Source organism: Manis pentadactyla, chromosome 4 (assembly GCF_030020395.1).
Source record: "Manis pentadactyla isolate mManPen7 chromosome 4, mManPen7.hap1, whole genome shotgun sequence".
NCBI classification, from domain to species: Eukaryota; Metazoa; Chordata; class Mammalia; order Pholidota; family Manidae; genus Manis; species Manis pentadactyla.
The window spans coordinates 161987261-162131439 of record NC_080022.1 but is presented as its reverse complement, the minus strand read 5'-3'; positions in this window follow the sequence as shown (position 1 = coordinate 162131439).

The window sequence follows — 144179 nt, the reverse complement described above, 5'->3', positions numbered from 1 at the left end:
TATATTTTTAAAAGGTATCTCTGGCTGTTTTATGGATATCGGGTTTAAGGGGAATAAGGATAAAGCAGAGAAACTGGGTAGGAGGCTCTTCCATTAGCTTATTCAAGCAATAACAGTCAAGAAGATTGGCATTGCAGAGGGCAAGAAATAGAATGAGTTCAGAGATACTGTAGAGTAGGATTTCTTGACAGGTTAAATGTGAGTGACAAGGAAAGGGAAAAATCAAGCATAACTATAACCTTCTGCCTTATGTCTATTTTTCCTGTTTTTAAAATATTTTAGCCCTTCTGAGCTTTAGGTTCCCCAACTTTAAAATAGCAAAGTTTTACCTACCTTATAAAGTTATTATAAAGTTATTAATCTTAGTTAATATATAACAAAGATTTGGAACAGTACTGGCATATAGTATGTATAAGTGTTGGCTCTATTATTGTTAAAATACATTATTACCATTATTATTTTGATCAAAGCTGCTATTTTTTCAAATATGTCTCAAACGTTTCAAAATGCTCTGTGTTCTCTTCCCTATGTTTCAGCACTATTATGAAATTATTCTTCCCCACATATATTTTTTGTGACATTTCCATTTTGACATTCTCTTGCTCAGGATAGAAAGACAGATTGAGCTTTTATGTGCAGGACACTTTCTTGAATTGGAAGGTACTTGTAATTTTTTCTGTTACTGAATGATACATACTATTCTTCACCCACAATGTAATGGAAGCAATTGAACATTTTGATGCAAGGAGTTCCCACTCCCAATAATCACATTGGTTTTCCAAAAAACCATTCCTTCTCACTTGAATATGGGTTAATTCAATAGGACTGGGTTTGTATTGGACATAGTGCTGAAGACAAGCAACTTTTTATCTATTATATTCAGCAAAGTCTGGGATGTAGACCAAGTTCTAAAACAAATGGGCAACAGAACTAAAACGCAAGTGACAGATTTGAGTTGAGAGATGAACCCAGGGGTAGCCACATGTACTCCTGAAAATCAGGGAAGGCTCTGAAATGGCAGGACCAGGCAGCATGTAAAAGGTAGTGATCACTAGATGCCTTCGAGTCTTGATTTGAATGCCACAATGTATAGGTGAGTCAACCTTGCCTGCAGTGTCTACTTTGTCTTACATTTCACCCTCTACAAATCCCAGTTACCTTTGGTTACTGCTTAACATGGTAGCTCATCTGGTATTTTACTGTCATCTATACCCTCCATTTCTATATTATTATGAGACTCTCCTGCCAAGACCCAGTATCCTACTATTCAGTTTCATATTAATACATTCAGTGATACTGTTTCCATCTGTGTTCTCTGAGCCAGGCTGCTAACATGGGACTAAAATAGCACTTTACTCAGATTAGTGACACTGAAATTTATTAATGATCCCCAACTTCCCATGAGACTTCAATTTGTCAGCACTCCTGTGTTCCTTTAGTTATGTCCCTTCCCCATTTACCAAAGAAAGTGTATCAAATATATTTACTTTCTCTTATTCCTGATTCCCTCTCTCATCATCTCTTACTTAGTCAGTGCCCTTTCTCTGAATGGCAGTCAACTGATAAGTCCTTCACCAAACTGACCAACATCAGCACCCATCCTGGCCATCTCACCTGTGACAATGGAGTATGTCTCTTCTGTCCAAGTTTCATCTTCACACCTACGATATGGCCTGTGAACTGCTTTCTTGATCTCTCTGTCTCTTCAAAGATTCCTCTTCTACAGGTTTCTTTCTTTTAACATCTAAATATGATTAAGTCTCTCCTCCTTCAGTCTCCCTTGACTGACCCCAGGTCCCCTTTACTGGATTCCATTTCTCTCCTCTCTCATAGACAGGCTCTAGACCAAAATTATCCGAGTGCACATCCCAGGTCTGCCACTTACTAGTTAGTTACAATTAACATAACCTTGAACAATCCATTTAACCCAACTGTGATTTCCTCCTCTCCAATACTTACCACACAGGTTAGACTAAATACTAATACATGTGACCTATTTGTAAATGCCTGGAAAATAAAATGCTTACTACATATTGAATATAATAATGCTTACTATTATTAGTTAAGTCAGTCCTGAGAAGAGTGTTAACAGAGTTGTATTCACTTCTTTCTTATCTCCCTCTTACTACTTAGTACGCAAGCAATCTGGCAGCTGTGTCAAATGTTTCAGTGAAATATTTTTGCTAAGACATTTCTTCAATTCAACAGGTATTTCTGTCTTTACCTTAATGATTTCAGCCAGTATTTGACATTGCTGATCATTTCTTTCCATTCTTTCTGTTTTTTCGAGGTCACATTCTCTGGGCTTTCTTCTACCCTTCAGGTATTCCTTCATAATGTATTTTGCATGTGTTTTATTTCCTTTCATTTTAAGTGTTTTTAAAAGTCCTAAATGCCAGGCCCTCCGGAATTCTCTTCGAAGTCCTCTTATCACTATGCATGTTCTCCCTGATTTCATTACCCCTATGCTATCCACACACTTGCTGATTATTTATAAATTGCTGTCTGCAGCCAAAACCTATCTCCCGAGCATCAGATTGATTCAGCTACTAAAATTCCACAGGAATCTTAGATTTGACACATATAAATTTTAACTCATTTTTTCCTGCATCCTTACGCTGGTCATCTTCGTATATTCCTTAGCTCAACATTAAATAGCTGAGCCACTGAGGCCCTGAAATGAAGAATTACAGGGACCACCATTCATTGTGCAGTACACAAGGGGGGCAATTTACATAAATTAAAACTTAAAAGGGCTTGTATAATATGGGGTCTTACCTGAGGGTTTCGGCCCTGGACAAGTTCACTCTTGATTTGGTGAGACCGAAAAATGACAATGGAATGTTTTTGGGGTGAAAGGGTTTATACCCAACTTCACTCTCGTGGTGGCAGGTCAAGCAGAAGAATCCCATCCACCTTAGAGCAAGTCTGCATGCAGCAAGCAGGTCTCTGCCTCTGGGCCTCTCTGCCCCTGCAGCCGTCTCAGTCTCTGTCCACAGCGCTGCCACCACTCCAGCCCCTGCTCTCCAATAGACTTGCAGCTGTGCATCAGTCCAGAGCACTGGGCGGAGCTCTTCATATAGCGTCAATAACAACGTATTGCCCACACTTATGTAGTGAGCTAGCCAACCAGGGCCAGGTGAAAATCCTGGCCATAGGAACTTCTACTTTCTCTACATACAGTCATCTATTTAGTTATCTGAGTCAAAATCTCATGTTATCCTTGACTCTTCACTCCTGTCAATCACTGTCCACCCCATTTCCCAGGTCTTTCATTGCTCTGTTCTCTTCTCAATCTCCAATGCAACTCCTCCAGTCCAGACACCATCATCTTCCTGATTTTTTTACCTTAAAGCCCAAACTTCTTCACACAATTTTTGGAATCTTTAGGTATTGTCCCCACTTACCACTCTGGCTCCAATTCAAGCTACTTTTCTTAGTTCTCTACAAACCAGTCATACCAAAAATTTCACAGTTGTGTTACAATTTCTCTTACTTATAAGTTTCTAGTCAGACCTTCCCTCTCCTTGGAATAATCTATTTATTGCCTTGAAGGCTTGGCTTAGTCCTTCATATCCTAGACAAGGATTTGAGTCCAAGTAGTTTATGTAGGAGGCAATCTCAGAAGAAATGGTAAGAAGGTGAGTGAGACAGAAGGAAAGGAAGGCAAAACAGGGTATATTCTAAGCATGTTACGATTATAGGCCAGTAGAGCCCAATTCTATGGGGAATCTTTGGGATATAATGTAGAATACATCTCAGAATAATCCCACATAAAAAGCAAGGTAGCTTTTTATGGGCTGCCCATTCTCCACCTCTTGTCTCTCCTTAGCTGAGAGCATTTCCTGAGAGATCAGTTCTCCAACCTGACCAAGGACAGACTGGCAGGCTTGAGAAATTCCTGATGAAGAGCATGGCAGGTGCTGGAAGGAGAGGTCATCAGCATGCCCAGGAAACATACGGGGGAAGCCAAGTCTTATCATGGATATTCCTTTAAATATCCCTCTCCTGTGCTTCTTTTGAATTCCTCATTTCCTGTGTCACTTATTACATTTTAATGGGAGAAATTCCAATCAAACAATAAATTACAGTAAGCCATATGTCTAGACAACATGATTTCCCTAAAACCCGGCCCACAGTAGGTACTTTTACCTGAACTCTCTTAAATAGAATGGGGTATTTCACATTTGGTAGCAATAATTACATCCCTTTAAAGATTGTTTCTGTGACTATAGACTTTTATTTACCGCTCTCTGCCTCTTTCAGGTAGAAAGACTGGTATTTGGAGTTGAATTTGCAGTGACATGCAAGGCACTGTCTGAGACATCATAAGTTAATTGTTAAAACATGGTTTTCTTACATCAAGTAGCCTGTGTCTAGTTTGCTCTTTATCATTAACCTTCCATCCTGAAATGCTGTTTCAAAGACTTCCTTTGAATGCTCACATTTGAGAAATGCCAGAAGACAAACATTTATGCTACAAAATAAGTGGAAATGTCATTTTTAATATGTTCCAAGTGCTTGGCACCCATGCTGATTGGGTCTAATCGTATTGTCTGGTGAGATTTCCTCTCCAGAGATAACTAATTGGAATGACACAGTTGTAACAGTGAATTCTGGGTGAAATAATCAGACATTTGCAGTCTGAATGAATAGCTTTTGTGTCAATGTTGCAGAGCTGAACCATTTTGTGTTGTTTCCAGATTTATGTATCCCAAATGCAGTTCAGTTCTTTTTTTCTTCAGAGCTTCCATTTTTTGGCAAGGAAAGTCATTGCTTCCCTCCCCTGCTCCAAACATTTCATGGTCCCCAATACCAAAAAGTTCAAGTCCAGTGTCTCTATCATAAATAGCATTAAGACCATATTTTTTGTTTGTATCTCATTTTCTATACTTTGCTGATAACATTTAAATAATATTTTTGAGGCTCCAATTATTTTCGTGTGCCAATCACCGCATTTGGTATTTCACACATAATATCACATTTCCCCCTCAGAGCAAATTAGATAATTATCCATGCAGGAACAGATTTATGTTGAAGAGTATATGGAAAGCCTGTAATGATACAACTAGGATGTGACTCCAAGTCTAACTCAAATGAGGACCATCATCTTCTTCCAAGATTCCTCTGGGGCCAACACTACTCCAGATGTTGACAAAGAACATCTCACTATAGTATTGAAAAGTCTCCACTATAACCATTTACAGATGAGAAAACTGAGGTACCACAGAATTAAGAGCTCTTCCTGAAGTCACATAGCCACTAATGGGTAGAGTCCTAATTCAAGTCACTTATATCTGCATACAACATCTGTGCTTTTTCCACACCATGTATCCTCTTTATCTGGGAAATTCTCCCTTGTATTCTTCCCAACAGAAACTCCACTTATCCTCAAAACCCCAGACCAAATACTATGTGTTTAAGCTCCTTCTTCTGAACTCCAGTAGAACTTACCAAACATGACTCATGAGCATTGTCTTGTACTGTGATGACATATTAAAAAAAAATAGACACAACAGAATGTCTCTAATATATAGGATATAGGCACATGCACTGCCTCATTTGATCCTCAGATCTGTCCACATTATCCCAATTTTACAGAACATACTGAAGTGACTTGCTTGGAATGTACACATCTGCTTTGTTGTCAAATTTTGACTTGAATGCATTTAAGAGCATCTAAGATCTAATTATTAGTAGTAATTAGATAATAAACTACTAACCCTGGGGTTATTCCTACGTCAAGAGTTTGGGAAATGAAGGGGAAGCAAAGCCAGTGAGGGAGAAAAGTAGGGAAGCACAATGACCTGGAATCTGAGTGAAGAAAATCTATCAAGGAGGATGTGGGGAACATTTGGCTCAAATGTTGCTGATATACCAAGTGGAATGAGGGCTGATAATTCATCACTGGATTTGGTAACATGGAAGTCATTGTTGACCATCATCAGATTGCTTTTTGTGGAGGAGAATAAATATCTGATTGGAGTGGGTTCAAAGAGAGAAAGGGATTTAAAGACAAGGATAAGAGCTAACAGCTGCCATGAGAAGCAAAGATGTAGAATGGCAACTGGCACTGGAAGGAACATCATGAAAGGTTTGTTGGTTTTAAGATGTTAGAACAATAACAAGTGTGTATTTTGGGGGGAATGATCCAGTAGAGTGAAAATTTGAGAAAACAGGAGAGAAGGGAACATTGCTTGTATAATGTTCTAGATGATGCAAAAAGAAATGACATCAAGTATTAAAGTAGAGAGATTAGCTTTAAATAGGACGATAGATGATTCATTTAGGTTAATAGTCAAGAAGACAGAGTACGTAGAAACAGATGCTGGAGGATGGGTAGATGCGCTGATGGGAATCTATAAAATTTCTCTTCAGATTGCTCCAATGTTCTCAGTGAAGCAGGGAGTGAGGTCTTCAGCTAAAAGTGGAGTAGAAGTTCTATGGGGGTTTTAAAGAGCAAGAAAGAAATAGGGAATGTTGTCTAAAAGATGGGAGGATGAAGAGATGATCACCCTCATAATCAACATTTGGTAAGACTTTACCATGCTAAGTGTTCTGTTGACATACTTCAGTTAATCTCCACATCCATGGTGTCTATTTATTACTGTTAGTATTCCCACTTCAGAGGTGAGAAAACTGGGTCTCAGAGAAAATAGATAATTTGCCCTAAGTCACACAGCTAGAAAATGGTGACATCAATGTTCAAACCCATCCTACATGACTTCAAACCTGACACTTTTCATTACATTACCTTGTCTCTCCATGTTCCCTTGGGTATGCAAAGGTCTTAGGAGAATTAAGAAATATGAATTGACTTCTTTTGTGACAGAATATGTTCATATAATCTCTGATTGTTAAAAAAAAGTTATTTGATGAAACCTTTATTCTAAAAATTAAGCAAGAGAAGGAAATTTTTTAAGTTCGAGCACAAGTATTTGACTTCCTACTATTACCTCTCTTAATATGGACACTGACATTCCATGTCTTAAAATGCTGCAGATGGTAAAAAGTTGTGATTATTACAGTATTCATTTCAAAGATCTGTACATTTTACTCCCAGCAACAGAATGTAAGGTTGTATTTTAGTTTTAGCAGCTGATAACTATTAGTTAGTTTTGAGTTAAGTAGTTGTGTTGACTAGAGATGTTTTCAGTAGCAAGTAACTGCAGAATCCAAATAAATGTGGCTTTAAATAGACTTTTTTCCTTCTTTTAATCAAGGTGTCTAAAGACCAGCATCTCCAAGCACTGATTCAGCATTTCCAAAATATTAGCCCTACATCTCTGATAACCTGGACTTTTTCCTTCATGTTCACAAGATTAGTGTCACAATCCCAAGCATCATAACCATTGAGACATGAAAAAGAAATAACTATTTGCTACCATCAACAGCTATTATATTAATAATAAAAAAAAGTTTCAGGAACTTCCCTCCCTAACAGATATCTACTCACATTTCATGAGCCAGAAATCAGTCACATGATTACCCATAGCAGGAAGAGTGACTGATAAAGCAGAGCCAAAGAGAAAGTATTAGGAATGAGAGATGGGTCTGTCAACCAACAGTGCCTACCTCAATGGCCATTTTAATTTCTAGAAATATCATTTTTACAGAAACTTCTGCTGAGCCAATGCCTCCCATCTTATGTATGTAAAATTTGATCATTGAATAAAAATGGCAAGGCTTGGAATTCCTTCATTAAGAAGCATTCTTACTTAATGAAAAGTTTGAAGCTTGATTAATTTTTCTATTAGAGTGGTGACATTTCCTACCTTGGTATTACATTCACAAATGATAAGTGCTTTTGTATTCTATCAACATTATAAAATTCTGATAGAGTCACAGTCATGTTAATTGCCGAGAAAGGCAGACAAAGACTGAGTAGAGAATATCACAGCATGATAGGAATACAGTTGTAGAGAAATAAGATAAAGACAGGATCTAATTTTGCAATTGTATCTCTTTTTAAAAACTTATACATCAAGTACTTGCACCATTATCCCTTATCAACTCCCAAGTTAGACTGAAATAGACTTTAAAATTCAAATTCATGCTTTATATGAAATGAGAACCTGAACATGCATTTTTCACCTTTTGGCTGCTGTATGGAAGACACTGTTCTGTGTGCTGGGGGGGAGTGATACAAAAACTCAGAAGGCAGTAACTACAATCACAAGCTAAGACTGCTCAGTGCTTACTTTGAGACAGATAGTTCTAAGTGCCTTATAAATATTAATTCATTTAAACAGTATGTAAAATAGTCACTATTAGCCCATCCCACTTTACAGATTACACACAGAAATATTAATTTTCTGAAGGTCACAAAATCAGTAAGGTCAAAGTTAGGATTTAAACCCAGGAAGTATGGCCCCAGAATCCATCTACTAACCTTTACACTACATGCTAACAAGGAGGTAGTGGATTAAGTCAGGGGACCAAAAAGCTTTAATATAAGTTTCAGTAAGTTTTGGCAAAACAATATGAGAAAGATCAAAGCAAGGAGCTATATTTGTCAAATAATAACAAAGGCTTCATGGAGATAACAATTTATAAAACGAGCTTAATGATTGATTTAATTTTAGTAGACAGTAATAGTTTGAGGATAAAGGCATCTAGGAAGAATAGACATCATAAGCTACACCAAAAAATTGAGAACTTGGGGAAGGTTGGGTAAAACCGAAGGCCCAACCTGGTCTGCATGTCAGGGGAATAGCAGAAGATAAAGCAACCAAAGTACTCACACGAACAGAAATGAACTTGGGACCAGGAAATCCAAGAGTCATTTCTGCTTCTTTACACTAGATGACTTTGGTCAAGACCCTTAATCTCTCTGGGTCTCAAACAGACATTAAAAAGTTCACCTGCACTGTTGTTTCAAGAATAAAATGAGAGTGCAAATGTTCAAATTAACTGAAATGAATCTGAGTGGAAAGTTGGTTGTGGCCACATTGTCAAAAGATGTGAATATCATACAAAAGATGACTCAATAGACTTCCAAGGAGAAAGAGTGTTATGACCAGAACTGCCTGAAGTCCAATCTAGAAGCAGAGGATAGACTGGAGTATGGAGCAGGGCAAGAGTAAAGACTAAGGAATCAGTTGAGTTGATTAGAATAGGTTGACAGGAAATGACAGATGATTCTAGTTCTGGCAGTTGGACTTGAAATCAAGAGATTACAGAAACACTATAGAAGTAAACAAAATTGATTTCATACTTGATTTGGATGGAATATGGGAGAAAAACACTCAACCATGATTCTGAAGACTTAAAGCCCAGTAACTAGGAGAATAACTATGCCACCATCAAAAAAAAAAAATCTTGATGAACAGAAGTTCCTGGGAAAGAACACAAGTTCATTTCAAGGGGCTGGTGAGATATTCTGATTAAATTATCCTTCAAGCAGTTGAATATGTGCATCTGGGACATAGGACAGAGGTAGGGACAAGATAGGGTATGTGGTAGACAAATGGACCCTTAGTAATGTCCACATCCTAATCCCCAGTACCAGTGACTATGTTAGATTACAGAGCAAAAGGGAATTTTGGAGATGTAATTAAATTTGGAGATATAATTAAAGTTAATGATTAGTTGACTTTGATACAGGGAGACTATTCTGGATTACCTGGGTGGACCCAATGTAATATAAAGGTCCTTAATGAAAAAGGAAGGCTGTGATGGGAAGTAAAAAGGACTCAACCAGCCATTGTAGGCTTTGAGGATGAAGAAGTGTATCACAAGCCAAGGAATATGGGCTGTCTGAAAAAAAAAAGGATTTATTTTCTAGAGCCTTCAGACAGGAACACACTGATTTATTTAGACCATGGAGACCTAAATAAGGTATCTGTAGGAGAACTGTAGGAGAATAAATTTGCATTATCTAAAATACTAAATCTGGGGTAGCTTTTTATAGTAGCAATAGAGAACTAATACAAATCGATTTTGAAAAACAGGGTGGAGAAAATGATAATAAATGGTGTAGGTTCTGACACTTGCTGTAAGTGATCTGGGCATCAAATATGACTGCCACTCATTGAAAAAGCAGGAACAGTAGTTAGCCCTTAGAATGAGTGCTCATATTTCTTGTTCTCAGACTAGATTATTGGAACTTTAGGAGCATAAATCACTTCATTTTCTATGTAGAACTGCACTACAGCAATAAAGAAGGGATCTAGAATTATCTTAGTGCATTCCTGGGTCTTCTCTTTTCCCTTAAGTCATCACACATGGACCTCAGTGCTGTGAGATAAAGAATTCCATTTTGGGGAGGAGGAGAAATTGCTCAATTTCAGACATTGCAAGTAATCGCTGAAAGAATAGAAATAGAAACTATAGAAAATTTCAAGCTCCTCCTCTCCAGAAACTGGCTCTTGACTTTCTAGAAACACCCAGCTTTTCCAACATCTCTTTGCACTCACCATGGGCTGCATTTGTGTTGCAGGATCCATGTTGGTCCAGGGTGCAGAAAGGGAAGCAAGCTTGTTTGTGGTTTCACTAGATATAGGAAATACCTAGCAAATTGTGCCCTTTATTGACTCAGCTCCTCTGAAGGTCTGGTTTAAGTTACTGCTGATCTCTACCTACATCTACTATAAAACTGCCCCCCTCAATAGGGCAGATAACTCCAGATGGGCATTAGTGGGAAAGGGAATATGGTAAGTGGAGCAGGCATCCCTCTTCTTTATAGCCCTGATATTTTATTTCCCACAACACAAAGCTATGTCAAGATATCAGATTTCTCTAAGAGGTAGTAAGAAAAGATATATTCTAAACTATTTAATATGTCCTCCTCAAGGTTATAAGAAAAAATTAATTTATGCAAGTCCCTTTATTAAAAATCCCCGTTCTCAGCCATATTTTCCCTAGTTTTAGAAGGGCAACACATTTCTCCTTCTCAAACCAAAATAGAATCAATCTCTACTGTAGTTACTCCTCCACCCACAGTATCTCCAACACCCAGCCCCACCTCAGAGCAGGAATGAGACTCAGTGTAAAGCAAGTCTACGTTTTTTGGCCAATAGTTAGGATAGGGAAGGTGGTAGGAGAGGGAGGGCGACCTGTGGCTTCGTCATAACAGGCCACAGTTGATGACAGCCAACCAAACTCTGATGCCTTTGAGGTGCAAAATGAGGGTTCTTTCTGCTCATCCAATGGGTAAATATTTAGTTAAACATCAAACACAGAAAACAGCTGTGCACAACAAATACTAATCTCCAGTGACTGCACAACCGAAGTCCAGAAAAATAATGTTTATAAATGTCATAGATATACTCAAGCCCCTGTTCACAATAGGAATCCTAGGTTACAGTATTACCCAGAGAACTCTGAGTGTCCCTCCCACATGAGTAAGCAGACATCTCCTTCTCTGGATGTCTTTATTAATCTTCTGAATTTGCGGCTGTTGCTCGCAGACCTGTTGGTGTCAGAATGTGTATCCACTGGTGTTTACATAAATATTAGGCCAGAGTTTGTAAACTAGCATTTTTCTCTTCTAAAGCCATATAAATTTCTAGTCAACAACCCCATGCTCACCCGATTTCAGGGAAGGGTATGTGTGAGTAGACAGTATATAATCTCTCAAATTCTGTGGGCACATATTCTTTCAGATGGAAACAGAATGCTGACAAAGATTTCCTTATGAGAAATTTTCTTATTTTCCAAAATCATGACAATAACTGATCAGGACAGAGAGCACAGTATACAGGAAACATCAAGGGACTTGAAAGTCTCCTTCCAACTGCTTCCCTGTCCTTGTTGGAAATCCTCATGAGCCTCAATGAAGGGTCAATCCATTTAAGATTGCTTTTCCTTCTTGTTTTCTGGGGTATGTGAGCTGTGATTACAATTAGCTTGGACATCAACATTGTAAGTATGTGAGAGCTAGACGTTGCTTGTATAAACACTTATAAGATAAGCTAAACCTAACAGCTTTCATGTAATCACCTCCATGCAGCAGCCACCTTGTAGGGATGGAGTTCTGAGTATGGAACAGCTGGAGCCACACTTTAATTGGTGGTTATAATAGTTGCACAGCTGTTTGTAACATTTCTGGCTATGTTAATCACGGCTGCAATGATGCTTATCAGAAAGCCGCATTAGAGGGGCCAATTGAGTGTTGACTTAGAAAGTCACATTGTATATTTCCTTACTGAACATCAATTAAAGAAAATTCAAAAGCACAAAAAAGGAATTAATCTAATGAGAATCTCAATTCTCTAAGATCAATCTCTAAGGATGTTGTGTCCAGAAACACTAACAGATCCTTTTCTGGAATGTATAAACAAACCACTCAAAATGAGGGTCTATCACTGTATTTCAGTAAACTTTCACTGAGGAAATATAAGGGAAAGTGCTGTTTACCTTCTTGAAAAAATGGTATCTATCAGGGCATCCCCAAAAAAACTGAATGTGACATATGGCACAGACATATAGTTAAGTTCCTTAGAAAAGACTAGAATCTTCATGCTCTGGAGTAGACAGAGAATATACGTTTCTTTCCTTACCTGCAAGATGAATTATCTGTGTTCTAAAAGTATTAACAAAATTCTTGCTTTAGAGACAAGTTACAGTTCCTTCTCTGCCACTACCAATTTGGAGAACTTGGGCACGTCACTTAGCTTTTCTAAGCTTCAGTTTTCTGATTAGTAAATTGAAAGAATTGGGCTAGATTATTTCTGAAGTATTTTGCATCTCTCATATCTTTTGTACAGACTTTTTTAAAAGCTTCCCCCTCTGGAATTTCTAGTTAAAAAACAAAAAGACACAAAATTCAGGAAACAAGGGGAATAGTAAAGGAAAATTCTAGAATAACAACTATAAAACAGGGACAAGAGAATACCTAATTCAGGTTGGAGAAGATGACAAGAGTCTTTAACGAGTCTCCTGGCAAACTATCAATTAATGCTTCGAGTGAAATAAATTATTGATAGATACTGGACAAAGCTGTTGATACAGAGGGAAAAGCAGCAATAAATACCTCAAAAGGAAGCAAATGAGAGACATAATGTAATCAATTCTAACCAAGACAGAAAATGTGTTGATAGAACCTTTTAGCTGAACAGAAAAGCAATGTAATAATAACATAGACACTGATTTTTGGTATAACAAAAAAACTAAAAGGTAACTATATTAGCAAAATAGAAAAAGGAATTTAGGATGGAGGTGGATAAAGGAGCTAAATGTTCTTCCACATTATCACAAATAGCCTGTAAGATCTGAATAATGCCAAATTGACAATATCTGAAACTGATGAATCAAGAAGCTATATATAGGCACATTATTAAGAATAAAATGGGGTAAAACAAGAAAAAACAGAAAAATTTAACTCACAAAAAGAATGAAAATCAGTTTCGGGGAGTAGGCTGTTAGATGGGGCAATACTGATTCATTAGAATGAAATACAATGAAATATTAATTCATCATAAGCCTTTCAAATAATTTGTCATTTTGACCACATATATGATTTACTCTGGAAAAAAAAAAAGATTTAATCTGAAAGCAAATAAAGCTTTACTCTCAATTTCAGCAATGAATACAAGGTAGAGATATTAACAGATTAAGGATCAATTATATAGTATGTTGTTTCTGGGAACAAATATTTTAAAACATTAAGACCCGTGGGACTTTTCATTATGTCGTTCATGAACAAGTCACAATCCCTCACCAGGGCCTTTTATCAATTCTTATGGTCAAAATCGCTTCCTTTTTCTCCTTTTCTCCTTGTTCAAATTCTTTCAACATTTTAGAGAAAGGTTAAACTATCTCTTATAAGGCACTTTTGATTTTATCCATCCCCCTCATTTAGAACTTTTAATAACGTTGGTGTGGCACAATGAAATTTGCAAAGCTCTTTCACATATATTACTTCATTTATTCTTCACTTTGACCAGTCATTTATTTGTTAATGCAACTTATTTATTGAGTTTTTACTCTAAGTCAGGTACCTTGACAAAAACTGGCGTTCAAATGTCAACAAGATAGACAGGTTTACTGGCCTCACAGAGCTCCATAATTTCTGGGGGAGGCAAGATATGTTTAAGATATTTGCTCTGTGTTTATTCAACCTTGTGTATGAGATAAAGAAAATGAAGTACAGTTTCAGTTTAGATGTTGGAATTTTTGTCTACAAATCTTACTGTTTCTGTAATGAATAGGTTTCAACATAAAATATCTAATGAATCAAAAATTTAGCAGTAACAGCATGATTTATTAATCTCATTCCCTTATGTAAAATACTGTAGCTAGACTTAGTCTTCCTCTCTTCTGCTCTTTTCATCCCCTCCCACATTCAAACAACACAATCGACCAACAGCATGAAGTTGCCTCACTGCCTCTTCTCTGACCTGTAGATTCAGGGGATGTACACTATAAATGTCCAAGCCTTATTCATGGACTGGGGCTTCCGTGATCAGTTTTACTCCATCCCCCTGGACTGGTTCCCTGTTGGTGTTTCAGGTTCCATTCCCCAGAAATGACAAATGACATCCTTGTAACAGCCACAGTTCAGTAGGGATACCAAGTATCATTTTCACTGTAGTGCACATCTATCCTAAAAGAAAATATGTTTGAATCTTTGGGAAAATATCTTTGAATCTCCATCTTACTATGCATTCATTCATTAGTCCATTCATTCAACAAATATGTATGTATTGAGTGCCTACTACAGACAATGGGATAGGTGCTGACAATTTAAATTTATTGCTAAATGTCAGAATGCATATAACCTAGGGAAAAGCCATACTGAGAAGGGAAGGCTATTCTATTAAGTACCAAAAGTAAACACAGGTCTTCTCACTTCAAAGCCTGGGCTGATTCCATTCTGCCACGCAATTTCATTTTATCATTCATTGAACTCCACTGGATTGTCAGTTTTTAAGGCAATGTAAGGATCTTTATCTTTCTATCTCCACAGTAAACAGCAGTTTCCTGCACATACAGTTGCTCAGAAATGGTTGTTGAAAGGAAATATCCACTTACAGCCCTTTTATGCAAGTAATACCTCTGAATTGAAACTACAGTTGTATCTTGCTATCCCATTGTTCTTAAATATATTCCACATTTTTCTCAGAACCACCCATACCATTTCTAGGCAGACTGAAACTTCGAAAAGTTATGTTCCTCATGGCAGAACCACAAAAGAAATAAGTCAGAAAGGAAGAAAAATGGTCATTAAAATTCCTTTGGTCCTGTAGGGCTTACACAAGAATGAGACAAATTATTTATCATGAGAAATCCAAGTGGGCATTTGCTTTTCTATAGATGCTAAGACACAAACCCAAGTAAGATTGCCCAGTAATCTGATACCTGCGGAACAGAACATTCCATGTAAGAGTAAGCCACAGAGAAGTGCCCAAATTCAACAAGTAAGAAGAAAGGTTACAGAGTACAAAATCTAAAATCCGAGTGAAAGAATACTGAAGGAAAAAAAGGCATTATTTAGAAATAAAGATACATAATGAGTATTTTGTCTCCATCTTACTATGCATTCATTCATTAATCCATTCATTCAACAAATATGTATTTATTGAGTGCCTACTACAGACAATGGGATAGGTGCTGACAATTTAAATATATTGCTAAATGTCAGAAAGCATATAACCGAGGGAAAAGCCATACTGAGAAGGGAAGGCTATTCTATTAAGTACCAAAAGTAAAAATAATTACCTGAATGTGAGCATGATTTTTAATTTTCTGTTTTCAGAAAGAGTTGGCATTTTTACAGCTTTATTGAAATATAATTGGCATATAAAAGCAGTACAAATTTATCATGTGCAATAAGAGAATTTTTGACATATGTCTACCTCCCTGAAAGCAATACTACAATCAAGAATTCACTGGTGATGTCTCTTGGTCTGAAGTTTTATGCTGTGAATGTTTTTAGGTACAAATTCAATTTCAAATACAGATATTCAAGTCACTTATTTCTTGCCAGCTTTACTGTCAAGATTTCACTTGTCATAATCGACAAGATTTTAATGTATTTAAACGTACGATGTAATAATTTGATATATGTCTACATTGTAAAATGATTCCCACAATCAAGTTAATATATCCATCACCTCAGTTACTTTTTTTTAACCCTGTATGCTTAAAATCCACTATCTTAGCAAATTTTAATAGAATATTATCAATATTAATTATAGACACCATGCTGCACATTAGATCTCCAGAACATATTCATCTTAAAACTGAGAGCTTGTACTCTTTGACCAACCAATTCTCATTCATTTCCTGCAACCAGCCACCATTCTGTGTTTCTGATTTCAACTTTTGTTTTGTTTTGTTTTGTTTTTTTAGATTCCTCATATAAGCGACACTATACAATATTTATCTTTCTCTATCTGGCCAATTTCACTTAGCGTAATGTCTACAGGTTGTGTCTTTTGAGAAACTTACCATTCACCCAAATTGTTAAATCTATTTGCTTCAAAGATGTTTGTAACTTTTCCCTAGTATTCATCCAATACGTATAGAATCTGTAGCACCCTTCTCATTCCTAACATTTGGTAACTTGTATTTTCTCTCATTTTTTTCCCAGTCTGTCTGACTAGTGGTCAATTGGTCTTCTCAAAGAAACTGTTTTTAATATCACTAATTTTTTTTAATCTACGGTTTCTCTACTTTTGGCTACATTGATTTGTGTTCAAATTTTCTTTCTGCTGCTTACTTTGAACTTAGCTTTTCCCTGCATTTTTTTGTTTCTTAAGATGGAAGCTCAGGTCATTTAAAATCTTCCTTTTTTTTTTAATAGATGCATTTAGTGCTATCAATTTTCCCCTAGGTATTAACTTTATCTACATCACACAATTTTGATGTCTTGCTTCCATTTTCATTCACTTCAAAACACTCTGCAATTTCCCTTTGGATTTCTTCTTTGACCCATGGGTTATTTAGAAATGTGCTACTTAGTTTCCAAATATCTGGGCATTTTCCCAATATATTTTGGTTATTGATTTTCTGGGCATTGAATATGCTTTGTATGATTTAAATCCTTTAAAACTGATTGAGACTCATTTTGTGGCTCAGAATTATTGTCTATTTTGATGTATGTTCCACATGCTCTTGAAAATAAAGCATATTATGCTTTTGTTGGGTGGAAGGTTCATATTTTAGTTTTTTATTCTTTATGTGTTTCATTTTGGATAATTTCTATTTATCTTCAAGTTCATTAGTCTTTCATCTATACACTTAATATACTATTAATAACTTCCATTGCATTTTTCACTGCAACCACTGTAGTTTTCAATTCTAGAAGTTTTATGAGAATCTTTTTACATCTTTTGTGACTCTATTTAAAAAGTTTAATCTTTCTTTTACTTTTTAGAACATATAGAATAAAATCATAAAAACTATTTAGATCCCTTTGTCAACTAGTCCTATCATCTGTGTAATTTCTGTGTATTTCTACTTACTGAATTTTCTCATTTGCTGTCATATTTTCCTGCTTCCTTGCCTACCTGGGTGACAAAGATCGTGATATTTCACCTTTCTGTGTGCTGCATATTTTGTACCCCTATTAATATCCTTAGCTTTGTTCTGAGATATGGTGAAGTTATGGAATCAATTTGATTATTCTGAAACTGACATCTAAGCTTTTTTAGGTGACATCAGAGAAGCTTTTAATATTGGGTTAGTTTTGTGTCACAATTGAGTTTAATACCCATTCAAAATGCCCAATCCCACTGGAATAATGAGGTATTACTCTGGCTGGTGGGAATACTGGTACTGAGTGAACTCTGAGAATTGTTCCCTTTTCTGCTTTAGGCATGGTCCTTCCCCTAGTCTTGGTTAGTTCCATCACACATGGGCATTGAGCAACACCAGCTGAGGACTCAAGTGGGACAATCTGTCCATCTCTGCAGCTCTCACGCAGTTCTCTTCTGTTCTCACTCTTCTGTGACCCTGAACTGCCTTGGACTCTCTGAACTCCAAATCTACCCTCTCAACTAGGAAGGAGACCCCATATCCTGCCCTCACTCCCCCCCATGTGCTGCTGCTGGGAAACCTTCTCAGAAAGTAATGTGGGGCAGTCATGTTACTCACCTCATTCACTTCCCTTCTGTCAGTCATCACTGTCCTGTGTTTCCTGATGTCCCACGTCAAAACCATTGTTTCACATATTTTGTCTAATACTTTGATTGTTTGAGGTGGATGGATAAATTGGGTCTTCCATCTTGGCCAGAAGTAAATGAAGATGTTTGAGCATTGACCTGTTTTAATTAGACTTTGTTGGTCCAGTTTGCAATGTACCTTATCATTCTATATTCCATATCCTCAAAGTAAGTTTATCTTTCTTTTGCTTTTCAGAATGTCCTTTATTTTTGTATCACAATTGCAAGCAAGGCTTTAGTCTTCAAAGAGCCAAAAAATCCGTGCTGTGTTACATGAAATGTCATGTCTTAATGAGTTTGTTCCAATGCTCTCATTGGTATTCTCAAACAGTACCCATGAGGAACCATTTCAGTAAATACAAGATTGTTTTTGATGATTAGAGTAACAAGAAACATTTAGTATGGTATGGAGAATGTCCATGCAAACATGAAAGCTGGTATCCAGTGTTATGGTAGCTCTCCTCTTCTTTTAGTTAGATCTTCATGATTAAAAAGAATAGAGCCTTTCTTAAATTAACTAGAGTAAAATAGGGTTGGTGGTAATAACAATCATATGGTAGAAAGGAATTCTATGAAAATCACCCCAGGACATATTAGTATACCATCTGGCCACACTGAAACTTGACCTAAATCCAGAAACATGGTTTCATTGCCCTTCTTTCTATGCTTTACTACACGACTGTCATTAGTCCCTGTACATTTTTGTTGCTGTTGTTCTCTTTAGGTGTCTTCTTGCTTCTTATTTTGCCATCAACCAGCTGTGCCGCCCTCTCTTCTGTACATGTGTTTCTCTCTTCTTAAGTTTCTGTTTACTCAGTGTATCTGCCTTTCCCTTAGTTAGACTTCTTATGACATCCACCCTAAGGTTCACCCTTGCTCTGTAGACACTTTCATTTTTATTTCCACTACCAACTACTTCAGCTGTTTTATAATTCACAATTGAAGTATCCAAGAGTGAGAATTCCATTGACCTAACTCATCTCTTGGCAGAAGACCACACCAAAGTTGACAGTTTAGCCTATGAATTGGTTGCCCAGGGGTCAAGTATGGAAACGTTTAAAGCTTTAAGGTATGGCCATCTAGATAACCTTAGTAAATACATAAGTGAGGTAATTTACTTTAAAAAGTGCTGTGATTCACAAATCTGGTACAGATATGTAAAAGCAGTTGGAAGACAGAATCAGAACAGAGAGAATTTACAAAGAGACTTGGGTTCACAGGAATGACTGTCTGAAAAAACATATGTGGGATATTTTACTAGAAATCCAAACATGGTGCAAGGTGGGATCTTTAGGTTCAACCTTGAAATTTTGAGTTTTAAGAATTTCAGTTTATATCAGAATCATCCCAAGTGATTGGAATATTATTCAACTTCCATAGAAGAAGCTTAAATGATGGCATTTATTCAAGGATTATAATTTGGAGTGTGAGTGCCAAAATTTTTTTTTCAATATAAAATGAACAAGGGGTTCCAATCACTTATGATTTTTTCTACCTTATGAAAATTAATTACTCAATATGACCAGAGGGCAAGATAAATTAATGCCAGATGTTTTTGCAAATAGCAAAATTGTCTCAGAATTGTTCTTCTGAAATTTAAATGCGAGGTATTAAATAATCCTTTTCTTTACCCTGACAGCTTTTCCTATAACTAGAAACATTTCCAGAAATGAATCTCATAACACTTGTCACCTAGATGGCTCTTATTCACCCTATGTTATCTAGAAGGAATATATTCATCAATGATATTTTTCTTTGTACAATTATAATTGCCAATCAACATCTATCTTTGTCAGAAATGGTAGATAAGGGAAAAAGGTTTCACAAAATAGGGCAGTATACTCTTAAATGTAAAATGTTATGCTCTGTGAGATTAGTTGTAAAATTAAGTCTTTAGATTCTGAAGCCTAAACTAAATACAAAGAAGAATATTATTAAACAGTTATATCAAAATATCTTGGTTGATCATACCACTTTTGGGACATTTGAATGTAAAAGCTGTTACTTAACAAGTTTTAGGAAGAGGTGACAAAATTGCAAAAAATCTTTGCCGAATAAGAATTTTAAAATAGTCTAATCGAACACATCTTCAGGCAAATGTTTGCAGAAATCCTCTTATGCTGAAAGAATTATTAAAATGAAAAAAAAAGGAGTCTATAAAGATGTACCCTATTCCTCAAGGAGAAAAACAAATATAATATCCAGGCATTGGCAGGTCATTATATTATAAGTTTTGATAGTTAACTATCCAGAAACAGAAATCCAAATTTGAAACACAGCTGTAATCACTCTATGGAAAAAATCTCTAGTATTAAACACTTGGCAAAGTGGACAGGCTGACAATGTAGTAAAATCCTTTGCATTAAATTCAGTCTGTTACCCCAATGAAGATTAAGGCATCATTAGATTTTGGTGCATGTTTCAGTTATCCTGCATTAGACAGAGGACTATGCATTTATTTCACAAAATTGATTTCAGTAGTTAACAGTTTTAAGTCTGGTGGTTTTTGCTTTAAAAGTTATCCAATAATTTAATAACTTCCCATCAAGAAATGTAATTGGTAAGTCTGTAGTTATCACCATGAATTGTATTGACTTAAAGAAAGTATTATCTTTTCAAAGGATAGTCCCTGTATGAGGGGAAAAACACCTTATACCATTGCATTAGTTGGCTCATCCATATGCAGATATAATAACTCTTCCTATGTCTCTTAAGTTTTCGAGGAAAGCAGCAAGAGGAAAATTTGTAAGAATAAATATAAGACAGGATTCATAAAAGTTCAATGGTAACTATGAAAAACTGCTCATAAATATAATATAAAAATAATTAATTTTTTAATTAGAGGTTTGCACTACTTTTTTCCCACTTGGGATCCTTTCTTTAAACCTGTATCAATTATCATTTTGGTTTCTCTTTCATCCCCATAAATGCAAACACCACCTCTACCAAGGTCATCTTCAGCGTAACGAAAGGTTGTTCCCCACTATCACTCACAGCTTGTACCTTGTCCTAAGGAGTCAGAGACATAGTGCCCAGGATAGTGCTAGCTAATGTATAACTTCCTAAAAAATAGTAGCATGCTTCTCCTAAAAATATAAAATGAACACACATCAAAAATATTATGTAACTCACTACTTAACAAAGCAATGTTAAAACTGGCTCCACTGTGAATTTAAGGAGCTATTTATAGGAAATGTAATGAGGAATGTTAGAATAAGATTGCTGAATGAGATATAAAACTGTTTAAAGTACAACAGGTTAATAAACTATAACCTTTGTGGTTATCTATTCTAATGGAAAGAAATTATTTACATCTCTCTCCAACATAAATCTGCAAGTTAATTTCTGCCCCTTCAGTGTTATAAAATAGCCTGGTCAATAGCCCGTCAATCAAAAGGACAAACTGAGCCCTTCCTTAAATAATCTCTTGTCATTTCCAAGTTTTCATAATATTCTGACAATGACTTGAACATCACTGACATTTATTAAATATATGTGAAATTGAATGAATGGTGACCAGATGGATCTGAAGTTTCTCCTACCATATTGTTGGCATATCACTGGTTAAAAATGGTTCTGATTAAAGGCCATATGACTGTTGTCAAGCAGGCTCCACTAGACCAATAGCAGGATCAAGGAGGTCAGGGAATACAGAACAGAACTGTAACTGCTTTCCGAGCAAAGCTGGCAAAATAGTTCTGGGTGACATAGAAACATCATTGCTTCTGTGATGTCTTGAAAACTTGAAAAAGCTGAAGGCATTTTGTAAGCCTCTGAGATTAGAAAGTGATGTTAGCACTTAATTCTGATGAGGAAACATCTATGTATGCATCCTCCTATAGACTGGGGCTACTTTTTAAAGTCATATATTTTGAGAGAGAGTTGATCAAAGGCTCAAATTTGAGCACGAGTTGCCACAAAAATTGTGTTTCAATTTATTTTCTGTCAGGACTATTTATCTTTTTTTCCTTCTAATATTTAAATTTTGAAGATTTTACTCTGAAACTCAAGTACCTTCACCATATGTAAAGACAAGCCAAACATGTAGCTTTACAAAAATCTTGTCATTAAAAAAATGTTTTTAATTAATTGGATAACCCTATGCAGACTGTTTAAAACCTGCTTTGTTCTCATAAACATCTGCTATGAAGTGGTTTCCTACTATAAACAATAATATGACTCCTCTTTGAGTTGAGTCTTTGTCGATTTCTGTGTTTTCTTTGGTTGAATTTTATGAACATTTTTGAAATTCCTTAACATTTTTGTAGGGTAAGTTTCTGTGTAATTTCTAAGTTAAATGATATACGTCATTTTAGGACATTTGAAATGAATTGCCAAATTTTCATCCAGAAATTTTTCAATTTACCCTCTCATCAACAATGTATAAGAAGGCTTAATTCCCACATACTAATTCTTGGCAATTTTAAAGCTGAAAAGAGGTACTGAAATTTTGTTTTTAATTTTTATATAGTCGATTACATATTTTCATGTGTTTGAATATACTTCATATATTCAAGTGATTATTGACTATAATATTATTTTTGAATAGTAGACATTTTTCATTTGTCTCTCCAGAATCACTTTTCTCCACTTTACCTCCCTGCTCTGTGCCCGGGAAGGCTGCCCTTTACGGACTTCATCAACAGGTTCCCCCTCCCTGTACACGCAACTTCATTTAGCTCATGGGAGGCACTGCTGAAGATGGGACGCTGGCAGTCACATTAAGCCATTTACTCCCTAGTTGCCTTTCTCCTGCTTACCATGTGTTGGATGTAGTCCTCTCAGTAGTGGGGCCTATAGGTATGCCTCCTGGATCCCCTCTTCTGAAGTAGTGTGCACATTCCCCAGTTTCTTTAATGGTTGCTAATAGCTAACCCTTGTCTGTAGAATTGGCCTTGGCCAAATGGGAGTCACCTGGCCAAGGGAAGTGTGCCTTTCCTCCAAGGGCAGCCCGAAAGCAATCACTGATTTACAAGAGATACACAAGTTGCCCCCTTCTTCTCTCAAGTGGAATCTGGGGTAACTTCCCAAAGGATCATACTGAAGATTCTCTCCAGCTGAAGCCACACAGTTGCTTAGCTTTTCCCCTTCTTTGTTCTATTGTGCTTCTGCCACTCACCTTCTCCTAAGAGTACCCTCTCCGTAAATCAATTGCACAAAAATCCCTATCTCGGGTTCTGCTTCTAAGGAACCAGAGTTAATACAGTTGGTACCAGGACTGATCTTAAAGAGTACACCCTAAAGAAGAGTTGGATCTCTTGTAATGAGAACCCCACCAGCTGAAGTATTGATGTGTCATGGCGTGCCGTAGCAGTGCAATTTGTAAAGAGGAAAGATTCTAAGGAATGTGGTACTGGGTGTGTGTTATTGAGTACTATTGGCTCATTTATAGTGCAAATGACAAGCTCAGATCTAGTAATCAGCAACAGAAAGCACACTGTGAGCGTCAGATGGGCTTCACTGTAGAGATCCCCCATCTCTTACAGCTGGGCACAGACAGAGCTGAAGATCTGACACGGATGTCATTATAAGAGTGGCAGACCCTCAGAGAAGGCTGATTTCACCCTCAGGAAGTCTCCCATGCCAAAGTCAAGGCCCTGATAGGGAAAGATTACGCTATTGCTATTGGTATGGGGATTGTTTTGTCAATGGGTTTCAGCCCTGGACAAGTTCACTATGGATTCAATGTGACCAAAGAAATGATAGTATAATGTTCTTTGGGAAAAAGGGTTTATTACTCGGCTTCCTCTCCCGGTGGTAGGTCAAGCACTAGCCTCTCTGCCTCTGCCCAGAGCCCTGGGCCGAGCTCTCTATGAAGCGCAATAATAGCTTATTGCCTACAGGTGTGGAAGCAGTAGCCTAGCAACAGGCCAGTTACATCATCAGGTGGTTTAAGGTCAGTGAGGATCCTGGCCATAGGAACCCCAACTTCCCTACAGGGATATAGAGGTAGATGTACTTGAACTCGAATCTCCTGATTACTCTGATACTTGTGTATCTGCAGAAGTGACCCTCCCTTTTGTTGGAGGATAAAGCCCTCATCCCTTGATGAAAGGTGAAACAGAATCCCCAAATGAGACAGGTACCTTACAGCATAATACCTGCCCTCCTTATGATGCCCCCACCTCCCCTCCTGGCTACAAACTCATAACTTGAGTCGAGTCTCAGAATTAGATTCTGTGTGTGTCTGCTAAGTGGCACAAGTGAGTATAATCACATGTGCTTCAGGACCTAGCTAATATACTGTGAGGAACTGAGAGATTTTTATCTAGGAGTAAATTCTGAGAATGCTAGATCAAGGAGCTTAAAATATATAACTGGGTAGGGATGAGTTTGTTAACACAGAACAACTACTGTGGCACAGGATTTAACACCTGGACAGGATTTAACAGCCCCAGGACAGGATTCTAATATGCTGAATGGCTTGGAAGCCTGGAAAAAGTAGATGTACAGATGTCAGAACTGCAAGAGCAGAACTTGAAGATTAAAAGGTTCAGAACATGGGCCTGTTAAAATAAATCTCCTATATAAGACCAAAAAAGAAACACAAAAAGCATCAGCTAACTACAGCTCTTAGGAGGGTCCTGTTCCATTCTGTTTACAAAGGTGATGAGCAGTGTACTCAGGAGGGGGGTGCCAGCATTATTCAGAGGCCTGTGGAAGGCCCGGCTAGGCAAGAAATACTCACAGCAGGAAATACTATTACAAACTGGGCTCTCTTATAGAGCTGGGTTTAAGATTCTCAGAAAACAAAGGCAAGGTGGACATACTTAAAAGTGCAAGATCAGAACGGAGCAGGAAGGTCTAACCTACAGAGATGTATGGAGATGGTTCTTACAACTTACAAGAACACGATGTTCTTACAAGTGTGAAAGATGAACAGCCAACAGGGCATTGTTTAATATGTAGAGTCACAAGAAATTAAGAATAGTTGGGCAGGAAGCTAAGGTAAGCTACCCAATAGAAAGCCACAATCCTGTGCCTGATTTCCAGCCCTCGGGAGCCCTCAGACCCAGAGCCAGTCACTTGAAAATGTGGCTGCATCCCAACAAGGAAAGAGTACAAGGCAATGGCAAGCATGTGCAGCAGTGACTCCCCCCAGCAGACCCAGGTTTCGTGTTCAGGGGAGCCAGGCACTGGAGAAAGGGGAATGCCAGATCTTTTGAGTATTGTTGGACACAGGCTTGAGTTGATGCTATTATGATTAATTAGAATAGGGATGAGTGGGTGTCTTGCCAATGGGTTTCAGCCCTGGGCAAGTTCGCTATGGATTGAATGTGACCAAAGAAATTGACAGCAAACGCTCTTTGGGGTGAAAGGGTTTATTACCCAGCTTGTTTTCCAGTGGTAGGTCAAGCACTAGCGTCTCTGCCTCCACCCAAAGCACTGCGCCAAGCTCTCTATATAGCACAATAATAGCTTATTGCCTAAAGGTGTGGAAGCAGTAGCCTCGCAACAGGCCAGTTACATCATCAGGTGGTTTAAGTTCAGTGAGGATCCTGGCCATAGGAACCCCAACTTCCCCACACTCCATCCCTCCAGGATTCTCGCCTTACAATCTACATGCTTTCAATCTTCCACAATGGTCCCAGTGTGAGAAAGCTGGAGCATTGTAACCAGATTTCACAATAGCAACAGAGGATAACAACAACTTAGAGATAATAAAAATTAAGATACAGCAAGATTTTGATACAGGTAACAAAAATTACAATAATCTTCAAGCCAGAGGAAGTTCCCAGTCCAAAAATACTTCAGGGGTGATAAGACACAAGTTTTAATGCCACCAATATAGGCAAATCTTGTCCATCAGGTAGGATGCATGCAAGAGAGTGGTCCTGTGATAGAACTGTAGCAGGAAAGGGGTCCCTTCTAGGTCTAGTATACCATACTTTTACTCCTTTCCCCATGGGGGTTACTGAAGGGTCTATATATAGTGCTACTGTATGTGTCACCTCGCTTATAGGATGCCCTAAGTGAGGGGAAAGAATGGCCACTGAAGACCCAAAGAGGGATGTAGGAGCCATTTGAAGTGCAATATTTCTCATCCCAGTAGTGAAAATCTCTTTATCTGGGCCATAATTCTCTGGACCATAGATGGTATTTCTTATGCGTAGCTCTCGTAGCACCTGTCAGAGCTCAGCATATGTCTGCCATCTAACAGGAGAGGATAGCAGATCACCCAGATTGGGCCACACAGCACAAAGTGCAGCCATAAGCCAATCGAGGAGGGAGTGACTCCCTGGGATCTGATGTGCACTTTGTAGCCTCTGCTTCAAGGCAGGCTGCACTGTCAGGGAAGACAGCTTTCCCATCTCTGATCCCGACAGAACAACTCCATCCACCCCCAAGTCTCACAGATGCAGGAGCCAAGCTGAGATGGACTCTGAGGGCTTCTGCTAAACCGGGATCCCAAATCCACCAGCTCAGCCTGAGTATAGGGGCAGACCACAGAGTGCTCCACGACCTGGGGAGGGGGCTGCTCCTCTTCTTGGGGAACTTTCAGCTGCTGGGTCTTTATTTTCTTTACAACCACTGGGTGTGCTTTCAATACAGGAGGGGACAGTGCCTCCAGCACCACCCCTTCATCCTTCCCCAGCTCCTCCATTTCTGGGGCTGATGGCACCTTTCTCTCCACTCCCCCAAGTGCCTCCTCTGCTACAGTGCCTCGCAACAATGCCACCTCAGTCTTCAGAAGCTCTCTTACCTTCAGCTCAATGCTTCGCAGCTGACGTTCTCATGCCACCTCTGCCTGGGCTTCCCTCAGGAGTTCGTCTTTTTCCTTGTTGGCCTCTTCCTCCTTCAGAGCACCTGGCAGCGCTGCTGTCTCGTCTCGAATGGCACCTTGCTTCCAGTGCTCTCATGCCGCCTCCTCCCTCATCAATACCAATTCTCTCCTCAGGGCATCCACAGAAGTCTGCAGCTTGCATTCTCATGCTGCCTCTTGCATCAATGACATTTCCCTCCTCAGGGAATCCACAGAAGTTTGCAGCTCGTGTTCTCGTGCTGCCATATCTTGGGTCTCCTCTGTAGACATTTTTAATACTGTAAGAAGCAGCCAACCCACAGTCCCCGCTGCCTCACTGACACTCTACTTCTCAAAAGATCTGCTTACTATACCAAGGGCCACCCCTACTGCCTCAGGTGTCACCTCCACTTGCCTCCAGTCCTGGGGTGGGGCCCAGTCCTCTAGGAGGCAAGCCACCTCAGACCACATACCCACTGGGGGACAATCCACTGTCTCCCCATTCACAGGGGCAGCCCACTGAAGCACCCCTCCCATAAGGGCAGCCTGTCTTTTCCCTTGGTCAACAGTGAACCCTGCCGACTTTTGCCAATTGTCTTGCCAATGGGTTTCAGCTCCGGGCAAGTTCGCTATGGATTCAATGTGACCAAAGAAATTGACGGCAAACGTTCTTTGTGGTGAAAGGGTTTACTGCCCAGCTTGTTCTCCCAGCGGTAGGTCAAGCACTAGCATCTCTGCCTCCTTCCAGAGCACTGGACTGAGCTCTCTATAGAGCACAATAATAACTTATTGCCTAAAAGTGTGGAAGCGGTAGCCAAGCAACAGGCCAGTTACATCATCAGGAGGTTTAAGTTCAGTGGGGATCCTGGCCATAGGAACCCCAACTTCCCCACAGTGGGTATCAGGTCAAACAGGGAACAGAGTCCAGGCCCACAGCTCATTGGAAGAATCTTCATATTGGTTCTTTGACTTATCTGGTGATTTCTGGCTTTTGTATAGTCTTCCAATATATTGTATACTAAAAATAAAACTAATGGGTGGGGTTCCCAAAATTAAATACAACAGAAACAAAGGAACCTAACCATATTTCAAATGCATAACATAACCACACTGAAGGAGGCAATGCAAGGAGCCATCCAAGTCACCTTTGCAACATAGGAAGAGACAAGATGACATCCTGTGCCTTCTGATATGCTCTAGCAAGAAGAAAACAACCTCTCTTTGGTTTCCTGCCAAAAACATATAACCGAAATCTAATCATGAGAAAACATTAGATAACCCAAACTGAGGGACATTCTACCAAATAACTGGTTTATATCTTCAAAACTATCAAGGCCATGAAAGAAGACAAAGAGCACTGAGATTACAGACACCTGACAACTAAATCCCAAATAATCTGGATTCGATTCTGAACTAGAAAAAAAAAATCTGTTGTTTCTAAGAACACAGATTAGATATCTGTGAAATTTAAATGAGGCCTGGGGTAACAGCATTCTGCCAATGTCAGTTCCCTGGTTTTGAGTATTGTACTGTGGTTAGAATACATTGTTGTATTTAGAGGTAAGGAGGTATTATAACTGAGAGAAAAAGAAAGAAATTATGGTAAAGCGTTTGAGTAAGCTGGGTGAAGGGTACATGGGAATTCTTTGTACTCATTTTGCAACTTTTCTGTAAGCCTGAAGCTATTTCATAATAAAACTTAAAACACATGTGAAAATTGTAATTCTTTAAAGGAGTGTACTTTTTAAATTCATGCTAGCATTTATACTTCAATGAGTACCTTATTTTCAGTGCTGGTCTACTTAAGAAGGCTAATAAATCTGATAATGTCTTAATTTACCACAGACTTCTTTCAAATTCTCCATATTAAAATGACTTAGCATCCCAAGGAAAAACAGTATAAAAAACAAGTAGCATAATTACAGTGGCTCTCTCATTTTAAGAAGTCTGACACAGTACACACAGACCAGTAAAATCAACCATGAATATCCCTATGGTGTTCATGGCAGCAGAAAATACCTTTTCTGATTTGGTTCTATGCTTAGCTTTTGTCTCTTGGCTCCAAATTCCATAGAAGCTTCATTTACTATTCGTTTAGTAATAGTAAATAAATTTAGTGTCACTGTATCTATTCATTCACTTATCAGCAAATACTTATTGATCACATAGTAGGTGCCAAACACCTGAAAATAGAGTTTTAAAAGATTGACATAGTCTTTTGTAGTCCTGAAACTGTCCTGTATGTGGCCTTAAATTCTCTCTAAGAACACTGGCTTGTAGTCATCTCTTTGATTTGTCCTAATTTGGGTATCTTTAGGAGGATGCCCTGTCCTAATTAATTTTTCGGAGAGCAACTCCATCCCCACTGATCTGTATCTGGCAGAATTAGTCTAGTAATCTGCAAAGGGGAGATTTGGATAAAGTAAGGTTGAGTGCATATTTCAATGAGATATTGCCATCTTCCTACAAATCTGCCTGTCATGCTACTTTAACAAATTTAAGCAGAGAAAATACATATCTATAAGTATGTGTCAAACCATGTTAGTAGAAAACAATTTCTTTCTAAAATCTACACCAGATAGCATATTTTAAAATGTAGAATCAAACAGATGTAAAACACTAAGGAAATATAAAACAGTAAAATATATTAATTTTCAGCTTCATAATATTGGAAATTAATATTGGTCATGTCCCTAGGTTTCCTTTGCACAATTAGGGGAAAATTTAAGCAATTTGAGGTTAAGGGTGTATGGTGAATGAAAAGCAATGATTTTATTCAATTGAGTTATGACCTCCCAGCACAGTTTTAACTTATCCTTCTGCCTAACAGAAGAGTATTGATCCCTAAACACTGAAGCTCTTTTTTCATTGTATATTTAGTCCAGAAACTTGCCTTATTCCAAACCATATCATTCCATCACTCCTACAGTGAAGAGTAGCAAGGTCTCATAGATGAATTAAAAGAAATAAAACAAAAATTGAGTTTCAAATGATATAATTGCCAGAGTTGAATAATAGTTAGGTTATTGATTAATCCTCCCAAGCTATATAAAGCACAGTCATTCCTTTTCCCCCTAAGAGTCATAAACTTAAAATATTTGACTTAATGCTAATATGATAACAGACTTTAATAGAATCAGTAGTACTTCATCATTATATAAAATTGCTAGACCTAGTAGGGCTCATATATTAAATAAAACAGCACATCTGGATGCCCCTGTCTTTCCTTGCCATCTGACTCTGATACTGATACAGCCACAGATCAATGAAATTATCTATTCCTAATACAGATCAACAAAAAATTAGGTTCTCTGGATTCTTGAGTAAGTTCCATCTTTGGCTATTCTGATTAAGAAAGTAGCATGGCCTAAATTCTAGGAAATTGGTCTCTTTCTGGCATTTGGGGATTGTACCACTGTTATCTTTGTTAATTTCACATAACCCTGCCTTTTTAGGCAGGGTTATAAATGCAAATAATTTGTATTCATCCCACTTGTGTTGAATTCAGATGGTTAGTGCAGAAAGTCTAGAAACAAATTCACATATTACTTCTACAGGGCAAAATGATAAAAGATTCACTATGTCTATGAGATTTGACTCAAACCTCCCATCCTCTTTTTCTTGAATCCCAGTGCCATTGTCAAGTTTTATTTACCCAAGGTCTTAAATTATTGTGACCATTTTTCATTCTGACTTTATAATTTTACAAAATTCTTGATCTCTTAGCCTTGGGTCACATCAAGGTGCGGTCACTGGATTTCCTTTCTCCATTGGGAGTCTTGGGATTCTAAGATTTTATGCAATCATGTGATACATACAGTCCCTTGGGATTTTACACAGTCTCAAAGTTTTAAATATCATCTACATGCTTATTCTCTCAAATTTATATCTCTATCTCTTTCCTCTCCTTGAATTCCAGGTTTATTTGTCCAATGCCTGCATCTCCACTTGAATACCTAATGGTCATCTCAAAGTTAACACAGCCAAGATTCTATTCATACGCTGCACCCTCAAACCTACTCTAGCTTTATTCTTCTACATATCATTTAATGATAATTCAAACCATCTACTTTTCCAGAATACACATCTGAGGGTGGTCTTGAGCCCCCTCTTCCTCACAACTGTTGTCCAATCTAACAGGATTACATGCATGGTCTCACTTCAAAATATATCCAAGAAAAATACCACAATTACAATTGTTTCAGACAATTCCAATAATGATAGCAGCATAAAGAATTAAAATATGTAGGAATAGACTTAACCAGGAATGTGAAAGATCTGTACACTGGAAACAATAAAGCACTGATAAAAGAAATGGAAGAAGACACAAATAAATGGAAGATATTCCATGTTCATGGGTTAGAAGAATTAATATTGTTAAAATGTCCACTCTACTCAAAGCAATCTACATATTTGATGCAATACTTTTCAAAATCCCAATGGCATTTTTCACAGAAATAGACAAAATAATTCTGAAATGTATATGGAAGCAAATACACGGAGTCTTAGCTTATAGGAACACAGACTCACCAGCAGAAACCACTGCGGGAGCCAGTGCCTGGATAGAAAAACCTTTACTGTATGTAATTCATGACTTGGAGGCTTTGTGGACAAGTTAAAGACTCCAGACAGACCTGGTCATGGAGGATCCCACAATATTGTTAGATTTATCTCCAGGGGCTTGACCAGGTGCCACAGGAAGTATCAGAGAAAAATCCCCTTGTGCTTCCCATAGGGAGAGGGGGAAAGTAATCATTTTGAATTATGTTGGAGCATTCTACTTTTAACAAGATCTGACATCAGGAGAAACTAATTAACCATACTATTATTATGACTATATTGACCTGTAGGAATAGTATCAGAGCCTACCTGACATGTGGGAAGAGAAACACTGAACTACAGCTGACTAGTCTTTCACCTGGGAAAAGGAAAATAACCAGCTCCAGATCATGTTAGCCATCCTATCTCACCCAAAGGGGATGAAAAAAATGAGAAACAATTGTGAAATTCAAGATGCACAAGCTCGCTGAAAGACTGAGTCCTAATTACAGAACAATGGGATGTTTCCCCTCCCCTGTACTCCTCACCACAACCTTACTAAAGGCTGTTTTACCAGCAGTTCTTTTCAGCCAGTATATTCTGTCTATTGTAGGGGAAGACAATCTTTCTTCCCTTCTAAATTCTTTGGGTGGTCTAATAATTGACTTAAGACAGATTAACAAGAGAAAAACAAATTTGACATCATACTCAAGGGAGCCCCAAAGATATGAGAGTCATAGAGGCAGTTTTTATACCTTTCAGACAAAGAAACAATTATATGTGAAGATTTAACAAGATGAAGGGATTTGGATTTGAGATAGCAAATTAATGAAGAAGTAACAAAATTTGTTTATACAGCCTTCTTGGCCTTGAAACCCCTCTCTTTGGTGATAAGGATGTTTTTTGCCCTCCTGGTTTAGGATAATTTCACATGGGAGGTTTATTTCCTACTTTCAAGGCAACAAAGGAAGGTCAGAGTGTTCTTCTTGCACTGGCTGTTTCTTAAGCAACTTTAATTCAAAATGATCAGTATGCCAAAGTGGCATATGTTGGGGTGGCATATTTTGTTCCCCCTCATTATCAACAAAAAGTACAAGGTATACCAAAAGGCAAAAACCAGTATATGAAGAGACAGAGCAGGGGTCAGAACCAATGCAGAGGGAGGTTGAAATTACTAGACTGGGAATTTAAAATAATTATTACTAAGGGCTCTACTGGAAAAGGTAGACAGATGCAGGAATGGATAGGCAATAAGCAGAGAGATGACATCTTAGGAAAGATCCAAAAAGAAGTGCTAGAGATAAAAAATATTGTAGCAGAAATGAAGACTGCCTTTCATGGGCTTATTAGTATACTGGACATGACTGAGGAAAGATTCTCTGAGCTAGATAAACTTCACCTTCTGAGATGCCTAATCTGAGTACACTACCGAGTACAGAGTTAAAGCTCAACCCTCTCCAATTATCCTTTCCTATCTCCAGTTATCCATACTCAAAAAATTAAAAAAAAAAAAACTAACAACAAAAAAAAAAGCAGGCAAAATATCTGAAGACTGTAGGACAACTACAAAAGGTTGTTTGCTACTCAAAATCCTTTGACAACATGCCATTTCATTCAGAGTAAAAGCCCATGTTCTTACAATAGCCTAGAAAGCCCTACATAATCTGTCCCTATTTCTACTCTGAATTCATCTCACCCTTTCCATTCCTACCACACTGATTTCTTGCTGTTCCTGGAGCACATCCTGTTTAAAAGACTGTACTTCTTGTTCTTCTTATGTGAAATGCTCTCCCCCCAAAAAATAGTGCCACTTACTCCCATACTCCTTTATAAACCTTTGCTTAAACTTCACCTTCTGAGATGCCTCATCTGAGTACACTACCGAGTACAGAGTTAAAGCTCAGCCCTCTCCAATTATCTTTTCCTATCTCCAGTTATCCGTACTGTTTTATTTTTATCCATAGCATTATCAAATAACTTACTAATTAGCAATGCATATATATTTTTTGTCCTTCCACTGGGATATCAGCTCATTTTAAGGGCAGAGACTCATCTGTTTTATTTACTACTATATCCCCAGCACTTATAAGAGGGCTTGACAAAAAAAATTCAATAAATACTTCCTGCAAAAAAAATGCAAATGTCTTATTTTCTATGTGAACCACCTTTTTCATCTCTGTATCAGCCTCCTGATAATTGCTGTGAGGGTTTTTCTATTAATATGTCTCTGATTCAAAAATGGGCACATGTAGCAAAGTTTGGTCAGTAGATGTGGATAAAGTGAAGGTTCTTACGGCCAGGATTCTCACCTGGCCCTGGTTGGCTTGCTCACTACACACATGTAGGCAATAAGTTGTTATTGACTCTATAGAGCTCCGCCCAGTGCTGTGGGTGACACGGTGGCATGGCTGCAGGGTGACAGAAGAACAGAGACTGGAGTGGTGGTAACACTGAGGACAGAGACTGAGAGGGCTGTGGGGGTAGAAAAACTCAGAGGTAGAGACTGACTTACCGCATGCAGACTCACTCTGAATTGATGAGATTCTAGTAATTGACCTGCCACCATGGGAATAAAGTTGGGTATAAACTCTTTCACCCCAAGAACGTTCCATTGTCATTCCTCAGTCTCATTGAATCCAGAGTGAACTTGTCTGGGGCCAAAACCCATTGTCAAGACAGTAGGGAAGGATTAAGCTGCTACCCAGAAAAGAATATACCCTGACCTAAAAATGTATATATCCACCCTGCTCCAGGTTATCTCCCTCAGCTATTTTCTCTAAAAGCTCCCACCATTTCTCATGCAGTTTATTTCCTTAAATTCTCACTGCCTTACCTTCCATCTTCTCTGCTCTGTCCACTTCCTGCCCTCCTAGCCCCAATATTTCTGGTGACTTGTATGCAGAGTGTTTACCTCTTTTAGTGCTTTCTTCAGATCATGCAACTCTGTGCACAATTAAAAAGGCTGGCCAAAGCATGTTCATAATCAAAGCACTGCTTTCAGTGAGAAGGAATTCTGGTGCAAGTTGTTTAAAAGACCTGCTTTGCTGCCCAAGTTAAAACTAGCAGTACATGGAGTGGGAAGGGTGAAGAGGGGAAGACGATGAAGTAGGAAGGCAAGGCAGAAACCTCCTCCAACACACACACCACAGAAGCAACTGCAGCAAATACAACTAAACCTGAAAACAATTGAAGACTGCAGAACAGACTACCTACAGCTGGTGAAGAAGAGAAGACCACACAGAGAAGGGTAAAGTGACAAAGCCTTGATGGAGCGGGACCCAAGCCCTTCTCCCATTCCAGCCCACAGGCAGGAAGAGGAAGAAGAGACTGGGGAGTGGATAGGTGCTCAGGAATTCTGCATACCTGACCCTGCAGATCTGCTTTAAGAACACAAGTCCGCATTGCATTGGGTTCGGGAGATAAGTGAGGCTGGACCCAAGGGCAGTTGCAGTACTCAGGGAGGCTGAAACTCCAGACACTTGCAGAGGACAGGCCTACTTTGCCAGTCCCACTGAGACCCAAAACAGAGGCAACAGTTTGAAAGATTTGCCAGCAGTGGGAGGGGTGTCAGAGGGGTGAAGGTTGGACAGAGTTCTCACCACAGGATAAAAGGCAGATGACTGACTGATACCTCCCCAGCACTCCCTCAGCCCAACAGGTCAGGCAATCTCAGGAGCCCCAGCCTTGCTCCGTACCCCTACTTGGTGGTTCATCCCTGAGGCCCTTCCCAGTGTACCAGTGAAGTGCTAGCCCACTCAGCACAGCAGTATCACACTTTGCTGCCTGGCAGGCAGAGGGAGGCTCTCCCAGCTTTCTTGACCCTATCTCAGCCCAATAAGCAGGCACCTGTAGGAGCCAGCACCAAGCGCTCCTTCCATCTCCTGGGCAGCCCAGCATGGTGCCACATGACTCGCCATGACTGCTGGCCAGCTTGCTCTGCCACCTTGTAATTCACTGTGCAGTGCACCTGCACCAGAGCCACACAACTGCCCCAACCACCCTGTTAACCTGGAAGCCCTGCCATTGCTGCAGGGCAGGCAGAGGACAGCCCACCCTAAACAATCCTAGCAGAAGCCACGGCTCTGATCACAAAGGGCCAGCTGAGGCAAACTGCCTTCCACAGCAGACTGATAGACCACTGCCAGCAGACAGAGAAAGGCAACCCCACTTGTCCACCAATAGCCACTGTAGCTCCACCACTAAGGAGAATCAGGCACTGGAGAGTAAAGAGTCTTAATCTTCTGGGCACAACAGGGTAACTTCTTCAAAAATCCATTATGCTCTAGACCAGAAATCATAGCAGATCCACCTAATACAAAGAAAGAAACACAGATACCCTGACAAAATGAGGAGATACAGAAATATGTTCCAAACAAAACTCCAGAATAACATACCAGAAAGAGGGCTAAATGAAACAGAGATCACCAATATTCTTGATAAATATTTCAAGTAGCAGTCATAAATATGATCACTGGGCTGCAGAAAAGTATTGAAGATCTCAAGGAAGACTTAAAGAGACACAAGAGCTGAAAAAGAACCATTCAAAACTGAAGAAAACAGTAACTGAAATGAAACATATAATGGAGGGAATGAATAATAGATTCCTACAAGTAGAGGAGACAACCAATGAGATGGAAATTATAGAATAGGAACATAATAAAGCTGAGAAACAGATAAAAAGGAATCTCTAGAAATGAAAGAATGCTGAGAACTGTGTAACAACTCCAAATGAAACAATATTCCCATAATAGGGATACCAGGGGAGAAGAGAGAGACAAAAGGATAGAAAGTCTTGTTGAGGAAATAGTTGTTGAAAACTTCCCCAATCTGGGGAAGGAAATGGACATTCAGATTATAGAAGCACAAAGAGCCCCTAGTAGAAAGAAACCCAGGAAGACAATACCAAGACATATAATAATTAAAATAATTAAAAAGATTAAGGTTAAGGAGAGAGTATTGAAAGCAGCCAGAGAGAGAGAAAAAAGAACTTATAAGGAAAACCCCATCAGGCTATCAGCAGATGTCTCAGCAGAAATTTAACAACTCAGATGGGAATGGCAGGACATATTTAATGTACTGAAACAGAAGGACCTTCAGCCAAGAATCCTCTACCTGGCAAGATTATCATTCATATTTGAAGCAGAAATTAAACATTTCACAGATAAACAAAGGCTGAAGGAATTTATAACCACTAAACTGGGATTACAAGATATGTTAAAGAGACTTCTATAGATAGAAATGCTCTTAAGCCTAAATAGTTTTCCCCAGTAAAAATAAACCACAGTAAAGGCTGTAGACCAATTACTTACTAAGTAAGTATGAAATTAAAACAAAACGAAAGTAGTAAAACCAACTATATGCAAAATGAGTGAAGGGATACACAAAAAATGCAGATTATGACATCTAACACATATAGTGTGGAGGAGGAAAAAGAAAAAACTTTTAGATTGTGTTTGAAGTAGAGCAATCATCAACCTAATATAGACTGTTATATAGTTAGGAAGTTATACCTGAACCTTCTGGTAACCACAAATATGAAATCTATAATAGATACAGAAAAAATTTTAAAAAGATAAATCAATCACAACACTAAAGAAAACCATCAAATAACAAGTGAAAAGTATGAGAGAGGAAGAAACAGTGAGGAAATATAAAAACAACCAGAGAACAATTAATAAAATGGCAATACATACATACCTATCCACAATTACCTTGAGTGTATATGGAATGAATGCACTATTCAAAAGACACAGAGTGGAAGAATGGATAAAGAAACAAGACCCATCTATATACTGCCTAAAAGAGACTCATTTTCAGAACCAAAGACACACAGAGTGAAAGTGAAGGGATGGAAAAACATATTCCATGCAAATAGGGTGAAGGAAGCAGGAGTATCAGTTTTATACCAAACAAAAAATGATTTCAAAACAAAGGAAATAATAAGAGACAAAGAAGGATGTTACACAGTGATAAGAGGGTCAGTCCAACTAGAAGATATAACCATTATAAATATCTATACACTCAACATAGAAGCACCTAAATATGTAAAAAACAAATACTAACAGAATTAAAGGGGGATATAGAATGCAACTCATCCATTTTAGGAGATTTAACACACCACTCACATCAATAGACTGATCAACCAGATAGAAAATAAATAAGGAAACAGAGATAGGGAACAATAGATTAGGCCAGATGGACTTAACAGACATCTACAGAACATTCCACCCCAAAGCAGCAGGATAGACATTTTTCTCATGTGTACATGTCAGAGCAGATCACATAATAGGCCACAAAAAGAGCCTCAATAAATTTAAAAAGATTGAAATTATATTAAGCAGCTTCTCAGGCCATAATGGTATGAAACTAGAAATAAATTACCTGGAGAAAACAAAAAAGCCTACAAACACATGGAGGCTAAACAATGTGCTTCTAAATAATTAATGGATCAATGAACAAATTGAAACAGAAATCAAGTCATACAAGGAAAAAAATGAAAACAAAAGTACAACAGTCCAAAATTTGTGGGACCCCACAAAAGCCATTCTAAGAGGGAAGTATATATCAGTACAAGCCTCCCTCAAGAAATAAGAACAATCCTAAATAAGCAGTCTGAAACTAGAATAAGAAAAAAAAATGAGACCCAAAGTTAGTAGAAGGAGGGACATAATAAAGATCAGAGCAGAAATAAACAAAATAGAAAAGAATAAAACAATGGAAAAAAAAAACAACAAAACCAAGGGCTGGTTCTTTGAGAAAATAAACAAAATAGACAAACCCCTAGCCAGACTTACCAAGAAAAAAAGAAAGCACACAAATAAACAGAATCAGAAAGGAAAAAGGAAGAGTTACAACAGATACTATAGAAATACAAATTATTAGAGTATTCTATGAAAAATTAAATGCCAAAAAATTGGACAACCTGGAAGAAATGAACAAAATCCTAGAAAAATACAACCTTCCAAGACTGACCCAGGAAAAAACAGAAAATGAACAGACAAATTAACAGCAATGAAGTTGAGTTCATAATCAAAAAATTCCCAATAAATAAAATTCCAAACCCAGATAGCTTCACAGATGAATTCTACCATTTAAAAATGAACTAATATTCATCCTTCTTAAAGTATTCCAAAAAGTAGAAGAGGAGGAAACACTTCCAAATTCATTGTAAGATGCCAGCATCACTCTAATACCAAATCCAGACCAAGAAACCACACACAAAGAAATGAAAATTATAGACCAATATCCCTGATAAATGTAGATGCAGAGATCTTCAACAAAATACTTGCAAACCAAATTCAAAAATACATCAAAAGGATCATCCATAAAGGCCTAATGAGATTTATCCCAGGGACACAAGAATGGTATAATATTTATAAATCAATCAGTGTCATTGTGGGGAAAATTGAAGTTTCTATGGCCAGGATCCTCACTTGAACCTAAAGTACTTGATGATATAATTGGCCAACTGTTAGGCCACTGCTTCTACACCTACAGGCAATTAGCTATTATTGACTGGGTCACTATATAAAGAGCTCTACCTAGTGTTCTATGTGGAGACAGAGATGGAGGATCACAGACCTGCAGGCTGTTGGATGTGGATGTAATTCTAGTGCTCAACTTATCACCAGGAGAACAAAGCCAGGTAATAAACCCTTTTACCCAAACAACGTTCTACTGTCATTGCTCGGTCTCACTGAATCCATAGTGAACTTGCTTGAATGTTCACTATGAATGACTGAAACCCATTGCCAAAACAATTGCTGTCATCAGCAGGATTCATTGTTGACTGAGGAACAGAACAGGCTGCCCTTATGGGAGGGGTGCTTCAGTGGGCTGCCCCTGTGAATAGGGAGATAGTCGATTGTCCCCCAGTGGGTATGTGGTCTGAGGTGGCTTGCCTCAGAGAACTGGGCCCAGGACTGGAGGCAAGTGGAGGTGACACATGAGGCAGTAGGGGTGACCCTTGGTATAGTAAGCAGATCCTTTGAGAAGCAGAGTGCCCATGAGGCAGTAGGGACTGTGGATTGACTGCTTCTCACATCTTAAAAAAGTCTACAGATGAGAAGAATGTGCTCCTGAAAGAGACAAGAAATGGCAGCACAAGAACTCAAGCTGTGAACTGCTGTAGATTCACTGAAGGATGAAATAGCATTGATATGAAAGGAGGCAGCGCAAGAACACTGACTATGAGTGTTGTGGAGGAAGTAAAAGATTTGTTAAAAAATTAAATGGTGTTTCTGTGAGGTACTGTGGGAGAGGTAAAGGCCATGAAGCAGAAAGATGGACCCCTGCAAAAAGCACAAAAAGATGCAGTGCAAGAACACGAGCTGTGAGGTCCATGGAGGAGGTAAAATTCTTTACAGAATGAGACAGCAGTGCTGCCAAGAGCTCTGAAGGAGGCAAAGGCCTTGGAGCAGGAGGACGTACTCCTGACAGGAAGAGGCAGTGCGAAAACACCAGCTATGAGGTATTGAGGTGAAGGTAAGAGACCTGTTGAAGACTAAGCTAGCATTGCTGCAAGGCTCTGTACAAAATGTAAAGGGTACAGCAAAGGAGGCAATTGGGGAAGTGGAGAGAAAGGTGCCATCAGCCCCAGAAAAGAGGGAGTTAGGGAAGGATAAAGGGGTGGTACTGGGGGCACTGACCCCTCCTCTGTTGAAAGCACACCCAGCGGTTACAAAGAAAATTAAGACACAGCAACCGAGGGTTCCTCTGCGACAGGTGCAGCCCACTCCCCAGGTCACGGAGCACTCTATTCTCTGACCCTATACACAGGCTGAGCTGGTGGATTTGGGCTCCCAATTTATGCAGAAGTCCTCAGAGTCAATATCAGCTTGGCTCCTGTATCTTTGAGATATAGGGGAATATGGATTGTTCTATCTGGATCAGAGATGGGAAAACTAGTTTCCCTGACAGTTCATCCTGCCTTGAGGCAGCGATTACAAAATGCACATCAGACCCCAGGAAATCACTCCCTCTTCAATTGGCTTATGGCTGCACTTCATGCTGTGTGGCCCAATCAGGGTGATTTGCCATCCTCCCCTGCTAGATGGTAGACATATGTTGAGCCCCATCAAGTGTTATGGAAGCTAGGCATGAAAAATGTCACCTATAGTACAGGGAATTATGGCCCAGATAAGGAGCCTTTTACTGCAGGGATAAGAAATGTTGTACTTCAAATGGCTCCCACATCCCTCTTTGGGCCTCTAGTGGCTATTCTTGCCCCTCACATAGGGCAGCCCATAAGTGAGGTTACCCATACTGTAGCTGACTTGGGAGAGGCTGAAGCAATGAAAGCATGGAAAGAAATAAGTGCTACTACTCAGAAAAATTTAAAGGGCCACATGAAGGTTACAAGGACCCAGATGTGAGTTGATTTAATAGGGGCAGGAGCAGACAGAAGGAAATTAGATGGCATGTCCAGTAGAATCTTACTGGAGCTGTGGCAACAACTGAAACCAGAGCAGCAGTTCTCACAATTGAAAATGAGGAGGCAGGGCCCAGAGACAGACCACAAGTCCGGCCTGTGTGTTTGCAAGACTTCCTGCCCAACCTCCCCTGAGCCCACACAGGAAGATGACTGGGGGACACGGTTTGATTGAGGGGAAGGGAGAGCTACCTGCCCTGAGGGACTGGGGGTAACTAGAGGCCACATGGTGAAATATCTGTCCACTGATCCCCAGTGAACATACAATGAGTCCTGCCTCTGGTAGACACAGGAGCTGAATGTTCACTGATTTATGGCAAATCTGAGTGGTTTCCTGGGACCCCCGCTATTTTAGATGGATAAGGGGGTAAGACTATCAGAGTGAAACAAGCCCAAATCCCTTTGGATATAGGACATCTATCCTCAGGGGAGTACATTGTGTATATATCTCCTATCCCTGAGTATATTTTGGGGATTGATATCCTTCAGGGTCTATGGCTGCAGACCACTGCAGACGAGATCAGACTGAGAGTACATGTAGTGAAGGCAGCTCTGAGGGGACATGCTAGGCACCCGCCCATAGCTTTGCCTGTGCCTCGGTGGGTGACTAATACCAAACAATACAAACTGCCTGGATGGCATAAAGAAATTGGAGAAACCCTCCAGGAACTGGAGAAGGTGGGTATTATAAAGCCCACCCATAGTCCTTTCAATTCCCCAGTGTGGCCAGTAAAAAAGCCAGATGGCTGCTTGCATATGACTGTGAATTACAGAGAACTGAATAAGGTCATACCCCCTATGCATGCTGCTCTCCCCTCTATTGCAGGCTTGATGGATACCCTCAGCCATGAACTAGGAACATAGCATTATGTGGTGTGGCCACTCTGAAAAGCAGTATGAAGTTTCTTCACAAAACCAAAAATAGAAATACCATTATACCCAGGAATTCTACTTCTAGGAATTTACCCAAAGAAAAAAAAAAGCCCTGATTTGAAAAGACATATATACCCCTATGTGTATTGCCACATTATTTACAATAGCCATGTTATAGAAGCAATCAATGTGTCAATCAACAGATGAATGGATAAAGAAGATGTACATATACACAATGGAATATTATTCAGCTATTAAAAAGAAGGAAATCCTGCCATTTGGAATGTTTGAATGGATCTGGTGGGTATTATGCCAAGTGAAACAAGCCAGACAGAAAAAGACAACTCTAATATGATTTCACTTATTTGTGGAATGTAAACCAAAGTAAACAAAATGAACAGAAGAGCAGTAGACTCATAGACACTGAGAAGTTCCTGGTGGTTAGCAGGGGGAGCTGCTGGGGTGGGTGGGTGGGTGGGGAGGGTAAGGAGGATAAAGGGGCACAAAAATTCTCAATTTTAATATAACTTCGTCACAAGGATGGTAGTACAGAGTGGAGATTATAGCCAATGATTCTGTAACATCTTCCTATGTTGACAGAGAGTAACCGCACTGGTGGGCATGAGGATTTAAAAATATGGGTAACTGTTGAAGCACTGTGTTGTATACTTGAAACCAATATAAGATTATATATCATGATAAATCAAGTAAAAAAAAAAAGAAACTAGTAGTACAAGGAATTCTGGGGATGCTTTTGATACTAAATTTCTCTGCAGCATGGAAGTGTAGAGATAATCCAGTTTCATCTTCTGAGTGAGTCAAGTTGTCAGAATTACTACAGAAAAATTCCATAGAAAGTAGTGTTCCTCAAATGTAACTATATGGCAGTGATCTTGAGAAGTGATAATTGAATGATACTACTAGGATTTATCAGCTTTACGAAGGTCTCGCTTTTAAAAGAGAATACTAATTTATACAGATAATCACATTTTAAAATAGAAGTCAAATAAGTCCACCCTATTAAGCAATTGATTATTTTTAGTCAACCCTTTCTTAGAATTAAGTTAGTAACCTTTAGGACTGGATAATTTTCTCTAGTTTTTAGACATTGTTTCCTTTGACTACTTGGTATGGCATTGGTTACAATTATACCTGAGCCACAGATCAATCCATAGACTGAGGTACAGAAGCTTTTCTAAAGATGGAACAGACACTTGAGATTACAAATAATTTGCTATGATATTTTTCACAGCATGTATTTATCTTATTTGAACCATGAGGTGGGACAGTTCTGTTCAGGAAGATCAAATCTTCAGACATATATTGAAAGAAGAATACTTAAGGAAAAAAATAGCTTTTAAAGTTGTATCCAGAAATGATAATAACACCCAGCCCCAGGGTCATCAAATTTAAATTAAGAGTATTTCTTTTATTGCAATATGAACTATATTTTTTTGCTCAAACTGGAACATTCAGCAACTGACAATGTTACTGTTAAGTACACATTTAAAAGGAAACTAGGTATTTCTTTGTATAGAAACATCAAAATGGGCAACATACTGTAATCATATTGCATTCCTTAACAGTACCAGAGAGAAATGAACAGAGCAAAAATAAATATAAGTAAAGCCTTTAGATATACCATAGAGCTGTGTCATATAAAGGGAATTTAATACAGAGACATCTTCATAACAATCAACATTGTCTGAGGAAGATAACACCCCAAACTGTTTTATCTACCATAGAGTACTACAGAATTTGATAAATGCATTTCAAAATTATTTGCAAACAAATAAAAATAAGTTAGTTAAACTAATAAATGATGAGATGGTTAGCTAGAGAATTGTGTTCAAGTGATAAGGTTGACTATGTTGCAAATAAGTCAGATATTGATTAGGAAACAGCTTTTTTTTTGTATCATTAATCTACAATTACAGAAAGAAGATTATGTTTACTAGGAACCCCCCTTCACCAAGTCCCCCCCACATATTCCTTCACAGTCACTGTCCATCTCCGTAGTAAGATGCTGTAAAATCACTATTTGTCTTCCCTGTGTTGCACAGCCCTCCCCGTGCCCCCCACGTACTATACGTGCTAATCGTAATGCCCTCTTTCTTTTTCCCTGCCCTTATCACTCCCTTCCCACCCATCGTCCACAGTCCCTTTCCCTTTGGTAACTATTAGTCCATTCTTGGGTTCTGTGATTCTGCTGCTGTTTTGTTCCTTCAGTTTTCCTTTGTTCTTATACTCCACATATGAGTGAAATCATTTGGTACTTGTCCTTCTCTGCTTGGCTTATTTCACTGAGCATAATACCCTCTAGCTCCATCCATGTTGTTGCAAATGGTAGGATCTGTTTTTTTCTTATGGCTGCGTAACATTCCATTGTGTATATGTACCACATCTTCTTTTTCCATTCATCTACTGATGGACATTTAGGTTGCTTCCATATCTTGGCTATTGTAAACAGTGCAGCAATAAACATAGGGGTGCATCTGTCTTTTTCAAACTGGAGTGCTGCATTCTTAGGGTAAATTCCTAGAAGTGGAATTCCTGGGTCAAATGGTATTTCTATTTTGAGCATTTTGAGGAACCTCCATACTGCTTTCCACAAAGGTTGAACTAATTTACATTCCCACCAGCAGTGTAGGAAGGTTCTACTTTCTCCACAACCTTGCCAACATTTGTTGTCGTTTGTCTTTTTGATGATGGCAATCCTTACTGGTGTGAGGTGATATCTCATTGTGGTTTTAATTTACATTTCTCTGATGATTAGCGATGTGGAGCATCTTTTCATGTGCCTGTTGGCCATCTGGATTTATTCTTTAGAGAACTGTCTATTCAGATCCTCTGCCCATTTTTTAATTGGATTATTTGCTTTTCGTTTGTTGAGGCATGTGAGCTCTTTATATATTTTGGATGTCAATCCTTTATCGGATCTGTCATTTATGAATATATTCTCCCATACTGTAGGATACCTTTTTGTTCTATTGATGGTATCCTTTGCTGTACAGAAGCTTTTTAGCTTGATATAGTCCCACTTGTTCATTTTTGCCTTTGTTTCCCTTGCCCAGGGAGATATGTTCATGAAGAAGTCACTCATGTTTATGTCCAAGAGATTTTTGCCTATGTTTTTTTCTAAGAGTTTTATGATTTCATGACTTACATTCAGGTCTTTGATCCATTTGGAGTTTACTTTCGTGTATGGGGCTAGACAGTGATCCAGTTTCATTCTCTTACATGAAGCTGTCCAGTTTTGCCAGCAACATCTGTTGAAGAGACTGTCATTTCCCCATTGTATGTCCATGGCTCCTTTATCAAATATTAATTGGCCATATATGTTTGGGTTAATGTCTGGAGTCTCTATTCTGTTCCACTGGTCTGTGGCTCTGTTCTTGTGCCAGTACCAGATAGTGTTGATTACTGTGGCTTTGTAGTAGGGCTTGAAGTTGGGGAGCGAGATCCCCCCCACTTTATTCATCCTTCTCAGGATTGCGTTGACTATTTGGGGTCTTTGACGGTTCCATATGAATTTTTGAACTATTTGTTCCACTTCATTGAAGAATGCTGTTGGTGATTTGATAGGGATTGCATCGAATCTGTATATTGCTTTGGGCAGGATGGCCATTTTGACGATATTAATTCTTCCTAGCCAGGAACATGGGATGAGTTTCCATTTGTTAGTGACGTCTTTAATTTCTCTTAAGAGTGTCCTGTAGTTTTCAGGGTATAGGTCTTTCACTTCCTTGGTTAGGTTTATTCCTAGGTATTTTATTCTTTTTGATGCTATTGTGAATGGAATTGTTTTTCTAATTTATCTTACTATTAGTTCATTGTTAGTGTATAGGAAAGCTACAGATTTCTGTGTGTTAATTTTGTACCCTGTAACTTTGGTGAATTCTGATATTAGTTCTAGTAGTTTTGCAGTGGAGTCCTTAGGGTTTTTTATGTACAATATCATGTCATCTGCAAATAGTGACAGTTTGACTTCTTCTTTACCAATCTGGATTCCTTGTATTTCTTTGTTTTGTCTGATTGCCGTGGCTAGGACCTCCAGTACCACGTTGAATAACAGTGGAAAGAGTGGGCATCCCTGTCTTTTTCCTGATCTCAGAGGAAAAGCTTTCAGCCTCTCACTGTTCAGTATGATGTTAGCTGTGGGTTTATCATATATGGCCTTTATTATGTTGAGGTACTTGCCCTCTATGCCCATTTTGTTGCCAGTTTTTATCATGAATGGTTGTTGAATTTTGTCGAATGCTTTCTCAGCATCTATGGAGATGATCATGTGTGTTTTGTCCTTCTTTTAATTGATGTGGTAGATGATGTTGATGGATTTTCTAATGTTGTACCATCCTTGCATCCCTGGGATGAATCGCACTTGGTCATGGTGCATGATCCTCTTGATGTATTTTTGAATTTGGTTTGCTAATATTTTGTTGAGTATTTTTGCATCTATGTTCATCAGGAATATTGGTCTGTAGTTTTCATTTTTGGTGGGGTCTTTGCCTGGTTTTGGTATTAGGGTGATGTTGGCTTCATAGAATGAGTTTGAGAGTATTCCCTCCTCTTCTATTTTTTGGAAATCTTTAAGGAGAATGGGTGTTATGTCTTCTCTGTATGTCTGATAAAATTCTGAGGTAAATCCATCTGGCCCGGGGGTTTTGTTCTTGGGTAGTTTTTTGATTACTGATTCTATTCCATTGCTGGTAATTGGTCTGTTTAGACTTTCTGTTTCTTTCTGGGTCAGTCTTGGAAGGTTGTATTTTTCTAAGAAGTTGTCCATTTCTCCTAGGTTTTCCAGCTTGTTAGCATGTAGGTTTTCATAGTATTCTCTAATAATTCTTTGTATTTCTGTGGGGTCCGTCATGATTTTTCCTTTCTCATTTCTAATTCTGTTGATGTGTGTTGACTCTCTTTTTCTCTTAATAAGTCTGGCTAGAGACTTATCTATTTTGTTTATTTTCTCAAAGAACCAGCTCTTGGTTTCATTGATTTTTGCTATTGTTTTATTCTTCTCAATTTTATTTATTTCCTCTCTGATCTTTATTATGTCCCTCCTTTTGCTGACCTTAGGCCTCATTTGTTCTTTTTCCAATTTCTATAATTGTGACATTAGACTATTCATTTGGGATTGTTCTTCCTTCTTTAAATATGCCTTGATTCCTATATACTTTCCTCTTAAGACTGCTCTTGCTGTGTCCCTCAGAAGTTGGGGCTTTGTGTTATTGTTGTCATTTGTTTCCATATATTGCTGGATCTCCATTTTAATGTGGTCATTGATCCATGGATTATTTAGAAGCATGTTGTTAAGCCTCCATGTGTTTATGAGCCTTTTTGCTTTCTTTGTACAATTTATTTCTAGTTTTATACCTTTGTTTTCTGAAAAGTTGGTTGGTAGGATTTCAATCTTTTGGAATTTACTGAGGCTCTTTTTGGGGCCTAGTATGTGGTCTATTCTGGAGAATGTTCCATGTGCACTTGAGAAGAATGTGTATCCTGTTGCTTTTGGATGTAGAGTTCTATAGATGTCTATTAGGTCCATCTGTTCCAGTGTGTTGTTCAGTGCCTCTTTGTCCTTACTTATTTTCTGTCTGGTGGATCTGTCCTTTGGGGTGTGTGGTGTGTTAAAGTCTCCCAAAAATGAATGCACTGCATTCTATTTCCTCCTTTAATTCTGTTAGCATTTGTTTCACATATATTGGTGCTCCGGTATTGGGTGTAATATGTTTATAATGGTTATATCCTCTTGTTGGACTGGGCCCTTTATCATTATGTAATGTCCTTCTTTATCTCTTGTTACTTTCTTTATTTTGCAGTCTATTTTGTCTGATACTAGTATTGCAACACCTGATTTTTTCTCTCTGTTGTTTGCATGAAATATCTTTCTCCATCCCTTGACTTTTAATCTGTGCATGTCTTTGGGTTTGAGGTGAGTCTCTTGTAAGCAGCATATAGATGGGTCTTGCTTTTTTATCCATTCTCTTACTCTGTGTCTTTTGATTGGTGCATTCAGTCCATTTATATTTAGGGTGATTATGGAAAGATATGTACTTATTGCCATTGCAGGCATTAGATTTGTGGTTACCAAAGGTTCAAGGTTAGGTTGTTTACTACCTTACTGTCTGACCTCACTCACTTATTGAGCTGTTATAAACACAATCTGATGACTATTTCTTTCCCTTCTTTTTCCTCCTCCTCCATTCTTCATATGTTGGGTGTTTTGTTCTGTGCTCTTTTTAGGAGTGCTCCCATCTAGAGCAGTCCCTTTAAGATACCCTGTAGAGGTGGTTTGTGGGAGGCAAATTCCCTCAACTTTTGCTTGTGTGGAAATTGTTTAATCCCTCCTTCATATTTAAATGATAATCATGCTGGATACAGTATCCTTGGTTCAAGGCCCTTCTGTTTCATTGCATTAAATATATCATGCCATTCTCTTCTGGCCTGTAAGGTTTCTGTTGAGAAGTCTGATGATAGCCTGATGGGTTTTCCTTTGTAGGTGACCTTTTTACTCTCTCTGGCTGCCTTTAATATTCTGTCCTTGTCCTTGATTTTGCCATTTTAATTATTATGTGTCTTGGTGTTGACCTCTTTGGATCCCGTCTCTCGGGAGTTCTGTGTGCCTCCGTAGTCTGAGCAACTATTTCCTCCCCCTGTTTGGGGAAGTTCTCAGCAATTATTTCTTCAAAGACGCTTTCTGTCCCTTTTTCTCTCTCTTCTTCCTCCGGTTCCCCTATAATGCGGATATTGTTCCTTTTAGATTGGTCACACAGTTCTCTTAATATTGTTTCACTCCTGGAGATCCTTTTATCTCTCTCTGCATCAGCTTCTATGCATTCCTGTTCTCTGGTTTCTATTTCATCAATGGCCTCTTGCATCTTATCCATTCTGCTTATAAATCCTTCCAGAGTTGTTTCACTTCTGTAATCTCCCTCTGGACATCTGTCATCTCCCTCCGGACGTCTGTAATCTCCCTCTGGACTGCATTCCTTAGCTCTTGCATATTTCTCTGCAGCTCTGTCAGCATGTTTATGATTTTTATTTTGAATTCTTTTTCAGGGAGACTGGTTAGGTCTGCCTCTGCAGATCCTTTCTCAGGTGTAACTATCTTGGACTGGACCAGATTTTTTTGCCTTTTCATGGTGATTGCAGTGGCTGTAGGCAGGGTGCGGGTGTGTCAGCTAGGAGAAGAAAGTCCTTTCCTGCTTGCTGGATGCCTTGCCCTTCTCCACTGCCTGTATGGCTACCTGCACTCCTGGAGCAGCCACCGGGTTAATCTCCTAAGCTGCTGTGGGCGGGGTGTCCATCAGAGCAGCACGGAGCCCTGCGGGGAGTTGCAGGCACACCAGGTGAGCTCCTCTGTGCTAGCGGCCACCCTGCCGGGCAGCTGTGCATTGAGCTGGGATTCTGGTCAGCTCCTAAGAGTGCGCCTGCTGCCTCTGACTCTGCTGCCAGTGCACGCGGGACTTTTCCGTGCAGGCTTCTACAGGGCTCTGGCTTCACTGCCGCCGGAGCATGCGAGCCATGCCTGGGCTATTCGGTTGCCCCGCTGCAGGCTAGCCCTGCGGCGCATGGATCTACTCTCAGTTCCTTCTAGCACTTCCGCCCCCAGCGCACGCTCCCACTCTCCTGCTACTGGGCCCGTGTGTCGGGGTTCGCACCAGTTGGAGGAATGACTGGCAGGCTGCCTAGTCCTGTGAGGGGCTTCAGAGCTGCACTGCCTCCATTTAGGGTGCCTAAGTTTCCCCGGTATTCCCAGCTGCTGGGACAACTCCATCCAGCTATGGGGTCCCTGTCTCTTTACAACCTGCAGAAAGCACTCACTTTTCTTTTGTCTCAGGGGCACCAGTTGTGGGGACCTGCCCACAGGTTTTGCTTTTCCGTTTCTCTAATATCCAGCACCCCGTGCACCTTGTGTCTGTGTTCTGGGTGCTGATTTCTAGAGCTGGTTGTTTGGCAGTCCTGGGCTTTCACTCCCTCCCCATTCCAACTCCTTTCTTCCCGCCGGGTTTTGGGGTGGGGGAGCATTCGGGTCCTGCCTGGCCGCAGCTTGTATCTTACCCCCTTCATGTGATGCTGAGTTCTCGCAGATGTAGATGTATCCTGGCTGTTGTACTGCATCCACTGGTGTCTCTTTTAGGCATAGTTGTATTTATTGTATTTTCATAAATATGTATGTTTTGGGGAGGAGATTTCCTCTGAACTACTCATGCCACCATCTTCCCGTGATCCTGAAACAGCTTTTAAATATAGGCCTATCTGCAAGATCATATTTTCAACTCATTCATGACACAGTTAACCCCAATAAATCATTATTCCTACTTTCTTGTATTCATAAAGGGTCTGATATACATTTTATAATCTTGTTTGCATTTGTGATTTTAAAAAACATTTCAGAAAAGATGATACCATGGTCCACCATAGGTATAAATTACCTGTATATAGAATCACTTTCAACTTCTCTTGGATAATGTCCATTAGAAACACAATCCATGTTTTCCTGGATTCTGTGTCACACAGGGATGTCTAGTATGGCATGAAAGAATCCATTAACAAATCCTTTTGGCTCGCCATAACAAAAATAGTCAATACCTCCCTATTTCAAGAGATGTCATTCACTACAATTGGGAGGAGCATATATAGGTACTGGAATCTGACAAATCAGTGTGAATCCTACTCCACCACTTATGAGCTAAATTTAAGTTAATTACCCCCCTTCCTGTATAATGGATAAAATGTCATCCACCTCTGTATAATGTATAAAATGTCATCTACCACTCCTGGCTTCTCTGAGTTTTAAAGATAAGAGCACACAAAGGCCTTGGCAAATAAAAAGCATTCAGTAAATCTTTCCCTTTCCTTGTCCTGAAAAATACACAAAATGAAATTAACTATCCCAACTACACAGGTTGAAATAAATTTTCTTGTAATAAATCTTACATGCTTTTATTTTCTACCTGAGAACTTCTCAAATTAAAAAACAAATGAAAAGTTTTTTCTTTGAAAAGAAATCAACCAATTGGCTTTATAATTTGTATCACCTAGAATGTAAAATATCACAGTTTATTTCCCAATCTTGTAACAAATGAGGGTGCTCCTACTTTTATGATATTTAAATTCTGTAGGCAAATCAAGCTATGTAGGAATGAATTCTTCAATTTGCTATAGGGCTGCATCTCCCTAGGAGCTCAGAGAATCTTAGTGAGGATGGTATTTTAAGATAACCTTCTTTCCTCAGTATTGGGCAAAATCAAAAAGGAAAGTTTAGAGGAAAATGAAGTGTATTGTTTCTTTATTATCTGAAGAATATCTAATCAAGATATTCTTAATATCTGATCAAAAACATATCTGATCAAGGTAGTCAATCTAAATAAAGTAGTTGGTCCCTATGGATAAGTGAGTAGTAGGCCAAGCTTGCTGTGTTATGACTCTTGCAACAGGATGGTCCTATTTATAGAAAGCATGGTTAGAGTAAAATGGACGAGGATCCTCAATACTTCTATAAATCCTCCTCTCCTGTGACCAAATGAATGGGAAAGATCAGTGTGTGCTTCACTCATATGGGAAAGCCTTTATTGTCTGTGACATGATTAATGTATGGTTGCATTCAATACCAGCTGAAATAATATTTCTTCAATACCTACAATGAATCAACATTATTCTAGGCACTTAGGATGTAGAGCTAATGAGCTACAGTCTTTGCTCCTGGAAAACTCCTTGTCTACTTTTGAAAAGGCTTAAGGCAAATGTCACATTGTTTCAATGATAGCCACATGATTGGAAGGCTAGTTCCACATTTTAAAAAAGCTTAATAATGTTTTTTTGTTATTTTAAATATAAGTTTCAGTAAAAAAAGTAACTGAAGAATTTAAGTGCCCAAACATTTCTACAGGAAGACTATATTTTTATCCCTTTATCCACAAGTGTCAATATGTATTTCAAAAGATAACTATATTTTAATAAAACAACCACAATAACCTTGTCATATATAAAAATATTAACACATCTTAATATCACCCAATGGCTACTCAGTGTTCAAAGTGCCAACTGTCCCATAAATGTCACTTCTTTTTCTGAAATTTGTTATTTAAAATCAGAATCCAAATAAGGTCCATTCATTTTGATTGGCTGATATAACTATTAACTCTCTTTAGCCTACAGATATACCCTCTTCCTCTCTTTCTCTCTCTCTCTCTCTCTCTCTGACTCTCTCCTGCTCTTTATCATTTATGTATTGAAGAAGCCAGGTTGTTTGTCTTCCAGTTTCCTATAGTCTGGGTCTTACTTGATAGATCCCTGTGGCCCTATGGTGGTGTTCAATGGAGTCTCCATATTCACTGTAAATTGTATCTAGAGCTTTATCAGATTTACCAGATTCAAGTTTTATTTATCCATTGATTTTTTTTTTTTTTTTAGTATGGTTACTTCATAGATAATGCTCTTCATGAGGAGGTATACACGTCTGGTTGTTTCTCTCTTTATGATGTCAGCAGCCATCACTAATAGATGACCAGATCTATTTGTCCAATAGGGCTGTGAAATGGTGATATTCTTAATTCCATCACTCCTTCCTCATTTATGAGCTAGAATAGAAAATCGTTTTACCCATTATTTGGTTTCCCAGTGGAAGAGTACATATAAAAAGTCAGGAAAAGTGCTTGATACTTTCACTTTATTTGGCAATTTTAAAGTGAAATCATTATTAACCAATATCACTTCCCTGTTAGCATCATTATGATCTCATGGGTTTTAATACGTTTGATGTGTTTTATCCTTTACAGGTTCACTATTATAAATGGTGCTCAGTTTGTCCCACTGTTGGCCAGTAGATGCTTCCTTAGCTCTCCCAAGTCCTTGTGATACAATCAAAGCAGCCAATGATAGTCTCTGCATTCTGGTCATTATAAAATAATCTAGGCTCATTTTATACATTTCATGCGCCAGACCACCAATGAGCCTTGGTTACTCTTAGCAGGCAACAGTATTTACAGATGACTGAATGTGCCCCAAGGTTGCTCATTTCTACTGAGTTGATTGGTTCTAAGTCTTTTCAGGATACAGAGTTAAGAAATATGTTTTCCCCATAAGCATAAAATACATCATGAATACATATCCATACTGAGGTTTCTAAATCAGATTCAGAACTTAACCTCTTTTATGGAATATACATTTCCCTTTTTTGCTATGAAATTCAAGTTTTCAATATTCCTGAGAGTCAGGGAATCCAGACCTATTTTACTTTTGTTAACCACTCATTGCTTTAGCTTCTTCATGTAATATTAATGGAAAAGAATTTGCATGCCTCTGAATTTGACTATAATTATTAAAAAGAACAATGAATGCTTACTGAGTACATACTGTATAACATTATTTAAACTTTACAATAATCCCATATAAAGGTATTATTATTCTTAGTTCATATGTGAAAAATTTAAAGCTCAGAGATGTTGAGTAATTTACAGAAGGTAGTGCAGTTATTAATGGGGATCCCAATCACTGATTTATCTGACACTAAAACCCACAGAGTTAACCAATTATTAATGACTATGTTATGGTACCTGTTTAATTAATAACATTCTCCTTCTATTAAAACTATTAACTAAGTCAAGTCTATTAGCCAGAACCCTGATGGCAAAGAAAGTAGCACAAAAATGATTAAGGCTTTATGGTCTATTATTTCATACATGCTATTTAATTATATATGTATGTGTGTGTAACAGGAAGGGCATGCCTGGGGAATGTCAATAAAACTTAGCCCATGGGATCATGAGTTGTTTGACTGTAGACTCTTGGGGCAAAACTAGAAACACTCTTGATGATCTGATATGTTCCCGAGAACAGAATTCATAATGTGCCCCAGGCTGTGGTTTTAAAGCCAATTAGAAGGTTTATAAACCCTATCTGTACATCTTTCATTAGAGGTACAGTTGAATTTTGAATTGCCAGGCATCATTTGAGTATTGGAATGTAGCAGTTTTAACTGACTTTAAAGTTTTTGGGGGAACACAATAATATTCATTTCCAATTTTATTTTGAAATGAGTGCTAATAGAAATGATAAATGTTTAGAATACTGTGCTTGAACTATAATAGGAAGTCTTTAAATTAGATAAATATTATTCATTCCCCCTGCTGCACAATGCATAAATGGGCACCTGCAATGGAGGCTCTGACTTTTCCCCTTTTCTTATCTTCAGGACAAATGGCACAATCTCCTCAAACTGATCAGAAAAGGCTGGTGATGCTCACATCTCCAAAAGTGGAATTTTCAGCCACTATGGCAATGAGTGCTTTGGCCATAGGTCCTTCTCCAGCCTCCAGAGGCAGAACCACTTGAGGACTTCCTGATCAATGAATGAATCAGTTCCCAGTGGCAGACTGCTTACAGCATCTGCCTGGAGCGCTCCTTCTGAACAAATTACCTGCACCAGTTTAGGAGATTTAGGATAGTAATCTGTAAAGCTGGGGAGAGCACAACTATTAGATACATTTCTATGCCATGGGTAATACTCTTTTATGTGAGTTAAAAGAAAAAATTAATAATGGACAATGAATATAGAAACAGAACTTCCTGCCACAGATTTCAGCAAGTGTGCACTAACAATTACAGATTTATGTTTTCATTATGAGGAGAAAGCAAAGAAGGCTACCGCAATGCCCATATGCTATCCCATAGTAAAAGTACAGGAAGGAGGTAAGTATACTTCTAGGTCAATTTTGTTGTGCTGTGGTTTAAAAGCAATGAATATGTGCTTGTATGTATTCGGGATGAGGAGAGAAGGAGTACTTTAAAAAGGAGCATTCAAATGCTAACATTATCCAAACATCTTTGTTTAGATATCCTACTATACCACTCCTTATAATGACCTACTAAGACAATTATGAGAATTTCCCACTTCATAGATAATAGCAGTCTTAGTAAATGCTAGTAATGTGCTTGTGTCTAGCACAGTATCTTAAGCCTCACAACAATTCCTATGAGGATGGCATTATTATAATCCTCAATTTACTGATGAAAATTTAGATTGAGAAAGATTAAATTAGTTCATCAAAGTGACACAACTAGTAAGAGTTGGAGCTTGGAATTGAATAAGCTATCCTGACTTGTCAAAGCCCATGCACTACCTGGCCATTAGAACACAAAGGCTTGGTTCTTAGTATTTTCTTGTCTTTTCTAGGCAATTCTAGATAATTCTGAATACAAAACCATCTCTTTTCATGGTAGCATGCAATTCCATAGAAAGCACAGAATAAACCTAAGAAATAACTTCATTTATAGCACCAATTACATATTTTATAACACACTCTGTAGCAAATATTGATTAATACAGTACCAAACAATGGTATGAAAGTGAGAGAAAGGCAAAATAATTAGAGATCCAAATTTGATGGAATTAAGGAGTTGATGCTTTCAGCAGAAGGGATTTTGACCCCAAAAAAGAAGAGGGCAGTGAAAACAAGGGCATACTGGGCAACTTTTTCATGTCACATTTGAGAGTATTAGAGAAGTTACCCTAAAAGGGAGAGGTGGGGAGCTATTTCAAGTGTTACAGTAATGTTTCTGCATAGACTCTTCAATGGATCTCAAAGAAATAGAAAATTGTCTTAGAGAAGTTTTTATTTTATTGGAATCAATAAATCCCCATATATAGCTTTACCTTATTTAACTTAAAACTTTCCTAAGTGACAGGAGAATTCTTTAAGATAAAATTCACAGTGACACCTAAGACATGTATACAATGTACTCTTCTATGAAGAGATGTGGTTGTACTATTCTTACTGCCTTTCAGAAAAATAAGATCTGTGCAAAGTTAAATTGAAGTGAACTTACTTTAAGTAAGACTTTAAAACTCACCTGGAAATAGAAATGCTAAATTTTGTAAAGTGCTTTCTACCTAGATGACTTTCCAGGTTGGAACTGTGGAACAGCAGTCTGCAGGCAGAGCATGCTCAAAAGGATGTTATTTGGACATGTGTGCATTGAATACATGTTTACTTGCTTACATTCCTAAGCTCTTATATTATGGCTAACTTCAGCATCAACCTCACTTTCTCCCACTTATGATCCATTTCTTGCCAACAACTCTATTCTTCTGTCTATGGCCTTGTATCTCCTTAGATCTATTTGAGTTGACAATTCTCTTGGTTTTCCCTTCCAGACTTCCTATCCTGAGCTGCAATTTCCTATACAGCTTCTCCAGGGACATTAGATTTCTATTTTTGCTATTCTCCCAGCTTGGTTCTTAGTATTTTCTTGTCTTTTCTAGACAAATTGTACTGAGAGATAACCAGATACTCTAGCTAGAAAAGTGGAAGCAAGACTGTGTCTGCTTCGGGTGATGATAAAGGAAATGCTGAGATGGGCTTGGGCACAGAGAATCTTCTGCTAATAAGCAGAAAGCAACAGAGAAAATACATTTTTGGTGGAAGTTGAAGTAATATCTTGATCTAAAAAAGGATCATTGTAATGGCCTAGGGAGAGAAGAATAATTGGATACAAAGGCATGTGATGGAAATCAGAATGGATTAAAGCAAAATATTAATTCATCCATCATCCATTCAATCTGCTTACCATGTATCAGATACTAATCAAGGAATCTTGCAGATCATTTTTAGCATCCTGCCTACCACACCTCAGCACCTTGAGGAATATCTGGCACTGTGTAGGCACTCTGTACTAGATTCAGTAGTCCCTTACCTAAAAAAAATCTCATAACTTCTTTCCACTGATACATGTCTAGTTTATGGCAAAATGATTCAAAATGGAGAGTGGAAAGTAGAACCTGAAAAAATTCCTGACCTGAAGAAAATAACTTTCTTTTTAGTAACTACTCAGAGCTCTGGCTATTTAGAAGGTGCTCTCAGTTGTAGTTTAAAAGCAAAAGATACTATTTAAGACTTCTTGTAAGCTGAACATCACTGAAAATTTTTATGTAGAAGTATTTTGTAAATACAACGCTATACAAGGGAGAGATACTAACATGCAGAACCAGTCAACTTTCTTGTGTCTTCTGATTCTCTTATCTCTCCCTATTGATTGCATTTTTTGTTCACTCTATAATGAAAATCTGTCACGATGTGACAAGCTCTGTAGGGCAGCTTAGAAAACCATTAGAATGCTGACAGTCACAGTGCAAGCTTTCTTTCTAGCTTGTATGTCATTTTCTGGATCTCTGTTATGAATATAATTGGAAATTCAGGACCACATTTGTTTATATTTTTATTTTTTTTTCAAATGTTAACAGGGTATTCTTTCCAAGGACCTTGTCAAATTATTCTCTCAAGCTCCAGACTGAATTCTCAATACTGTATTCATGGAGTTCAGCTTTCCTTCTCCTGTTTCTGTTTAAGAGATTTAGGCTTGTCAACCTTTCTACCAAGTGGCAATGCAAGGGTCAGAAGCTGGAGAGCGAGCCTTCTCAGTAAGGCTTAATAACCAGCACAGGAAAAGTAAGACTTTTAACCTTGGCAAAAGTAAAAGGGCAATTATTTCATGAAGTTGATTAGTATACATACTCAATGCAAATTATTCTAAACAGAATATCCTCTCCACCTTTACAATAAGGATTTTTGCGGGGAATACAGTTGACCCTTAAACAACATGGGGGTTAGGAGTGAAGATCCCCCATGCAGTTGGAAATCCATGGATAACTACTGACTTCCCAAAAACCTTAACTACTAGTAACCTACTGTTAACTGGAAGCCTTACCAATAACATAAACAGTCCATTAACATGTACTTTGTATGTGATGGATTATATACTGTATTCTTACAATGAAGCAAGCTAGAGAAAAAAAATGTTATTAAGAAAATCTTAAGGAAGAGAAAACTATATTCACAGTACTATGCAGTATTTATTGAAAATAATTCATGTATAAATAGACCTTCTCAGTTCAAACCTGTGTTGTTCAAGGGTAAAGTTTATTTACTCCAGCTTATCTTATTTGGTTGATTAAAGCTAGACATTGGTGATTAACACTGGCCAGCCTTAACACTAGACATCCAAATGTTTTAAAATCTTGCTATTTTAACATTGCAAGAGAACCGACTCTAGGTTGGGCAGATATTCCATAAGACTTCCAGGAGACCAGTAACTTCTTTGAATCTTCAACTACAGTTTTCAGCATATTTACCTTCCTTTTTCACATTTTTTATAATCTATGATTAATGGACAGCTTTATTTAATGTGTATTTTCAACTTCACCAAGTTCACTTAGAGACAAGCATGAAAAGTTTTATAAACAAATAATAATAATTTTTAGACTTTGCATAAATTTTTTGTGCATGAACTGAAAAGCAGATGCAGGGGAAACACTTTTCAAAATACAATCCATAATAAATTCTAACAAACAACACTGTTTCCTAGGAATTTTTGTTAGAAAATCCCCCATACACTTGCCATGCTTGAATCTACCCTTCCAGCTTCATTTTTTACACATAGGTTAATTTTTGTGTACACTCTATTCTTAATAAATGAATCTTATTCATAACCACAAAGGAAAAAGGAGTTTACCATAATGGTTAATGCTTAAATAACAAAAGAAAATGTGAAAGCACATTGGTTATTTCAAGCAAAAATAAAAATGCTTGGATATTTCAAGCAAAAATTAAAAACACTTTTTAATTATTCATTGTGTGTTAGTCAATCACAGTCTAGTATTCTCTGTAGTCCCTGGGCTTTGTTTGTATGTTTGTTTGGAGGTGAGAGATACGTTCACTGTTAACTGATTTGTTCATATGTATTTTATTCTTTTCTCAACACACATTTCCCATGAATAGTTTAAAACCCTTTTTTATGAGAACATATTCCAAAGTTCAAAGGAAATTTCTCATTCAGAAAAATTTTATTTACATAATTCATTGTTATTTTGCCAACTTAGTATATTCCCTGATCAATGAATTAATGTTAAACCCTTAACATTATTAGTTATTTCTATATTCTTAGTGCCTCTTCCCTGGTTTCACAACTACTTATCAAAACAAACAGCTTATCCTGTTTCATTGCTCTCAACATCTTTCTTAACTTTCTTCTGATATTTGATGTTACAGATAATTCACATATGTAATATGCTTTTCTTTAATGTCCTCCATTTCCTCAGATCCTCCTCCTATGAACCTGAGGTCTAATTTAAAACAAAGTTGAAAATAAGATCTGTATAGCCTCCATGCCAGTATTTTCACTTTGAAGATTTATGACATGCTATAGTCTAGTTTTTTCAACAGGAATGGAAAGTAAACATCAGAAAGGGGATTCTAGCTCATAGTAAGTTGAGAATTCATAAGAAATCACCTGTCTGCATTAAACGAATCCATAGATTCCAGTCTTGACAAATTGCTTCTCACAATTGAAGGAATTTAAAGGTATAATTTCATGGCCGCTATCATCATTCCTGAAGAAATGATGAAAATGCAAAATCATATTATGACCAAAGACGGATACATATTTTCTTTTCCCAAATGGCAGATTCTGGAAATTTATATCTTTAATACATTCAAGAACTGATTATTAAAGCAACGGAAACTGACCATGTAGGATAAAAAGTGAAGATTATTTAGAATCAACATGAGGTTCCTGGGAAGAAATGAATCCAAAGTAACAAAATGCCCTTTCTCTGATAAGTTTTTATGTTACTGATCAGCAAAACACCACCGAGATGTATTAATTTCGACAAAAGGCTATATCAAGATACTCTTGGAAATAAAGTTAATAAATGTTAACTGAGTAATAGTACTCTTAAGAAGATTTCCTAAGTATTGATTAATGGCTTTCTATCATCCTGAGTAAAATTTATATTATAGCACTATAGTTTTCTGCCTCTATTCGTTCAATCCAATGCCTATAAATAGGTTAACAGGTAAAGAAATTGTGATATAGTTATACATTGAAATAACTATTTAGCAGCAATAAGGTAAGATGTACAGATACATGCAATAATACAGATGAATCTTAAAATTAGAATACTGAGTGAAAGAAGCCAGATGAAAAAGAGTATGTTGTGTATGATCCCATGTATTTAAAATAAATGTTATTCCATATTTACAGAAGCAGATCAGGGATTGCTGAAGGGTGGGAGTATGCAGGGAGGGAAAGCAGGAAGGGAATATCAAGTGGCCCAAAGAAATTTACAGGTAATTTGCATGTTTGATACCCTGACTGTGGTGATGGTTTCATAGGTGCATGCATGTGTCAAATCTGCCAAACTGTGTAATTTATTCTAACCTTCTATGCCCATTAACACCAGTAAAGTTGTTTTTAAAATAAATATATAAACATCTCCCCCTTCCCTGCCTATGGAAATGAAAACTGAGGGTTTTTACTGTGCTCCCTTTCAAAACGTTTGGATTTGAACCACACAAATGTTTCTTCCCAAAGTGTATTAATTAAGAAATTTCTGTCCTAGCTGCTCCACATAAGATACTAATCTTGGTCTCATTCACAACTAACACCTTTCTCTTCTTTTCAGTCACCTTTGTTGAATCAATCACAACTTTCTATGAATTCTCTCTTAAAACTGCCTTTGAATCTGTTTTATTTCTCCCCTGTTCCCACAGCCTAGTTGGTCAACTTTTGTTAAAGTCATTTCCTTGGTGAAGCCTTCTCTGATTCTGACCAGCAGAAGATAATCTTGGTCTTTGGACTTGGCCTTCTGACAACTTTTCTGTAACAGATTTTGGAATATTCATTATATGTTTTTGTTTATCTTTCCATCTCCCCAAAACAATGTCTTATTCCTATCCAACCAATATTTGGTACAGTGAATATAAAGAATAGTTTAATGAAAAGAAAATACTTCTCCTGAAAAGATTACCAAGGGTAGACATAATTGTTTTCATTTACTTTAAAAGCTATCATTGCAAAATGGGCATACACTTATTTTTTGGAAAGATATAAACTCAGAGAAATGAATAATTTTGATCAAAAAATAAATTTTAATTCCATCTTAATTAGATAATTAACACATAAAAGCAGTACATTTTAAAGATTAAACATTACAGTTACAACAAAAGACCTTTTTATATAGCATGCCCAATCCCTGCCCTAACCTTACTTCTTGCCAGAGATAATCCTATTGTGGGTTTGATGTGTATCCCTCCAGGCTATAAAATTAGACAGCTAGACTTTATCCAAAATGAAATTAGCTACCCCATGCAGTGGGGCAGGTGAGTTCTCCTTCATAGAGACTGGATGGTCAAATGTCATCAGGATATTTAATGCCATACCTGTATTAGTTAGAACTTTGAATTTGATCTCAAATATGTCTTCCAGGAATATTATTATATGTTTCTATGCCTGCAAATATGCATATTTTGTCCATGTTTCTATTCTCAAATTGGAGCACCTATTTGGAACACAAACTCATAGGACTTTAGATCTTAAGTAAAAGAAATCTAAGTATCTCTATCTAAGAAACACCTAATTCTATTCTCTTTCGTTCCATTCAAGACTCCCAGCTCTCTTACACTAACTCTTAAATAGTTTCAATGTTAAATCAAATGACTACATCTAGAAGAAAACTGTCATAGTATTACTAATAACCATTTTCAGAGTGTATTGATACCTAATTGTTTTGAATGAAACAAAATTGTTCTACGTGATCTGGTTATAAATATGTTATTTTGTGATTTACAGTAAATGTGTATTTGGTCTTCATCCTCATTTCTGGCTCAGAGCTCTTAAAATCCTTGGAATTTCCTGAGCGATGAGAGCCGTAAATAAGTCTTCTGTTATGTTGATGATGGCTTTTGCAAAGCACCTAAGGATGGGGCTGGTTGGCCAGCGTGGCCAACCGTGTGATTAGAGAGTTGGCACTTTCAGTCCTCATCGACCATCCGCCCACCCTACCTCTTCCAAGGAGGGGAAACATCCTGGATGTTAAATCACCAGTGGCCAATGAATTAATCAACCATGCCTATGTAATGAAGTCTCTATTAAAAACACCAACAGACAGCATTTGAAGAGCTTCCAGGTTGGAGAGCATGTGGAGGCACTGGGAGAGTGGTACACCCACCCAGTGAAGGCATGGGAGCTCCATGGCACCCTTTCCCCATGCCTTGCCCTACACATCTAATGCCATCTGGCTGTTCTGCAGTTAAAGCCCTGTACAATAAACTAGTAATGCAGTAAGGAAAAGTTTCTGTGAGTTCTGTGAGTGTGCTAGCAAATTAACTGAATCCAGGGAAGAGGTCATGGGAACCTCTGATTTATAGCCAGTTGGTCAGAAGTACAGGTAACTTGGCCCCTAAAGCTGGGGAGGAGGGAAGTTTTATAAGACTGACCCCTTAAGCTGTGGGATCTGATGCTATGTCTGGGTAAATAGTGTCAGAATTGAGCTGAATTATAGGACACGCAGGTGGTGTCTAGAGAATTGCTTATTGTTGATGGGGGTACAAGTCTCCCCCACATTGGATTCAGTCCAGGAACCCAAAAGAAAATAAAGTGCCAAACTCATTTTCACAAGTGACATTTTCTAATTATGGACCCTAATACTTATAAAACTGTCCAATTTGCTGTGAATGAATAGATGTCTTAAAATGTCAGATGTACCAGATAGCTGCAGGGATTGTACTACCAAAATAATAATCACTATATTATAAAAGTGGTATAAGAATAAAATTACAAATAGCATAAATCACAAATAATATAAAAATGTAGTATTTTCTAAAATAGGGGAATTTTACCTAGTTTTTGCTCTGTAAGAAACGAAAGGTGTCCAGAGGTGGTGTTAAAATTCTCTTCTAGACCCAGAAGGACTCTGATAGAGTTTTCACAGATGTGTTTCAGTTTTGTTAATTATGTACACCCTGAAAACACCTGATACATTCAAAGATTAAAGTGCAGGAGTCAAATTATCACCAATGTGCCTTGACATGAGTAAAGTGTGTAATTAAAATACACCTTGGATATAATCTCAAAGATGCATTTTGTCCCTTCACTCTTTGCCTCCTAATTAGACTCCAATTTGGATTCTAAATTTGGATAGAAAATTAATATCATATTTGTATACCAACATTTTAGTCCAAGTCAGCCATTCTAGACTTCATACAAATTAAAAGAACTAAACAGAATTTAGGTATTTTAACACTGAGTTATTAAAAAGCTAAAGTGCTCAGCTTTGTATACCAATTTAATACATCCTTAAGGTCAATAGAGGACTAATAAAATAAGGATTTGTTTTCTACTTTCTTAGTAGAAGCTTTCTGTCCTGCCTCAGTAAAAATTGCCAATGGTCAATGCTTACAAGATTGATTTACAATTTCTAGCACAGAACTGATGTCACTTCTCTTTGGCCTCTTATTCCAACCACTTGGCCAATAGCACCATCAGTGTTTCCCAAACACAACCTCTACCTTCAGACCTTTGGTTTTTGGACAGTTATCTCTACAGCAAAATAGCTGACAATATATGCTATGGGCAATGTACTTCACTAGGTACCAGAAATATAAAAACGGAGAAGTGAGAATCCTTACTGTAAGGAGGTGAACAGATAGAAGGAGAGATGGGTGGATTATGAAACAAACCATATAGTACAGACAACTGCTGTATGAGAGTTATACAGAAGTGTGATGACAGTTCAAAACAGAATTTCATTTTCCATATCCTCTGCTTTAAATATTTGTTTGCATTTCTCTCCTAAAATACTTCTGACCCCTCAAGAACTGGCACAAAGTCTCCATCTCAATGTTCCTTCAATAAGAAGCAGATCTAGAGTTGACCAAATGGGCAACATGAGCGGCCCCTGCACTTCCCTCCTCCCACAGATGCACCAAGTGTACAGCTACATGTGGAGCAGTTCCCTCAAGTCCAGATGCTCACTGAGCAACTCCTACACATCAGGCAAATGAGAAAATACCCACATTAAAATGGATAGAAACGGCTAAGACACACTCTAGCTACAAACCCCACCCCCAGCACAGCTCCACGTATGTGGGATGGATTCTGTCTTCATTTCTCCAGAAGGAGTGAAGGGTTTGGATCACACATCTAGCACCCCAACATCTAAAGCTCCCACCTGAGGGATAGGTGTCCAATAACCTATCTCTAAAAGCCAATGGGGCTTGTGTCCACAAGACTAGCAAACAAAGAAACAGTTACTGTACACAGGCAAGCAAGCACCTGCCAGCACTATTACCCCAGGGCCTGGCACAGAAAAAGCAGGCAGAAACTTGCCCAATGCCCAGTCTTTCCCTAAAAAGGGGCCTGTCTGCATATTTTATAAGCTGCTGCTTGAAGGTCCAGCTTCTAATTTAATAGGCATCTAAGGGCTGGCTGCAATCTTTCCCCAGACCAGGGAAGTTGGCAGGCATTTCCCCTGCCTTCTCTCTCTGACCCACTCCAACAGGAAGCCAGTTGGCCAGTACCACCCTGACAGGAGCTTGTGCACACACCTAATGACTCAGCTTTTGTGGCTGCTGACCAAGGGATGGGCCCCCAGATAACCTGGCACTGATCGCACAGGACTGGCAATAATGAGTCCCACAGGGCTGTAACAAACAAAGAAGCTGTTCTTAACAGGCACAAGCACTCACCGTAGATTATCTCCGTAATGCTGAGCTCAGAGAGAGCAGGCAGAAAAGCCCATCTCCTAGTATTTTACTGAAAAGGTTCTGACTGAATGTTTTACAGTTGCTGCTTGAGGGTCAGCTTCTAGTTTAGCACAAGTCAAGAGTCTGGCTGCCATCCTCCCCAGAGACTGGGGAAGCCAGTGGATGTTTCCCATGACAATACACCCCTGATGAACACAGATGCAAAAATCCTTAACAAAATGTTAGCAAACCCAATTCAACTGTACATTCAAAGGATCATCAGCATGATCAAGTAGGATTTCTTCCAGGGATGCAAGGATGGTTCAGCATCTACAAATCAATGTGTGATACATCACATTAACAAAATAAAGGGTAAAAATTGTCTAATCATCTCAGTAGTTACAGAGAAAGCAAGTGATAAAATTCAACGCCATTTCATGATAAAAACTCTCAACAAACTGGACAGAGAGGGAATGTACCTCAATATAATAAAGGCCATAAGTGATTTCCTCTTAGCCAACACCCTACTCAGTGGTGAAAAGCTTTCTCCAAGATAGGAAGAGGTCAAGGATGCCCACTCTCATCAGTTATCTCATTGTTTATTCATAAACCACAGGTACAGACCTTCTGCTGTTTTTTTCCTTATTCCCTGTTCCCCTAGTCCCTTCAAATTCCATTCTGACAATTCACCACATCAGTTTGAACCTAATAGTTTTCACATATATATTTTATCTTTTCCTTCATAGACAAGCTGTAAGTTACTTAAGGTAATGGGGTATATCCCCATTTACAGAGAGTGAAAATGTAATGGGACTTGGACTGGATGGCCCGACAGAAAAACCAAGTGGCACTCAGAGGTCTTGGAGGGTGGGAGGTTTATTTCACACCGGTGGGCTCGGAGGAGAGTGATCTCCAAAGGTCTGAGCCCCGAGCACAGGCAAGGGGAGCAATTTATACTTTTCTACTTCTGCATATGTAGCATTTTGGCATGCATGGCAAGCAGAGCAGAAGTACCCAGAAAGGTCCCAAGGTGGGGGACTGAGATCTGAGATTCTCCTGTTGGCCCTTATCAGCCATTTTAAAAAATGTTATTTTCCTTATCAAAAATAAGGCACACAAGACTAACAACCTTGACCAAAGTAATAAGTAAGTATCAAAGCTTTAATGCAAATCTAATCTTGTAAAACTCAAAGTTCAGATTTAACTCATCACTACCTTGTGTTAATATAAGTAAGAAAAACTATCACAGAGAGTAATACAAAAGGGTGAAAACTCCTTTTTTCCCCCATGTATCACGTAGGAGAAAAAAGAAATATTTCTTTGCAGAGCATTATTATAAAAGAAAGTTGTTGCTGTTAAGAGCAGCAAAAATATAAATTATTTGCATACATTTAGTGTTAGTTCCATGCATAAGAGGCAGCTTTTATCCAGTATAGACTAATTACTCTGGGATATCTCCTGGGAAAATATGCTACCTTCTGAAAACATGCAGTATGATTCTGAATTAACAGAGTTAAAAGGGAGCCTGTTTTAAAGCTGCCTGTGACATTAAAAGACAAAGCACACAGTAGGGTTAATTGGATGGACCATGGTTTGACAATATAGTGTCTGATTCTCCTCCCAGTGAAATGTCTTAAGGCTGGAGACAAAATTACTATGCAGAAATTTCATGATGGAGCCTAAGGATTTAGTATGAATAGTCTGAGAACACAAGACTTAATTTTCTATTTTGTTACGATCATTGATCACATGCTGACTTGCACATTAAAGTATTCTACATATAAGAAATGTACTTAAAACCCTATTCAACCATTATCAAGAAAGAAAGAGAACTGATAAGATGTTGGTAAGTACTGAAGCTGTATGAAGGGCACATGCAAATTCATTTTACTATTCTCTCAGCTCTTTTGAATATGTGTGACATTTTCCATAAGTTTTTAAAAAATGTTCTCTGAACTCAAATCCAATTGCTTTAATTTTCCAATTGTAAACCTAATATTTAAAGAAAATATTTTTTAAAGTGAAAAAGTCAAAGAGGAAAATAATAAAAATAAAATGCTTTCATGACCAGTAAGGTGATGGAGGAAACTCTCAAGAATAATAACTATAATTTGTTGAACATCTAACATATCCCAAACATTTGACATTTGAAATTGTCTCTGGTCTTTCCAAAAATCCTCCAGACTGACATTTGGAAACTCCACTTTGCGGATGAAAAACCAAGTTCAGTAGGTTTCTTAGGTTGTACAGCTAATAATTGCTGGACCTGAAATGAAATCCTTATCTTTGTGTCACTCTTTCCACCCAACCATGTTGCTTCCCATGAAACAACGAGGAAATTTGACCACCGTAGAAGTACATCCTATTATTATCTTCAAATTTCTTTCTTAAAAGATTTGAGGCAAGCACAGAAAATTTCTCATGAGAGGTAACATAGGAAGGAAAACATGCAATTCCAATCCTGGTTATCTCATTTATCTTTTCCTCTTAATGATTCAGAACAATGCAAAGTACTGAAAGAATTTTTTGACCCTTGAATAAGAAACCAGGAAGAAAACAATCCCCAGGCCATTTGTTATCCATATTTATGCAACATGTAATGTCAATTAAGTCACCCAAACAATCACAAAGGTGGTTATTTAGTTGTAATTTTGCTGATTATTTGGGAGATTTCTTTGTATCATTTGCTTCTTAAATGAAGAGGCTGTATCAACAGTGAAACCATGTGGTCAGCTGGCATTGGGGCTGCAGTTTATTAGAATCTGAGAAGCAGGAGAACTCAAGCACATTTAAAATCCTCCATTTGAATTTTTATCATTTATATTGACAATCCTTTAAACACAGTCATTTAACAGTAGGCAGTACTAGGGAGCCACCTGCTGGAATAAGTAGGTGGACTTTGCTGCCATGTTTCCACAAAATAAAAATTCTCTTAATATTAACTCAATTATGAAATCTGTCAAATTCAGGGTTCTCTGCTCTAAATATATAATATCTGTCACAAAACTTTCAAATTAGACTCCATGATGACAAAGACAGCATTATGACAAAAGGAGGCAGATGTCTGAAAAAGGAAAGGAATATTCAATGAACATTAACATGTGATTGAAATGTGAAAATACAAGAGTTAATAGAAAAGTCCCAAAGAGACTACTCAGATTGTTAAAAATTAGGTTATCTATCGTTTCAAGATTTTTTTTTTTAATTTGTCAAGGATGTTCAATTTAATGATTATTTTACTCAGATATTACAGTTTAATGGCAACTTATTTAAATGACAATATTTTCATTAATATTAAAATCTGTTTTGTTTTAAAAAGCCTGCTGGCATTAAAGGAAAAACAGGAGATCTAATTTAGGATCGAATGATACAGGTTTTTGAACTTTTCTAAGCTGTCTAAAATCAATCTCTGTTAAAACTTATTTATAATTCTGAATGCTGATAAATCAAAGGTTTTAGCTGAAAGATAATTAGTATAGCATTTTTTTTTTTTCAGACTGTGTTGTTCAAGCCTGTGCTAAATATAGCTGCCCATTTTCCTGCTTTTGCTGCTGTGGGTAAAACTGTAGTGTTTCTAGAATCTTTCTCTCTTGGCCTTAGTCCATTTCCATATCAATAGTTGGTTTACAAGGGGTGGGGAGAAGCTGTTCTCTCTGCCTCTCTGTTATGGAATTGGTCTGGCACCTGTCAGTAGCCCGGGCTCTGCCTGAGGCCCATTGCTCCTAGAAGCGGGCAGGGTGGGGGGTGGTTTGTGGGTGGGGAGAGGCGAGCATGCACTGGGTTGGGAGAGAAACAGGTGAGCAAGAGTAGCTACAAAAGAGGGACAGATAAGCCAGGCTTCTTATGAGCAAATAAACAGTTTTCTCCCACTTTATCTTTTCCCTTGACTGATTTTGGCTCCACCGGTTTCATTGGTTTATTTGCCCCAGGCTGGGAACATGCTCCTCACTGGAGTTACAGCTATACTGTATGAATAGTAAACATGAAAGAAACATTCTCTGATGATGCTTTTATGTGGCCTAAGGGTCACTATTCTAAATATGCTGTGTATAGCACAGAAGCCAAATGAAAACAAAATAGGAAAGATTGATCTGAATGTAAACTATTTCTAAGACATAACTTGTAGTTATTTTCCTTGCTGATTCCCTGTTATCATTTTTTTTTATTACTTTGTTCACTCTCTAAAGAATAGCATGCCTAAAAATTCCATTAACTGAGGATCCCAGTTAATCAAGGCTGTGATTTTATTTATACACAAGCATTTTCATGATGGTGGGAACCTTAGGCAATGTGGGTGTGCAAGGAAAATTCTACACCTCCTGTGTAGGACCAAAAGGATTTAAGTCCTGTACCAACTGTATTTTCTTTATTAAAGAACTTCCTTTGACGTACATTGGTAAATCCTTGCCTAAAGCCCTTTGGAGTATATCAAAGTCATTTGCCTTAACCTATCTGATACCTAACAACAACCTTGAAAGTTGTGATTCGTATTCTCCTCACTCCACAGGTATTAAGTAAATAAATTGACCCCTGCCACAGCCTAGTGAATGCCTAAGGAAATATTCAAGTTCCTGACAAGACCATACTGGATCTTTCTTTAATATCCACGTTCTTAAAAGGAGCAAACCAATTTTCTGTATGTTCATGTTACACCTTTGTCCTTGTGCCTATTGTATTACATTTTAAGCATCTGTTTTATTTCTTCCCAAAGTCTATAAGCTTCTCCAAACTATAAGCTACTTTTTTTCTTTTTAAATGTTCTCAGAAGTTGGCATGACACTTGATATTCATAGTAGCTGATAAACTAGTACTAGTTGAATAAATATTTATAGAAGGACATTCTATTTTCCTTAAGTGAAATAAATACAACCTTATATTTCATTTCACTTTTATTTCATGGAGTATAGTACAGTTAGAATGGGAAGAGAAATGAAGTTCACTGAAGCCCTCCTATATATCAGGTCCTATGAAAGTCCCTTCAGTTCTAACCTGCAGGGGATTTGATAGTATACCTACATTAGAATCAAAAAAACAGAACACTAAAGTGGTTACATAGAGTCAAAGAAACAGAAAACTAAAGTGGTTACATAAGCTCAAAGTTGCTCAAAGCATCCTAAATGCTTTCTCAACCTTTTCCCCAATTCTTTTTGTAAGATAAATTCTAATGTAAGATAAATTCCACTGAAATAAGCAGGCGATGAGAGGCAACAAAGAGCCAGGCAGTTTATTTGAGTGCAATTCCCGGGTGATGTTCCGCGGTCTGGGTATTACAGGCCAGGAAAGTCACACCCGGTCAGGGAGGTGGCAGCTTATAAGGGGTTAGGAGGGGAAGGAGTGGGCAAGCTATCCTAGGGGGCATGGAGAGGTATGATTGGCTAAAGGTGACATAATAGACAACTAGAAACTTTTTTTCCTTCCAAGAGGGAGGAAGCTGACATCCGGGTCTTAGCTGGCACATCAGAAGGATGGAATTCAGGGAGAGCTGTCCCCTTTCCATATAAGGCACGGACCTTGGGGTCTGGTCTGTTCTCCTTTTATGGTATCTCTCTGTTCTGTTTGCATGTCCTTGTTTTTCCTTCCTCCAGCCTAACACTTTGACATTTTTATTCACATTCGTAGTTTCAACTCTCAATCACCTCCATGGAAGTGACTACCAAATTTATATCTACCAATTCTCAATATCTCATAGTCCTGAATTACATTTGTGACTTTTCCAGGATAGTCTTAAGAAACAATTATGGAATAGCTATTTGAATAAATATCTACTAATTGTCATGCCCTGTATTCAGTTCTGGATATCTACTGTAAACCAAAGAACTTATTTCTGCTTTCAGAGACTCTCAGCATAATAGTTAATATATACTTTTATGAAATCCATGAACAACTAAGGTTTATTGATAGGGTAATAGGGTAATAGGGTTATAGGGTAATAGGAGGCCCTAGGGAGTTAAAAATTAAGGCGAGGTAAAGCAATACAAAGAGTGAGAATAAAAGTGGTCTGAAGATGTGGAATATATATATATAATGGAATGTTATTCAGCCATAAAAAGAAAGAAATCTTGCCATTTGTGACAGTATAAATGGATCTAGAGGATATTATAATAAATGAAATCAGTCAGTCAGAGGAAGATGAATACCATATGGTTTCACTTACATGTAGAATCTGAAAGACAAAATAAATGAATACATAAACAAAACAGACTCATAAACATGGAGAATGGAAGGCTGGTTACCTTGAGGATGGGGACTAGGTGAAAGAAGTGAAGAGGATAAAGAGATACAAACTTCAAATTATGAAATAATTTAGTCACAAGGATGGAAGTATAACATAGGGAATATAAGTCATAATATTATCTTTGTATGGTGGTAGATGCTAACTATACCTAGCATGGTAAGTATTGAATAATATATATAATTGATGAATCACTAAGGTGTTCATCTGAAACCAATATAATTTTGTATATGAACTATATTTCAATAAAAAAAGAAAATAAAAAGTAGTTCAAAGAGAGGGAAGAACACATTTGAAGATCCTCAGGCAGGGAAGATTATTGCAAAATTAAAGAATTAAAAGTTTGCCTGTATGCCTGAATATAATTTGAAGGTCTCAAATGGTTTCAAGTAGGGCATTAAATACTCCATTTATTATTTAAAAAATATTATTCTAACCACTATGAAAGGAAGAGGTCAGAACTGAGTAAGATTGGAAGTAGTAAGAATCATTAGGGACTATTCCTGGAGTCCAAGCCTGAGATCACTGCTTAGAACCAAGGTCTGGAAGTAGAGACGGGGAAAAGGAGAGAGGTGAAAAGTACATTTTGGACTTCAGAGGAAAACTGATGGGTTGAAGAAATGAAACACATTAGGATTCTGGTTTGAACAACTGATGAAATGGTGAAAGATCCTTTCTTCAGGTTCTTTCTGGGAGCACTTTGGTAAGAATATACCTAAGCAACATGAAGTATAATGGTAAAAAAAAAGGAGAAATAAGGTGTGGGGGAAAAGTAAGAGGAAGGTTTGGGACATGTAAAAATTTGAGAGACCTGAGAAGAATTTAAAGCAGACCATACACTATTTCGCACAGCATGTCCTGACTTTCTTGTCAAAGTCTTTAGCAATCTCATGTTTTCACTCATTAATTCTAACTAAACTTCAAATTCCATCTAAAATGCTCATGAAGGAAAAGAATGGTGTGGTGCATTTGCCTAACCTTTGCTTACCATTAGTGCCCATAAACTGTATTTGTCCTTCCATACTGATACTTTTCTTATTCCACTATTAATCTGTAAAATCTTTAAAGTCAGGACAATGTTTTTCTCTTCTTAGTACTCACAACAGCCATAAATATTTGTTAAATGTAACTGAATTAAGTGTAGGTTTTATAAGAGCAGTATATTTTTGTTTTTTTAATCAGGAACTGTATATTAAGTTAGTAAAAGGAAGTATAGAGATAAGGTTCTGTGATGGCAACTGGCGCATATATTTGGAATCTTTTTAGAATATCTCTGATGCTATAGCATTTTCTTAATTCTCACTCTGTTTCCACAAAGTGAATCTGTCTTGGAAAATTTCCATCCACTAACACAGGGATCAGCAAACTACAGCCAGTGCCTCACACCAAACTCAGCCCTTTGGCATGGAATCTGTTCATACATTTGAGATAGCTTCTTTTTGCTGTGATGGCAAAGTTTAGTAGTTTCAGCAGGGACTGTATGGCATGCAAAACTAAACATGTTTACTATTCGAACCTTTGCAGAAGATTCGTGTTGACCCTTGTACTAATGGAATGATTGAAGACCTCTTCCTTCTTCAGGTTCTTCCTAGGAACAGTTTGGTAAGAATATACCTACACAATATTAGGTATATGGAAGCCTTACCCACTTAGCATCCTTTCATAGAAAAAGTGGTAAGGGTTGGAGCTGAACAACAAGCAGAGGGAATGGAATCCAAATAAGAACTTGCAGTGTAAGAGTCAAGAATCAATAATAGGATTCAAAACAAAGAGTTGCTCAAATCGATACAAACGAGTGAAGTCAGTTAATTTGTCTTTAGACTCTCACTTCTCCACTCAACTGTGTGCAACCCTGAGGCCATCTCCCCAACTCTTTTCCCACTTTGAAGTGCTGCTCTCATGTTCTTAAAGGCTCAGCTCGAATGCTACCTACCCTCTGAAGCCTTTTTTAAATTTATCCACTCGGCAAACGAGGCAGGACAGCTCGTACTTGGATTACTAAAGCATTTTTCCTGTGGAACTTAACCATTTAGTGCTCGTGTGTCCCCCCACTATTTTATAATCTCTTTAAAGACAGATATTGTCCTTAACATTGAACTAGTCTTACTGAAATTAATTCATGTTAAGATTAAGATATAAGACAATATACCAATTGTCTAACAAGAATTTAGAATATAAATGCTTTGAGAAACTAAATAAATGGACAAATACTCAGGTCATATATGACAATAAAACTCTGACCCATAAACTCTGCAGCAACCAGCCCAGGAATCTGAAACACAATCTTTTCAGCAATTGGCCCCAAACAGTCAGAATTTGGCAAATAACTGCTAGCTTCCCTAGTTTTTGCTCATGTTTCCAACTCAGGACCACCCAAGAAAGCTATATGTGTTCTACAAACCAATCTCGTAAGATACCCTGCTTCTAGTTAGCCTGACTGCAGCTTCCCCGGGCCAGCAGCTGGCAATAAAACCGTATCTGAAGATTTCTGTTCTGTTCGTTTTGTTTTCACTATAAAGCTTTTTTACTCCCTTGCCCGTTGTTGAGTCTCATCCAGACATGAATGATAGTAGTTGACTTACTTGCTGTAGCAAACTTAACCTCTATTTCTTCTCATTTCTAGTTGTCTTCATGCATTTCTGTAACTTCCTCCAGATTTTTTCTTCAAATTTAGAGAAATAAAGCACTGGAGGCCAAGCCACCACCAGACCAGTTTTGAAGATGGAGGCCACCACAGTTTTCCAATCTGTCGGTTCATCCTGCTATTGACTCCAAGTGGAAATATTAGGCTTAGGAATAACAGACATTGGTTTCAAAGTAGTGTGCCAACAAGACCAGTGGAGGACTTTCCCAAAGCAAATTTCAAAATTCATAGGTTGCTTCCCTCCAGCAAGGTATAGTCTAAGAATTGTGGTTTAAATCTGCCCCTGGACTCTCCCCAGTTTAGCATATTTACTTCTTTGTCAACCCCTGTAGGTTTGGACTTTAGTTTTGCACAAGGACAGTCATCCTCATGCAAAGCATTGCTCAGATTTGTTACGTCTTGCACTTTAATTCCATGTCTGACTGTGGCCTAACTCTAGCTTCAATCCATATCCTGGGCAAGACTTTTGTGATTCTCTAAAATCCTTCTGTTACTAACCTGGGCTAAAATCCTAATATTGGACATGACTCCCCAACATCAGCAATGTTTAGTCTTTGTGATTCTGCCACATTCTGATGACTGAGACAGAACAAGGACCAGCAGATACTGAATTACCAAAACCAGAGCAGGGATATATGCGTTGGGCCATAGCACTGAATTTGAAGGGACCAATAAACAGCAGATTCAAATATCCTGGTAAATGCAAAAGAAGCTGCTCTGTAGCCATAAAAGTAGAATGAAATGCTGATCCACTTGGGCCCTGGGCTGCCCCACTTTCATACAATTAACATTCTCATGCAACAATCTAATGGCCCATTAGGGAAAAGGCACTGTAACTGACCAAAGTGAGACAGAACTGCCGAAGGTGTATGTAAGAAGCTAACCAAACTGAGACGTAAGTCAGCGTTCTATTTGAGACAATATAATAAACAATATCAAAAATGTTTTTCAGCTTTAGTACATCTCATGGTGACAACGTCACTACTGTTATATTTAAGGTTTATGTTCCCCCCACCTCACCAATCATTTTAATCATATTTTGCCTACACATGGATAAGTAAAGCATGGTTAACTTGCTGAGTTCAGTAACAGAAGCAGCCTGGATAAAGAGAAAATGTCAACCAAAGAGTTAGATGCCCAGTGTTCAGTCAAGGGCCAACTGGCTTTAGCAGCCAGACCCTAACAGTTATCTTGGTAGAGTCATCTTAAAATAAATAACAGGTTAAGAATACTAGTATTCTCATTTTCCAACATTTTATTTACTTAAGTTTATGCTGTATCACACGTGTGTGGGAGAGAGAGATATGATGCAGGAATGTAGGGGAGAGGGGAGATTAAGCTCTTTAACTGTGGACAATTGAAAATCATCAACATAATATCAAAATAAAGATATAATACTCAAAGAGATACTTTGAAAATAGCATTTAGTCTGTTGATATGTAGTTTCTAAACCTAGCCAGAAGCAATTATAATAAACAAGTAACACATTCTATCACCTTTAGGAGCCATAAGTCTGAGACTAAGTGCAAGCTACAAATAGTAAATAATACAAGTTCGTATGTTCCCAGTTATGAAAGGATTGAATGTCTTAAAAAGGAGAAGATAGTGCAATTTTTGTGTTGATCTATAGGCCCAGTACACATAATAATTCATCCAAAGTGAACTAGTTGGTTGAGAAGGCTTGAAGCTATACAAGGTGATACAGTCTCATTGAAGAACATATATGAAACTTTCAGTTAAGTCAGATAAACTTGGGTTATGCAGGGATACACATTCTGCTTTCCTTGGTGGATAGGATGCGACTAGATCAATATAGGAGACCTTCACTGGCACATACCCTCCTTATCACTGCTCTTGACAAAATGTCTAAAAATTTACGCTTCAAATTAAGTCATTTGTTCTTTAAGAGTGTTCTACTAAATATGCACACATGTGACATCCCATTCACTTATAATACCATTTGGAGGCATGATCCTAAAAAGATAAGTAGAAATTTAAGAAAACAAATCAAAGCTTTATGATGAAATGTTAATTAGCTCTAAGAAATAATAATGAAAACTGGGAACAATAAAAAATTCACTGATATGAGAATTAGTTTTAAAATGATTTATGTTCACATGATGAACTCTTATGAAGCCTTTAAAGTAATTTTTTAAGAACATTTAATCACAGGATAGAATATTCTCCATATAATTTTAAATGAAAGAGCAATATTCAAAACTAATGTGCAGGATGATCACAATGTGTAACATATATATATATTTTATATCTTAATGTCTATAGTAAAAGGACTCAAAAATGACATAAAAATGATTATCTTGATGTGGAGGTAGACCAGATAACTTTATTTCATTATTTTATGTATTTTCCAATTTTTATAATAAGTATATATTACTTCTTTTATTTTAAAAGAGTAATAATTATAATTAAATAAATATGAGAATATATATCCAGACGCTCCAGGGAGAGATAATACCTCTAGCTATTATTAGTTAACACATTAGAGAAGATTATGACAATTAGCTAAGCATAGGGATGGAGATGATGGCCAAGAAGGGGATATATGGAAGATTCAATTCAACTAAAGAAATAACAATCCCTTAGAAGTTTATAATACTTTGCCTTTTACATAGCGCTTCCACATACTTTATTCCTTGAGGGCTGTCAACTTTCTAGAGCACTCACACACCCAATGCAGATGTAAAGGTTTGTCATTAGTTATTTTAAATGACTATGAAGACATACATACCCTCTAGCCCCAAAAGTGGGTTTTTATAACCAGGGAAATAACCCTAGTCTTCAGTGCAAAGAATTTAGAAAGCAGCCTCAGTTAAAAGACACATAACAACATATTATTCTTCTGCACTCTGTACTCTGCTTGTGACATGTTCTCCTGACTCCCTGGTGGAGACAAAGCCTGCCTGCTTAGAATGCTGACCACTCTCCCCATGGCTGCAGCTAACCTCTTCCTGGCCTTGCTTTCCAAAACCATGCCCATAGCTGAATTTGCTGCCCTTATCTTTCTTTCCTTTGAATGAAAGGGCAATGATATTACAAGCCTGGACTCACCCCCAAAGCCCCTGGTCCATGTTGCATGAGCACATTCCCGTCCTACAGACACTATAAAACTGTTAGAAAGAAAAAGGTCAGAGAAGTCAGGATCAGGATGTATAGCTTGATATATCACTTTACTAGCTGAGCACCAGTTCTAAATTCCTTTTCTTGGCTACGTGCAGGAGGCCTAATCCTGGGCCAATGACAGCTGTGCATTAGTCACTGCAGAGAGAGCAAAGCCCTTCGAGGGAAACCTCATGACCTAGGAAGCATTCAGCAGGGTCTTGTTCAATTTACGTGTATCTTGATGCTGTATAGCAATTCCTTTTTGTTAAAAATACTGCATCTCCTTCTGTCAGTACCAGGTGATGGGCATAATTAGTATGTTTTTTTTTTTTTTAAAGAAAGGGGATCAGACACTATGTTTGATGTAGAGGGACTAGACCATACTGTAAGGCAGCAGCCAGGAGGAGGTTGGAAGAGTAGCCTATGCTTCTGAATAGCAATCCTTCTGGGAAACACCTGTGAATATAGGAAAGTTAAGATGCGTGACATAACCTTGTTGTAAATATTAATAAATCAAGGTCAAGGGTAGTCAAGTAACTTGCCCTAATCTATAAAACTAGAAGAGAGATATAACTGATACTGGAACATAGATGATTTGATACCAAATTCAAGGCTCATTAAGTAATCTCTGCTCAGCAAAAACTATCATATCTCACTTATAAAATGCCTATTAGTGGACATGACTCTGTGTGTGTTAGAAGGGTGGATATACAGGGGCAAAAGAATAGAGTCCTTTTCTGTATTTCATAATGGCTGTGTTCATGAATAATGACAAAGATAAAACACAGCAGACACAGTCATCAGGGCAAGACAAAATAAAGTATGCAAGTATACTCTATAAACTGTAATGCACCACGTAAATCTGAACTGTTACGATTCTGGGTACTACAGGAGATACACAGTATGCCGTCAAGGAAATGGCCTATTGTGCAAGTGAAATTTCAGCACTCTTGCCCAGTACTTCCTGTCCAGTTAAGCTTTGTGGACTCCACTTCGCCTCCCTCAGTGACCCCCAGCATGCCCCTTCCTCATCCTCCCATGGCACTGTCCTGATGAGACTGGGAGTCTGAGTCATTCACAGCCACTACTTGTTCTCTGACCACCACATCTGCAAGCCTGCTGGTGGAAGGAACGTGACCTGGCAGATTCGTGTTGCTAGAAAGTCCTGGTCTCCAAATTCAGTTAGTCTCGGGCGCACACCACCAGACCTCTGACTCCTTACTCAGCACTCTCAGCTCTTTGTGGCAGCAGCGAAACCTGTGCTTTCCTCTCAAATCTCCTCTCACCACCTGCTCGCTGCCTCTCAGCTGATCATCTAATCTACACATTTACTTCACAAAACAGCGCCATTGGATTCCTTCAACTTCCTGCCACCTTAAAGCTCAGTCTTCCCCTGGACTCATCAAGCAGCCCCTTCCTTTAATGTCACTTAAGAGCTGTCCCTTCTGATGAATCTCCTTCTCCCCACCCTACCTTCTCACTCTATTTTTAAAGTAACAGCTTTACTGAAATATAATCGCATACCACAAAATCAACCTGCTTAAAGTGTACCCATTTGATGGGTTTTAATATATTCACATGGTTGTTCAATCATTACCACAATTTTAGAAAATTTTCACCTCTCTCTAAAGCAGCCATACCCACTAATAGTCATTCTGTTACCCCAACCCAACCAGCACCTCGCACCACCCACCACCCCCAGCCCTAGGCACTCTCTCATCTACTTTCTGCTCGCTAGATTTGCCTTTTTGGGACATTTCATTTAAGCGGAATAATATGCTATATGGAGGCCTCATTTTTCCCTCCAACCCTTTATTCTTAAATCTTCTCCTCCACTTGTTGTTTCCCATCATGTCACACATATTCAAATCTTGTCCATCTCTAAAACCAAACCAAACAAAATACAATTACCCATCAGCATCCAACCCCGTTTCTTTCCTATCCAGGCTTTTTAAAAGAATTGTTTCTGTCTCTCCACATTCTCACTTCCCACTCAGTCCTCAAACCATTTCCAACTGCTCTCTACCAAGGTCACTAGACAACCTTCTTCTTGCCAAATCCAATGGTTTGCTAACACCTACTCATCCTTTAACTCTCAAATTAAACATCACTTCCTCTGAGAAGCCTTCCTTAACCCCTTACATCAGCACTAGTGACATTGGGGATAGATAATTCTCTGACATGGGGGAACGACCTGTGTATTGCAGGATATCGAGCAGCATCCCTGGCCTCTACCCAGTGGTATCCACAGCCTCAAAATAGTGATAGCCAAGTAGATTTCTACATACTGTCAAATATCCCTTGGGAGGAAAAAATCACTTCTGATGAGGACTGCTGATATAGGTAATTGATGTTCCTGCATGCTCTCATGCCATGCTTGATTTCTCTTTTCACAGTACTTATTGTACTGCATTTAGTTGTTTGCGGGCTCCTCCATAACCCTACTGGACCAAGACTTATAAAGCAAGAGCAATGGTTATCTGATTCATTCCAATGTCCTCTGTATCAGGCACAGTGACTGACTAATCAAAACATATTAGTTGAATGAATGAATGAATGAATGAATGAATATAATGCATTTTGGTCTGTGGGGCCCCAGTGAGCAATGGGAGCGTCTTGAAGAATTTCTTCTTAATAGATTTTGGTTGCTTATTTGTTGTTCTGTTTTGTTTGTTTTGCTGTGACTACACCTTGTTTTGTTGTGATTACACCTTGTTAAGGAATTTGTTTAGGACCATAGCTAAAAATCATGACACCCAAATCAAATGTTATAAGTAGAAAGCAAAGAGTTGGGAAAGCAGTAAAAGATTGATCTTGCATGCAACCCTGTTAATCTTCATTGTCTTCTTGGTTCACCCTCTTAATTCACAAGCACATTTGTGGTAATACTTTATATTACTGGACCTTAAAATATCTCAGCAACTAACCCTTGTTGGTCCCACTTCTAGATTCTTTCAATCACCTCAGAATTCTCTCTTGTTCCAAGTCCCCTCTGATATTGATTTTGTTTTTCTCAAAGGGAAATAGTTCATACTCATAGTCATCAGAATCACAGAACCTTGGAACAAACCATAATTGAGCCAGATTTTTATGGATGAGGAAATTAATATGCAGGGATATAGAGTGACATGTTAAAGATACAATAATATATGAAGAACTAAACCAGAATATGTGTGTCATGATTTTTCAACAAGCAAGCTTTATCATCTTTTAATAGGTCTCATTTTTTTACCTCTTACTATGGGCCAGACCCTGTTCCCTGAGCTTTACACATATGTTTGGTCTCTTTACATCTTCACAAAACCTTACAATTTTCTTTACAACTTTGCAAATATAAAACATCAGGTCTTTATGACAGAGCCAGGTCTGCTTGACCCCTAAATTCATACTCCTCCATTATTCTAGACTGCCTATGCTAGACACTCTTGTTAAATCTCTTTTTTTTTTTTGTAATTCTACCACATTTAGCACAACTTGAGGTCTCTAGTAAGTACTCTATATACAGTAAATGATTACATGTTATTCCAAATGAGATCCTAGTTTCCTGTTATGGTGAGAAAATGCTAAAATGATCAATGTGTAAACACAAAGGGCACCAGTGGCATTGAAAAAGGGATGGACTAGAAAAGGAAAACAGACTCACGGGAGTAATCCTGAAATTTCCTGGATGATGCCAAGACAAAGGCTGACATACCGATATCAGCTCACCCTGGCCAGGGGGCTCATGGTTTGAAGTCAGCTGAACTAACTTTTCAATGCAGGACTTAGGCAGAATGTATGACCACAGCCCAAGTTATTTTAAGGAATGACATGTTTTATCAGGTTTGAACATCCACTCAGATACACCAGAAAATAACTCTAGCATGATATTTACAGCATCTCCAATTTAAACCACATTGGTTTGAAAATAAGCTTTATTGCAGTAGAAAAGCTGTAAATATTAGCTATTCTGCAACATATATATTCTAAAGTCCCAAAATGATCTGGGACTAAAACTCCTTAATATGACTTTTCTAATTCTAGTTGGAGAAAAACTACAGGAATCACTGATTATACACACCACCATTACATGCTGCTTCTGGTTTTCCAGGGTCCCCCACAGTATGTGTTGTTTCCCTTCCACCCCTCAAAGGGCTCCTACTCTGCTGATTATTTGCTATGCGAATGCCAGTAACTGCTTTCTTGAACTGGTATCTTTCTTCATCTGACCACAAGTAGCAAGAGCTTTCTCTCTGCACTGTAAGAAGGAACAAGGAGACTTTGGGAGTCATTTTCCTGGTCTGAGTAGGGACTGTATCTCCTTTAGTAGAGAAGAAGCCGAATAACAGGTGAGATAAAATTGTGATCCTCTTGGATGTCCTCGTATTTTACAGCTCAATGACCTCATCATAGCCAGAAACTCTTCTCATCTGGATTTAACTTTTGGCTACAGAGGCACTATTACTATTCACTCATATTCAAAATATTAAATACTTGGAACCAATATAATATTGCATATCAACTATACTTCAATAAAATAATATGCTTCATAAAAATACTTAACAAGTGGTAAGGCACACATACTGACTACTCAGGAGTTACTCAGGAGTAACAATCACAGGAGTTACTGGTCATAAACAACTGATACATTTGTATCCGGGTTACCTGTGTCTGCCAGCCCTTTATGTAAGGTGGATAGGGTCTCACTCTAGCCTGAGGTCTTTATCAAGTGATAAGATATCCTTTCCCCTGGGAAGTACTCCTTATTTCTTATGCAAATCAAATCAACTATCCCAGAATTTCCTTTTGCAATACCTGTGAATAACAGTAAAATCAATCCAGACTCCGTAATATATCACCTCCCACCACCCACCATCATCTCCAATCACAGATGAAAGGCCTGTTTCTGAAAGATGAAAGATTCAGGATCTTCCTTCTCAGAGATACACACACGAGTCATCTCCAGTTAACCAAGGTCACAAATGCATAATGCCAGCAACCAGTCCAGTACAAGAAAGGACCCAATTAACATGTTCCAGTGGGTAGACTGAGGCCCCTGGGAGTAGAGACCTATTGTATTTCTCAAACTCCTATGAGAGGAGGTGAAAGGAAGGAGGACTTTGCCACCTTGATTTACACAGGCAGGCACATGGGAGATCAGAGAGACTAGTCTGCCTGTAGGTGTGCTGTTCAGTGGCCTTAGGTGCTAGACTATCTGTTTTCACAATCAATCACACAGACATTGACCTAAGTGTGACCATTGCTTCCAGTCATTTTTACATTTGAAAAGAACCATTCATAAATCAAGTCAACTATTCACAAGCTTCTGAAAGAGAACAGAGATGGTATGTATTGTTTTTTAATATCTATAATATATATACAGCATAATAGGCACTTACCTCTTTTGGTCAATTTAATTAGTGAGAGGTATTATGATATAGTGTTTAAGGTTATGGACTTAGGATAGGAGTCAGAGATGACTGAAATTAACTGTTGGCTCTGCCAATTACTAAATTGTGATCTTGGATGACTTGCTCTTGCAAAGCCTCAGTTTCCTAGGCTGTTAAATGGAAATTATTAATAGCTCCTGCTTCATACTATTCATGTGAGGTTCAACAAGATGTGTGTAAGATCCTAAGACTAGTACCTAATGTAAACTTTCAAAAATGGTAGTTACAATTATTATCCAGGGTTATCGCAACATCTTGAGGTTAGATAACAGATTCATTTACAGATGGATGTGAAAAAACATGGAGGTTAAATAATTCCCAAAGAATGCAATTTTTGTAGTATATCATGCAATAAATAATGTAACTACCATGCTAGGATGGTTTGCAAACTGCCTAAAGCTGTGATTGCCAAAGAGGAGCCAAAACAAATTTTCTTTAATGATTTATTCCTCTACCTCTCATTCTCATACACAAAGCAGCCAATTTGAAGGATAATATTCACAGGGCTGCATAAGTTCTACAATGTGCATTTATAATATTCATATTACTTCGTGGGTAAAATCCCTACTGTTGTTTTTCCTTGCCCACTCTTCCAGAGCTGCCTGACTTTTTTCTTTCAGAATCAACTGGCAAGATATTCTGGAAACAAGATGTTTCTTAGCAACATTTTGTTTACATATACAAAACATAACCTTTGCTGCCACGTACTGGAGAAGAGAGAGCCTCAGCATCTAAATGATAAATACTTATTGGAGCTCTTAGTTTTGGTTTGTATATAATCCTGTGTGTGTTTCTCTCTTTCAGGAAGGAGTGTCCTTCACTTTAAGAATAGTTCTTCCTCAGGGCTATAGCTAAGTGTATAGCATCTCTTCCTGGGTGCCCACATCTGTGCATGTGGGTACATGTGTACTCACAGAAGCTCACAAGTGTGCATATGTCTTAAAAGAAACACATGCCTGGTAGGATTTCTCAGTCTCTACTGGTTTGCGGTAGATTTTCCCCATTCTACCCATTCTGTCAAAGTAATCTCTTCTGAAACTGATTATTTTAGAGGATTTACTCTCTCCCTAAAGAAACGTCACAGAACTCAGAAAGCTGTTTAGAAAATTCTGACAAAAAGATCAATGTCTTGAGAATAACTAGACTTCTTCATATCTCCATTATAGAATAGAAGTGTTGGCTGTGCATGATCAAATCTCTCAAGAGGACTGTTCCCTGACCCAAATGAAGTCACTTGCAGTTGAGAACTTGCATTAGGGGAAGGAGTAGCCTCAGAGAAACAGCAGACGCTGAGATCACAGAGGAAGTCCCCTTATGCTGCTTCTGAGTTAGTTAGGGTTCTTCAGAGAAACAGACCCAATAGGATCTCTCTTGAGCATGCTCTCTCTCTCTCTCTCTCTCACCTGTCATTTATTTTTCAATCTATAGATCTATCATCTATCTGTATAGAGAGATTTTAAGGAATTGGTTCACACAATTGTAGAGACTGGTATAAGTCCAAAATCTACAGGGCAGATCAGCTGTATGGAGATCCAGGGAAAAGTTAATGTTGCAGTCTTGAGTCTAAAAGTGATCTGAAGGTAAAATTCCTTGTTCTTTGTAGGACCTCAATCTTTCCTTTTAAAGCTTTCAACTGATTGGATGAGGCCCACCCACTTTATGGAGGATGAACTACTTTACTCAAAGTACTTTATTGATTCAAATGTTAATCACATCTTACAGAAAAATTTAGACCCATGTCTGTCCAAATGACTGGGCACCTTAGCCTCACAAAGCTGACATGTAAAATTAAACATTACAGCTTCCTACTCAGTACTGGTCCCCTATCTCGTCACCTGGAGGTAAGCACAATCTCAGATAGGAGAACACGCCCTTACCTAGGATATACTGGGTCGCAAAAATCACCTGAGGCATCAATCACCTTTGCTATGCTATGGACCATTTATAAGATCATGACTGGACTTGTTGTTTACAATTTATTTTTTCATCTTATAATAATAGATTCACATATAGTTGTAATGAAATAGTACAGAGAAATTATTTATATTTACCCAGTTTCCCCCAATGGTAACATCTTGCAAAACTATAGTAAAGAATCATAACCAGGATATTAACATTGATAGAGTCATGATGTAGAACATTTCCATCGCCATAGGGATCACTTGTGTTTCCGTTTTATAGCCATATCCACTTCGCTCCTGCAACAATTCCCTGCTAAACTGCTGGCAAACACTGTTCTGCTCTCTATTTCTAACATTTTGTCAATTCAGGATGTTATATAAATGGAATTGTATTATATGACCTTTTGGGATTGCCTTTTTAAGTTCCATGGGTCTCTGAAAATTCATTGAAGCAGTAGTTGGTTCCTTTTTATTGCTGAATAGTATTTCATGGTATGGCTTGTTTATTCACCTGTTGAAGGACTTCTGGATTGTTTCCAGTTCTGGCTATTACAGACAAAACTAATATAAACATTTGTGGTTTTTTGGAGGTTTTGTAGGAAGTTAAGTGTTTACTTCTCTGTGATAAATGCCAAAAAGTATAATTGTTGGGCCATATGATAATTACATATTTAACTTGGTAAGAATAGTCAAACTGTTCTCCAGAGCAGCTGCACAATTTTACATTCCCTCTAGCAATGTATGATATATCAAATTTTCTGCATCCTTGACAGTATTTGGTGTTGTCACTATTCTTTATTTTGGCCATTATGATGGGGGTATAGTGATATCTCATTGTGGTTTTCATTTGCAATTCCCTAACAACTAATGATGTGAACATCCTTTCTTGTTTATTTGGCATCTGTATATCTTCTTCATTGAAATGTGTCCTCAAATCTTTTGCCAATAGTTTAATTCGATTGTTTTTCCCATTAAGTTTTATGAATTCTTTATATTTCTAGACACTAGTCCTTCATTGGATATGTGGTTTATAGATAATTTTATCCCAGCCTGTACTTTGTCATCTTATCAGGGTTATTCTCAGGGCAAAAGTTTTTATTTTTATAAAAGCAAATTTATTATTTTTTTTCTTTTATGGGCTGTATTTATGACATTAACTCTAAAAACGTTTTACCAAACCTTGGATCTCAAAAATAGTCTCTTATGTTTTTTTTCCCCCAAAGATTTTATAGCTTAATTTTATAGTTAAGTCTGTGATCCATTTTGAGGTTTTGTTTTGTTTGTTTTTTAAAATAGATTATGAAGTTTAGGTCAATGTTTTTTGTTTGTTTTGTTTTGCCTATGAATACCAGTTGCTCTGGTACAATTTGCTTAAAAAGCTATATTTCCTCCATTAAATCACTTTTGTCCCTTCATCAAAAAATCAGGAGGATTTATTTGTGTAGATCTTTGTTTGGGTTCTCTACTTTATTCCTTTGATGTACGTGTTTATCTCTCCATCAATATCTGTCTTGATTATTGTAGCTATATAGTAAGTCAAATCTAGTAGAATGATTTTTTCTACTTTATTCCTTTTAAAATTATTTTAACCATTCTAGTTCCTCCACATTTCCATATACAGTTTAGAATAATCTAGTAAATAAGCACAGTCTCTGCTGGTTTGTCTATACCTATACCTAATCTAGTCTATATCTATAACATTTCTTGTTGGGATTTTAATAATAATTGCATTGAACTGGTATGTCAATTTGGAGAGAATTAATATCTTTACTATGTTAAGTCCACTATTTCATAAATGATTTCTCTCTCCATTTAATTAGATTTATTTCTTTCATTAGCACTTTGTAGTTTTCAGCATGCAAGTTTTACATGTGTTTTGTTAGAGTTATACCTGGATTTCTTTCCTAAAAATCAGAATGAAACAAAAATCTTTATTGCGAAGACATCACTTAAATCATTCTTTACTTTATGCTTTTATATATCCAGTGTCCATTCATTGAAATTTTTGTTAAAAGTTTTAAAAATCATATGTTTACTATTTAGAAACAGTATCTTCTGAATGGAATATGTCAAAAATTGATTATATCATTGATGGAATCAGAGAAACGAAAGGCTAAAAGTTAAATGGATTTGTCAAGGTACATCCCTTTCCATCACTTCTTATGAGAAAATGTCTTCTACCAGTATTAAAAGTCTTACAATATGTAGTTTTCTGAGTCCCACATATACGCAAAGCAGTACTGAGTATTTTTCAAGGCTCCTGATTATGTCATCTTGTGCTAGACCAGCATTGTGATGGAAAATATGGGTTTGATGCAGAGCATTTACACCAAAAGTATAAATGACAGTGAAAAATGAGAATCTGGACATCAGGGCCCCTACTGGAATTAATTTGCAGCTCACAATTTAAACTATTGATATACAATGGCCTCATGTTCAGCACAAATTGAGACTGAACAATGAGTAGATAATGTGGTTTGTTTCCAAATGAAAGCTGTGCATTACAAATTACTTCTTTTCTCTGATTAATTGCAGAATTTTACTGTGGGTTCTGAATGTAATATTCCTCTGGCACATCACCTGAGGTTTCATGTGAAGGAATAATGCAATTCAAAAGACCGCGGATGAACCCCGGTTTGTTGTGCACAGTCTAAAACAACTAAACTTGTCAACCCCACACCAAGACACTTCAATGGTATAAGCCTCACTGTCCCAGCCTGAGAGATCAGAGACGTGCTTTGAGTAAACTGAGTCTTTGAAACAAACCAGTGAAACTGCGAAGTATTATACAAAGGAAAGAGGACTGAGGTCAGAATTCTTTGATTCAAGTTCTTCCAGCAAGGCTGACCAACTTGTCGTGTTTTGTTGAGGACTTTCCTAGTTTTAAGAATGAAAGTCTCGCAGCCCAGGAAACCCTTTGCTCCCTATGTTAAAACTGAAGTCCCATGTCCCAGGAGCCCTGGCTGTCCTGGGAAAACCAGAATGATTGGTCAGCCTCCCTTTAGCTCTCCCTTTTTCTAACTTTGGGATTTGAAGTGAAACCTATCATCATCTGAGTCGAACTCCTCATCTATAAAAAGTAGAGATTAACTGTTCTGTCCCCTCACAGGGCCACTGAAAGGATTAAGTATGATAATGTAAATGGATGGCTCTGTAAATAGTGGCACACTCTACAAATGCATGGGTTTGATACCCTCATAAATTCATGACTGCCCCATACTAACAATATATTTTTTGTCTTACACTTTCTTCACTTGGACCCCCTGGCACAGTAACAGTCATGAAATAATGAAAAGCTTTGCCCAACTTCTCATCCCTTTCCCACCAGAACAATATTTTCTGCCATACTCTAGAGAACCCATTAGCTAAGCACAAAGTAACATCGACACTCATATTACTGCTAAATGCTATTTTCCCTCTAATCCCCTAGTTCTATTCATCTGACATCACTTTGTGGCAAATAGCACCCACAGTTCAAGTGTACAAGCATAGTGGGTGGATTTGAATAATTGCATGTTTATGTTCAAGAAGAAAAAAATAAAATATTTACAAATCTAGTTCCTTTTCCAAGAGTAATATACTGTTCTATGTTAAAGGTGATGGCTGGTTGCAGATTTCTTTCTGCATTCTAAAGATAGCATTTCAGAATGTAATGGCAAGGCATTGGGTAGGGGTTCTATGCAAGTTTCTGGAATGTAGGTAGATGAGTGTAACATACCAACAGATTTAAACAAATTAATGAGGCCTCAAAGTTAATATCTGAAACACTGTCAAGTGCCAGATCTTTTGTTTCAATCTGTTAGTAAATGTAACAGATGGTTTGCAAACATGTTTGGGATCTGAAGGCTGACTGATTGTGTCAATCTGATAGAAATAGAATGCAGCCATTTACCACATCAAAATGTGAGAAAAGGAAAGCTTCAAAATTCAACCGTAAAAGAGAGCAACTTTCTCACTGGGGCTGACTAAGAGAGTGCATTGAGTTTAAAATGTCTGTGACCTCATCACTAACTTTTGAGGTCTTTCCTTTTATTTGATGCCAACATGGAATATTAGAATAAGGATCTGTCACCTTCTAAAAAAATAAATAAAGCCATATGTGACTCTTTGATGCAATAGTGAAATAAGCATCATAGCTAGAGTTCTGTTGCTATGGGAACGATTATGCTTTCCTGAAATCCAGTAGTTCAACTTGTTCACTGTGAATCCAGCTCAATGAGAGACAAAATTCTGTCTTTTTCCTTTGAGAACACTGTTAACCTTGCAAAAGAGGAATGTTAATAGCTAGGCTCCTCTATCTGTCTGACTTTCACCTTCCCATCATGTATTGAAGCATAATGTAGGTCGACCAGGACCAAAGAGAATTCCTGCTATTACTGAAAATACATACGATAACATATTTAGCTTTATTCTTGCATCAATTTGAGGAAAAGCCAGGGCAAAACAATTTCCCCAATTCAAGGCTCTGAAATGACAGGGTCAATGGCAGGCTAATCAAGGGTTTACAACTAGGAAGGTGGACAATACCTCAAGTCGTTTCAGGAAGACTGCTGGCAAATGATCATTTGATATTGGAGGACTTCAAAATGGGGATTCCTAGAAACTTATGGAATAGCTCTTCAGGTAAACTGTAGCTTTTTTTTTAGTTCATCTGACAAGTTTAATGGAGGACCCCCTCTGTGACAGGCACAGGGCTGGGTATAGAAGCCATAGCTGAACAGACAGACAGACAAGGAGTCAGCTATCCTGGATCTTCTGCCTACCAGAGGGAAAGAGACCCCAGGAGAGCTCTCTCTGAGGTGGTCACATTTGGGCTGACCCTGGCTACACCTCATGAGGAGTGCCATTGTATAAATGTCCCTGTAGTCATCCCACATTTTATCTTCAGCTTTCTCTATGATGAACACTCCCAGTTGGAGAAACCGAAATGCAGAGTGGCTGCAATGCACCCAGGGAAGCAAGGAGTACACAGGGTATTTATCAGGCACTCAGAGAAGCAGGGGAGAGATCGAATGAAAAGAATCAGACAGCTGCAGGTTCCAATCCCAGCTTGACCATTAACTGTGTAATTATTTAAGTTACCTGAGCTTGAGTTTCATCAGTGCTGTATATACTAACCTGCTGCCCTACCAGCCCTAATACTAGAGTGTGTATTTCTTACAAATAAAAGCATTCTCCAGTAGGACCACAGTATAGCCAAAAAGCAGAAAATTAATGTTCATATGTTATCACCTCATCCTCAGGCTCCATTCAAGTCTCATCAAATGTCTCTATAATGCCCTTTAAAACAATAGCATACGGTTCAAATTTGCTGTCATTCTGTTCCATTTTGTTGTCCTGTCACTATAGTATCCTCTTTGGAGCAATTCCTCAGTCTTTCTTTGGCGCTCATATTCTTGGCATCCTCGAATAGACAGGCCAGTCATCCTGTAGGACATCCCTCAGTTTGGATTCACGTACTGGACTCAGATATTCTGCTCAAGCTGCACCTCTGACATAGGGTATGTGCCCCCATGTGGACACTCCCTTCACCCTGCTTGGGCGCTGATGCCTGCCCAGTTCCTCATCTGCAGAACTGCCTTCACCCTGTTTTCACACTGACCCCTCACACCAAGTTGCCCCCATAGGGGATAATCTCCACACACTCCTGGGCTCTGACATCCATGCCAGGCTGCCCTTCTCTGCAGATGCCCCTTATTCCCTGTTCCAAGCCACTGGGCTCCTCCCCAACCCAAACCCATGCATATCTCCTTGGTTCTGGGCCACCTCCTGACTTTAGGGTGCAGTTGTTCAGGAAAAAAGAAGAGGAATATGTTTGGGAAAGGGGAAGAGAAATGTGATTAATACTCTGAATATTACTGTAGAATGTATCTGAGTTCTTAGAGTAACTTCATACAGACTTATCTGCATATTATTTGCAAATAGAACTGATTATTACAGGATCTGCTGTCCAGAAACCAATGGAACTGAAACAATTGCCACTATACTCTGCCTTTCCTCCAAAGGAAGACCACATTAAACACCTCAAAGCTATCCATTCTGGGATATGTAAGCTTAGCAGAAAGTAATCTGAACGTGGCCAAATGAGCGTGAGTTCCCTATTGCTTTATCCACCCGCACCTCCCAGTTCTTCACCCCCCAAATTCTCCTTCTCTACAAGTGACTTTATGTTTGCATTTTGAGCTCATCTCTGGGTATGTTCATTTACTTGAAACTTCCATCAAACCCACTTCTACATATAAATAGTAGGACATGTTTACTGATGCAATGCAAACACTGTCTTTACATACTAGATGGGGAACACTGACATTTTGGCAGTCTCTTACCTTGTCAGTTATTTTTACACCCAAAATTAGATCTTGTTACCATCACAGAGATAACAAGCCTCTCTCTGTTTCTCTCTCTCTTATGTATGCATTGCGCATGCACACACGCACACACACACACATTTTCTAAGGTTCATAGTAGCTGACCATAGAGAACTCTGCCATAACTCACTTATTCATTCGTATGTATTTCTAACACATTTTGTTTGACTATTGGTTGTTACAAGGCCCAGAGCTAGGCACCAGGATTGGACACAAGAATCAAACTAAACTCCAGGTCAGTGTCTGCTGAGGTTCAGTGGCAAAGCTGAATGCATCAACAAATGATTATCATTTATTTCATTGCTGATTGCTTTTTCCTGCTTGATTTGTCTTAAGTTCAAGTCTCCTAAGTTGACAATGAATGGGACCAAAGAAATTTATGCACTCTCTTGCTCTTATTATTTAAAGGTTTTACCTTCCCAGAGTATTTTTAGGTTTAGAACAAAAATTGAGACAAAGATACAGAGATTTTAAATATGCCTCCTGTCCCCACACATGTATAGCCTCCTCCCATTATTAACATCACTCACCAGAATGGTACTTTTTTTTATTAAGGATAAACCCTTCCTGACATGTGATAGTCATGCAAGGTCATGATTTACCTTAGAGTTTACTCTTGGTATTATACATTCTATGGGTTTGGACAAAAATATAATGATAAATATCCATAATTGTAACAACATACAGAGTATTTTCACTGCCCTAAAAATACTCTGTGCTCTGCCTATTCATCTCTCTTTGCCCAACCCCTGACAACTACTTATCTTTTATTGCCTCCATGGTACTGACTTTCTAGAACGTCATATAGTCAGAACCATACAGTATGTAGCCTTCTCAGATTGGCTCCGTTCTTTTAGTAATATGCATTTAAGTTTCCTCCATTTCTTTTCATGGTTTGATAGCTCATTTGTTTTTCCATGCTGAATAACATTTCACTGTGTCAATAATGTATCACAGTTTATTTATCCATTCACCTACTGAAGAACTTTATCTGGCAACTATGAATGAAGCTACTTTACACATCCATGTGCAGGCTATTGTGTAGATATACATTTTAAACTCCTTTGAGTAAATATCAAGGAGAATAGTTGTATGGAAAGAGTATGTTCAATATTCTACGAAACCACCAAATTGTCTTGCAAAGTGTCTGTACCATTTTGTATTCCCATCAGTAATGTATGAGCATTCCTGTTGCCCCACAACCTCATCAGCATTTGCTGGTGTCGGTATTCCACATTTGGGCCTTTCAAATAGGTATTTCATTGTATCTCTCTTATTTTTAAATATACCTTATATATTGAAAAGTACATAAAATGCACTGTCAGTTTAATGAATAATTATAAATCCTGTTCTCATTAATTATATAAAGAAATGAACACTGCTAGTATTAGTATTCCAGAAGTCTCCAGTCTTCCCACTCCCTATTCCTACAGAAGTAGCCATTATCCAGGCATTGTGATGGGTCATTTCTTTACTTTTACAGAGACTTGTACAATGTATGTATCATTGAAAAAATTAGTTTATTTTCCTGTTTTAAACTTTATATTAATGATATCATAGTATGTGCATTCTATTTTATCTTGCTTCTTTTATTCAGCATGATTTATATGATTCATTGATGTTATGTTCATGAGTGTAGTTATTTCAAGTCATTGATGTAAATATTCTATGGTTGGAATGTACTTTGATGTATTTATTCCCTTGTTAAAGAGTAGTTGAGTTGTTCCAAATCTGGGACTATTATGAGTATGGCCATAAATATTCTTTTACTTATATCCTGATGCATAACTAGGTACCTAAATTTCTCTACATCTAAGAATGCAATTACCAGAATTTTGATCATATTCAACATTATCAGCAAATACCTGTTTTCTAAAGAAATTATACTAATTTGTACTGCCATCAGCAGTATCAAAAAGTTTCCATTATCCCATATCCTCATCAATACTTGGTATTGTCAGACTTTTAAATTTTTGTCATTTTGATGAGTGTGTAGTGACACTTGGCTGTGATTTTAACTTATATTCCCTTGATTGCTTAGGAAGTTAAACACTAATCCAAATGCTCTTTCAAATGTTGACCATTAAGTCTGAAAAGAATACTTCTTAGACAATGATAAATAAGCAAACATTCAGCATTAACCTTGTGAAAAAATTACCGTAGAAAAAAGAAAATCTCCCATCATTCTTATGAATGAGGGGAAGATAACACCACTTAATATAATTTTAATATAAAAACATTTTTCTTAAAGTCACTTCATCATGACGATTCAGTATTCACCCAATATGAAGAAATAACTATAGGAAGTATATAGTCAGATAAGCTGAAAGACTATATCAGACAAAAAATAATTGTAAAGAAATAAAAATGCAATCGTAGAATAAAAAGAACAGAAGAGCAAAGACCAGAAATGGCATTTGGAACACTGAATCGGTGGTGTTATCTATGAAGAGCAGACTACAAAGCCCGGGAAGCCCCCTTTCTCTTATCCACGCTCTCACTTGTGCATGGATCCTGACCCTTGACTTGTCCTCAGTTACTCTGGCTTTTACCAGTGTGTATACCCCCAGAACGAAATTCTCTTTTGCAAGTGTTTTACATGCAATTCCCATTTTTTTCTTAAAACTCCTACATACTCCCCATTTCTTATGGTCAACTTCTAATTATATTTGTTTCAATTTCTTTACCAGAACATTTCTTACTAACAATGTGTTACGACTTCATTCTATTACAATATCTTCTATTCCTCCTTCTGTCCACTGAAGCATTACATTTATCTATTTCCATATTTTTGTCTTAATATATTTCAGGAATCTGGCAGCCTTGACCAAGGGCTCAAGTTTCAAGTGCATTCTTGATTATTCTCAATGGTTAAAAGAATTCTATATAAGAAACTAAGATGTTCTTTAATGTCTATTTCAAGATTCCTGGCATGCCTTGGACTCAGCTATAAAATTAATAGTGAGGCTATCCCTCACCAGTTAGTTCTGAGATATTTCTGACTTTAGAATAACCATTAGAGTCTGAATGTTCACTTCTTAAAGGTAGACACTTCCCAAAATAGTGTCAGTGACATTGTTCTAATTAATATAGTCCATAGTTTTTAATGGATATTTTAAAGACATGTACAAGCTTATATAAATATATGTACATATCTGTTTGTCCATTTCAGGACTTTCAAACCAAGAAGTTTGTAAGATGTTGATTTGACTCATACTCCAGAGGTGAATAAGGCCCTGAAATGTTTTATTTTCTATTCATTCGCATATCTTTACTAAAAATATTGTCTTATCTAAGTCAGCTAATTAGTCTAATTAGTGAAAAAAAAACAGCTCAGTGCTGTAAAAACATTAAGAAGCCTTCATTTTGAAAGTACACTTTTCAAGTTCATTGTATATATGTATTTCTTTGGTTGATTTGAATGTGGTAAAAGGACAGATGACATGAAACTTTAAAAAGAGAGAGCTTCCCATCAGCTGGGCTTTGCAAATGTGATTTTTAGTTCATCATTGTTTAGTTTACTGCTGGTTTCAGCTTGAGAAGTGCCCTCTGTGGAAGGGAGAGTAAAGACATTGCCGATGACATTGGCAGTGTGACCATGTTGTGGGGAACCGGTCCCAATATTGCCAGTTATTCACTTTGAGAAGTGTGACAGATTGTTTCATCTCTTAGTCCCGATTTCTGAATTTGGACACTGGGGAAAAGTAACCACATGATATATGGAACTTTGAGAGGGTGCTGATTAATCAATTTGAATTTGAATACCATTCTTACTTATGGGCCACATGTTATCCCAAAACATCATCTAATCTAGCTGATTTCAGGCTGGATATATTCAAAGACTGTGACCATTCTCTTACCATAAACTAAAATATCTCTGGAGAAAGATATCCACTAACATTCTGAAAAATCAGTTCAAATGATAACCCTTTTACTTAAAGTTTCCTTTATATCTAATTCAAATATCTTGCATTTGTAAAGCATGCTTATTTTTCCACATGCTATTCATGGAAAATAAGAAGATAAGAATTTAAACTTGTTTCTGATGTTACTGACCAAGCTACCTAATACATGCATTTTGATATGACAAAACATTAAAACTACTACCAAGACAAATTACAAGCTGAGAGAAAAATGTTTGGAATTTATACCACAAAGGATTTTTCCTTAATATATAAATATTGCTCTTTTAAGTCAGCAAGAAAAGACCAATAACAGTCCAATACACAAGGGGGTAAAGGATCTAAAAAGAAAGGGAAAACAAACATAAATTTTGTTCTGAAATACATGGAAAGATGCTTAGTTTCATTCTTAATAATGCAAGTCAGTAGAATACTGACATTTTTCACCTTTCAGGAGGCAAAAATTACAAAAAGATAATATATAAGACTGGGGAGAGGTGGAATACAGGCACTTTCTTCTGCTGTAGGTACTTCATAGCTCTTGTGAAGGGCAATTTGGCATATACCTTTTGACACAGAAATTCCATTTTGGGGATCTTACCAATATATAAGCATATAAGGAGACTGATATATTACAGAGTTATTAATTGTTACACTTCCTCTGTAATAGCAAGAAATTCAAAATATCTTCTTAAATGACTTTCAGTATAATAGTGGTTTTAAAAAATTAGGAAACTTTTTGGAAGTGCCATGGAAAGATCCCCATGGTGCTATTTTAATAGATTAAAGCAAGGTACAGAACCATGTCCGTAATATGCTACTACCATTTGTGCTTAAAAGGGTGGACTATATACGTAGATTTTCCTATAAAGACTACTTCTGGAATTATTATTCCACTTCTGAGTATATGCCCTCAAAAAACAAAATCCAGGATTCAAAAAGATATATGCACCCCTATGTTTATTGCTGCAATATCTACAAGAGTCAAGATATGGAAGCAACCAAAGTGCCCATCAGTAGATGAATGGATAAAGTGGTGGTGGTATATATATATATAACAGAATATTATTCAGCTGTAAAAAAGAAAGAAATCTTGCCATTTGCAACAACCCAGATGAACCTAGAGGGTATTATGCTAAGTGAAATAAGCCAGGCAGTGAAAGACAAATGCCATATGATTTCACTTATATGTGGAATCTAAAAAGACAAAACAAAAAAAAAGAACAAAACAGAAATAGACTCACAGACACAGAGAAGGAACTGGTAGTTACCTGAGGGAGAGGGAAGGGTGACTGGGTGAAAGAGGTGAAGGAGATAAAGAGGCACAAAATCTCTATCATAATATAACTTAGTCATGGGGATGAAAGTATAGCATAGAGAATATAGTCAATAGTTCTGTAGCATCTATGTTGACAGATAGTAACTATGCTAGTTGGGGTGAGCATTTAATAATGTAGTTAACTGTTGAATCACTATGTTGTACATTTGAAACCATATAATACTGTATATCAACTATATGTCAATAAAATATAACAGTAACAAAAAAGAACACCTCTGGATTAATGAGTAAGTTATAGTAACACTACTTTCCTTTAGGTAGGGTATTGTGTAAGTGAGAGGACAAAAATAAGAGACACATAGTTTTTTATATTTCTTGCCCCTTTTGAAAGTTGTGTCATGGGCAAGTATGACCTATTCAAAATAAAATAGTTTAAATATAAAATTTTAAATATTCCTCATCGGTCCACTTGACATCCATCTTTTTAATCCGTTTATTTATTCAATAGTAATTTAACTTAGCAAAAAGTAAGAAATAGAGAAGGTATAAAGAAAAGTGTTAAGATAAGTAAAATGTCATTATTGCTGTATGTGTGAATTATTGACATACATTTATGATTTTAATATAAGGCAGACTTGTGATAAGTGTTGTAATAATTGTCTAAACTAGAAGCTACAGTTTAGAGAAAAATCACATCATGGAATAATCAAAGACTCATATTAAAGATGATATTTGATATACCTTGAGAAAGACAGAAATTTGAGGATGGATAGAAAAGAGAAGGTATGTCAGATAAAGGAAGTTATAAAGCTTAATTTATTCATCTGCATAAGGCAAGTATGAGACTTCTTTAAACAAAGGCAAATACTTCACTATTGGGTCACCTGCATTAGTGATTCAATTAAAGCGAATTTAATCAGATAATGATTTTGTCTTTTTGCAGTAAAATTTGTACATTTTTTCCACAATTAGGCAACAAATTTTGCTATTAATACTATTATTTTTGTTAACTGAATTGTCCAATTATTTGTTATTTGTTCTTATTACTATAGAGTGAAATTTTGGAATAGTATCCAATAGCGTGGTCACCAGGTGTGGTTGGCTCCACGTGTGACTCTGCACAAGACTCCTGCCAAAGGATGAATCCAATATGTGCAGATTGGGAGTTGTGTCCATCTACAGTGGGTGTTCTTCTCTAAATAGTGCAAAGATGTCACATGGCATGGGGATTCCCCCATTTTTTAGGGAAACATATGTTTTCATAACATGAAAACATTTCCAAATTAATTGATCATTTAATTTATCCCTTAGTTCCATTCAAACATTCTCCCCCTTCATTCTAGCGTCTATTCCCATCAGTTTATTTTATGTTTCTCTGGAAAAGTTCCTTGCTGATTTTTGATACCTTGCTAGATATTACACATGCATTATCAAACAATGCAGCCAATGATACAGGATTTTATGAAAGCAATGAAATGATGGAGAACTGCTGGAATCACCTACAAAATAATAAGATCCTTATTATCTAGATCCTTGGTCTAGATGGTCAGTAAATAAAAATCAAGAAGTTTAGACCAGCCAATGTCCAAAAAGGAGAAACTCAATACTTTTTGCAAGACAGGCACTTGAAATAAAAGGAATAAAAGTGAGCAAAAAAAAGAGATGCATTTGAAAAAATTGATCACAACAATTGCATTATGTATTATTCTGTTGTATATGAATTTGTTACAAAAATCAAATTTGTGCTACATTTTTAAACACCAAAACCTAAACATTTTATTTAGCCTAACTTGCAATTAAAATCTATTTTGGTTAAATGTAAGTTCAAATATATTTACTTTTTGGAATATTTTTAGTTGCACTTTCCAAGATGAAGTTGCCAAGGAATATTTTTGTTCTTTTTTTTTTTTTTGGTTATGTATTGTTTTCTGTGTTTAAAGAAGATCCAGTTTAAAAGGTCTTTTTGGTAACGTGTTTCTTCATCAGTTGATATTGTGGATAAGGTTGTTGTTTACAAGATAAACTAGGCCAATAAGTTATGCCTATTTATATAAAGCAACGATTCCTTTTGGAAAGAGGAAAAACTTCATAAATTCTGTTACAGTGCTGATAGGTATAGTAGTTGATATGTAATATAAATGAATGGGAATTTGTCAATATTATAACAATCTTGAAATTTATCCCAGCAATTTACTTCTAAAAAATGTATCCTTAAAAATATTATGCATGTTGGAAAGCACTTAGCACATCATTTTTTATAATAACATAAGTTTGAATAATCTTCATGTCTAACAGTAGGTTATTATTTAAGTAAATTATGGTACAACCATTATAATGGAATGTCATGTAATTGCTGTTTATGTTGAATATCAATTTGGAAGTAATTTATAACAATAAAAGCTTTATAGGATTCATTCATAAATTAAATGAAAAATCATATACATATATACCCTATAAGATCATTTGGGGTCAAATGATCAAGAACTTATACCTAAATATTCCTCAAAGCACCTTATACAGAATTAGAATCTCACTCTGCACCCAGAGCTCCATAGAGCCACGCTCTTTGGCTTCCCATTTTAAGACAGAAAGATCTATCTACAGAATTGTTTATTTGTTCTTGAGGCTTGGTCTTCTTCTCAGCCTCATTTGCCATCACTTCTCTTGTTCGTTTCAGTTTCTCAGCTCTTAACTGCTTAAGGTTTTCTTTAAGAATTGTTGCGATTTAGTTCCTCCCTGCCTTTGTATATGCCCATTCAATGACATTATTGTAACTGCTGCTATCTAGAAAATATTTATTCACCTTCCAAAGCTTTGTACAGCTCGTACCTCCTTCAAGATTCCCCAGTATATTAGCCCTCCCACCTCCAATAAAGATTGTACTGCAAAGAAGATTAGACATTTGCAACCTTCAAAACTTTTATTGCCAAAAATATAGCAAGGTGTTCTTTTAGTTTATCTTTTCCATTTACTGGGAGCTTCTTGAGGATAGGATGTTTAATTTTAATTATTCATGTATCAGTAATGCTTTGTGCATTACACATCAAAGAATAAATGGATAAATACTCCCAGAAGAAAAACAGATATTATAAAAATAAAAAGTATACAATGATTGATTTGACTCTCCTTTATAAATAAATCCATGGAAGTTAAAACTGAGTAAGTCATATTGAGATACAGCCAAGCTCAATATTAGTATCTTCTTTCTGCAAAATGTAAAGGATTCATCATGCAATAATTTACCTTAATTAAACTCCTTCATTTGCATTTTCAGCAGATGTGTTTTCAATTTCTACTTTCTAGACAGGTTTTTGATAAACTAAATGGCCTCATCAACTTTCTCTCGCTTTACAATGGAACATTTCAACAGAGAAGGAAATTCTACCTAGGAAAAGAGGTCAATAAGCATGTGGCAAGCTCTTTAAAAGACACTGGCCACTGAACAAGACCACGACAACATTACTACCTGGATAGGTATGAGAGCAGCTGCCAGTTATTAGCAGCACTTCACCACGGTTGACACTACCTGAGCATTTACAGGTAATCCTCACAATGATGATAAGAGTGAGCAAATTTCACCTTCCAGTTTTACAAAGGAAAAGGTTTAAGGCTCAAAGAGGTTAAGCAAATAGACCTAAGTTTCACAACTAATGGTAAAATCAGGAATCAAATCCTGATTAACCTGACTGACTTCAGGGATTCTAATGCTCCAGCATGCAGGAAATTTAGGGACATAGAATACAAGCCACTTCTTTTAATTTTTTTTAATTAAAAATATTATACCTGTAATTCTAAAACATTTATATGAAAATCTCATTTGAAAAATATATGCACAAGAAAGAAACATCTAAAGCTCAACTGGAGCATCTAAATTCATAGCACAATCACGTCCCCTCCCCATTCTTGCCATCCTCCCTCTAATTCACAAATTCTCGTGGCTTTTTTCCTTTCTGTCATGTTAAACTGCAAAACTGATGGGTAACCATTAGCATATTACTGTCTGTCATCTATACATGTATTTCTAATGCAGCCTAAGATTGCATTAGATTCTTAGGGTCAATCACACTATTACTTATACTAGGATTGTAGAAGTAGCATTAGGAATGCTTTCCATGGCAAGTAACAGAAAACCTGATACAGTGCTTAAGAAAATGGGAACATGAACACCATTACCATGACATTTGGAAGTAGGCAGCTACCGCTGTTTTCATGGCTTGACAGTATTCTAGCTAACATATCTGTGATTTCCTTGGCCATAAGGAAATTTTACATGTTGCTTCAGAACACCAGCATAGCTGTCCTAGCTGCCATGTTAAAGTAGGACACTACAACAGAGGGAGAACTTTGCCAGCTGCATCTTTGTTTTTTGATTGGGAAAGCAAACATTTCCAGATACCTGCTCTTGTCTCATAGGTCAGCTCTGGGCTACATAGTCACTCCTCAATATAAGAAAGGCAGTAAGGGAGAAGAGGTTTTAAATGCCTTTGAGGTAGCCAGTAAATAATAACTGCTACATAAGCCTAAGGGGGAGAGTCACTTGGCTGGGATTGACCTGCTTCATCTCTCAAATGGTGTTCATTTAAAGGAATCTTCCTTGACCCACCAGGCTACGTCAGATCCTCCTCTTATCTGTTCTAACAGCATCCCAGATGGCTTTCCACAGCCTTATCATAGATACGATGTATACTTATTTAAGAAGGGACACCTTAAAACTTTAGAATATTTCTCAGATAGTTCTTTGGGGTACACTAATTGGTTATATTTTAAGCATTTGGGCTTTTTTATATCTTGCATATTTAATAGACACTAAAATACTCTATATAGCTTAGGTATTTCACTTGGATGATGTTTCATTTGATATTTAAACATTCAAGCTAGGTGCTAATTTGTTCAGAAAATACATTAGACGTGCACTTTTTACAGAATTATTTCTAAAAGTGAATTATAATTTCCTTCTTATTAGCCAGTTTGCACTTAAACAATAAACTATACCCCCAAGTGCAACTGCAAATTCCAGTAAGTGTGACCTCTGCCAGCATACTAATTTAGGACAGCTTCTTCTTAAATTGTTTTCCCTGTGACATCAGGTGAATTGATCACAAGAGACTTAATAACTTTGGATTAAGTCTACATCCTTTATAAATGTGTTATCACTTCACATCAGACATTCCATTAAAGAGCTGAATTTGTAGGGAAAATCATTGGATTCTTCCAGAGCACATTGCTGAATGGTCACATGAACTAATTAGGGTATATTACAACCTACATATTCTCCAGGAGAAGCTTTCCACAGGCAAGACAGCATTTTTTTAAAACTAAGAGCAATCTGTAACTACCCAAAACACAGAAAATAAATTTGAAGGCCTACATATTCTTTTAAAGATGCCTATTAGTTTTTCAAACCAATAAACAATAATTTCTCAAAAGACCATGCAAGGCCATTCTGATAAAGACAAATGTACCATGATCAATATATTTTAATTAAATAGAGAACATTCATCAGACTTGGAGATGCACATTTATAAGACCAGGCTGATTGCATGAGCTCAATTGTTGTCATTGTTTTAGGTTGGTCCTTCTTGAGATACATGGGCATATTAGTCCTATTAAGGAATAACTTTCCATATTAAGTTGTGATAAGAAAAAATATCTCCCTAGGAAAAGAAGTAAGCAAATACCTAATAAGTACTTTAAAGACTCACCTGCTTAGAGGATAAAATAGAATTACAACCTATGGATGAAACAAACCAAGATTTAATTCCATCTCTTATATCCCTAAGACCTAGTGAGAAAGAAAAGAAAAACAGAATAAAGAGATCTCATTCTCACCATTTATGGAATATGATGTAAATCCATGCAGTCCTTTGTTTCTACTGCATATTTGATCTCAGAGAAATTGGGTTGTTCCTTCTGGGGTTGAGGGAAGATGAGGGTTCGGTCATCAGACCACACCCCATGAAACCATACATTGGGAGCCTGATCTATTTGCTTAGCCTGTTCCAAAGAACTGCAAAACTCCCTTTTTAAGGAGCCAGCTAGTCTATTCCTGACTCCTGCCGCCTAAGCAGATATAACCTGCTAACCTGTTTTATTTTATAATATTACCTGTTCATTTTCTTCTCTCTCTTGCTCATTTACTTGTCTATGTTCTTTTTATTACTTCTAGAAAGTAACTTCCATGAGAGCAAAGGCTATGTCTCTTTAGATGACCACAGCAACCTCAGAACCTAGAACACGGTTTGTTACACAACAGACTCTCAATAATTCTTTGTGAAATGAATGAGCTGAGGTGAAGGGTACAAAAACCATGGCCTGCACAGTCAATAACTATCAGGGTTTTCCCCCATAAACTCCAAATTAAATTTCCAGGAGGAAAGACGCAACAAAATTGTACTTAAGTCTTTTCTAGCCTGCTGGAAAATGCCATTGTAGGATGAATTCTCCCTTCTCCCCTGAATATTTTAACTAAGGCGTTTCCATCTGCACTGCTTGGTAGAACATGCTGTTGAACCAAAGCCCATCAGAAAACAAAAACAAAAACCCAAAGCCAGAGCAGTGAAGATCAAGAGACCCTAGCCTGGCCAGCTTTGAAACATAATGAGGATGATACAGAATCCTAGGAGTGCAGTCCAAGCTATCTGACAATTCCTTGGAGTAAATAAGCATATTTGTTTTTGCCTATCACCAGACCATGATCCAGAAAGAGGATCTTAACATTTTTGGGTAGACAAACCACAAGTGACACTGCTGGGAGCCAAACTAAGGAGAAACTAATAAGAATTTTCCACCTCCCTATTTCAGTTACATTATACCAGATGTAGAAACAATTCCTTTTCACACCTGAGCCAGCATGACAGTCGAAAAAGAACTGTTGCTTTCTCTGATTTTAAGTTTTGGAAGTCCCACAGGAAATAGCAAACACCATATGCTAAGAATCACTCCATCAAACAAGGAGAGGGGATTCCTTTTATAAAACTTTAGGTGTCTGTTAACAAAACACATTTAGAAGTTTCTTTGATATTCTTTACTTCAGTTCACTTTAATTCACAGAACTGTGAGGGAAAGTAATAGGCTTAACTGTCTTTATTTGATAGTAATTCAGCTGGGGAAAATCTTCAATATTTCTTCACCTTAGTCTTAACGAATAATAATTAGGTTAAAAGGCATTAATCATAATACTTTCCCTTGCTAAATAGAAAACAGCTGGAAGGCAAATATTAACCTTACCACAAATGCCTAATTTTCTTGATAGCATAGTAAATTATATTGGCCATACGATTAGCTTCTCAGCTATCCAAATACCAGGAATGAGGAGGTTTCATGAAGAAAGCTCCTGTCTAGAAGTCCCACTAACTAGATTTGTGATATTAGGTTATTTATTTCTGATCACTGGGCTTCTATTTCCGAAGACAAAACATAGGTGAGGAGAGGAGTGTGGTCCAAATATCCTCCTTCCAATTAGAGTGGTTTAGTTATTTTCTTTTAAGTATTGGGAGCTTGTAGAATCAGTGTAGTAAGAGTGGCTCCCATAAGGATATGTTTATGCCTTGGAAAATGTAAATGTGACCTTATTTGGAAAAAGTGACTTTGCAGATGTAATTAAGTTAAGGATCTTGACATGAAACCATTCTGATTACCCTGGTAGGTTCCGAATCCAATCATCAGTGTCTTCCTAAGAGACAGAATGGAAGACTGAGGAAGAAACCATGTGAAAATGGAGGCAGGGACTGGAGTGAGGCAGGTACAAGCCAAGGAACACCTGGAACCTGGAACCACCAGTAGTGTGGAGACATAAAATCATCTCCTAGAGCCCTAAGAGGGAGCACGGCTCTGCCAAAACCTGGATTTCAGACTTCTGGACTCTAAAACTGTAGAGAAAGAATTTCTTTGTTTTAAATCACCCAGTTTATGGTAATTTGTTTCAATGGCCATGGGAAACAAATATAGTAGGTATTAAAATTCTACTCAAAATGGTTACAGTGGAGGAATCAAGATAGCGGCGTGAGAGGTGAGACAGAGAATTCCTCCCAAAACCACATATAGTGTGAAAATATAGTTAATACAACTAGCCCTAAAACAGCAACAGGAGAGAAGGCTGCACCAGACTGCATACAGACCTCACGAACAGAGCAGACCTCACAAAACAGGGTAACTTATGAAAGCCTCAATCTGGTGGGACCCAAGCCCTTCCCCCACCCCAGCTCACCGGCTGGAGGAAGACAAATGGAGCGGGGAGGGGTGGAAGCCTAGGACTGCTGAACACCCAGCCCTGGAGGGTCTGCTTTGGAACACAAACCTACAATGTGTGGTGCTCTGGAGGTTGGTGGGGTTGGGGATCTGGGACAGGCATAGTGCTTGAGAGACTGAGATTCCAGCCATTGTGGAGGATGGGATCCATGTCCAGCTGCTCTGGGACAAAGGAAAGGCAGGTGGTCTGAGAGGCTTCATAACAGTGAGAGGGTTGCTGAAAGGGTGGTGTTTGCACAGAGCTTGCTACACAGGAGAAGGGATAGGTGGACAAAGCTGTCTGGGTATGCTCTGCCCAGCAGGTTGGGAACTTTGAGGCACTTCAGGCGCTCCATCCCCCTGGCTGCCTACTCAGCTCTGAGGTCCCCCACTGTGACACGCAGCCTGCTGCGACTTCCTTCTGGCCTGCTGGCACCGGTTTGCAAACTGGCCATCACTGCACTGGCATCAGGCCAGCCAGAAGGAGGCCCCATCTACAACAGCTAGAAACACAAAGCACAGAGGCTTACACCTGTGTGCTCGGCCCACTGGCTCTGACACTGGAGACAGGCACCACAGACGGGAATCAGGAAACAGTTCTTTCCTGCCCCCAGGCACCAGCGCTGCTCCCCTATGACCCCCAACCTCACTCCAGGGCCTGAGAAGCTCCAGAGAAGAGCTTTGGGGGCATTACAAGGCACCACATAGAATTATAAAATGTCAAAGAAACCTGGTTCAGACCAAAATCTCACAAACCCCAGAAAAAGGGCCAAGTGAAACTGAACTCACCAATCTTCCTGAAAGAGAGTTTAAAATAAAAATCACAAATATGCTCATGGAGGTACAGAAAAATATTCAAAAACTCAGGGATGATTTTAAGATGGAGATTCAATCATTAAGAAACTCTATATTTGAAATGAAACATACAATGGAGGGATTTAAAAGCAGATTAGATGTAGTAGAAGAGATGGTAAATTGAATAGAAATTAGAGAAGAGGAATACAAAGAAGCTGAGGCACAGAGAGGAAAAAGGATCTCTAAGAAAGAAAGAAAGACTATTGAGAGAACTGTGTGACCTATTCAAATGGAACAATATCCACATTATAGTGGTAACAGAAAAAGAAGAGAGAAGAAAAGGGATAGAAAGTGTCTTTGAGGAGGTAATTGCTGAAAACTTCCCCAGTCTGGGGAAGGAGATAGTCTCTCAAGCCATGGAGGTGCACAGATCTCCCAACACAAAGGACCCAAGGAATACAACATCAAGATATACGGTAATTAAAATGGCAAATATCAAGGATAAAGACAGACTTTTAAAAGCAACTAGAAGGAGAAAAAAGATCACATACAAAGGAAAACCCATCAGGCTAATCAAGAGAAAATTTACAGGCCAGAAGGGAGTGGCATGATATATTCAATGCGATGAAGCAGAAGGCTCTCAAACCAAGAATACTCTACCCAGCAAGGTTATCATTTAAATTTGAAGGAGGGATTAAACAATTTTCAGATAAGCAAAAGTTGAGAGAATTTACCTCCCACAAACCACCTCTATAGTGCATTTTGGAGGGACTGCTATAGATGGAAGTGTTCCTAAGGCTAAATAGATGTCACCAGGGAAAATAAAACCACAGCAAAGTAGAACAATTAATTACTAAGCAGATTCAAAATCAAATCAACTACCCCCAAAGTCAATAAAGGGATAGACAAAGAGTACAGAATATGATAACTAACATATAAAAAATGAAGGAGGAAAAAAAAGAACTTTTAGGCTGTGTTTGTACTAGCATATGAAGGGAGTTAAATTAGACTGTGAGAGAGTAAAGGAATTACCCTTGAACCTTTGGTAACCACGAACCTAAAGCCTGAAATGACAGTAAGTACATACCTATCGATAATCACCCTAAATGTAAATGGCTTGAATGCACCATTTACAACCTTCCAAGGCTGATCCAGGAAGAAACAGAAAATCTGAATAGACCAATTACCAGCAAGAAAATTGAATTGGTAATCAAAAAACTACCCAAGAAGAAAATCTCTGACGAGATGGTTTCACTGCTGAATTTTATCAAACATTTAGTGAAGACCTAATACCAATCCTCCTTAAAGTTTTCCAAAAAGTAGAAGAGGAGGGAATACTCCCAAACTCATTCTACAAGGCAACATCACTCTAATAACAAAACCAGGCAAAGACACCACAAAAAAGAAAAAAATACAGACCGATAACCCTGATGAACATACTTGCAAAAATACTCAACAAAATATTAGCAAACCAAATTCAAAAATACATCAAAAAGATCATCCAACATGATCAAGTAGGATTTATTCCAAGGATGCAAGGATGGTACAACAATCGAAATTCCATCAACATCATGCACCACATCATCAAAAAGAAGGACAAAAACCACATGATTATCTCCATAGATGCTGAAAAAGCATTTGACAAAATTCAATATCCATTCATGCTAAAAACTCCCAACAAAATGGGTATAAAGGGCAAGTACCTCCACATAATAAAGACCATATATGACAAACCCACAGCAAACATCATACTGAACAGCAAGAAGCTGAAAGCTTTTCCTCTGAGATCGGGAAGAAGACACGGATGCCCACTCTCCCCACTGTTATTCAACATAGTACTGGAGGTCCTAGCCATGGCAATCAGACAAAACAAAGAAATGCAAGGAATCCAGATTGGTAAGGAAGAAGTTAAACTGTCATTATTTGCAGATGACATGATATTGTACACAAAAAACCCTAAAGAGTCCACTCCAAAACTACGAGATCTAATATCTGAATTCAACAAATTTTCAGGATACAAAATTAATTTTTTTACACAGAAATTTGTTGCATTTCTATACACTAATGATGAACTAGCAGAAAGAGAAATCAGGAAAACAACTCCATTCACAATTGCATGAAAGAGAATAAAATACCTAGGAATAAACCTAACCAAGGAAGTGAAAAACCTATACTCTGAAAATTACAAGACACACATGAGAGAAATTAAAGAAGATACCAATAAATGGAAACACATCCCATGCTCATGGATAGGAAGAATGAATATTGTCAAAATGACCATTCTGCTTAAAGCAATCTACAGATTCAATGCAATTCCTACCAAAATACCAACAGCATTCTTCAATGAACTAGAGCAAACAGTTCTAAAATTTATATGGAACCATGAAAGACCTCAAATAATCAAAGCATTCCTGAGAAGGAAGAATAAAACTGGGGGAACTGTGCTCCCTGACTGCAAGCTCTACTACAAAGCCACAATAGTCAAGATAATTTAGTACTGGCACAAGAACAGTCCATAGATCAATGAAACAGACGAGAGAGCCCTGATATAAAACCAAGCATATATGGTTTGTTAATATACAGTAAAGGAGCCATGGACATGCAATGGGGAAATGACAGCCTCTTCAACAGCTGGTGTTGGCAAAACTGGACAGCTACATGTAAGAGAATGAAATTGGATTATTGTCTAACCCCATACACAAAAGTAAACTCAAAATGGATCAAATACCTGAATGTAAGTCATGAAACCATAAAGCTCTTATAAAAAAACATAGGCAAAAATTTATTGGACATGAACATGATCAACTTCTTCATGAACATGTCTCCCTGGGCAAGGGAAACAAAAGCAAAAATGAACAAGTGGAACTATATCAACCTGAAAAGCAAAGGACACTATCAGTAGAACAAAAAGAAATCTTACAGTATTGGAGAACATATTCATAAATGACATATCCAATAAGGGGTTGACATCCAAATTATATAAAGAGCTCATGCACTTCAACAAACAAAAAAGCAAATAAGCCAATTAAAAAATGGGCAGGAGGTTTATTTGGATTAAAGATGGCAGCATGAGAGGAGAGACAGAGGCTTCCTCCTAAAACTACATACAATTAGAAAATTTAATTGGTGCAAATAATCCTGAGAGAGCAACAGGAAAGAGGACGGCATCACACTGCACACACCTGGAGAAAAGAGCAGACCTCAGCGAATGGGGTAACGTACCAGAGCTGTGGATATGCGGGACCTGAGCCCTTCCCCAACCCCAGCACATGGGCGGGAGGAAGAGAAATGGAGCAGGGAAGGAGTGGAAGGCTTGGGACTGCTGAATACCTAGCTCCGGAGATCTGCCCTGTGAGCACAAACCTACATTTCATTGTGCTTTCATGAGAATCGCATGACTACCGGGTTGGTAATACAGAGTTCCTGGGGAGACTGGGATTCCGGCCACTTGTGAAAAGCAGGAATTCATATCTGGCTGCTCTGGGACAAAAACTTATACCTGTGTGCTCGGCCCACTGGTGCAGGCAGTGGAGACAGGCACAGCAACCGGGAGGAGGGGAACAGCTCTTTCCTCCCCCTAGGCACGAGTACTGCTCTCCTGCGACCCCCAACATTGCTTCAGGGGCTGAGCAGCTCCAGACTAGAGCTTCTGGACACTAGAGGGCACCATATACAAACATGAAACACCAAAGGAACCTTGTCCAGAGTAAAATTGTTAATACAACTCCCGAGAAAGATTTAAATGACATGGACCTCGTGACTCTTCCTGAAAGGGAGTTCAAAATAAAAATCATCAACATTCTAATGGAGGTACAGAAAGACATCCAAGAACTCAGGAATGAATTCAGGTCGGAGATCCAATCATTGAAAAGCACAATGGAGGGTATTAAAAGCAGATTGGATACAGTGGAGGACACAATAAATAAAATAGAAACTAGAGAAGAGGAATACAAAGAAGCTGAGGCACAGAGAGAAAAAAGGATCTCTAAGAATGAAAGAATATTGAGAGAACTGTGTGACCAATCCAAACAGAAAAATATTCTCATCATAGGGATACCAGAAGAAGAAGAGAGAGAGAAAGGGATAGAAAATATCTTTGAGGAGGTAGTTGCTGAAAACTTCCCCAATCTGGGGAAGGACATCGTGTCTCAGGCCACGGAGAGCCACAGATCCCCCTACACAAGGGACCCAAGAAAGACAACAACAAGACACATAGTAATTAAAATGGGAAAGATCAAGGATAAAGACAGGCTGTTAAAAGCAGCCAGAGGCAGAAATGAGATCACATACAAAGGAAAGCCCATCAGACTAACATCAGACTTCTCAGCAGAAACCTTACAGGCCAGAAGGGAGTGGCATGATGTATTAAATGCCATGAAGCAGAAGGGCCTGGAACCAAGATTACTTTATCCAGCAAGATTATCATTTAAATTTGAAGGAGGGATTAAACAATTTCCAGATAAGCAAAAGCTGAGAGAGTTTACCTCCCACAAACCAACTCTGCAGTCTATTATGGAGGGACTGCTATAGATGGAAGTGTTCCTAGGGTTGGATAGCTGTCACCAGAGGCAGTAAAATCATGGTAGGGAGGGTGGAGCAGCTGATTGCGAGGCAAATACAAAATTAAATTGACTATCCACAAATTCAATCAAGGAATAGAGAAAAAGTACAGAATTTGATACCTAATATATAAAGAATGAAGGAGGAAGAAAAAGGAAGAGAAATAGAAAAGAACCTTTAGATTGTGTTTGTAACAGCATACTAAGTGAGTTAAGTTAGACTCTTAGATAGTAAAGAAAGTAACCTGGAACCTTTGGTAACCATGAATCTAAAGCCTGAAATGGCAATAAGTACATACCTATCAATAATCACCTTAAATGTAAATGGACTGAATGCACCAATCAAAAGACAGAGAGTCACTAAATGGATTAAAAAACAAGACCCATCTATATGATGCTTACAAGAGACTCACCTTAAACCCAAAGACATGCACAGACTAAAAGTCAACGGATGGAAAAAGATATTTCATGCAAACAATAGGGAGAAAAAAGCAGGTGTTGCAGTACTAGTATCAGACAAAATAGATTTCAAAACAAAGAAAGTAAAAAGAGATAAAGAAGGACATTACATAATGATAAAGCGCTCAGTCCAACAAGAGGATATAACCATTATAAATATATATGTACCCAACACAGGAGCACCAGCATAAGTGAAACAAATACTAACAGAATTAAAGGAGGAAATAGAATGCAATGCATTCATTTTAGGAGACTTCAACACACCATTCACACCAAAGGACAGATCCACCAGACAGAAAATAAGTAAGGACACAGAGGCACTGAACAACACACTAGAACAGATGGACCTAATAGACATCTATAGAACTACACCAAAAAGCAACAGGATACACGTTCTTCTCAAGTGCACATGGAACATTCTCTAGAATAGACCATATACTAGGCCACAGAAAGAGCCTCAGTAAATTGAAAAACATTGAAATTCTACCAGTCAACTTTTCAGACCACAAAGGTATAAAACTAGAAATAAATTGTACAAAGAAAGCAAAAAGGCTCACAAACACATGGAGGCTTAACAACATTCTACTAAATAGTCAATGGATCAACGACTAAATTAAAATGGAGATCCAGCAATATATGGAAATAAATGACAACAACAACACAAAGCCCCAACATCTGGGGGATGCAGCAAAAGCAGTCTTAAGAGGAAAGTAAATAGCAATCCAGGCATATTTGAGGAAGGAAGAAAAAACCCAAATGAACAGTCTAACATCACAATTATCAAAATTGAAAAACAAAGAAGAAATGAGGCCTAAAGTCAGCAGAAGGAGGGACATAATAAAGATCAGAGAAGAAATAAATAAAATTGAGAAGAATAAAACAATAGCAAAAATCAATGAAACCAAGAGCTAGTTTTTTGAGAAAATGAGCAAAATAGATAAGCCTCTAGCCAGACTTATTAAGAGAAAAAGAAAATCAACACACATAAACAGAATCAGAAACAAGAAAGAAAACATCACAACGGACCCAACAGAAATACAAAGAACTATTAGAGACTACTATGAAAATCTATATGCTAACAAGCTGGAAAACCTAGAGGAAATGGACAACTTCCATGGAAAAATACAATCTTCCAAGACAGACCAAGGAAGAAACACAAAATCTAAACGAACCAAGTACCAGCAAAGAAATTGAAGCAGTAATAAAAAAACTACCCAAGAACAAAACCTCCGGGCCAAATGGACTTACCTTGGAATTTTATCAGACATACAGAGAAGATATAATTCCCATTCTCCTGAAACTTTCCAAAAAATAGAAGAGGAGGGAATACTCCCAAACGCATTTATTTCAATGAAGCCAACCTCACCCTAACACCAAAACCAGGCAAAGACCCCACCAAAAAAGAAAACTACAAACCAATATCCCTGATGAACATAGATGCAAAAATACTCAACAAAATATTAGCAAACAGAATTCAAAAATACATCCAAAGGATCATACACCATGACCAAGTGGGATTCATCCCAGGGATGCAAGGATGGTAGAACATTCGAAAATTCATCAACATCATCCACCACATCAACAAAAAGAAAGACAAAAACCACACGATCATCTCCATAGATGCTGAAAAAGGATTCGATAAAATTCAACATCCATTCATGACAAAAACTCTCAACAAAATGGGTATAGAGGGCAAGTACCTCTACATAATAAAGGCCATATATGATAAACCCACAGCCAACATCATACTGAACAGCAAGAAGCTGAAAGCTTTTCCTCTGAGATCGGGAAGAAGACAGGGATGCCCACTCTCCCCACTGTTATTCAACATAGTACTGGAGGTCCTAGCCATGGCAATCAGACAAAACAAAGAAATGCAAGGAATCCAGATTGGTAAAGAAGAAGTTAAACTGTCACTATTTGCAGATGACATGATATTGCACATAAAAAACCCTAAAGACTCCACTCCGAAACTACTAGAGCTAATATCGGAATACAGCAAAGTTGCAGGATACAAAATTAACACACAGAAATCTGTGGCTTTCCTATACACTAACAATGAACTAATAGAAAGAGAAATCAGGAAGACAATTCCATTCACAATAACATCAAAAAGAATAAAATACCTAGGAATAAACCTAACCAAGGAGGTGAAAGACCTATACCCTGAAAACTACAAGACACTCTTAAGAGAAATTAAAGAGGTCACTAACAAATGGAAACTCATCCCATGCTCCTGGCTAGGAAGAATTAATATCATCAAAATGGCCATCCTGCCCAAAGCAATATACAGATTCGATGCAATCCCTATCAAATTACCAACAGCTTTCTTCAATGAACTGGAACAAATAGTTCAAAAATTCATATGGAAACACCAAAGACCCCGAATAGAGCCAACACAATCCTGAGAAGGAAGAATAAAGTGGGAGGGATCTCACTTACCTACTTTAAGCTCTACTACAAAGCCACAGTAATCAAGACAATTTGGTACTGGCACAAGAACAGAGCCACAGACCAATGGAACAGAATAGAGACTTCAAACATTAACCCAAATATATATGGTCAGTTAATATATGATAAAGGAGCCATGGACATACAATGGGGAAATGACAGTCTCTTCAACAGATGTTGCTGGCAAAACTGGACAGCTACATGTAAGAGAATGAAACTGGATCGCTGTCTAACCCCATACACAAAAGTAAATTCAAAATGGATCAAATACCTGAATGTAAGTCATGAAACCATAAAACTCTTAGAAAAAAGATAGGCAAAAATCTCTTAGACATAAACATGAGTGACCTCTTCTTGAACACCTCTCCCTGGGCAAGGGAAACAAAAGCAAAAATGAACAAGTGGGACGATATCAAGCTGAAAAGCTTCTGTACAGCAAAGGACACCATCAATAGAAGAAAAAGGTATCCTAAAGCATGGGAGAATATATTTAAAAATGACAGATCCAATAAAGGGTTGACATCCAAAATATATAAAGAGCTCACACACCTTAACAAACAAAAAGCAAATAATCCAATTAAAAAATGGGCAGAGGAGCTGAATAGACAGTTCTCTAAAGAAGAAATTCAGATGGCCAACAGTCACATGAAAAGAAGCTCCACATCACTTGTCATCAGAGAAGTGCAAATTAAAACCACAATGAGATATCATGTCACACCAGTAAGGATGGCTACCATTCAAAAGACAAACATCAACAAATGTTGGCAAGGTTGTGGAGAAAGGGGAACCCTCCTACACTGCTGGTGGGAATGCAAATTAGTTCAATCATTGTGGAAAGCAGTGTGGAGGTTCCTCAAAATGCTCAAAATAGAAATACCATTTGACCCAGGAATTCCACTTCTAGGAATTTACCCTAAGAATGCAGCACTCAAGTTTGAAAAAGACAGATGCACCACTATGTTTATTGCTGCACTATTTACAATAGCCAAGAAATGGAAGCAACCTAAATGTCCATCAGTAGATGAATGGATAAAGAGGATGTGGTACATATACACAATGGAATATTACTCAGCCATAAGAAGAAAACAGATCCTACCATTTGCAACAACATGGATGGAGCTAGAGGGCATTATGCTCAGTGAAATAAGCCAGGCAGAGAAAGACAAGTGCCAAATGATTTCACTCATATGTGGAGTATAAGAACAAAAGAAAACTGAAGGAACAAAACAGCAGCAGAAGCACAGAACCCAAGAATAGACTATAGTTACCAAAGGGAAAGGGACTGGGGAGGATGGGTGGGAAGTGAAGGATAAGGGCGGGAAGAAAAGAAAGTGTTCATTACGATTAGCATGTATAGTGTTGGGGGGCATGGGGAGGGCTGTGCAACACAGAGAAGAAAAGTAGTGATTTTACAGCATCTTACTATGCTGAAGGACAGTGACTGGGAATTTGGTGACAAGTAGTGATTTTACAGCATCTTACTGTTTTGATGGACAGTGACTGTGAATGGGGATGTGGGGGGCACTTGGTAAAGGGGGGAGCCTAGTAAACATAATGTCCTTCATGTAATTGCAGATTAATGATATCAAAATAAAAATAAAAATAAATACCCTAAAGACTCTACTCCAAAACTACTAGAACTGATATGGGAATACAGCAAAGTTGCAGGATACAAAATTAACACACAGAAATCTGTGGCTTTCCTATACACTAACAATGAACTAATAGAAAGAGAAATCAGGAAAACAATTCCATTCACAATTGCATCAAAAAGAATAAAATACTTAGGAATAAACCTTACCAAGGAAGTGAAAGACCTATACCCTGAAAACTACAAGACACGCTTAAGAGAAATTAAAGACGTCACTAACAAATGGAAATTCATCCCATGCTCCTGGCTAGGAAGAATTAATATCGTCAAAATGGCCATCCTGCCCAAAGCAATATACAGATTCGATGCAATCCCTATCAAATTACCAACAGCATTCTTCAATGAACTGGAAAAAATAGTTCAAAAATTCATATGGAACCATCAAAGACCCCGAATAGAGCCAACGCAATCCTGAGAAGGAAGAATAAAGTGGGGGGGGATCTTACTTACCTACTTCAAGCTCTACTACAAAGCCACAGTAATCAAGACAATTTGGTACTGGCACAAGAACAGAGCCACAGACCAATGGAACAGAATAGAGACTCCAGACATTAACCCAAAAATATATGGCCAATTAATATTTGATAAAGGAGCCATGGACATACAATGGGGAAATGACAGTCTCTTCAACAGATGGTGCTGGCAAAACTGGACAGCTACATGTAAGAGAATGAAACTGGATCACTGTCTAACCCCATACACAAAAGTAAATTCAAAATGGATCAAAGACCTGAATGTAAGTCATAAAACCATAAAACTCTTAGAAAAAAACATAGGCAAAAATCTCTTGGACATAAACATGAGTGACTTCCTCATGAACATATCTCCCCAGGCAAGGGAAACAAAAGCAAAAATGAACAAGTGGGACTATATCAAGCTGAAAAGCTTCTGTACAGCAAAGGACACCATCAATAGAACAAAAAGGTACCTTATAGTATGGGAGAATATATTCATAAATGACAGATCTGATAAAGGGTTGACATCCACAATATATAAAGAGCTCACGCACCTCAACAAACAAAAAGCAAATAATCCAATTAAAAAATGGGCAGAGGAGCTGAACAGACAGTTCTCCAAAGAAGAAATTCAGATGGCTAACAGACACATGAAAAGATGCTCCACGTCGCTTGTCATCCGAGAAATGCAAATTAAAACCACAATGAGATATCACCTCACACCAGTAAGGATCGCCACCATCCAAAAGACAAACAACAACAAATGTTGGCGAGGTTGCGGAGAAAGGGGAACCCTCCTACACTGCTGGTGGGAATGCAAATTAGTTCAACAATTGTGGAAAGCAGTATGGAGGTTCCTCAAAATGCTCAAAATAGAAATACCATTTGACCCAGGAATTCCATTGTAGGAATTTACTCTAAGAATGCAGCACTCAAGTTTGAAAAAGACAGGTGCACCCCTATGTTTATCGCAGCACTATTTACAATAGCCAAGAAATGGAAGCAACCTAAATGTCCATCAGTAGATAAATGGATAAAGAGTATGTGGTACGTATACACAATGGAATATTATTCAGCCATAAGAAGAAAACAGATCCTACCATTTGCAACAACATGGATGGAGCTAGAGGGCATTATGCTCAGTGAAATAAGCCAGGCAGAGAAAGACAAGTATCAGATGATTTCACTCATCTGTGGAGTATAAGAACAAAGGAAAAACTGAAGGAACAAAACAGCAGCAGGCTCACAGAACCCAAGAATGGACTAACAGCTGCCAAAGGGAAAGGGACTTCGGGGGCATGGGTAGGAAAGGAGGGAGAAGTGGAATAAGGGGCATTATGATTAGCACACATAATGTAGCAGGGGTCACAGGGAAGGCAGTATAGTGCTGAGAAGACATGTAGTGATTGTATAGCATCTTACTACACTGATGGACAGTGACTCTAATGGGGTATGTGGTGGGGACTTGATAATGGGGGGAATCTAGTAATGACAGTATTGCTCATGTGATTGTATATTAATGATACCAAAATTTAAAAATAAATTAAATAAAAAATTAAAAATTAAAAAATAGGTTACAGTGGAGAGAATTGCACGAAGGGATAAGGATCAAGGATCTCAGTAGCACTCAGGAATAAGCAAAGGCAAGCAGGTAGCTTTGCCACTTCTAGGGCTGATGAGACAAAAGGAAGAAAGAGCTTTATCTTTATGGGGGCTAACTGAGAGTGGGAGCTGTGCAGAACGAAGAGCCCAGGAGAACCACAGAGGCACAGAGCAGCATGGCACAAATGCAGGGTCAAAGCAGCAAGGTAGCTGAACTGAAATGCAGAAAAACAGTGGTTTCTTTCTCCTCCTTGTCCTCCAAGCCCTTGGTAGTTCCTCTCATTGTCCAAATTCAACCAGAAGCAGGGAGCAGGAAGCCTGAGGGTTACATCCCATAGGGTTCAGCATTCGGAGGACAGACCCAGGGCAGAGAAATGTGCGAAATGGCTGAGAAGAGTCACATAGAAAACAACCTGTGCAGGTGCCAAATAAAATTTACATTAAAAAAGGAATTTTGGGGGAAAAGAAAAAGCATCAAGTCTCTGTGGAGATTATTTCCAGGAACTATTTTACTTTTAACAGTCTACAATTATCTGAAACATGGTATAGAAATGTGTCTCTCTTTCCTAAATTTCAGTTTTCTCTGCTTTGAAAGAAATCACTTCTGCAAAGTTTAATAAATCTTTCACAAAGCTCAATAAATCTCTTGAAATATCCCAACAGAAGTAAACTAGCATTTTAACATTTCCAAGAACTTTTGGAGGTTATTTATATAACTTCTCAAGTAAACCTTACAACAACTATATAGTACAAGTATTATTGTATCCATATTAAACTGAGTTAAGCTTAAGGCCCAGAGAAATTGAATGAGTTTTCATGGCTAATAAACAACTAAGCTGAGGTCTAAATCATTTATATCTGACACCAGAAGTTGCCCTGGCCACTCTTCCTTGATGCCTTACTTGAATCTAATATCCAAAATTAAGGTATTACTGCTCTTTCCCCCTATTATCCTCACCTTCAAACTAGAAAACTATAAATTAAATTCTGCTGAAAAACAACACACACATATGCTACTATCTACTGAAGGAGCTCTATTTTTACAGTTAACTACTTCAAGACCACTCCCAGCCATGTATGGAATAGGAAAATTAAACCATCAATGGTTACCACACAATAATAGTCTTCATTAATATGCTCAAATAATCATCATATGTGCTTATGAATTTCAAAATATGTCTCATTCATGATGGAATAAAACAAGAAAAAAATTATCTCACTGCAAACAATTGAAAAGCTGGAAAAAATATATATAAAACAAATGTTTTCAGGTTGAACAACAAGCAGTTCATGACTATGTTTCTTTATAAGAGGTCAACAAATGAAGAAGTGACCCTTATTGTTCTTCTACCTGAAGGAACATTTCAGACTACAGTGTGAAGAGTGGGATCTAAGCAGACACACAGGGTTCCCTTGAGGAGACAGAGATTAGATGTCAAGGCAGTGGGAAGTTGCTTGGCAAGATTCTGGAGAAGAGACACACACACAGGGAGGTCAGGTTGTGGGATAAGCTCCAGAAATATCCCTAGGGGTTTCCATGAATTTTTGCTGAATAATGAACTATACAGGCATAGGGTGAAACTCCTTGAAACAAAGCAAAAAGCAATGAGAGATTATAACCTGAACAGAGAGCCAATTTACCTCAACCAACCAGAAAGAAGCATTCTCTTTTAACACCTGGTGTTAACCTATGCTACTCACACCATAGCAGTAGAGCTAACTTATTTTTGGAACAAAGGCTAGCAAAGACTTCCCCTCATAAAGCTTTAAATGAGCCTTGAATAGGCCGAGCTGATCTGCAAGTTACTTAACTCTGTCAAAACAGACCCCAATACTTTTTAAAAGGAAGAAAACAAAATCCACACACCTAGCAGAATAATACTTATAAAATCTAGCATCCAAAAAAATTTCTAAGTGTAGCAAAAAACACAAAAATAAAACATCACCTAGAAAAAAATCAGCCAACAGAAGCAAAACCTAAAATGACAGAGATGATAGAATTTGGAGATAAGGACTTAAATTCAACTATTATAAGTATGTTCAGGGTGCTTAAAGATTTAAAGAAGAATAAAAAATTAATAAGGAGAAAAATAAAAGACATAAAAAAGAGCCAAATACCAGAAATGAAAATTCTACTGGTGAAATTAATAGTTTACTGCAGAAAAACAGGTCCATGAATTTAAAGACAAGAGTATAAAAACAAAAAACATTACCAGGAGTAAAGAAGAATATTTCATAACAAGAGTGGGTAAATTTATCAAGAAAATATAGCCAATCTAGGTAGATGTACCCAGTAACAAAGCTCCAAAATACATAAGGCAAAATACTATAAATCCTTTCAAAAATACCTTGACACATTAGTAAAAAGTTAAATATACAAGTACCACACTGCTATTCTATTCCTAAGCATTTAACAGCAGTGAAGCATTATTCTCTGCAGAAGATTTGTACATGAATGCTCATAGCAACTTTATTCGCATTAGATAAAAATTAAAACAAAACAAATAAATGTCCTTTACAAATGAATGAGTAAACAAATTGTGGTACATTTATATAAAGGGATTCTTCTGAGAAATGCAAAGAAACAACTTACTGATATCAATAACAATAACATAGATGATTCATGAATACACGATGCTAGATATAAGAAGCCAGACATAAATGAGTCTGAACTGCACATTTCTATTCATGTACAACTCTAGAAAGTCCAATCCTTTTAAAGTGACAGAAATTCTACAGTTCCCTGGGGGTCAAGATATGCAGAGGGTGATGAGTTAGGGACACAAGAAAACTTTCTGCTGTAAGGGAAATAATCTACCTCATGATTGTTGTAGTGTTTATGGGGTATGTCCATTTGTCAAACTCATCAAAGTGCACACCTAAAGTGTATTGTATTGTATATAGTTACAGCATAATAAAATTGATATATAGTATAATATGCATTTTGGTGTTTAATAAAAATTTCCTAAGAAATTTCTATCCACAATACTTTTAAAAATATTGTCAACAATACTTTTAAGAGGTGCTAGAATAAAATTTGGTCTGTGTTCTCCAAGCATTCCTAATGGAGTAGAACAGACTAATAAGCACACGATCACTTCAAACCAAAGCAGTGGATACTGAGTGTCATACGCCCTTCTTAAGAATTTTCCTGGTACCATACCTCTTAAAATATTGCTTTTATGTGTGATTTTCTGTGAATTATGAAAATATTGGATACACGATACAGGGATGTTTTGTTCAAATCTTTTAACTTAGAGTGAATTCAACATTTTTGAAAAGTATGAGAAATAAAATGAATAACTTTGTAGAAGGTATATAAAAGCTGGACTTCTGGGCCACCATATTCCACACCTTTGAATTTCCTTCACCTTGCTTGTGGTGCTGAATAGTTGGGGTATCTTTCTAACTGCTTTTTGAGGGCTTAGAGAAATGCTTCATTTGCAAAGTTTTAGCACCCACAGTGAATCCTGACACTTGGGCACATTCTCAGCTGTATCTTTTGTTTTCCCAGATTACTGTGAAACCCACTTTTCATCACAGAATCTTAGAGTTGGAGAACTAAGGAAACTAAAGTAACTAAAATTCTACCTTATATAGCATCTTTCTCCCTCAAAGTAATATTTTCTTACTTTTCCTCCTCTCTTTTTTTCCCTTTTCTTCCTTCCTTCCTTCCCAAAGACGCTCTTAAGAAAGGTATTTGCATCTTTAAAGACCTTCTCCCATCCAGCAGTCCAGACCCTGACAGGGATCTAGACTCCTGTGTTGTAACACCAATATCTACTAACCAAGATTACTAACCAGTAACTAACCAGATACTAACCAGATTTCTAACATGTAATCTCCTGTGTTGTAACACCAACCTCTACTAACCAGGAACAGCATCATGGCTAATTTACTTTCCCTCTTGACTCAAGTCTAATTACATGTATGTTGCAAAGGGAAAAATGCCCAGTGTGGATGAAATGTATTTTTAAAATTTTTCTTTGTTTTCAAACAATGTCTATGGTAAAAACATGCCATACATTCTAGACCATTACACATTTCTCTGTCCACTTATGCCTCTTTGTTATTGTGATAGAGATGCTACTGTTAAGAAGAACTTCCTTAATTCAATGAATTCAAATATTCTAACCAGTAAGAGAAAATCTTTGTAAGAAGAAATGGTTAACAAATAGGTATTCACTCTATTATCCTGACTTTCACTTTCCCATGAGTTCTTTTTTTTTTTTTCTATTTCACACTCCTGCTGTCATTGTATATTGGCCTCTGGGTTTACTTCAATCCCTTTAAATACTTTGAATCTAAACCAAATCTCTTTTCTTGAATCTTAGCACAGCTAATATAGACAGGGAAATTCTAAAGACTTTTCTAAACCCAAAGGGATAACAAAAGTGAAATAAATACAATGACCCAAGAGCTGACAAACTATAGGATGCTACTCTTATATTAACCAGCTAGTTTCCAGGAAAGAGTTTTCCTAGGTTTTCTCTCATCTAGTTACTGCCCAACTTTGTTAGTTGCTTTTAACTCAATTCTCAGATGACACAAACATTCTGACCCCTCTTAGACAAGAACCAAAAACTAGGTAAGAGTTCTCTCCTGCTCATCTAACATCTTCAGTTCTGCCTCCCAGTCTGAGAGTTAAGCATCGCTGTGGAGTGGATGTCAAGAAAGATGTCTGCGTTGACACGGCTCTTGTTTACTGAGGTGCAACTTTGCTCCCAGTGTAGAACCAATTATGTCAATACCTCAGTGAAGCTTTATATTCCTCTAAAAAACATTTGCCAGTGCCATAAAATGGCTGTCCATTCCTCATAAGGGCCTGCAAAGGATGGATGCCTCTATGTACAAAGACTAATCTAGGAATATTTCCTGAAAGGAAGTTCAGGGCTCCAATCCTATCATTTCTGCTTTCCCCTGAAAATCCTTTGAGAATGGTCTCTTTCCATTTTTTGAATGAAGTGAATTTTTATCTATTCTCGTCTCCTGCCTTTGTGATTTCCAAAGAAAAGCTACAAGAATTTTAGATAATACAAGGTCAAACGATAGATTTACATTTTTTAAAACCAAGGAAATAAAAAGAAACACCAGGTAGAATGTCATTCGAATCTACCTTTTGGCATTCTGTTGTCACTGCTGTCAAAATCATTGATCCCTGACAAAGCATAAATACAACTTTCATCACTAAAGATGTAGAAAGGCAAGTGAGGGGCTTTTTCGGTGAAGTAGCATCTTTAAACCCCTGACAGCACATCTCTAAATTCCTGACAGCAGCCTTACCATGATACTCTAAGTATCTCTTTGAGTTATCCAGTATCTCGTGACTTCTATAGACATGGAAATACAAAACAGGGTGATGGGGGATGAAATTCACTGCTGGACAGAGGCTTTCCACAGAAGCACTGATGAAAAGCAAAGGAATACAGGGTAAAGGGAGAGTGTAGGATAAGGAATTAGATCCTCCTTTGAATTGTATTAGGATGTTTCACAGGTGTGCTTCCACTACAAATACAATGTCAAGGGATTACTTTTTAAAGACATCATTATGACTATCATACAAATATAAAATGAATTAGTATCAAGTGTTTCATTTAACTCATTAATTAATGAGGGAGCCAGTCTGGTATTAGGATAGATTCAAAGGAGAATTCAAAGTACCACACATAATATCCATTTAAGTAATGCTGAAATGAATTTACAAATAGAAGTAAAGTGGCAATGTACAAAAAAAAAAAAGCAAAATTGAATTGTATTTCATCAGACACAATTCATTGCATTTCTATGGGCCAGAATCACTGAAATTATTTTCAGTCTTTTTTAAACCACTTTAGAGAGTTGAAAATTAGCTCAAACACAAGGAGAGGTGGTTCCATCCTAGAAGAATGCAAAATATAGGACACATGATGACTGTTTTTCTTTTCTTTCATTTTTTCACAATTTTTCCCTGACAAAGTAGATACATTTTCAGTGAACTTAAGGAAAGTTTGTTAAACTCTGAAATGGTCAATATTTTGATTTACTTCACTAGTGGTCAAATAAGGAATTACAGATGATAGTATTGGGTAAATTCTATTATGTTTTATAATTAGAAGTCATGACTTTTAGCATATTTGTTGCTTCCAATTCTCAGAAAGGTTCTCATCCCAGAAGGACTGCTGTCATCAAATTTTGCATCTTCTCCAATCACTTCTATAGCGGAAAACATACCTTCATCTACACCTCCAATAAAAAATATTAAAAGTAAGCTATTTGGAATACATCTTTTAGTATCTTTAAAATGCTGTAGAAAGGTCCCTCCCAATATTTATCATTTAATGAGAAAAACTTTTTAAAAGAAAAGAAGAATGAATGGCTGAGGTCTCAGAGACACAACTAGGAAGGCCAAAGATCTTTTTGGGACCCAGCGTTTTTTTACTGAAAAATTAATGAGGTCTTTAGCCTCTAAAATATTCAAAGCTCCAAAAAGAAATTAATATTTTAAAGCCCTTCTGCTCCAGATAACAGCTTGAAAATACCACTGTAATATTTTTTGCAATGCATGTTTTTATCATACGTAATCGACGTTATACTTAATGCAGTGTGACATTTCAAGTGATTAAGGGCCCGGTGGGGGCATTAACAATGCAAGACCTTATTCACACTTATACTAATGATTTTATAATGGGGGTTTTATTATATTAATTATGACTACTGGGAGTCAAAAAATAAAAGCAGAAGAAGTCCAAGAAACTCCACTTTAATAAAATAGCTGTTACCAAATTTGTTGACAGAAAGGTTAATTTGCAAACAAAATCCTTTATAACTATTAATCATTATAAGCTTGATGTGCTTTATAGTAGTTACTAAATTAATTTATCCATTATAGCTGGAGTTTAGGTGTTCCTTTTTACTTTTTTCCTCCACAGCATGAAACACAAACTAAATCTTTATGTAGTTACAGCTGCAGCATTTGATATTGGTTGGTATGCAAAGGCAAGACAGTTTGCCCCGCCCATGCCCCCAACCCAATCTAATGGTAAAACTCAGTTCATAGCTAATTTCTCTGTTGCTGTTTTACAGAGTGTTTGGATAATGTGTACTATTAATATGGCAAATTGCTTACTGGAAGCAAAAATTGTTAGAACTACCCCTCATCCCCCAACTCTTGTCTGAGGTGAGGAGGCAGCCTAGAATATAGAGGAGAGGAATATAGAATAGAGGACGCTGTCCTGAATCTGCAAGTACTTACTGATGCTAATTAGAGGGATTCTGTACCATTTAAAACTATTTTGTCTCTGAAGGGCACAATAATACCTTTGTGTTTGTGCAGAAAGCTTTTCTACAGACCTGTGCATCTGAGGCTGCCAAATAAAACATCATTTAGAAAAGAAACTTTCCTACATTCCTTCCAAACAAACCTAGCACAGGGCAGAGAGAGCTAATTTGGCAGTCAAGATAACAGGAGGCAATCTAGTCAATACTTGTGGAAAATTATAAATTGCACTGTGCCTTTAAAGCAGTAGAGACTAGGAAATGGTGTTATTTACCATGCCTGTTTGTTACTCCAGCAATATACTGCTTGTAATAAGATTTCACACTTTAATTCATCTGAGAACCTTGCCGTGTTTTACAAGCACTAATTACTGAAAAATCTCACCATGCTTAAGTAAGACAAGCAAAGGCTTCAGCACAGATTCTATTTTTAAAGTTAGTAAATAGGAAAGAAAATTCGCCATTCTGAAGAACACTGTGAGAGAATCAGGAGAAAAAAACAGCTGGCTGACATCACAGGCTTTTCTTTCAAGGTGGATGCAACCATAAAACAATATGAAAGTCATTTTAGGAATAACATTTTTCTATTATTGCAAAGTGTTTATTGAGTGCTTCTATGGGGTAGATGTTGAGTGAAGCACAAGCAATGAAAGTCTGTTTGGGGTGACAGGCATGCAGACGGGATACTATAATACCTACCCTGGTCACGGGTGCTGCGAAGAAGGTATATATGAAAGCCAATGGGGGCAGACAGCGAAGAGTGCCTCAGTCTACTCCAGGACTGGAACCATGGTTGGAGGCATTAATGCAGGGGTAGGAAATGGGTTTTCAGGCCAAAAAAAACACCCTCATTTGCCAGACATGGAGACATGTTTCTGAATACACAAATACTTTGGTATGTTTCTGTTTGGGTGGAGCAGAATGCGGTATAGCCAGGTTGCAGTAGGCATGTGGAAGAATGAGTAGCATTGAAGAGGAGAGTATGGGGCAAAGAATATCTTATTCTGAAAGTAAACCCCTGGTTCTTTTAAGCAAAACCTGAATTAAGATCACTTGGTACTTTAAAATTATATTAGACATGTGCTTTTACAAAATCTGCAGTGTAACAGTGATCCTCCACATCTGATTAATTAATATAGCACCCGCCTTGCTTTTTAGCTTCTTCAAATCTTGCTAGAAAACCATGAATTGGAATCTTTTATTATGCCAAGCTTCTCCCCCCAAAAGGATTAAGAGCAGGCTACCACTGTAAATTGGTTTCCTTGCCTTATTGAAGGTGAATAGTTCTAGCTTTAATACAGAGGTAATATACATCGTATCATTTGTCATGGTAGTTTTGCAAAAGATGGGCTTTTAAATAAAATGTAAACATTTCTTTCTTTTATACTTCCACTAAAGTTGAAAACATAAGGATGAAAAATGCATTTATCAACCTCACTCCTTCTATAAAAGACTCAAGATCAGTTTAAACTTCATGATTTTAGAAAGCTGTTGGCAAAAAGGATGAAGAAGTATTTTGCCAAGCAAAATGGCATTACTGTCACTGTTAATTTGCTTTAAATCGCCATAGAAAGGAGATTCTCATTTCCTGCTAGCATTTCTCATTGGCTTAAAACCAACTGGTGAATATTATATTTTATGGGCTCAGACATGAAGTATATGGCTAAATATTAATCTTCCGAACAAGTACACTTAGAGCCAGAACAACATACCTAGTGAACTGAAGCAATAAAATAACTTATGGCTCAGTTAAAATACTTAAGTGTGAGTTTAAAAAACAATACCACTTAATCCCATTGGAAATGATCCCACACTCTGTGGATGGACTTAATTGTTCATTGTGAGGTTAGAGACCCACTAAATAAAAAGAAAAATTGTAAATATACAAAATTTTTGTATTTGGTTCTCTTATATTCCCTAGAAACAGCGAAATCTGTGAAACTAATATGAAGACTCCATAGGGAGAATTCATATGTGAGAGCTTGGCACATAGCTCATTCATCCATCTTTTCAAAAAAACATTTATTGATCTTCTCTTGTAAGCAAAGGACAGTGTTACATACCTGCAAAATAATAATCAGAAGATTGTACATTTTGCCACATATTTGGAGAAAACAAATGTTATTTAATAGGAATGATTCAGTGTGGTAAGTGTCATAAAATGTATTTAGAGAACACCAAGAAGGAGATTGCTAAATCTGCCTGTAAGGGCTAAAGAAAGTTTCATATTTGTGCTAAATTGGATAATGTATTTGCCGGAGCCCAGGTCCAGCAGGGGGGTGTGAAGCCCAAAAGGGTGACACGGAGTTGGTGCACGGAGAGACAGGACAGAGTCAGATGGAGGTGGTCTCTCAACAAAGTGCCGATGACAGTTTTATTTATACCATTTTGCACAAGGATATGATTATTTTTTATTGTTTTGTTGATTAATTGGTATAGACAGTTGATTAATAGGTATAGGCAAACTTTTTCTTGCTTCTTCTTTCTAATCTATTCATGGTTGGCCAAGTGTTAGACAGGTGATCTTTTTCTGTTCCTTGACTGAAACTTTTCCTAGCAACTTGTACTCTATTGTATTTTACGTTTCTATGCAACGCAGTTTCTAGATAGTGCATGTGACCACAGGAGTGTGCAGTATGCAGCAGTGACTATGGAGTCTATCAGCTCAGGGTGAAATACAGGTCACCTACTGCCACAGTTAGCTAGGATTCTTTCCCACAAAAATATTCTTAGAGCCCTTAATAAATTTATAATCAATCTAAAATCATAAACTCATATCTTCATTATACACCCCTTTATAGGGCACAATAAGCAGCAAACTAAATTTCCCCTTCTTATCTACATTTCTCTTTCTTCTGTGTGGATACCAAAATCTCCCTGACATATAATACACAGGTCTCTATGACTCCACTACTGCAGGGACTAAACAAGTTTTTACATGATAAACAATGCAAGGGCATTCATATCATAGAAACTATTTCTGTTTTAACTACGAATCTTAAACTATAAACAATCAAGTCAAATATGATGCATGATTATTCATTTGATTTTTATACTTTATATGTGAATCTCACATTTTCTCTTTTACATTTCTAATAAAATATTGATGTAGCAGGTAGATGCAGGCTATAGATAGAAAGCATGATTTAGTGCTGTAAGAGGGCAAATGTAGATGATCGGGTCTGTGCCTATAGACTAGGTATTAATCCAAGCCAGACAAGGGCAACAAAACATCCACGGGTGTAGACAATTTATCTCAACACTGGGGGGGTGAGGTTCTAAGCCTCACCTCTGTTGGCCCCCATTTTCTCACCTGATGCCCCCCCTGTGACTGTGCCTGTCTTAGGTTGTTCCTCCCTTGAGGAATCTTACCCGTCTCTGGCTAACCAGCCATCTTCCAGGGCCATACAGGGAAGTGTAAAGCTGGTAAGTGAGAGAGAAGTAATGTTTTTTGAAAAGGTTAGTTTTTCACTTCTTTGCAGATTTATGCCCTGTGGCTTCCAGGCCCAGCACTTGTCTTGAGGTATCTTTACTTCTTGGAAAATTATGGTATTTGGTAATTTCACATATAAGGCAGGAATTTTAGTAAATGGCTGTAATTAGGAAGAAAGAAGAAAAGTTGTAGAAGTAGCAAATAGAAGAGAACATGAGAAGATGGATTAAGTGTCAAGACAGGATTATTCTATTCAATATTCTCTCATAACTCTATTTCTATAAAACTCTCCATCACTAGTTTCATTAGCATTGTAATAAAAAAGAGGGGCATTCCCACTTAGGTGGAGATGGGGCAGTCAATGTTTGACTAACTAACAGTAGGTTTCGGTATTCTATGCCAAGATCGCCATCTGGCCCCTGTGTGTTCCATTCTTTAGGAGCACTGTCCTGAAAAGCTTCTGGGAAACTTATGTTCTCCTCCTTTCCACACTGCTCAGCAAAGGTCAGTTAACCCTTAGCAAAAATGCAAGTAAAAGCAAAGCCAATAGTATAATGGAGAAAAACAAAATCAAGGTGGGTAATAGAGGGGAGCCAGCTGTGAAGGCCCCTGCTTTGTGGGGGTCTTCCTCCAGCCTGAGCTTTGCTACACAGCTTGAGTAGCATGGGTCCCACCATGTATTCAATCAGACCTGTTATAAAATTATATATCTACACTTGGATATACCTAATGACAGGTGAGAGGATGCACTACCCCTTAACATTGTCCTTGTCCGTATTATATGCTTCCAGCAAGGGGATGTTAGTGGTCATAGACTGGTAGAGCTTAAAAGCTCAAAGATTTGGGCTGGCCCTTGCACCCCAGAAGAATGTACCCTGGAGACCTTCTGTCAACTCAGCAGGCATCCCAGAACAAACTAGCCTTCTAGAACCAAGCCCAGCTGGCCTAGGAGCAGAGACACTCAACAAAGCCAGTCTAGATCCCTGGGACCACAGTCAAACTACAGTCCTGTGAACATGAGAATACATGCTTGTTGTTGCAAATGACTTTTGTTTTATATAACAAAGCTGACTAATACAATATTTAAGCAGGATTTTAAAACATGAGTAAGAATTTCAAGGAGAACAAGATGGAAAGGTAGTAGTAGGTATAACAGCATGTTAAAAAAAATAAAAAAAGGAGTGGGAGGCAAGAAATTGTATATATTTATAAAGTATCAAGTAATTGGATGTTGCCAATATACAGGTTATATAAAATGACTGGCTTAAAATTAAATAGGGAAGGTTGATTGAAATCACATTGTTAAAGTTAGGAATGTACTTCCCTAAATAGTGAATAGATATTTTTAAGAAATATGATATTATAATTACTCCCTGGGTTAACTGGTCAGACATCAAAGTTATGTTTTTTCCAAGGCATAAGCCCAAGATTGAGTTAAATACTCCTAGTATTTTACTCCTAGTATCCCTACACATTGTTTGTGCAATGCTTGCTGTGGGGGCAAAAATCTTGCTCTTACAGCAAGAGCTGAATGACTTTCATTCTTTAATGCAACATGAGGGACTCTGAGTCACAGGAAAGTAGAGGAAGCAGCAGCCTGGCATCCCTCTGAGTTCTTTAGGTGCCAACTGTGCAAGGAATCATCGTGAAGGGCCGTTTGGCTTTTATCAGCATTTGCACTGGACTTTACTTTAATTAAGTGCAGTCTGTTTCCTTCCAAAACCTCTGCCCTCCCTGAAAACACAGCAAAACTCAGAGAAATCTTTGCCAGCCACAGGACACGGCCAGTAAGACATCCCTCTGCAGTCTCTTAAGGAGGCAGAAGACATGGTTATGGTCATAGTGAATATGCCAGAGATTTATGGGGACTGTGATTGTGGTTCAGGGAGCCTGTTCATTCAGACATAAATCTTGATAAAAGAGTCAGTCAAGCCATATAAAGATGCCACGAGGAAAACCACAACTGTCAAGGGCTGTGCTTACCAGCATTACAAAATCAAGGAATGCTATAAATCTCATTTACATATAGAAACACCCCTCTTATCCTAAGCCATCTTCATATTTAGCAGTATTTCTATATCGCCAATCAAGGGAGTAGGCAATAGTTACTACAGGGAGATAAGTCAGTGATTAAAATGGAAATAGCTATAATAATTTATTACATTATATAGTGATCTCTAGTTTATCATGTGCTTTCCCGTTCACTGTCTTACTTTTAAGGTCACTACAAACTTGGGAATCAGTACAGATATTTCTAACTTCTGTGGATGAGATAATCTAGCTTTAGAAAGTTCAAGAACTTTAAGTCGTAGAGTTTGTTAATGACGAAGTTGGGACTCTCAACTGGTCTGACTCTCGGGCCAAGCCTCTTGACACTAACAGAAAGAATCTCATAATAATCATACTTCCAATGTATGAACTCTCAGAGTCAAACTTGTAACTATTATGGTGTAGGATGATTGCTATAGACTGAAAATTTGCATCCCCCCAAATTAATATGTTGAAACCTGACCCCAAATGTGATGGTATTAGGAGGTAAGGCCTTTGGAAATGATTAGGTCCCAAGGGTGGAGCCATCATAAATGGATTAGAGCCCTTACAGAAGAGACCCCAGAGAGCTCCCTGTCACTTCCTCCATGTCGGGGTACAGCAAGAAGATGGCCAGCTGGGAACCATGAAACCATTCTTCTGGGGCATTTTCCTACCCCATACTATTTTTATATGACCAATCTGAAAAAATATCAAAGGAGGGCTTCTAGTGAGATGGAAGCAAGTGATTAATCAGTGAAACCATAGTAATATTTACATTTGTGTAATGTCTCAGAATTTAAAAAAATACTTTTATAACTAAAATGAAAAGTATTGATTTTTAACTCTTACAAGGGAAGCATTTATGTAAAAATAGCTTAAATGGTGAGTCAAAAGATTTGACTTACATAAATTCTTATATATCACTTAACAAGCTCTAATTTCATGATTAATCAATTAAGGAAACATGCCCCCAGCAGAGAAAGACTTACCAAGAATAATTCATTCAGTTAATTAACTAACTGAGATTCAATACCTGTTATCCTAACTCCCAGGTCAGACATTGCACAATTATGACTATTCATGCTGCATTGCCAGACTGCTGGGTCATTCTTATTTCCAATTTATATCTTATTCCTGACTCCAAATCCCAACCCACACTCAATACATATAAACCACACACACTCACAACTTTAGGAATCTGTCTGTACCCAGTTGTCAGCTGTCATCACCCTGTTCTTTGTAATTTAAACAAAATTGTTCGGGCCATGAACATTTTTTTAAATTACCAAGAGCTTAGTTTTCATGGCTTGATTTTCTGCTCTATTGATTTCACTCACTTATCATGTCAAGCAGCCATTCCCTTTTTTTAATCTGTTCTGCAACAACCCTTATATCTCAGAAAAGCATATTACTTAAATATTAGCCAAAGTATTAATAAGAGTTCTCTGATTGCCCAATATAGAAGATTTCTCACTGGCCATTTGAACGGTCATATTTATCTTCGGTTCCCACTCTCTCTCCTCCTAATTTTCATTACAAATCTGTGGAATAATTTTGCTTTCCATCCATTATTCTACCTAACTTTGCATACCCAAATATTCTTTAATATACTCTGCCAAAATAAAGACCACTTATCCAGATTTTCCCTTTGACAGGACAGAGGAGCTATCAAAGATTTCAAAATTCTTCTATCCTTCCTTCCACCTAAGCAATTCTAAGTGGGAGGTGGCAATGATGATGAGCAATTCTCACACTAGATACCCACATCAGCGAGTACACGTGACTACACTCAATTCAGGTTTTAAATTACACTTTTTATCATCCTACTCTAGGAGATAAATGAAGAATTTTCCCCAAAAATGGCAGTTGGCTGCCAAAATTGCTTGACATTCTGTCAGTACAAGATACCAATTCTCAGTCTCTGCAAGGCCAATTGCAGGTTGAATAGACCATATTTAAACAGAAGAGCTGGTGTGTGTGCAATCATTCAAGATGCTCATAAGACAGGTAATTGCTCCATGATTTAATTAAGTGAGAAGTTTCTATCTCTTTGTGTTTTTAAAGGAAGATGTGCTCTGGTTCTTGGATCTCCATATCCTAGTCACCTATATTGCCTTAAGTAGAACTCACCATTGTTCTTTGTCTTGGGCCCTGGGTCAGTAAGTAATAATTACAATTAGGTGAAAAAAATGTACTCTCTAAACTACAGCTTCAGACACTTTTTACAATAGACATAGTAGGGGGAGATTCATGTCGCTGTATGCATCCCCTCAGTTTGTCTGAAAGCTGGTGATGATGTTGAAGTTGGTGTCGTGGTTGAGCACAAAGCACTAGAGTGAGAGTTCTTGGGTTCAGATTGCCTCTTTGACTAATAGTAAATTTATGAATGCCATTTTACATAACCTGTTGGTAGCATTTAACACAGTTTATTGCTTCTCCTCTGTGACACACTTTCTTCCCTTGCCTTTCAGGATACCACCCTCTTCTCTACTCCTGACTCCCTGGCAGCTCCTTTTCAGTTTTCTTCATGAGTGCCACTTCGTTTCTTTGACCCCAAAATGTTGAGGTGTCCCAGAGGTCAACCTTTGACTCTCTTCTATCTACCCCCACTTCCTTAGTGATCTCAACCAGTTTTATGGCTTTAACTTGGCAAAGATCTCTCTCCTGAACTCCAGATTCTTCTGACCAACTCAAAGTTCAAAACCAAGTTAATGATCAAAACCCTTCCCCAACAAACCAGCGCTTCCTGCAACATGCCTGTGGATAAAATGAGAGTTCCTCTGGCCAGGATTCTCACCTAGCCCTGGTTGACTGACTCACTGCACACCTGTGGGCAATACATGGCTGTTAACTCTATATAAAGAGCTCCACCCAGTGCTCTGGGCATGACAGAGTGGCATGGCTGCAAGGCTGCAGGAGAGCAGAGCAGAGGCTGGAGTGGTGGCAGCACTGAGGACAGAGGCCCAGAGGATGGCTGTGCAGGACAACTGTGCAGAGAGACCTAGAGGATGGCTGTACAGACAGAGGGGCCCAGAGGATGGCTGTGCAGACAGAGGGGCCCAGAGGCAGAGACCGGCTTGCTGCATGCAGACTTGCTCTGAGTGAATGGAATTCTAGTGACTGACCTGCCACCAGGAAATAAAGTTGGGCATAACCCTTTCACCCCAAGAACATTTTGCTGTCAATTTCTTTGGTCACATTGAATCCATAGCAAACTTACCCGGAGCTGAAACCCATTGGCAAGACAGTTGGTGAAAGTAAGCAGGGTTCATTGTTGACCAAGGAAAAAGAAAGGCTGCCCTTATGGGAGGGGTGATCTAGCCAGCTGCCCCTGTGAATGGGGAAACAATGGATCATCTCCCAGTGTGTATGTGGTCTGAGGTGGCTTGCCTCCTAGAGGACTGGGCCCCACCCCAGGACTGGAGGCAAGTGGAGGTGACACCTGAGGCTGTAGGTGTGGCCCTTCGTATAGTAAGCAGATCCTTTGAGAAGCAGAGTGCCCGTGAGGCAGCAGGGACTGTGCATTGGCGGCTTCTCACAGTATTAAAAAAGTCTTCAGAGAAGGCCCAAGATATGGCAGCATGAGAACGCGAGCTGCAAACTTCCGTGGATTCCCTGAGGAAAGAGATGGCATTGATGCGAGAGGAGGCAGCACGAGAACACCGGCAGCAAGGTGCCTTTGGAGACGAGACAGCAGCACTGCCAGGTGTTTTGAAGGAGAAAGAGGCCATCAAGGAAAAAGACGAACTCCTGAGGGAAGCACAGGTGGAGGTGGCACAAGAACGTCAGCTGCGAAGCATTGAGGTGAAGGTAAGAGAGCTTCTGAAGACTGAGGTGGCATTGTTGCGAGGCACTGTAGCAGAGGAGGCACTTGGGGGAGTGAAGGGAAAGGTGCCATCAGTCCCAGAAATGGAGGAGCTGGGGAAGGATGAAGGGGTGGTGCCGGAGGCACTGTCCCCTCCTGTATTAAAAACACACCCAGTGGTTGTAAAGAAAATAAAGACCCAGCAGCTGAAAGTTCCCCAAGGAGAGGAGCAGCTCCCTCCCCAGGTCGAGGAGCACTCTATGGTCCCCCCTATACTCACACTGAGCCGGTGGCTGTGGGACTTAGGGGTGGAATGAATTGTTCTGTCGGGATCAGAGATGGGAAAGCTGTCTTCCCTGACAGTGCAGCCTACCTTGAGGCAGCGATTACAAAATGCGAGGTGACACATACAGTAGCTGAAGCAACAAGAACCCGGAAAGAAATAAGACCTATTACAGGAAGAATTTGAGGGGCCTCATGAGGGTTACAAGGATCCAGATGTGGGTTGATTTGATACGGGCAGGTGTAGATGGAAGGAAATTAGACGTGAAGCCAAATCGGATCTCACTGGAGCTATGGCAACAACTGAAACCAGAGCAGCAGTTCCAGCCATTAAGACCAAAGAGGCAGAGGTCAGAGACAGAGCCACGTGTCCGGCCTGTGTGTCTGCAAGATTTTTTTGCTGGAGAGGCTGGAGAACAATGTTTGAGCTTCCTTGCACAGGGACCATTGCAGAGGACTAAGGGCACATAGACTGAGAGGAGAGAATCCTGGAGGGGTGGAGTGTGGATAAAATGAGAGTTCCTGTGGGCAGGATTCTCACCTGGCCCTGGTTGACTGGCTCACTGCACACCTGTGGGCAATATATGGCTGTTGACTCTATATAAAGAGCTCCACCCAGTGCTCTGGGTGCGACACAGTGGCAGGGCTGCAAGGCTGCAGGAGAGCAGAGCAGAGGCTGGAGTGGTGGCAGCACCGAGGACAGAGGCCCAGAGGACAGCTGTGCAGACAGAGGGGCCCAGAGGCAGAGACCAGCTTGCTGCATGCAGACTCGCTCTGAGTGAACGGGATTCTAGTGACTGATCTGCCACCTGGAAATAAAGTTGGGTATAACCCTTTCACCCCAAGAATGTTTTGTTGTTAATTTCTTAGGTCACATTGAATCCATAGCAAACTTGCCCGGGACTGAAATCCATTGGCAAGACAGTGCCCCATCTCAGGTGATGGCAGATTTACCTTTTCACCATCCTTTTCTCTCATGCCTATGTTCAATCAATCAAAATGTTCTATCTTCTCTTCAAATACATCCAGGATCTGACCACTTCTCACTATCTCCACTACTTTCAAGGTACCAAAATCTCTTGCCTAGGTTAGTGCTATAATTACTTCTCCTGACTTGCCCCCTTATGTTGTATTAGCAAAACAACAACAAGAATCATCCTGTGTCTAAAATATAAATAGATATGTGTCAGTCATTTGTGGACTCTGAGCTTTGCACTTGTTCTATATTCTCCATTCTGTTTCTGGGCTGAAAGCATGAAAACTGCATTTCCAAATTCCTTTTGCTAGCTGAGCTCCTTTTGGGTTCTGGCAATAAGAGGTACCAGTGGGGTTTTAGCAGCTTAGGAAAAAAGAATACATATTCTCTGCTTTGGCTCCCCCAGCAGCAGCAGGAAGAGATTTCAGGTAACTGAGGGCTCCAGCATCCTGAGGATTCCAGGGTCACCAGTGATTTAAGCATTATCAGCAGCGGCAGCTGCTGCTCAGAGATGCTTCCCGAAGCATCACAGCAGGGCCTCTAGCTGCAGTGGTGGAAATGGCTGTGAGGCGTCCTTCAGTCCAGCAGCACAGGCAGGCTGAGGGGCTGCAGAAGGAGCTGTCACAGAGCTCTGATCACTGGAGAAATCCTCTTCTCCCTTTTGCTCTTTCAACTCTAATTCCTTATTTAAATCATTCTCTGTTTCTCTCTTCTTGATTGAACATTCCTTGATACAACATAGAAGCAGTACACTGAGGTAAGTGCTATAACCTAAATTATAGAGGTATAGGTGGTGTAGAGCAAAAACAATCATTATTCTGCTTGAGGGGACAGAAGTGACACAAAATGTCATTGTGAGGAATTTCCTGCGAAGGGTCTAAAATGTTGAGTTCATAGGGGATTGGAGTGAGGGAAAAAGAAGGCATTCTTTGGCAGAGAAAATAGCAAGTACAAAGTTAGATTGTTTTAAAGAATGATATTTGGAGAAAGATGGCCCAAGGACTAGCAAATGTATGTATATATATTTAATATATATATAAATATAAACTTACATAAGCTTATCTTCATATATATATTTCTCTTTTATTCTCCCAAGAATTCACTGTACCCTAGTTGTATAATTGTATCTAGATTCTTCTTGATCTCTTAGGAGACCTTCTTAACCCCTTTCACTTCCACAGGATTGCAAACTCTAAATAGCCAAGGGCAAAATTAGGAATAAAAATGGTTGTGTAAACAAGTTTCATAGATCCTGTTCGACGGATGAAAAAAATTGGCAGCTATGTGACCCAGGGGAATACACTGAAACATAATTAATCAGTGTTTGTAAATTGCTCTGAGACTCTGGGTGAGTATATACATATGAAAAGTTGTACCATCATTTTTCTTACCTAATGTACTTTATTTGTAAGATTACAAATTGGTGAGTGGCAGAGAGTCAGTTGCTGCCCAGATTAAGTTTAAGACGGACAATTTTATGTTAAGCAAATAGTATATTTCTATTAAATTTTACCAATTGCTTTGCTACAACAAGCAATAGTAGTTATAAATAATTAAACAATAAAACAAGTCTAGGCATATGTGATTTGAACTTTTTAATGCATGCCTCTGGCATGTGATAAGTCATAATGACAGAATCAAATTAACTTTAATCAAGAAGCCTGCATTAATGACCTAGTAATTCATATCCTGTTGTCTATTTATCGCTGTAACATCGACATTTTTACAAGTTCTAAGATCTACTTTTTCCTTGTGCACCACAAAAAAAAAAAATCCAAAACGCTGATTAAGAGCAGATGTCCTTTTCCCATTGTCAGTATTTAATATTAATTGCAAAATTTTGAAGGTTCTTTAGCTTTAAATGTCACATTTCAGGGTACAAAGCAATATGTGAACCTAGCGATTCTTTTCACATTCCATCTTTTAGATTGTTCCTGTGATACAGTGAAACAGACCATGAAATGGACTCTTTCAAAACTAAATTTCAATAGATTAAAATCTATAGGAATTTTCAGACATTTACTCTTCCTACCTCATAAATAGGACACCTCAAAAGAGTTCATTTTAAAAATTGCAGATTAGTGCCTTAAAAAGAGATAATTTAACTCTATTAAAATTTCCAAATGACTCTCTCTTGCATGCAAGCTTGGCACCATAATTTGTCTCGGAGCTTTGCATTTGCCAAAATACCATAAATTTTCATGGCACCCGACAAGCAACAAACACAAAGATTAGGTCTAGTTAATATTTATATTATAGTGACACATTCTAAAGTAAACTAGTTATATCCTAAAATCCTGTCTCTGTGAGGCACTGGGATACTAGGGTATAACTTTATAAAATACCCCTCATATTGCATTCTGTTTGAATATTGCTCAAGACTCAGCTGTCTAGGCATCTCCAGGGCAAATCTGATATCCTTATGACTAGTTCAGCCCAGCATCCCAGCACTGAAAGGCAGCTCATTCATTCATTCATTTCATGACTTCATTCTTGTTTGTCTGTCCCGAGGTCCTGAAGGATGTCACTACATCTTGTGGTTTCTTGATTTAGCACATAGTAGAGGATGGCAACCCATGGCTTATATGCCAAAAAAAGTCAGTCTGTCACTTTCCACTTAAAGCTCTCTTCTTTCCCTACTCCAAAGAAAACTGGCACACTGCAGGAGTTACCAACTTGTTCCTCTTGGTCCCACACCATGCCTAGCTTTAAGTCTTTGATGGTTCTGCAAGGCCCAGTGATTAATTCCAGGCTGAGCAGATCAGCATTCAGCCTGACTTCAGTTTATTTTTCCAATATTACTTCTCACTGAAATACTCACTACTTCCCAGGCACAGTTAACCCTAAGCATAGTGGACTACTCCACAATTTCAGGAAGGTCATGCACTTTGATGCCTCTATGCTACTGTTTATAATATTCTCAGTGTTTGGAATAACATTCTGAATTTTCTGTTTTCTTAGGAAGATTATATTAATTTTTCAAAATTGCCTTTTTCTTGTTTTCCCCAGTGATATACTGACTTGCCCCATCAGATGTATTTTATTCATTCAAGAAATATTTATAATATGTCTCTTATCCACTGGGCATTAAAAGTTGGAGACTCAGCAGTAAAAAGAAGAGATCCCCTGACCTCACCAAGGTTACAGCATTTCTCAAAGAGGTGATTATAATGCAGAAGACTAAGTGCTATGATAGAGAAAAGCCTTAGTGCTATGATAAGAATAAGCCCTTTGGGCACCTTACCCAACTCTGGTGACTTACCCCTGGGTTCTATCACATAGCCATTTTGGAAACCCTTTGGGATGGTGCAAGGCGTGTTTCATCTAAATGTGAAGTAGCAGTAGAAGCCAGAAACTGAAGGAGGTCAGCACAGCTGTGTAGCAGACAAAGAGGGCCCAGCACTTCCCGAACAAGAGGTTGTTCAGCCCCTAATCATGTCCAAGTGCTCTGGGTGGTAGGCAGAGTTGAAGCAATGTACCTGAGTAGGTGCATAGGTATCTCACATACCTTCTGACTCTTCTTTTTCAACATTTCATGTCTGATTAATCCCTCATAAACAAACAGAGTGTCACCTAATCTCAATTATAGGAGTCCTTTTCTGTCTTTAAATTAAATTTATATATCTTTATTTCCATAGATTCTGTTTGTTTTGCAGGTAAATTTCTGCACAATCAAATTTTCCATATGCATGTTCTGGGGAGCCTCACTCTGACCCACAAGGAGTAACAATAATGGAGCCAAAACTTTAACCCAGATCTTCTGGCTCTTTCCATCATCTTCGGTAATAAACCTGTCTAATTTTCTTGAAGGCAGGTTCTTTCATGTTCCCTTGTTGGGCAGTTTTTAAATCCTCCTCACTTTCATTAGATCTACATCTACTTACTCCTTGATTACAAGAGTCATGAGGATTCCATGAAGGATGGTAATTAATGCCTTCCGATGATTTTACTGGAGCAAGGATAACAAAAGACCGCCAAACCGATCTGGAGTCTGAAAGATGTAGCTGGGTGGTTTCTTAAAGCCCTGGAAGCAGATGAGTGCTGTGTTAAAAGCTGGGCACCAAGTCAGAAGACATGAATTCAGATATGAGCTCTTCCACATATTAACTGTGTGGCCTTGGCCAAGTCATTTAACCTTCTGAATTTTGTCCCTTTATTTGGAAAAGTAGAAAATAATACTTACTTGTGAGGCTTTTCAAGATAATTAAATCCCACATATTTAAAACTGCCTAGCCCGTATCAGACACTAAATATTTTCTCAGCTGCTCAGTGTTATACAGCATGCAATCGTCTTTTCCTTTTTGTCCAGGTCTCATTTAACAATCTAAGGTCATGTCCTAGACACCAAAATACATTGTAACAGTTTCCACCTAACCCTTATTTGGTCGTATGTGTATGAATATGTGTGCATGAGTGTGTTTGTCGGGGTCTCTGTATGTTTGTATTAAAGCATCACTTCTCATTATCTAAAGAGGCATGAATATAATCTAACTGATGTACCTGAAAGATTTAAAGTTAAAAGAAAAACAACTGGAATGTAGCTTCATATGGTTTCAAGACAATTCGTATCATGACAAGCACTTCTGAATGTTTTGCTTTGCCATATGGCTTCCAGAAACAGTGTTAACTTTTTTCTAGAGAGAGGCTGGCTGAATCTTCCTGCCATTAAAATACAGCAGAACTTACTAAAGCTCAAAGGGCAGGCTATTTATGAATGCTCAAAACAAACATTCACTCAACCTGAAATGTGTGTGTGACACCACAAATGTAGAAGCTAGTGAATAAGTGAATCATGGACACATTTGGCATTCTCACTTTTAAGCTCTTAAGACTCCTTTTTCAGAAGATTATTGCCTTACTGGAAAAAAGTGTACTACATCTTGACAAAGAGGAAATGAGAGGGACAAACATGTATTAAGCACTGCTTTGAGGAGCCCAGGTCACTCAGCACTTAAGCATCAACCTTCAGGGCACAGAAAGGGCAGGAAGGACAGAGAACATATCCCAGGGCAAAGGGAGTATGACCAACAGAGATCTTATAAGTCAGCTTTTGCTTTTAATCTACTTTCTCCTTTAATTCCATGTGTCCATCCACATTCCGGTCACTATAGCATCCCACATTCTATGTGGACTAGAGCCTTCAACAAAAAAAAGAACCTTCTTTCATCCCTCCCTCCCTCCCTTCCTTCCTTCCATGACTCAAAACAACTTCACCTAAGTTATCATCTCGAACTATTCCAGATTCCTCACTCCCCTCCATGTTTTAAGTCATTGGGCTCTCCTATCGTCTAACACACACACACAGAATAAATGTTTATTTTACACAAAAGAAATACACAATATTCATCCTTCTATTTTCTATCAGACCGCATCTTTGAGATAAAGAAAATGTAGTATGTGAAAGAAGTTACTCTGCATCATAAAATATTTTAAATATTATTTATGTAAAGTCCAATTAATTATGTAAAATCCAATTAGGATTTAGAGAGAAAGAGAAAGGACAGAGATTTCAGAACCTTCTTCCATTCAATGCTGTTCAATCCAATTCTAGTTGACTCTTGGGCCTCATTTGAAATATAACTAGTCACCTACATTATTAATATTCATGCCTGAATTGATTCTTACTCACAAAATATGAGGTAGATATTATCATCGCTTACACATGAGGAAACTGATGTCTAAAGAGATCACAGCCAGAAAACAAGTGGCAAAAGGTGTTGAACCCATATTCAATTTCTGATCCACCTTATGCCAAATTCCCTGTTCTTTCCTCCTCACACTACCTAGGATTATTGATGCAGACTTATACAGGGAAGAATTATTCATGTTGTACTTTATTCATTTACTAAATGCAAATGATACATAAGCATTTCTTGTACCAGATGCAAGAGTATTTTTATGTTTCTTAAAAATTGAAGGAATAATGCAGAGAACTGGAACCATGAAACCTGAGGGTCTAAACCTTGGGTGCTTGTTAGAATGAGACTATAGATTATCTGACATTTAATAGGATATGGAAAATTTCACCAGTAGCAGTAAACCATGGAATGAAAGAGGGGAATGTTTAAGAAAAATATAATTTCCTTGTCAACACTGAGAAAGGGGTTCAATGAAACAGTTCTGAAAACCCGCAGTGGTAGATAACTATCCCAAGCAGAGACATGGCCTTAGAAGAGATGGAATAAAGTGATCAGGGTCAGTGCAATACCAGAAAATAATCAAAGTTTTGACCAAAAGGCCACAATATCTCTTGGTGATTGTAACTCACATCAGATCTGTAGTATCTTGATGCCAGGGTCAAACGCAAATGCTTCTATAACCTTTAGCTGTCCATCTTTACTCAGATGACTCAAACTAGTTGAGAGGTTTAATACTTGCCTTGAAAAAACGTTTCATGGAGTCTTTTATTCATGTTCAAAAAATGGAATCAGGGCATCCAATCAACACATTCTCTACATGGCCTTGGACAAAATTATGAAGCTAACAAAGATCATAGTCAGAAGCCTCAGTATCTTCTTCCCACATGTCCCTCTTAGGGGGAGCTCTGTTCACACTCTCAGATACCCAGTAGACTCATGACCCTCTTTCTCCTGGCTTTTAAAATTACTAAGTCTAATTCTCAGGAGATTTGAAACTCATTCACCGTAATGTATACCTGGTTGATTATATTATCCACTGCTGTGTAACAAATTACCACCACAAACTTGTGGTTTAAAACAACACCCTTCTATTATCTCACAATTTCTGGGCATCAGGCTGAGCTGCGTCTTCTGCTTAGGGTCTCATAAGACTGCAAACCATGTGTTGGCCAGGCTGTACTCTGCTTGGGGAAGAATCAACTTCTAAGCTCACTGGGGTTGTTCATAGAATTCAGTTCCTTGTAGCTATAGGATGAAGAGCTTTGTTTTTCGCTAGCTGTTGATTAAAGGCTGCCCCCAGCTGCTGGAGGCCACCTACACTTACTTGCCATGTAGACTTCTCTGACTTCAGCAGGCCAAGAGAACTTCCAGAGCAAGTCAGCTAGCCAGATAGAGTCCTATACAGGGTAATGTAATCGTGGCAGTGACATCTCTTCACCTTTGCCATATTTTATGGGTCAAAAGAAAGTCATAGGGATGGGAATTACACACAAATATGAACACTGGGAGGAAAGGGTCACTGAGGACCGACCACCTAAGAGTCTGCCCACATGTAAAAATGATGTGTGTAAGAAATACCTTTTCCAAGCATATGTGCTTTTAATCATGAACCAAAGGATTAAGGCAACAGAATAATCATTTAGGACAATGGACAATGGACAGCAATAACATTTGAGGAAGAGATTCCAGCAACAGATCTTCCTGATTTCCTTGAAATCTAGAGCTTTCTGCTGACAGCATAAGCTTGTACAACATGCTGTTAAGTTTCACTCCACACCCACATTTTACTGTTACGTACTTACAAGCAATGGGATCTTGGGAAAACTATAAATGTTCCAATTCTTAGTTTATTGATCTGTAAAATTAGTAATAATCACACTTTACTGGCAGGTTTGCTTATTGAGGCTAAATAACTTTAGAGATGAAAAGGACCTGCTATATGTAGAACTGCTCCTGGCTCTTTATACTATGCCACTTCCTCCTGGAAAAGAAATCTAATTCATTAAATTTACTCTTATGGTCCCAAGCAGCCAAGACAAAAGGGGAAAATTATGCTTTCAACAATAGTTTTCAAAAAAAATAATAATAAGCCTTTCTTTTCATGTGAAAAGCCACTCTCAAAAAAATATCATCTCTAAAATCTGAAATATGTAAATATATTATTTTTACAAAATTTTAAACAACATAAATATTCCCTTTGACCATCACCCAAAATCATAATTTTGATCTGAATGGTAACTACTTTTACTGATTTTTTAAAATATATTATTCCAGAACTTTTTCTATGCAGTTCTAACTAATTTTGTAGATAGTTTTGTTTCATGTTTCTTTTTTTTATTTAATTATGTAGTATTATCCTCTACATAATATTCTTTAACTCACTTTTTCATTCAGTGCATTTCTTGGAATTATATCCAGGTTAGTACATAAAGAGTAGTATTACTCTTTGTAACCATTCCACAATAATTCCATATCCACCAGTGCTCTATTTTTACTTCTAGTAAACAATGCTTGAATGAACTTCCTTGAACATGTCTCAGTGTGCAAGTGTTTTACTAAATTAAAAAAAGAGGTTGAAACAAGCTAAAGACATTTTTATTTTTAATATATACTGCCAAAATGACAATTTATACTCCACTCAGCAGTGAAATATTTACTGTAGTTAAATAAGATTGTGGGCAATGTGCTTAGCATAGCCTTTGGCATAAATTAAAATGCTCAATAAATGTTAGGTATTACTATTACAGTGAGCTATTTTTCTCATGGTTTGACTTGATGGGAGGGTAGATTTTGGAAGAATATCTAGGACAGATAAATTTCACTAAATGTGTAAGTGCAAACATGAAACTCACACGAGCAATATGATGAGAACAAACTATACTTTGCAATTTTCTTTAAGGCCAATTCTGAGTATGCTTGGTTATCATATAGACTGAAATTATTAACATATCTGGTACAGGGATATAGCCCCATTTGTACTCAAACCAGTAAGTCAAGTATCCAAGCCCAATATATCCCTCATTAGAATGTTTCCTGTGGACTAAAATATTTTCATAAAATTTACACATTAGATTTTTACAGATGTAAAATTTCACTTGAATCAGTAAATATGATTTCATAAATTGAACTTCACTTAAAATATAATGACATACTAACCCATAACATTGTCCAAGCATAATGAATACCTAAGATAAGAAAACCCTAAGCAAAAAAACTAAATGACAAATGACAGGATTTCTCTTTTAAAACATTCAAGAGGGGGATCGGAAGATGGCGGCGTGAGTAGAGCAGCGGAAATCTCCTCCCAAAACCACATATATCTATGAAATATAACAAAGACAACTCTTCCTAGAATAAAGACCAGAGGACACAGGACAATATCCAGACCACATCCGCACCTGAGAGAACCCAGCGCCTCGCGAACGGGGTAAGGTACAAGCCCTGGCCAGGCGGGAGCTGAGCGCCCATCCCCCCAACTCCTGGCGGGAGAAGAATAGGCAGAGCAGGAGGGAGACGGAGCCCAGGAATGCCGAACACCCAGCCCCAGCCATCCTGGCCAGAGTGCAGACACAGTGCATGCACGGGGGGGCCTGGATACTAGGGAAACAGGGCAGCAAGAACAGTGAGCGGGCACTGGAGGACACCAGAAAAGCGAGTGACCATTTTTTTTTTTTTGCTGTTTTGTTTTGGCGAGTGCTTTTTGGAAGTCTTAAAGGGATAGGGACCCCAATACTAGGGAAATAGGGCAACAAGACCAGAGAGCAAATGCCTGAGGCTGGCGCCAGAGAATAAAGAAAAACGAGCGGCCACCATTTTTTTTTTTTTTGTGGTCGTTGTTTTGTTTTGGCGGGTGCTTTTTGGAAGTCTTAAAGGGACAGGGTGGGACACTTAATCCAGAGGTAGGGAATCCGGGGATCTCTGGTCACCCTAACCCCTGGGCTGCAGGGAGAAGGGAGGCCCCTTATGGAGACAAATAGCCTCCCAGCCGCTCACACTCCAACACGACTCCACTACTTTGGAGTAGCTGCCCGAGCCAGGCCACGCCCACAGCAACAGCGGAGATTAACTCCATAGCAGCCGGGCAGGAAGCAGAAACCCTGTCTGGGCGCAGTTGCCCAGCACAAGCCACTAGAGGTCGCTGTTCTCCAAGGAGAGGAGGGCCACAAACCAACAAGAAGGGAAGTTCCTCCAGCTGTCACTGATCCCAGCTCTGCAAACTATTCCTATCACCATGAAAAGGCAAAGCTACAGGCAGACAAAGATCACAGAGACAACACCAGAGAAGGAGACAGACCTAACCAGTCTTCCTGAAAAAGAATTCAAAATAAGAATCATAAACATGCTGACAGAGATGCAGAGAAACATGCAAGAGAAATGGGATGAAGTCCGGAGGAAGATCACAGATGCCAGAAAGGAGATCACAGAAATGAAACAAACTCTGGAAAGGTTTATAAGCAGAATGGATAGGATGCAAGAGCCATTGATGGAATTGAAACCAGAGAACAGGAACGCATAGAAGCTGACAGAGAGAGACATAAAAGGATCTCCAGGAATGAAACAATATTAAGAGAAATGTGTGATCAATCCAAAAAGAACAAAATCCATATTATAGGGGTTCCAGAAAAAGAAGAGAGAGGAAAAGAGATGGAAATTATCTTAGAAGAAATAATTGCTGAAAACTTCCCCAAACTGGGAGAGGAAATAATCGAACAGACCACAGAAATACACAGAACCCCCAACAGAAAGGATCCAAGGAGGACAAAACCGAGACACATAATAATTAAAATGGCAAAGATCAAGGACAAAGAAAGAGTTTTAAAGGCAGCTAGAGAGAAAAAGGTCACCTATAAAGGAAAACCCATCAGGCTAACATCAGTCTTCTTGACAGAAACCCTACAGGCCAGAAGAGAATGGCATGATATATTTAATACAATGAAACAGAAGGACCTTGAACCAAAGATACTGTATCCAGCACGACTATCATTCAAATATGATGGTGGGATTAAACAATTCCCAGACAAACAAAAGCTGAGGGAATTTGCTTCCCACAAACCACCTCTACAGAACATCTTACAGGGACTGCTCTAGATGGGAGCACTCCTAGAAAGAGCACAACACAAAACACCCAACATATGAAGAATCGAGGAGGAGGAATAAGAAGGGGGAGAAGAAAAGAATCTCCAGTGTATATAACAGCCCAATAAGCGAGCTAAGTTAGGCAGCAAGATACTAAAGAGGCTAACCTTGAACCTTTGGTAAACACGAATTTAAAGCCTGCAATGGCAATAAGTACATATCTTTCAATAGTCACCCTAAATGTTAATGGGCTGAATGCACCAATCAAAAGACATAGAGGAATAGAATGGATAAAAAAGCAAGACCCATCTATATGCTGCTTACAAGAAACACACCTCAAACCCAAAGACATGTACAGACTAAAAGTCAAGGGATGGAAAAACATATTTCAA